The 108,742-nt window shown below is 38.9% G+C and overlaps 2 protein-coding genes across 2 annotated transcripts; both read right to left on the bottom strand.

The window, feature by feature from the left end:
- Positions 1-8,169: 8,169 nt before the first annotated feature.
- Positions 8,170-49,708, bottom strand: LOC133764139 (steroid transmembrane transporter SLC22A24-like). The gene is made up of 10 exons (XM_062197816.1): positions 49,307-49,708; positions 47,294-47,397; positions 44,659-44,813; positions 44,398-44,566; positions 31,699-31,822; positions 18,715-18,830; positions 11,291-11,505; positions 9,502-9,610; positions 8,839-9,042; positions 8,170-8,230 (listed from the first exon to the last, which is right to left on the bottom strand). Exons 1-10 carry the CDS (start codon positions 49,706-49,708, stop codon positions 8,170-8,172), a joined length of 1,659 nt encoding a protein of 552 aa, XP_062053800.1.
- Positions 49,709-78,809: 29,101 nt separating this feature from the next.
- LOC133764138 (steroid transmembrane transporter SLC22A24-like) lies at positions 78,810-108,439 on the bottom strand. Its single transcript, XM_062197815.1, has 10 exons — positions 108,038-108,439; positions 105,922-106,025; positions 102,675-102,829; positions 102,415-102,583; positions 94,483-94,606; positions 88,990-89,105; positions 81,648-81,862; positions 80,226-80,334; positions 79,479-79,682; positions 78,810-78,870 (listed from the first exon to the last, which is right to left on the bottom strand). Exons 1-10 carry the CDS (start codon positions 108,437-108,439, stop codon positions 78,810-78,812), a joined length of 1,659 nt encoding a protein of 552 aa, XP_062053799.1.
- Between the last annotated feature and the right edge of the window lie 303 nt (positions 108,440-108,742).

Below are 108,742 nucleotides of genomic sequence, written 5' to 3'. Positions count from 1 at the left end.
ATTACCTTATTTTATAGAAAAATGTGTTGTTGGGGCTTTTAGGTGTGAACAGTATATATACCCTAAGAAAATCTGGCAGAAGTCCAACGCAGGGTACTTAGTGGAGGATTTGACTGGGGTTCAACGAGGGACCAGGCAACCAGGAAACTGCATAATCACACAGCCCACTTGTAAAGTTCTCAGTATATCCTCATAGTACCTGGGCTTATAAAAATTTTTCAGACTCCATAGTTTTTTTGCAGGAGAAAAGAAGCCAAGGTAATGCTAATCTCTATATTTTATTTAAACGGAGAAGAGGTGGGAGATGCTCAATGTTTTGCTGAGGTGGAATTCCCAGTTGGAACCACTACCTCCTTGGCTGGAGCGGGGGTTTGTGCCTCTGAGTGCTTATTATCATTAACTCTTCTTTCTTTATAGCAATGCATTTGGTTTAAATTTTTGTCACTAGATGTTGGCATAGATTTGCTGCTATGTTAATTTCAGACTGACTTCCATAGTCCTTTTACCAGTTTGCATTCCCACCAACAGTGGGTTAGTGTCCCCTTTTCCTCACATCCTCGCTGCATCTGTTGTTGGTGGATTTCTGAATGTGAGCCATTCTCACCGGGGTGAGGTGAAACCTCATTGTGGTTTTGATTTGCAGTTTCCTGTTTGTCATTGATCCTGAACATTTTTTATGTGTCTGTTGGCCACTTGGATTTTGTCTTTTGAAAAATGTCTATTTAGGTCCTTGGCCCGTCTCTTAAGTGGGTTGTTTGTTTTGTTGTTGTAGAGGTTCTTTTTTTTTGACAGGCAGAATTAGACAGTGAGAGAGAGAGAGAGAGAGAGAGACAGAGAGCAAGGTCTTCCTTTTCCATTGGTTCAACCCTCAAATGGCTGATGCGGCTGGCACACTGAGCTGATCTGAAGCCAGGAGCCAGGTGCTTCCTTCTGGTCTCCTATGCGGGTGCAGGGCCCAAGCACTTGGGCCATCCTCCACTGCCTTCCCGGGCTACAACAGAGAGTTGGAATGGAAGAGGAGCAACTGGGACAGAATCCAGCGCCCTAACCAGGACTAGAACCTGGCGCCTGCCCCACAGGTGGAAGATTAGCCAAGTGAGCTGAGGGCTTGGCTGTAGAGGTTCTTGGTCTCTTTGTAGATTCTGGTTATTAATCCTTCATCAGTTGTATAGTTTGCAAATAATTTATCCCATCCTGTTGGTTGCCTCTTCACTTCCCTGACTCTTTCTTTTCAGTACAGAAACTTCTCAATTTGATGCAATTCCAATTGTTAATTTTGGCTTTGACTGCCTGTGCCTCTGGGGTCTTTCCCTAGAAGTCTTTGCAGGTGCCTATATCTTTCAGGGCTTCTCCAATGTTCTCTCATAATTTGATAGTGTCTGTTGTGGATTTAGGCCTTTAATCCATATTGAGTGGACTTTTGTGTAAGGTGTAAGGTAGGGGTCTTGCTTCATGCTTCTGCACGTGGAAATCCAGTTTTCCCAGCATCATTTGTTGAGTAGACTGTCCTTGCTCCAGGAATTGGTTTTAGATCCTTGATCAAATATAAGTTGGCTGTAGATGTTTGGGTTGATTTCTGGTGTTTCTATTCTGTTCCATTGGTCTATCCATCTGTTTCTGTACCAGTACCTTGCTGTTTTGATAACAACTGCCCTGTAGTATGTCCTGAAATCTGGCATTGTGATGCCTCCGGCTTTGTTTGCTGGCATACAACTCTTTGTAATAATTTCTGATGACTCTTTATTTCTGTGTCTGTTGTTGCATTCTCTTTTTCATCACAGATTTTATTAATTTCGGTCTTTTCTCTTCTTTTTTAAGTTAGTTGGGTCAATGGTGTGTCAATTTTTTAAAAAAACCGGGTCTTCTTTTTGCAGAACTTCTGTAATTTTTTTTGGATTCAATTCTGTTGATTTCTCTCTGATTTTAATTATTTCTCTTTTCCCACTTGTTTTGGGTCTGGTTTGCTGCAGTTTTTCTAGATTCTTGAGGTGCATTGATAGTTCATTTTTTGGGGCCTTTCCAATGTCTTGATGTAGGCCCCTATTGCTATAAACTTTCTTCTTATCACTGCCTTTGCTGTATCCCATAAGTTTATTTTTTATTTTTTATTTTTTTTTGACAGGCAGAGTGGACAGTGAGAGAGAGAGAGAGACAGAGAGAAAGGTCTTCCTTTACTGTTGGTTCACCCTCCAATGGCCGCTGCAGCTGGCACACTGTGGCCAGCGGACCGCGCTGATCTGAAGCCGAGAGCCAAGTGCAGGACCCAATTACTTGGGCCATCCTCCACTGCTGTACACTGGAAATTTATATTCATTAAATAAAAGTTAAAAAAAAAAAGAATGGATGCTCCCCTGTCCTGTCTACTCACAGCCATCCTCCACTGCTTTATTAATTTCATTGACTTGCAAATAAATATCTGGGTAAATCACCCCCCAAAAAAAGAATAGACATGTAGACCAATGAAACAGGATGGAAAGTCCAGAAATATTTCCAAGAATCTACAACAAGCCAATCTTTGGCACAGGAGCTAAGACCAATCCTTGGAACAAAGACAGTTTCTTCTACAAATTGTGCTGGAAAATTGGATCTCTGCATACAGAAACATGAAACAAGACCAATACGTTAAACTTACAATTTGTACAAAATCAACTCAAAATGGACAAGGATCTACATCTACAGCTTGATACCATCAAATTACTAGAGGAGAACTTTGTGGAAACTCTGCCAGACATTGAAATAGGCAAAGAATTCTTGGAAAGGACCCCAGAAGCACAGGCAATCAAAACAAAAATAGACAAATGGGATTACATCAAGCTGAGAAGCTTCTGTACTACAAAAGAAATACACTCAGCAAAGGGAAAGGTAAACCAACAGAATGGGAGAAAATATTTTTTTTTTACTTTTTTTATTAAACTTTTATTTAATGAATATAAATTTCCAAAGTACAGCTTATGGGTTACAATGGCTTCCCCCTCCCAAAACTTCCCTCCCACCCATAACCCTCCCCTTTCCCGCTCCCTCTCCCCTTCCAATCACATCATGATTCATTTTCAATTCTCTTTATATACAAAAGATCAGTTTAGTATATATTAGGTAACGATTTCAACAGTTTGCCCCCATATAGCAACACAAAGTGAAAAAAAATACTGTTGGAGTACTAGTTATAGCATTAAATAAGAGTGTACAGCACATTAAAGACAGAGATCCTACATAATATTTTTTTAAAAATTAATTAATTTTCTATGCCGTTTCCAATTTAACACCAGGTTTTTTTTCCATTTCCAATTCTCTTTATATACAGAAGATCGATTCAGTATATAATTAGTAAAGATCTCATCAGTTTGTACCCACACAGAAACACAAGTGTAAAAATACTGTTTCAGTACTAGTTATAGCATCACTGCACATTAGACAACACATTAAGGACAGATCCCACATGGGATGTAAGTACACAGTGACTCCTGTTGCTGACTTAACAATTTGACACTCCTGTTCATGGCGTCAGTAATCTCCCTAGGCTCTAGTCATGAGTTGCCAGGGCTATGGAAGCCTTTAGAGTTCGCTGACTTTGATCTTATTCCGATAGGGTCATAGTCAAAGTGGAAGTTCTCTCCTCCCTTCAGAGAAAGGTACCTCCTTCTTTGATGGCCCCGTTCTTTCCACTGGGATCTCACTCACAGAGATCTTTCATTTAGGTCTTCTTCTTTTTTTCTTTTCCATGGTATCTTGGCTTTCCATGCCTACAATACTCTCATGGGCTCTTCAGCCAGATCCGAATGCCTTAAGGGCTGATTCTGAGGCCAGAGTGCTATTTAGGACATCTGCCATTCTATGAGTCTGCTGTGTATCCCACTTAATGGGAGAAAATATTTACAAACTATGCAACTGATAAAGGGTTAACATTTAGAATCTCTAAATAGCTCATAAATTCAACTTCAACAACAACAAAACAAACAATTAAGAGATAGACAAAGGACTTGTACTGGCATTTTTCAAAGACAGGAAATTGAATGGCCAACAGACACTTGAAAAAATGCTCAGGATCACTAACCAACAAGGGAATGCATATCAAAACCATAATCAGGTTTTACTTAACTCCAGTAAGAACAGCTCTCATACAGAAATCAACAAACAGCAAATGCTGGTGAATATGTGGGGAAAAAGGTACCTTAGTCCACTGTTGGTGGGAATGTAAACTTGTGCAGCAACTGTGGAAGACAGTATGATGATATCCCTGAAATCTGAACATGGACCTATCATGTGGTCCAGCCATCCCACTCCTGGGAATTTATCCAAACGAAAAGAAATTAGCATCTGAAAGAGTAATCTGTACTTCCATGTTCATTGCACCACAATTCACAATAGCTAAGATATGGAATCAAGCCAGATGTCCATAAATTGTTGACTGGATAAAGAAATCAGGGTTCCCGGAAGCCACTCTTCCAGGCCAGCTCTCTACATTTCCAATGAGATCTGGTACCAGACAGGGATGCCCACTCTCAGCACTGCTATTCGACGTAGTTCTGGAAGTTTTAACCAGAGCCATCAGGCAAAAAAAAGAAACTAAAGGGATACAAATTGGGAAGGAAGAAGTCCAACTATCCCTCTTTGTAGATGATATGATTCTTTATTTAGGGGATCTAAAGAACTCTACTAAGAGACTATTGGAATTCATAGAAGAGTTTGGCAAAGTAGCAGGATATAAAATCAATGCACAAAAATCAACAGCCTTTGTATACACAGGCAATGCCATGGCTGAGAAAGAACTGCTAAGATCGATCCCTTTCACAATAGCTACAAAAACAATCAAATACTTTGGAATAAACTTAACCAAGGACGTTAAAGATCTCTACGATGAAAACTACAAAACCTTAAAGAAGGAAATAAAGAGGATACCAAAAAATGGAAAAATCTTCCATACTCATGGATTGGAAGAATCAATATCATCAAAATGTCCATTCTCCTAAAAGCAATTTATAGATTCAATGTGATACCAATCAAGATACTTGAAGACATTCTTCTCAGATCTAGAACAAATGATGCTGAAATTCATATGGAGACACAGGATACCTCAAATAGCTAAAGCAATCTTCTGTATATAAAGATAATTGAAAATGAAAAAAAAAACTTGGTGTTAAATTGGACATTGCATAGAAAATTAATCAATTCTTTAAAAAATATCATGTAGGATCTCTGTCCTTAATGTGCCGTACATTGTGATTTAATGGTATAACTATTACTCCAACAGTATTTTTCACTTTGTGTTGCTATGTTCCGGCAAACTGTTGAAATCTTTGCTTAATATATACTGAACTGATCTTCTGTATATAAAGAGAATTGAAAATGAATCTTGATGTGAATGGAAGGGGAGAGGGAGCGGGAAAGGGGAGGGTTGCAGGTGGGAGGGAAGTTATGGGGGTGGTGGAAGCTATTGTAATCCATAAGCTGTACTTTGGAAATTTATATTCATTAATAAAAAGTTTAAAAAAACACAAAATATTGTTTATTTAGTAGCTCCCTCAGTATTGCTTGAATGTCAGTTTCAGTGTACCTCCCCCATCTCAAGTATGATTGGCTCCTTTAAAATATTTACTGCTTTTGGAAATGAAAGTTGATATTTCATTGTAGTTTATTTTCCTTTTAACACAATTCAATTTTTACAATTTTCACATATGTATTACCCATGTTGTGTTACTCTTGAAAACTGTCCTTAATATTTCTGATTTGTGCATAACTATAACTTTATTTATAATGATATATATTAAGTACATGCACACACATATATTTTGAAGTCATTTACCATACAAGTTGTGCTTTTTTTTTTTTTTGACAGGCAGAGTGGACAGTGAGAGAGAGAGAGAGAGAGAGAGAGAGAGAGAAAGGTCTTCCTTTTGACGTTGGTTCACCCTCCAATGGCCGCCTCGGCTGGCGCACTGCGGCCGGCGCACTGTGCTGATCCGAAGGCAGGAGCCAGGTGCTTCTCCTGGTTTCCCATGGGGTGCAGGGCCCAAGCACTTGGGCCATCCTCCACTGCACTCCCGGGCCACAGCAGAGAGCTGGCCTGGAAGAGGGGCAACCGGGACAGAATATGGTGCCCCAACTGGGACTAGAACCCTGTGTGCCGGAGCTGCAAGGCGGAGAATTAGCCTATGGAGCCGTGGCGCCAGCCACAATTATGCTTTAATATTTGATAATACTTATAATAATTCAAATGATTCTCATTTGCTTAAAATATGGAGTCGAAGGAATGCAAGAGAAAAAACGTTTCACCACCAAAAGTAAACCATTGCCATCATGTTTGTGAATTTGTTTATTTCCAAAATGGAAATTAACTATTTATTACATAATCTTTTAACTTAGATGTGATTTTTTGGTGCCAAAATTTCATAGATTGTACATGTTTGCATTTTCTCTGGAATTACCATGACTGCTGGTCACTTCTGAAATTGCAAATTCTGATGACTATAGCATCAAAAAATTCATCACATGATTTATCATATATGACCACTTCTGTCACCCTATATTGTTCTGTTCCCTTTTTCAAATTCATTTACTTATTTTTGAATTTGTAGATAAAGGTAATTGCACTTATTATACATAATACGAGTTTTTGATGTCTATTTGCATAACAGAATGGTTACATCTGGCTACTTAACATATAATTACATCATAAAATATCATTTTTTGTAGTTATAATACCATCCACTCTCAGCATTTTAAAAGAATACAACATATTGTTATCTACTTTTGTCACAGGGCTGTACAGCAGGTCTCTTGAACTTATTCTTTCTATATAACTGTATATCCTTTGTCCAGCATTTCCCCACCTGCATCCCTCATCCAACTGCCTAGCCTCACCTCAGGTAACCATCATCTATGCTCTATTTCTGTGAGATCAATTTATCTTAGACTCTATGTATGAGTGAGATATGTAGCATTTGCCTTTCCATGCTTGTCAATTTTCAGTTATCATAACGACCACCTGATCCATCCTTTTTGTTGTAAATGATAGGATAATATGTTTTGAACAACTGAATAATATTCAGTATCTATACAAACTATTCTGTATCTATTCATCTTTTTTTTTTTGGACAGGCAGAGTGGACAGTAGAGGGAGACAGAGAGAAAGGTCTTCCTTTTTGCCATTGGTTCACCCTCCAATGGCCGCCACAGTAGGCACGCTGCGGCCGGCGCACTGCTCTGTTCCGATGGCAGGAGCCAGGTGCTTCTCCTGGTCTCCCATGGGGTGCAGGGCCCAAGAAATTGGGCCATCCTCCACTGCACTCCCTGGCCACAACAGAGAGCTGGCCTGGAAGAGGGGCAACCGGGACAGGATTGGTGCCCCAACCGGGACTAGAATGCAGTGTGCTGGCGCTGCAAGGCGGAGGATTAGCCTACTGAGCCGCGGCGCCGGCTCCTGTATCTATTCATCTATTGGACATTTACATTGATTCCACATTTTGGTAATTAGGAATAGTGTTGCAATTAACATGCAAGTGTAGGTATCTCTTTGACATAGTGATTTCATTTCCTTTGGTAATACCATACACATAAAGAATGCTGCTTTTTCTAAGACACCTTGGCTGTTAATAATTGGCGGATGAATTCGGAGCTAGCTTTCAACTAGTCTCCCATATAAACAGCTGCTTCGTGGAATTAAGAACTAATAATTATTTTGGGAAAATTGATATATTTCATTCTATGAATGTGAAATGCATTCATTTGTACATTATATTTTCTTTTTTTATCTTTTATTTAATGAATATAAATTTCCAAAGTACAGCTTATGGATTACAATGGCTTCCCCCCCATAACTTCATTCCCACCCGCAACCCTCCCCTTTCTCACTTGCTCTCCCATTCCATTCACATCAAGATTCATTTTCAATTCTCTTTATGTACCGAAAATCAGTTTAGTACATATAAAGATTTCAACAGTTTGCCCTCACATAGCAACACAAAGTGAAAAATGCTGTTGGAGTACTAGTTATAGCATTAAATCACAGTGTACAGCACATTAATGACAGAGATCCTACATGATTTTTTTTAAAAAAATTGATTAATTTTCTATGTACATTATATTTTCACTGGTTTATAGATATATAGGATTATATAGCTTTATTTTTTCCTCCTTATTTAGCTCTTCTTTGGGTCGATTCTTGGGAATGCCTTAAAATTGTGTGGTTTTCAGGAAAGTATCATCATCCTTTACTCTCCTCGAATCTTTTGTGCTGGGAAAAAGAAATCCAACAAAAACAAAGTCAAGAAACAAAGAAATACAGAATAACTGCACATATCTCACAAATATCCCGACAGACCAACTTCCTGTAGACATAGTGGCATTCTTCAAGGAAGCTTGTTCCATACTCTACTCCCAAAATTCTACCTAACTAAATCACTGAACAGGTTTATGTCCATTAGGTGAACTGAGTTTCGTTCCCATTTTTATCAAGCATCGTTGGGTTGATGGATGATAAAACCGGCATGATGAGAGTGAAGCATTTCAATTTTAATAAGTTTATGAGAAAACATCAGGAATATGTCTTTCTTATAAGGGTAGAGAGCATGAACCATTCATAATGAGACTACATTTGGCTATTTTGCCACTAAACCTACTGGTCTAGAATGGACTCTGTGACCTAGAGAACCTCACAACCTCACAAAGAATCTGACACCTCTGTGGATGGAGCAAGGCTGCCTGTGAATTCAAGGACATGGAGACAAACAACCCTGGTCTGAGCCCACTGGGACAAAACCCTAAAGGGTCATACCTTTCCCCATGGCAGTGCTATTGACCCAGCTACTCCCCACTCTGGTGACAGCTACAGGATTTACTCACTCCTTTTCCACATCCTGAATGGTGTTGGGAAGAGGTTGATTCCTGGTTTCCGGAAGGCCAAACACAATCAGGCCACAAAGGATGGGGAAGACTCCATACATGATCCAGGGCAGGTGGGGAGAATATACCACTAAGGTCATCAGGAGGGGGGCTAGTACTGCCCCAATTCTTGAGAACACATTATTGATTCCTGCAACTGTTGACCTTTGTGTGCAAATAATAATACAGAGAAAATTTTGTAGAGATATATACATGCAAATTTTTATTTATCATCTTGATTTTTTGGGAGGAAACTGAAACAATTATACACCCAGCAAGCCCTTATTAGTGATATTTGCTTCTCTTTCTCCCTGTTTGATTTTTGATTTTGGCAATTGCTTGAAAACTCTATTTTATCATTATTGAGGTAGACGTCAATGTAGCACCAATTCTGTAGAGTGGTTTACAAGGTTAGTGAAATGATGCATTGTTGGGCATGGCACATTTGAAGGTATGAACTTAGTTTTAATAATTATTGGTTATTAGTTGTTGCATTCATTTGTATCACCATTTTTAATCCCCTGACATCTAAACCTTTCAGTTTTATTCCTACAGTAAATATCTATTATTCTAGAAAAGTCTCATTTGGAAAGCAGACATATGGCCTTCTAGTACTTCTTATACCTGCATATCGTAGGGATGAGTTCTGCATATTGGACTGCAAAAGTAGTAGCGGCAGCAGAAACAGCACCGATTCCCAAAGTTGCTAAAATCACACGTAGAGTCTGCATTTCTGGAGAGAGGAGGACCAAGGAAAGTCAGAAAATATTGGATAAAGAAATCTGTCAACCTCCAGATAGACATGGAACGATTCTGCTGGAGGGTTGTGGGGGGGTGGTTTCAGGTATGACCTAACATATACAAACTGCACATCCCAGAAGTTATGGAATAGTCGATACATGGATGACTGTGGACTGCAGAATGTCATAGCTTAAACAATGAGTGAAACGATTTCAGTAGTTGCTGTAGTTGCTTTAAGTTTCCTGCACGATGAAGTATTTTTATTTCTTAATTTTACTGTGCACTTTCTGTAAGAGATAGATGTATGTTCAGATAATAAATGTAAATAAATGTATATACCATTATTACAGGTCACTTATTATTATATCTATAATATAGATATTTTATATATAAACTGTATATAACTGGAAAAGTAATAACTGGAATGAATAGTGTGGGAAACCATTTTTGATATAGACATGTATTATATCAAATAGTAACAAATAGATTGTGTTTATTTAGAGTGAATTTTTTGAAGAGACAGTGGATCTAGAATAATAGTTCATGAGAGAATCAGGTCTCCTGTTTTTTTTTTTTTTTTTTTGACAGGCAGAGTGGACAGTGAGAGAGAGAGAGACAGAGAGAAAGATCTTCCTTTTTCCGTTGGTTCATCCCGCAAGTGGCCGTTATGGCCGGTGTGTTGTGGCCGCTGCACCGCGCTGATCCGAAGCCAGGAACCAGGTGCTTCTCCTGGTCTCCTATGCGGGTGTAGGGCCCAAGGACTTGGGCCATCTTCCACTGCACTCCCGGGCCACAGCAGAGAGCTGGACTGGAAGAGGAGCAACCGGGACAGAATCCAGCGCCCCGACTGGGACTAGAACCCGGTGTGCCAGTGCTGCAGGCAGAGGATTTTTTAAATAGGCAATGTGATGCTGGGAAACACTAACATTAAAATTTCAAAAAGGAACTTACAAAATTCAATGAAAATAATCAAATCAGACCTTAAACAATGGAGAAGGCTCTTCTATTACTCAGCCAATTTGCATGAGGTGGATTGAAGCCCGTCAGTCTGGGCCACAGAACACAAAACAATTTAATCGATGAAACCAGGTGAGACTCTCTTGTTCCTGCCATACAGTTCTCTGATTGAAGGCAGGGATTTTTTATTCACTGTAGTCAAAGAGTTTCTCCTAAAATTCTTTTGCATTTATGGTGACTCAAATGGCAACTTTAAAAAAAAAATGAATATGAAAGAGTGAGTGAGATGCCAAGGCAGGAAAGCCTTAACACTGGAAGATCCCAGACAGAAGCCATGAGAGCACTGTGTGCGTGTTTGGGGACACGACGACAAGACCGACCCCTTCCATGCATATTACAGAATGATTAGCCAACGGTCTGTGCTATAACTGACAGAGTGGCTCTGTGCAGTTGGTATTGGTGTCCAGGTTCATCCTGCATGTCATGAAGACACCTGTGTATCTGAGCCACCCCTTGCTGACGCTGGCTTGGCTGGAGCCCAAGACATGCCAATGATTTTTTATCAGGAGCAGTTTCAAGCTGTCTTGTTAACTTCAAGCAAGCCTGCACTTATCAATGCCAATGGTTTTTTTTTCCTTTGGCCACATATAAACCCACATAATTCCTGAGGACTGAGGGAAGCCAACTCCTTCCCCCAAACTCCTGCCTCTCTCACCTTTGAACAAAAAGGTGTTGACCAGAATGCAAAGTCCTGCCAGGAAGGAAAACAATGACTGACTGATCCGACGATCCATGTATTTCATTATCAAGAGGATAATGCATCTGGATATGAATGTGACAGCTCCAAAGAGGATCTGGAACATGAAGGTACTGCTCCCCAGCTCCTGTAGGTTGAGTATCAAGCCGTAAAAGGGTACAGCGCCTCCCAGCCTGAAGTGAATAAAGGAATAAAGACCAATTTAATGAGGCTTAGAGCAAAAGGAATATAATTTACAGTTTTGAAAACAAGTCCTATACTTGAAGAAAGTATTGTCCAAGTAGCTGAAGTCAATGTAACAGAAAAAATTTTGTACTGTGTCATAGCATATTTCTCCTTAAGACAATGATTTAAGTATAAAATTATAGTGAAACATGACTTCAAAATAAGTTGTGTGTTGCAGGCTGTGCTGAGGGCACAGGAGAGATGTACGTAACATACCCAAACTCCCGTAAATGGTATTGAAAAACTGTCGTATAGAAAAATATGCGATCTGAGTTCATCACTCCATTTGACATTATAAAGAACTGAACAATAATAGGGTTAAATATTGGAAATCAGGGAGTGTTTATTTATTTATGTTTGCAGCGTCTTGTGAGATTCTCTTCTCTGCTCCTCTGTTCACCTTAATCCTTGTGTGTGAGGCTGCAAGGTCTCTTACAGGTAAGAGTTTTCCGTGTGTATTGAAGGATATAGAGACCTGACAGTTTTAAGCAACCTAAGGGCTATAACCACTGAACTGCTAACCTAAAGCGTCAGAATTGGGATAAGGAGAGTGGCAGCTAAGTGTACTTCCAGTAATATATGGCAAGGACCTATGGATTTGTTCATAGATCAGAGACCTGGCCTGGAGTCGTTTGAATTGCTGTATGGGAGGAAGGAAGAAGAAAAAGGGGTTGGGGTGAGCCAACTGATGTACACAATACACAGGAAAATCTGCAGGGCATAGAGAGAAATGTGTGTGCAGCAGTCAGAGGAAAATGCATTTCTTATATCACAAGAAATGGAGAGAAAGGCTCAATGGCATTTGGAGGCCATTAAGAATCCATACACAAGTGTCCAGGGCAGGAATCGGCTTTGATCATCTATTTGCCTGGGATCCTATGTTTAGCACTGGTTAGTTCCTTGTTTCCCATTAGCTCTTCCCGTTTTCCTGGCTGAGTATATAGAATGTAGAAATCTGGCCCACAGACCGGAAGTGTGGAAATAAATTCAAATATGATGAGGTAGAGAAGTGTATTATAGAACACCTTGGTCCACTTGAATGAATTGGTATATATAGATCATTACAAAGTAACTGTGGGAAATATATTTTAAAATATTTGTATTTACTAAAATAAAATATATTTTGGGTTATTCAATTAATTCTCAATAACCCAGAGCCAAGGGTAAAGGATAGAAATCTAAACAAATGAACAACAACCAGATTGCCTATAGATGTTTGGAAACAAATCACATTTATATAAAACCTATTAGTCAAAGAGGATCCAAATAGCAACCAGCATTATTTTGAACTGATTTTTAATGAAAATATATAGCTTCTCAAAATATTTGGATTACAGCTTTGGTAATGTTTACAGGGAATTTTCTGATTTTACATTCATGTATCAGAAAAGATGAAAGCTTGCAAAGAAATGAACCAAGTTTCCCTTCCAGGAAGACACACACACACACACACACATACAGAGAGAGTCACAAACTCTTAGAAGCTATAAAATACTTAAGATAAATTCAGAAAACAATGAAATAGCAAACAATAACATATGTGAATTTATATCTTTGGAAAATCTTTAAACTTCATAAACTCTTAGCAAGAATATTTTCCCCACGAAAATAATACTCTAGTTATCCATATCAGGATTAATAAAGGAAAGTTATTTATATGTTACAGTCATTTAAGTGATACAAAGAAAGTATTGTGCATAATTTTATGGCTCCACATTAGACAGCTTAGATGAAGTGGGTTATTTTCTTGAGAAAACAATTTGAAAAATAACTTGAAAATACAAAGACAAAGAAATTCTCAGTAGTCATTTCTATTATGGAAAATAAGTCTGTAACTAATATCCATCCAAAGAAAATCGTTACAGCAATATTGATTCATCCTTGGGTTTTATGAACATTTGAGGCAGGAATAGTAATCCAACAGAATTTTGAGTCAAAAATTACATATATATATATATATATATATAGTCTAATTTATGAAAATGCAAAAGAAATTCACTAGAGAAGGGATTTTTTTTTTCATTTGGTAAGAAGTCAATATCAGTCCATCAGGAAAAAATGAACCTCTATCCTTGTCTCAAATTCTACACAGAAATTAATTTGAGATGAAGCAAAGATATAATTGTGAAAGGCAAACATTTTTGACAAGGGAATTTCTGTATAAACTTGGGGTAGCAAAAACCAGAAACACTAGCTGTAAAAGAGAATTTTAATAAATAGAACTTTATGAATATTAAGAAATGTAGTTTGAGGAGATTCAATATGGCTGAACAGGGAAAAGACATGCTGATTGTGACCAGGAGAAAATAACTGAAGAAACGTAGAGTAAGTCCATTGCCAGGGGAGAGTGGGAGGACGTTTCCAGTGGAAATTCTACAGAGAGAAGAGAGATGCCACATAGCAGCATGGACAGTAAGAACACACAGCAGCATGTTGGGACATCACAAGCATATACCACTGCCGGTGGCTAGAGGTGATGCTGTCGTCTTGGAGCAAGGTGAGAGGAGTCTGTGGCAGTCCATATCACTGCTGATATTGCTTTGGGGAGAACCTTGTGGACCACACTGATTTTGAGTCTGGCCTGAATGCTAGCATGGGGCAGGGTGTCCACCAATTCTGTGAAGGAAGAGCACACTGCTTTCTTCGCATCCCCTGACAACGGTGCCTGGGAACCAACAGGGAGGAAGAGTTCTCTTCGTTAGGTGAGTAGAGGCAGGTGCAGCTCACATGCACGTGACCAGGGAATTTTATCAGAGGGATAGATATGTGGTCCTCATTGACTTTGAGCACGGCCTGGATGGTTGGCAGGGGTGGGGCCTGTGAGGTGTTCCCTCCCCTCATTCTACCCTGGGCACCAGGAATCAAGCCGCCAATGTGGAGCACCGACAGGCAGCTGGCTTTGGGAATGCCTAGGCTCTCTCTGTGAATGGGGTAGGCTAGCTGAGCTGAGAGTGGATCCCCTGTTCCCTGTGATTGTGGGAGCTCTGCTTACTGTGACTATGGGGAATTTTGTGACTCCATGGTAGGATTCAGGTGTAGCTGGGTCTCTGGGAAATCCCTGTGTTTAGCTTCAGAGACTGAGAGTTCCCTGAGTGCCCGGGATGGATCACTGCAAAGGGTTCTATACTCACACTGAGGACCACACACTTACTTTGTGTGGTTCATTGCCTGTGAGGGTGGGGTGTGTAGCAACTGTGGGCTCACCATGAGCGCTGATCACCGTGGCAGAGAGGAGACGAGGCTGTGATCATGCTACCTGATGTGATTGTACCCTCCCCAATGCTGACAGTAGAGATCTACCATGCCCGACTTGGGGGTCACACTGGACTCATGACCCACCCAGCTGCACTGACCAGAGCTCCCTCACCCCACCCAGTGCACACCTCTGGATGTCCATTGAAGAAGTAGATACACCACTATGCCACAGAGGCTTTTCAAAGAGAAAATACATTGTAGGAGAAAACCTACAAGTGTTTCTACAAATGCCTAAAAATAATATAGAAATACAAGATACATGAACAAGGAAGATAATATGACTTCCCAAAAGGATTACAACATCACTTCAATATTAGAATGTGAAGATGAAAAGATGGATGAAGTGTCTGAACACACACAGTCTTCCAAAATTGAGTCATGAAGATAGAAAACCTAAATAGACCAAATCAAGATGGAGATTGGACCAGTAGTACAGACCATGCAAACAGAAAATATCAGGACCTGAAGTTTCACTGCTGAATTCTACCAAACTTTGAAAGAAAAACTAATTGTAATTCTTCTCAAACTATAAATATTAATTCCAAAGCCAGGATAAGATAAAACAATGAAAGAGAACTACAGACCAATATGCCTGATAAACATAGATGCACACACCCTAAACAAATTATTAGCCAATCAAATCCAACAACATACCAGAAAGATCATTCACCATAGGAAACGGCTTCTGCCAAAGCAGTCCCAGTTGAGGACACACTCCTCCTGGAGACAGGGTGTGGCCACAGAAACTGATTAAGGTTAGTAAATGACCTATTATAAAGAAGAGCATTGGGTTCTCACAGGAACATGGGCTCCCATGAGGACATGCAGCTACTTTCCCAGACTTGCTTATCTAGTAATCCAAGTCACAAGGTGACCCACCAATGAATTGACAATCATGTCTGAAGATTATCAAGCAATGTTACAAGTAATCCTAGAGTTATATGAGCATGTGCATGTACTGTACACATGGCTGATAAAAGCCTTGTCAATAAAATATGCATGCTGGGAGCGGTGTTGATCATTCCAGTGACATTCTTCAGAGGAAGAGTTCCCATGTCTGGTCTCTCCTTTCAGTTGCTACACCCCCAACAATTCGCCAAGAACAAATTGGATTCATCCATAGTATGTGGAGATGGTTCAACATGTTCAAACCAATGAATGTGATATATCACAGTAACAAATCACAGAATAAAAATCATGATTATCTCAATAGATTCAGAGAAGGCATTTGATATAATGCAATACTTTTTGATAACAAAAACCTTAAGCAAATTGGATATAGAAGGAACAACCCTCAACAAAATCAAAGCAATATATGAGAAATCCAAAGCCAGTATTCCATTTAATGGAGAAAAGATGGAAGCATTTCCATTAAGATCCAAAATCAGTCAAGGATGCCTACTTTCAGCACTACTGTTCAATGTAGGACTGAAAGTTTCTTGCCAGAGCCATTAGGCAAGAAAAAGAAATCAAAGTGACAGAAATTGAAAGGAGGAAGTCAAAGTATCGCTGTATGCACGATGACATGATTTTAAATATATGGAAACAAAGTATTCCACTCTGAAACTACTCGATCTCATAAAAGAGTTTTGTAAAGTTTCAGAGTATAAATCAATAGCTTTTGTATATACAAGCAATGCCTTGATTGAGAAGGATCTGAAAGACCATTATTATTCACAATAGCTACAAAAATTTAAATACCCGGGAATAAATTTAACAAAGGAGGTGAAAGATCTCTTCAGTATAATTGCAAAACATCAAAGAGAGAAATAGGAGAAGTACAAAAAAATGAAAAAAATCATCCAGGCTCATAGTATAGAAGAAACAGTATCAACAGTACATTTTACACATTCAGTGTGATCCCAATAAACATGCAAAGGACATTCTCCTCAGATATAGAAAAAAAATGCTAAAATGCTTGAGTCACGTGAACCTTTAAATAAGTAAAGGAAAAACAAAAAAAGCCATAGGCAATTCAATATCAGATTTCAAGACATTCTACAAGGACAATTGTAATCAAAACATCTTGGAACTGGCACAAAAATAGACATGTAGATCAACAGAACAGAAAAGAAACCCAAGAAGCTAATACACGTATCTATAACCAAGTATTCTTTGGCAAAGGAGCTAAAAATTAATCCTTGGAGAAAGGACAGTCTCTTCAACAAATGGTGCTGGGAAAATTGGATCTTTGCATGCAGAAGTATGAAACAAGACCCTACCTTATACCTTAAAAAACATCAACTCAGAATGGGTCAAGGATGTATGACCTCAAACCACCAAATTACTAGAGGAAAACATCGGGTAAATTCTGAAAGACATTGGTATGGCAAAGACTTCTTGAAAAAGTTCCCAGAATCACAGGAAATAAAAACAGAAATAGATAAATGAGGTTACATAAAGCTAAGAAGCTTCTGCCCTGCAAAGGAAACAGTTAGAAAAGTGAAGAATAAACTGATAGAATGGGAGAAAACATTTGCAAATAATGCAACTAATAAAGGATTAATACCCAGGATCTATAAGAGCTCAAGAAATTCAACAACAAGAAAACTAACAATCCAGTTAATAAATAGCAGAGAACATGAAAAGGCATTTTTTAAATAATAATATTCAAATGGCTGAAATATGCTCAGTATCTCTAAGATCAAGGAAATGTAAATCAAAATCACAATGAAGTTTCACATCACCCCAATCAGGATGGTTACCATCTCCCAATCAAAAAATAATAAATGTTGGTGAGGATGTGGGGAAAAGGTACCCTAATCCACTGTTCGTAGCAATATAATCTGGTATAAATATTAGTGAAGAAATCTAAAAATAGATCCACCATTTGAACAGTGATCTGTTCCCCCATGTGTGTTGCAACTGAATTCACAATTGGTAAGATATAGAATCAATGTAGTTATCCACAAAGAAAAAAAAATATATGTATACACACACACACACACACATATACCATGGAATACTACTTAACAAAAAAAGAAAAGAAGTCCTGTCTTTACCTACAAAATGGAGCAATTAGAAACCATTATGCTTACTGAAATAATCCAGTGCAAAAAAAGACAAATATCATATGTTGTGTCTGATATGTGGCTGTTAATATAGAATGCCAAAAATGTAGGAATGAAATGCACATCTTATAATATGGTTGTTGTTTGTAGCCCTGTGTATACTCCTGTGGAACTGTGGTCTTCCTACTTTTTACTTGTTGAATATTATGATTAGTGTTAAATTAAGCCTGTGATTACTGAGTGGACTGGAGTTAGGTTTTTGTATTAAGAAAAAAATAGGAAGGAGCAGGGGGATCCAGGGAGGGAGCTGAGCAGGGAGGGAATCTGTATATCTTCTTAGAAAGTACCTATGAAATATGTGAAATATATTCTCTTTACATTAATAAAAACATTAAAAATTTAATCAAAACACATCCTTTAATTTCCAGACTGAGATAAGACATTTAGGATGTACTTCTTTTTTTTTTGACAGGCAGAGTGGACAGTGAGAGAGAGAGACAGAGAGAAAGGTCTTCCTTTTGCCGTTGGTTCACCCTCCAATGGCCGCCGCGCTGATCCGATGGCAGGAGCCAGGGGCTTATCCTGGTCTCCCATGGGGTGCAGGACCCAAGCACCTGGGCCATCCTCCACTGCACTTCCTGGCCACAGCAGAGAGCTGGCCTGGAAGAGGGGCAACCGGGACAGAATCCGGTGCCCCGACTGGGACTAGAACCTGGTGTGCCGGCGCCGCAAGGTGGAGGATTAGCCTAGTGAGCCGTGGCGCCGGCCAGGATGTACTTCTAAATATTATGTTTAGAATTTATTTTAATAAAGAACCAAAAAGTTGACAACCTAATGAAAATAGACAAATGTAAGGCAACATAAGAATTACCATCACCCAGTATAACTCACCTCAGCAAGCCTACATAGAAAATTCTCATGCGCAGTTTGGGTGCATGGAACATCTCCACTATGGATGGTTTGGTTGAGGCTTTGTCCATCTCCTCCTTCATGGTGGACCTCACAAACTTCAACAACAAAACAAAAAGCACTTTTGAGATGTCAATGAGGTTTAGTGGTGAGTCCTGGAAGATGAGATAGACCCAGAGTTCACTGTACTCATGGACCCTTCTGTCTAGGGGATGTGGGCAGTCAGTAATCTACCTCTTGTGTGGAGAGTTCCAAAAGGTTAGTGGGAAATGGGAACTCAGATGAATTGCATAGGAATAAAGCCTGCTAAAAATTGAGCTTATGAAGGCAGAAAACATTGAAAGATGATTTACATTATACCATGAAAAGGCAGTTGTTTCAGGGTTCAAGATTTCTGTCCTTTACAGTAAGCCTGGGGGACCTGTCCTTCCCTTGTTAGAATAAGAGAACCTAGCCAGAGCAATTAGCTAACTTAGAGAAATATAAATTTTTTATATACAAACAGGAGAGAAAGGAATTAAGTCATTCCTGTTTGCAGGTGACTTGATTCTCTATATTAAAAAATCTAATGAGTCCACCAAAAGTCTATTAGATCTGATACACAAATTCAACAAAGGTACAGGATATAAAATTAACATAAATCAATAGCAGTTTTATACATAAACAAAGGTGCTATGAAATAAATCATAAAAGAAGTCACATTCACTAAAACTATGAAAAATACCCAGAAAAAATTTCAAGCAAGGATTAGAAATGTTTTTCACAGTGAAAATGATGAAACATTCATTAAAAAAATTGAAGAATACACAAATACATGGAAAGACTTCCCATATACATGGACTTGAAGAATTAATACTCCTGTTATCAAAATATTCATTACTACCTAATATGATTACAGATTCAAAACAATTGCCACCCAAATTCAGATGCCATTCTTTGGAGAACAGAAAAAGCTGGAGTTCATATGGGAGCATAAAAGTTCTGGAATAGCCAAAGCAATTTTGAGCAACAAAGAACAAAGCTTAAGGCATCACAATTCCTGATTTAATGACCTAATACAGAGCTAAAGTAAAATGATATAAAATGGATAAATAGACCATAGAACAGAATCAAGATCCCAGAAATAAATTCATGCATTAACAGCCTGCTGATTTGCAAAATGCACAAAATCCATGCATGTGTGAGTGTTTTTTTTTCTGAAAACTACATCCACTTCATCATTTGAATCCAAGACATCCTTGTCTGAGTATGTCAGGCATGTAGCCTCCCATCATTAATGGAGTGCAGAGTTAAAGGCATGAAAAGTGCTGGGAATATGTTGATACCATGTGAACTGGGCTTAGGCAAGTTCTATGAGAGGCGAACTTTACTAACACCAAAAGAGTTAGTTTTAGGCTTTAAAAATTGGCTTAGAATTTATCCCTGAACTTAACATGTGACTTACTATGTCAGAAAAAATTGGTCCACTGGCACTAAATTAAAGTACCATAGAAGAAATAAATTCTAGTGTTCTGTTGTACAGTTGCGACTATAGGTAAGGATAACATATTACATAAAAGTGCTTCAAACGGCTTGTGAAAAAGTAATTAAAAGATAAATTATTTTGATGAAAAAAACTTTGGAAAGCCATGCATAGTTTTTCCATAATACACATTTTCTATGAGCTTTTTGAAAACTTTTGATATGAATGAATTTCAATTTTTTTTTACTCAAATAACCTTATTCTCAGCTCCTCTTTCTATAAAGTTTTTGAGGTTCAATCATGTATTTCCCAAAAAAGAAAAAGCAGAGATGAAGAATTTTAATGTTTTTATAACAAATTAATGATAAAAATTTGAGGAAATAGGTAAGATCATGGTGACTTGAGCAATATACAATGTACACATGTATTGAAACTTCTAATGATGCCCCATTAATATGTGCAGTTATGCTTCACTTTAGAAATGAAATTAACACTTCTATTTCATGGAAGTCATCTACAATTTACCCACAGCATCATATGTCACCATGAAACAGAAGAAAGAAATTATTATTTCATAAAATTATACTAGTTTATTAATAGCACAATGAAAATTTAGAGCTAGACTGATCAATGAATTTCTTATATCTGTTGCTTATTGGAGTGTGTTATTGTGATTCAATTACTAAAAATTTAACTGATGATTAGTGGTGGGACAGATACACTGGCATGCATACAATCTAGGATTTTTGAAATTTCAAGAAAAATAATACTTAATAGAACTTTAGCATTAAATGGCAATAATAAGGTACCATCAGTTCCAGAGATTAAACTCTGACATCAAGATTGGAATGGGTGTGTACACTAGTGGTTAAGATGCCTGTGTCCCACATCAGTGTCCCTGGGTTTGATTCCTAGCACTGGCTCATTCTCCTGTATTAATGCAGATTCCAGAGGGTCAGGGGTGATGGCTAATGTGATGGGATTCATGACACACACGTGGTAGACCTGGATTGATTTGTGGGCTCTTGGTTTCATGGCCATCCCAGCCCAGGCTGCTGAAGGCATTGGCGAATGTATGAACAGATAAAAGCTCTCTGTAGGCTATCTTTTGTGGCATTTCCCCATATAAACAAAAATATTACTTAATATTAAGGTTTACATATTGTAAAATCAGTTACGGATACTTTTTGTCATGTGAAAACTGTGGTGGGCATCTTTGAATCACAAACCTCAATACTACCTTTTGGAATTTATACTTCTGTGTAATCCCTCTTCTCAAGTGTGGGTTGCTTCCAATAAACAGAATAGAGCAAGTGTGATGGGCTGCTAAGTCTATAGGTAGATTATGAAACACTGTGACTTCTGCCATGCTGGGTTCCCTCTCCAGCTACATACTTTATCAAAGCACTGTCATATTGGAGAGATCCATATGACCATAAAGGAGGTCCTCAGTTCAACGATCTGAGAGCTTCATCCTTCCAACAACCATGTGCGTAGATAGCCAGTAGATCCTTCCCCAGTGAAGACTGGATAAAATCACAGTTGCAGCAGCTGTCTTGATAGCAAACTGTGAGAGACTGTTAATAATGGACCAAGGAAATCTCTTCCTAGATTCTTATTTAGACACTATATTTTGAGGTCATTTGTTCCATGCAATAGAGTGTTCTTTATGGTGTTGGCACAGGAAATGGAGTACATCTGTTAAGTATTGTTAAACATTAGGGAATGGATTTGGAAATGTGCAGTGGATTAATGCTAGGAGGATTTTTCAGGATTACGATAGAGAAAGCATATAGGAGGTGACTTCAAAAAATAAGTGGAAAATTGAGTTAACAAATTTGTGTTGGTGCAAGAAGTTTGGAATCTATGCATAATTATTTTATAATAGGCATTTCCATGAACTTTTTGAAGACCTTTCTATTGCCTTCAATAACTTTAGCAGAAATATGTGTATTGAACAAGCTCTTTCTGAAGGTATAGAGTAAGTGATAAGCATGTTGGAGGAAATAGAAGTCCAAATATAAAAGTGCTATAATTAGAGAACTGCACATAAGTGGTCTCATCCACATTGGGGCATCAGTTAAATGTTAAGATTATAGACTTTGAATATAAGCAATAATGAAATTAGTTTTTCCCAGACAATGGGCAAGTGGCAATTTATTTATTATGTGAGGGAAATGGAGACATTGGATCAGAGGCCAGGATTTCATTTTTTCCTTGAAGAACATTTTATTCTACAAGGCATTGCTTTCTTTTATATGAGACATTTATTAGCTGCACAACTACCAATCATTTCTGTGATGTTGCAATGCCTTTCTTTTTCATTTTAACAGCTAACTCGTAATCCTTTCCTAACCCATTAAGCTAGAGTGAATACTATCTTGTGTCCCCCAAAATTACTTGCATATAATCTTGTTTTTAAACTTTTATTTAATAAATATGAATTTACAAAGTACAGTTTATGGACAATGGCTACCCCCCCCCCCCCAAATTCCCTCCCACCCGCAACTCTCCCATCTTCTGCTCCCTCTCCCATTCCATTTGCATCAAGATTCATTTTCAATTATCTTTATATACAGAAGATCGATTTAGTAAATATTAAGTAAAGATTTCAAGTTTGCACCCACATGGAAACAAAAAGTGAATACTCTTTGAGTACTAGTTATAGCATTAATTCAGATTGTACAACACATTAAGGACAGAGATCCTACATGAGGAGTAAGTACAGAGTGACTCCTATTGTTGCCTTAACAAATTGACACTCTTGCTTATGGCGTCAGTAATCTCCCTAGGCTCTTGTCATTAGTTGCCAAGGCTATGGAAGCCTTTTGAGTTCGCCAACACTGATCTTTTTTAGACAAGGTCACAGTTAAAGTGGAAGTTCTCTCCTCCCTTCAGAGAAAGGTACCTGCTTCTTTGATGGCCTGTTCTTTCCACTGGGATCTCACTCACAGAGATCTTTCATTTAGGTTTTTTTTTTTTTTTTTTTTTGCCAGAGTGTGTTGGCTTTCCATGCTGAAAATACTCTCATGGGCTCTTCAGCCAGATCCAAATGCCTTAAGGGCTAATTTTGAGTCCAGAGTGCTATTTAGGACATCTGCCATGCTATGAGTCTGCTGTGTATCCCACTTCCCATGTTGGATCGTTCTCTCCTTCTTAATTCTATCAGATAGTTTTTGCAGACACTAGTCTTGTTTATGTGATCCCTTTGACTCTTAATCTTATTATTATGATCAATTGTGAACTGAAATTGATCACTTGGACTAGTGAGATGGCATTGGTACATGCCACCTTGATGTGATTGTATTGGAATCCCCTGGCACGATTCGGACTCCACCATTTGGGGCAAGTCAGATTGAGCAAGTCCCAAAGTGTACATCTCCTCCCTCTCTTATTCCCACTCTTATATTTAACAGGGCTCACTTTTCAGTTAAATTTAAACACCTAAGAATAATTGTGTGTTAATTACAGAGTTCAATTAATAGAATTAAGTAGGACAAAAAATACTAAAAGGGATAAAGTATTAAGTGTTCATCAACAGTCAGGACAAGGGCTGATCAAGTCACTGTTTCTCATAGTGTCCATTTCACTTCAACAGGTTTCCTTTTTAGTGCTTGGCTAGTTGTCACCGATTAGGGAGAACATATGGTATTTGTCCCTTTGGGACTGGCTTATTTCACTCAGCATGATGTGTTCCAGACCCCTTGATTTTGTTGTAATTGACCGGATTTCATTTTTTTTACTGCTGTATAGTATTCTATGGAGTACATGTCCCATAATTTCTTTATCCAGTCTATTGTTGATGGGCATTTAGGTTGACTCCAGGTCTTAGCTATTGTGAATTGAGCTGCAGTAAACATTAATGTGCAGATGGGTTTTTTATTAGCCAAACTGATTTCCTTTGGGTAAATTCCAAGGAGTGGGATGGCTGGGTTGTATGGTAGGGTTCTATTCAGGTTTCTGAGGAATCTCCAGACTGACTTCCATAGTGGCTTAACCAGTTTGCATTCCCACCAACAGTGGGTTAGTGTCCCTTTTTCCCCACATCCTCTCCAGCATCTGTTGTTGGTAGATTTCTGAATGTGAGCCATTCTAACCGGGGTGAGGTGAAACCTCATTGTGGTTTTGATTTGCATTTCCCTGATTGCTGGTGATACTGAACATTTTTCTTGTGTTTTTTGGCCATTTGGATTTCTCTTTGAAAAATGTCTATTGAGACAATCCCATCAAGGTGGCATGTACCAATGCCATCTCACTAGTCCAACTGATCAATTTCAGTTCAAAATTGATCACACTGATAGGTCTAAGAGTCAAAGGGATCATACAAACAAGACTAGTGTCTGCTAATACTAACTGATAGAATCAAAAAGGGAGAGAATGATCCAACATGGGAAGTGGGAGACACAGCAGACTCATAGAATGGCAGATGTCCTAAATAGTACTCTGGCCTCAGAATCAGCCCAAAAGGCATTTGGATCTGGCTGAAGAGCCCATGAGAATATTTTAGGCTTGGAAAGCCAAGACACTCTGAGAAAAAAAAAAAAGAAGACCTAAATGAAAGATCTCTGCGAGTGAGATCCCAGCGGAAAGAACGGGGCCATCAAAGAAGCAGGTACCTTTCTCTGAAGGGAGGAGAGAACTTCCACTTTGACTATGACTCTATCTGAATAAGATCAAAGTCGGCGAACTCAAAAGGCTTCCATAACCTTGGCAACTCATGACTAGAGCCTGGGGTGATTACTGATGCCATAAACAAGAGTGTCAAATTATAAAATCAACAACAGGAGTCACTGTGTACTTACTTCTCAGGTGGGATCTGCCTTAATGTGTTGTCCAATGTGAAGTAATGCTATAAGTAGTACTGAAACAGTATTTTACACTTTGTGTTTCTGTGTGGGAGCATACTGATGAAATCTTTACTTTATATATACTAAATCAATCTTCTATATATAAAGATAATTGAAAATGAATCTTGATGTGAATGGAATGGGAGAGGGAGCAGGAGATGGGAGGGTTGCGTATGGGAGGAAAATTATGTGGGTGGAAGCCATCATAATCAATAAACTATACTTTGTAAATTTATGTTTACTAAATAATAAAAATAAGTAAATAAATAAATAAAATAAAAAAAGAAAAATGTCTATTGAGCTCTTGGCCCTTTTCTTGTGTGGGATGATTGTTTTGTTGTTGTGGAGTTTCATGATCTCTTTGTAGATTCTGGTTATTAACCCTTTATCTGTTCCATAGTTTGCATATCTTTTTTCCCATTCTGTTGGTTGCCTTTTCACTTTCCTGACTGATCTTTTGCAGTACAGAAACTTCTCAATTTCATGTAATCCCAATTGTTAATTTTGGCTTTGACTGCCTGTACTTCTTTGTATTTTCCAAGAAGTCTTTACCAGTGACTATATTTTTCAGGGTTTCTCCAATGTTCTTTAATAATTTGATGTTGTCGGGTCATAGATTTAGATCCTTAATCCATACTGAGTGGATTTTTGTGTAAGGTGTAACATAGGGGTCTTGCTTCATGCTTTTGCACGTGGAAATCCAGTTTCCCCAGCACCATGTATTGAATAGACCATCATTACTATAGTAATTGGTTTTAGATCCTTGATCAAATATAAGTTGGGTGTATATATTTGGATTGATTTCTGGTGTTTCTATTCTGTTCCATTCGTCTATCCATCTGCTTCTGTACCAGTACCATGCTGTGTGATTACAACTGCCCTGTAGTATGTCCTGAAATCTGGTATTGTGATGCCTCCGGCTTTGTTCTTGTTGTACAAGATTGCTTTAGCTATTAGAGGTCTCCTGTGTCTCCATATGAATTTCAGCATCATTTTTTCCAGATCTGAGAAGAATGTCTTTGGTATCTTGATTGGTATTGCATTGAATCTATAAATTGCTTTTAGGAGAATGGACATTTTGATAATGTTGATTCTTCCAATCCATGAGTATGGAAGATTTTTCCATTTTTTGGTATCATCTTCTATTTCCTTCTTTAAGATTTTGTAATTCTCATCATAGAGATCTTTAACGTCCTTGGTTAAGTTTATTCCAAGGTATTTGATTGTTTTTGTAGCTATTGTGAAAGGGATCGATCTTAGAAGTTCTTTCTCAGCCATGGCATTGCCTGTGTATAGAAAGGCTGTTGATTTTTGTGTATTGATTTTATATCCTGCTATTTTGCCTAACTCTTCTATGAGTTCCAATAGTCTCTTAGTAGAGTTCTTTGGATCCCCTAAATAAAGAATCATATTATCTGCAAAGAGGGATAGTTTGACTTCTTCCTTCAAATTTGTATCCCTTTCTTTTCTTTTTTGCCTAATAGCTTAATAGCTCTGGCTAAAACTCAAGAATTATGTTGAATAGCAGTGGTGAGAGTGGGCATCCCTGTCTGGTACCAGATCTCAGTGGAAATGCTTCCAACGTTTCCCCATTCATTAGGATGCTGGCCATGGGTTTCTCATCAATTGCTTTGATTGTATTGAGGGATGTTCCTTCTATACCCAATTTGCTTAGAGTTTTCATCATGAAAGAGTGTTGTATTTTATCAAATGGTTTCTCTGCATCTATTGAGATAATCCTATGTTTTTTCTTCTACAGTTTGTTAATGTGGTGTATCACATTGATCGATTTACCAACATTGAACCATCCCTGCATACTAGGGATAAATCCCACTTGGTCTGTGTGGATGATCTTTCTGATGTGTTGTTGCATTCTTATGACCAGAATTTTATTGAGGATTTTGGCATCTATGTTCATCATGGGAATTGATTTGTATTTCTCTTTCAATGCTGCATCTTTTTCAGGTTTAGGAATTAAGGTGATGCTGGCTTCATAGAAGGAATTTGGGAGGATTCCCTCTTTTTCAATTGTTCTGCGTAGTTTGAGAAGAATTAGAATTAGTTGTTCTTTAAATGTCTGGTAGAATTCAGCAGTGAATCCATCTGGTCCTGGGCTTTTCTTTGTTGGGATTGCCTTTATTATTGATTCGATTTCTGTCTTGGTAATGGGTCTGTTTAGGGTTTCTATGTCTCATGGTTCAATTTAGGTAGGTTGCATGTGTAGGAATCTATCCTTTTCTGATAGATTTCCCAGTTTGGTGGCATACAACTCTTTGTAGTAATTTCTGATGATTCTTTTTATTTCTGTGGTGTCTGTTGTTACATTTCCTTTTTCATCCCTGATTTTATTGATTTGGGTCTTTTCTTTTTTTAATTAGTTGGGGACAATGGCGTGTGAATTTTGTTTTTTCAAAAAACCTGCTTTTCATTTGGATGATTTTTTGTATTTTTTTGGATTCAATCCTGTTGATTTTTTCTCTGATTTTAATTATTTCTCTTCTCCTACTAGATTTGGGTCTGATTTGCTGCAGATTTTCCAGATCCTTGAGATCAGTTGAAAGCTCATCTATTTGGTGCCTTTCCAATTTCTTGATGTAGGCACCTATTGATATAAACTTTCCTCTTATCACTGCTTTTGCTGTATCCCATAAGTTTTGGTATGTTGTGCTGTTATCCTCATTTATTTCCAGAAAATTTTTGATTTCTCTTTTAATTTCTTCTATGACCCATTGTTCATTCAGGAGCATGTTGTTTAGTCTCCATGTGTTTGCATATTACCCAGGGATTCCTGAGTTACTAATTTCCAGCTTCATTCCACTGTGGTCCTAGAAGATTCATAGTGTGATTCTAATTCTTTTGAATTTGCTGAGACTTGCTTTATGGCCTAGTATGTAGTCAATCCTAGAGAGGGTTCCATGCACTGCTGAGAAGAATATAAATTCTTTGAATGTAGGATTGAAAGTTCTGTAGATATTTGTTAGATCCATTTGGGCTATAGTGTCAATAAATCTGCTGTTTCCTTGTTGATCTTCTGTCCAATTGATCTGTCTATTTCTGAGAGTGGTGTATTGAAGTCCCCCAGTACTAATGAATGGGGTCTAATTCTCTCTTTAAGTCACTTAACATATCTTTTAAATAAACTGGTGCCCTGTAATTAGGTGCATATATGTTTATAATAGTTACATCTTCCTGCTGAATTGACCCCTTAATCATTATATAGCGCCACTCTTTGTCTCTCTTAACAGCTTTTTTGTTAAAGTTTATTTTGTCTGATATTAAGATGGCGGTGCTAGCTGTTTTTTGGTTTCTGTTGGTATGGAATATCTTTTTCCAACCTTTAACTTTCAGTCTATATGCATCTTTGTTGGAAAGATGTGTTTCTTGTAAGCAGCAAATAGATGGGTTTTGTTTTTTGATCCATTCAGCCAGTTTGTGTCTTTTAACTGGAGAGTTGAGGCCATTAACATTCAATGTGACTGTTGATAAGTAGTGACTAAGTCCGCCATTTTCCCAAAGACATTTTTAATCTATGCATTGAGCTTCCTGTGATCTTTTACTGTGAGGTTTTCTTCCTTTACCTTCTTTTATATTGATTACCATGTTTCTGTGTTTCTGTATGTAACACATCTTTAAGCATGTTTTGCAGGGCTGGACGAGTGGCGACAAATTCTTTCAATTTCTGTTTGCTATGAAAGGTCTTTATTTCACCTTCATTCCCAAATGAGAGCTTTGCAGGATATAATATTCTTGGCTGTCAGTTTTTTTCTCTTATTACCTGGGCTATATTTCACCATTCCTCCTACCCTGGAGGGTTTCTGATGAGAATTTTGCTGTGGATCTAATTGGAGATCATCTGAGAATAATCTGATGTTTCTCTCTTGCACATTTTAGAATCTTTTCTTTATGTTTCACTGTGTTCCGTTTGAGTACAATGTGTTGCTGTGAGGATCTCCTTTGGTCACTTTTATTAGGGGTTCTATGAGCTTCCTGTACTTGGATGTCTCTATCCTTCTCAAAACCCAGGAAATTTTCTGTTGGTATTTTACTCAAAAGGCCTTCTAATCCTTTCTCTCTCTCCATGCCTTCAGGAACTCCTAGAACCTGAATGTTGGGTTTTTAAATAGTATCCTGTAGATTCCCAACACTATTTTTTAGATTTCTTATTTCCTCTTCTTTTCTTTTGTTTGACTGTATACTTTCCTGTGTTCTGTGTTTTAAGTCTGATATTTTCTCTTCTGCTTCACTCATTCTGTTTTTAAGGCTCTCTAGTGTGTTTGTCATTTGATCTATTGAATTCTTCATTTCATTTTGATTTCTCTTCATTATCACAATTTCATGTTCTACTAGATACTTCATTTCATTTTGATTCCTCCTTAAGATTCCATTTTCACAAGAGAGATCTTGTATTCTGTCCATTAAGGATTTCTGTGGTTCAAAAATTTGTTTTTGAGAACTTCTAAATGTTCCTATCATAAATTTTTGAAATCTGTATCTTGCATTTCTTCTATCTCATCATCTTCGTAATCTTGAATTGGGGTGTCTTGTTCATTTGGGGCATCATAATGTCTTCCTTGTTCTTATTTCCTCAGTTTCTACATTTGTTGCTTGGCATTGTGGAGATATTCTTTGTTTTTTTTTTTTTTCATTTTTTTTTCCCCTGTCACTGTGGGTGTTTTTCTCGGTATACTATTACCCTAGATTAAGTGGACTGTCTGCTTTTGATGGAGCCTTAGAGGATTATGATGGGTGTGGCCAGTGAGCTCTGTTTGGTTCTTCAGGGTTAAGGGTGCACCAAAAGTGACACACCCAGGTTTGGTGTGGTAAGCCTTCTCTCTCTCTCTCTCTCTCTCTCTCTCTTTCTTTTTTGTTCAGAAGGGGAGTAAATCTGCACAGCTGAGCAGAGTTGAAGGCAGTCAGTGTCTAAACTCTGGCTCCTGTGGGTATAATATTTGTCTGCTCTGTCCCAAGGACCACACAAAGGAGCTGTGCAGTCTTCAGTGTAAGGTCAAATTCCCCTGCAATCTCCCACCAGGTTGCCAAGGTTACCAAGATTTTGGCATCTCTGGAGAGTACTCACTTCTCTGGTACTCCATGAGTCCTCTCACACACTCTCGATTTTTTTTCACAGTCTCAGTTCATTAGCTATACAGATTTTATGTCCTAACCTCTTGTTCTTTCTCCCCACCAGAGTCAGGTTTTTTGCTTGTGTGATGGTGGGCGCATCTTTTATGTATGTCCAAAATGGCGCCTGCTCTATTGTCTTGCTCTCCTTTGTATGGTGAGAGGAGAGAGAGAATAGTGTCCGTACCATTCCCTTTTATATATATATATAATATATATAAAATATATATATAATATATAAAATATGTATTATATATAATATAATACATATTTTATATATTATAACATAAATATATTTATAATATAAATTATATATTATATCATATTATAATATATACTATAATATAAAATTATATATTATATTATAATATAATATTTAATTTATATAAAATATATTTAGTTATAAACATATTTATTATATTTATGTGATATAAATATAATATAAATATATATTATTTATATATAAATATAATATTATATATGATATATATTTATATATATATATTTTGTTTTTCTCTCCTCTAGTTAGGCTGGTGAACTTTCCCCCATGGGGCTTCAAGCCTCGTTCCCTCTAGGCTCTTTCTTCCACTTTCCTGCCAGTGTCTCGGACTACTGAGGTTTCACTTCACCTCCCCTTCCAGTGCTGGTGCATAGATTCGGCAGCTGGGGTCTCGAGCCATGGGCACCCGTGCCCTCTACGTAGGTCCACTGTGTCCCACTAGTTCTGGAAGAGTTTCCTCTGTTGTTTTTCCCCTAACTCTTCCCTGAGCCTACAGTATTTTCACTTTTATTAAACTGTCTTTTCCCAGACTTTCAGTGTGCTCCCTCCCTATTCCACCATCTTTGAGCTTCCCTCTATAATCTTGTGGTTTTTTTTTTTTTTGACAGGCAGAGTGGACAGTGAGACAGAGAGAAATAGAGAAAGGTCTTCCTTTGCCATTGGTTCACCCTCCAATGTATGCAATGAATTATTAATTTTGTGTCCAATTATAAGATGGAAGTTACTGATTTCAGTGACTCTGAATTATGCATCTACTAGTATCTATTACCCAGCTGGTGTACTGTAGGTAAATAAATGTTTTTATATGAATTAGTGACCAATCACATGGGTGAGTCACATCGGGATTTTTTGTTTTATAGGCTCTGATTATCCTAAAGGGGACTTTGAGATAGTGATAAAGTGGGAAATAAATTTTTTTCAATATTTCCTACTACATATCCAAGGTCTGGACATTTAGCTGTTGATTCAAACTACCATGTGCACTTATGCCAAGGAATTGCAACATGTATGTTCCAATTTTCTATGCACATATGCCAATGAATTGCAATATCTCTGTTCAAATTCTTAGCAATAGGACAGATCGATTTTTTCAGTGACCCCTCTATAAAATTATGAATCCATGGGGAAACAGGGTAGAGATGCATTACCCCACTCACAAAATTCTATTTTTAGCCTGCATCCCTCAGGAACCCAGATGAGTGCGATTGTGCGTTCATGGCTTTTTTCCCAGTACTTAATTCCCCTTTAAAGATCACCTCAACGGTCAGGATGTCTCCAGCACTCTTTTTTCCATTGATGTGTGCAACCCTTCTAAGTGCTTTCGTGCCCTCAACTAGCTGATTGGTGGTAATCAGCCACCGAGCAGACTCCACCAGCCTCCTGTTGAAAGAACACAGCAAAGGATCAGTTAGCACTCAATTGCTTAATTGTCACTCAACCTTAACTTGAGGTTCCTTTCTGCTTCCATATAATACTAACATAAATTCTAGCAGTGTAACTTAATCAATGTGCCTTCTCCACTGTACTGGTCTTCCTAAGGATAGGGGTTCAAGCATTTGGGACATGTTATTATTATTTTTTAAGATATATATATTTTTTTCAAAGTCAGAGTTACACAGAGAGAGGAGAGGCAGAGAGAGAGGTCTTCCACCCACTGGTTCACTCTCCAGTTGGCCACAATCTGGAACTGTGCTGATCTGTAGCCAGGAGCCAGGAGCTTCTTCCAGGTCTCCCACATGGGTTCAGGGACTCAAGGACTTGGGCCATCTTCTGCTGCTTTCCCAGGCCATAGCAGAGACCTGGATTGGAAGTGGAGCAGCTAGAACTTTTTTTTTTTATCACGAGAGGGTGCTGTGTTTTATCAACTGCCTTCTCTTCATTGGTTTAAATAATCATATGGTTTTTATTCAAATTGTTCATGTGCTGTATTATTGATTTGCGTATATTGAACCATCCCTGCATATCACAGAATAATTCTACTTGGTCTGGGTGGATAATCTTTTTTTGATATATTGTGAGTTTTAGATGGGTAGTAGTTTGTTAAGGATTTTTGCAGCCACATTCATCAGGGATATGGATTGGTAGTTCTCTTTCTTTTTTGTATCTTTTTCTGGCTTTGGAATTAAGATGAAGCTGGACACATAGAATAGAGATTTATTCAATCTTGATCTCAGGCATAATTGTTACTATTATTTCTGGACAAATACAATTTACCTAAATTGAGTCATGAAGACAGAGAAAACCTAAATAGACCAATAAACATGATGGAGATTGGATCAATAATAAAGCCCCTCTTAACAAAAAGCCAAGGATTAGAGCCTTCACTGCTGAATTCTACCAAACTTTTAAAGAAGAACTATTGCTAATTGTCAAGCTATTCAAAACTACTTTATAGATGATACAGTGTTCATGCAAATTAAAACTATTAAATTAATCCAAATACCTTTTGGTCCACAGGATTTAAATAAATCTCTGATAGGTTGTTTCAAATTTGTTTGTAGAAATATACTAAAGATGTTTTCAGGGTCACTGGCATATTTTATGCTTGCATTTTCTGGTCAAGTAAAAGTTATACTTAATTTTGTTAGATATTAAAATCATAGAGGTGTAAACTTGACTTAAGGACAAATAATACAGGTAAACCTCAGAGGTTCCAAGATGGCACTATAGGGAGGGAGCTCACTGATAGTCTGGAAAAGATAGTTTAATAAAAGTGGAGATAGTGTAGTCTCAGGGAAGAGTTAAGGAAAAAACGACAGAGGAAACAGTTCCAGAATTAGAGGGACATGGTGGATCTATGTGGAGGGCACAGGTGCCCAGGGATTCAGAACCCAGCTGCCAAGAGTCTCCACATCACTGCTGGAAAGAGGGGTGAGTTGAAAATGCAGTAGCCCAAGACACTTGTGGAAAAGCAGCAGGAAGAGCCTAGAGGGAACAAGGCCTGAAGCCCCACGGGAGAAAGTACACCAGCCTAACTAGAGGAGAGAAAAAAAAAGGGTCCAGTATGGACAAGATTCTGTCTACTCACCTTACAAAGGTGCGTGAGACAATACAGTGGGTGCCATGTTGGACATATGTAACTGCTGTGCCAGCTTGGGGCTGTGCTGCTCTCAGCAGAGCAAAAAAACTGACTCTGGTGAGGAGTATAACAGGAGACTAAGACCAAGTGAATGTGTGGAGCTTATGAACCAGGACTGTGGAAAAAAAAAAACTGAGGGTGTGTGGGAGAATTCACGGTGTGGCTGGGATGTAAGTAGTCTCAGTGGGAGATGCCACAGACTCTGGTGACTTTGGCTATCCAGGGAGAGACATTGCAAGGGAATCTGGGCTTACACTGAGGACTGCACAGATCCTTTGTGTGTCCTTGAGGCAGAGCAGACAAATATTATACTCACTGGGGCTATCACTGAGACACTGATTGCCATAGAAGAGAATAGCTCAGCTGAGTGGAATTACTTTCCTTCTTATTAAGAGAGAGAGAGAGAGAGAGAGAGAGAGGAGAGATAGAGAGGAGAGAGAGAGAGAGAGAGAGAGAGAGAGAGAGAGAGAGAGAGAGAAAAGATTTACTACGCCAAACCTGGGTGTGTCACCTTCGGCACACCCTTATCCCTGAAGAACTGAACAAAGATCTCTGGCCACACCTACCTCAAGCCTCTAGAGATTCACCAAAAGCAGACAGTACACTTAATCTAGAGTCATAGTATAACAAGAAAAGCCACCACAGTGAAAAAAAGAAGAAGAAACCAAAGAATATCTACATAATGCCAAACAACAAACGCAAAAACTGAGGAAACAAGAACAAGGAAGACAACATGATGCTCCCAAAAGACATGACATTACAATACAGTTTATGAATATGATGAGATAGAAGAAATTCAAGAAATGGAACTAAAAAATTTAAGATAAGAACATTTAGAAGTTATCAAAAACAAATGCATAAACTACTGAAATCAATGCAGCACATGACAGAAAAATCTCTTGTGAAAATGAAATCTTAAGGAGGAATCAAAATGAAATGAGGAATTTAGTAGAACATGAAATTGAGATATTGAAGAGAAATCAAAATGAAATGAAGAACTCAATTGAAAAATAAAAACAGAATCAGTGAAGCAGGAGAGAGAATATTGGACTTAGAAGACAGAGCACAGGAAAGTATGCAGTCAAACAAAAGAAAAGAAGAGGAAATTAGATCTAAGAAATATTGTTGGAAATCTACAGTATACTATTAAAAAAAACCAACATTCAGGTTCTAGGAGTTCCTGAAGGCATGGAGAAAGGGAAGGATAAGAAGGCATTTTTGGTGAGATACTAGTAGAAAACTTCATGGATTTGGAGAAAGAAAGAGACATCCAGGCACTGGAAGTATATAGAACTCCCAATAAACTTGAAAAGAAGAGATCCTCACCGTGACACATTGTAATCAAAATCAGCACGGTGAAACATAAAGAAAAGATTCTCAGATGTGCAAGAGAGAAATGCCAGATTACTCTCAGAGGATCTCCAATTAGACTCACAGCTGACTTCTCATCAGAAACCTTACAGGCTAGGAGGGAATGGCAAGATATAGCCCAGGTACTAAGAGAAAAAAACTGCCAGCCCAGAATAGTATATGCTGCAAAGTTCTCAATTGTGAATGAGGGTGAAATAAAGACCCCTCATAGCAAACAGAAATTGAAAGAATTTGTCGCCACTCTTCCACCCCTGAAATAGATGCTTAAAGATGTGTTACACAAAGAAACACAGAAACATGGCTATCAATACAGAAGAATGTAAAGGAAGAAAACCTCCCAGTAAAAGATCACAGGAAGTTAAAAGCATATATTAGAAAATATTTTGGGGAACATGAAGGGCAAAGTTACTACTTATCAATAGTCACATTGAACATTAATGGCCTCAACTCTCCAGTTAAAAGACCCAGACTGGCTTAATGGATCAAAAAACAAAACCCTCTTCTATGAGTTCCAATAGTCTCTTAGTAGAGTTCTTTGGATCCCCTAAATAATCAGATCATCTGCAAAGAGGGTTAGTTTGACTTCTTCCTTCCCAATTTGCATCCCTTTCACTTCTTTTTTTGCCTAATGGCTCTGGCTAAAACTTCCAGTACTATGTTGAATAGCAATGGTGAGAGTGGGCATCCCTGTCTAGTACAGATCGCAGTGGAAATACTTCCAAAATTCCCCCACTCAATAGGATGCTGACTGTGGGTTTTTCATAAATTTCTCAGATTGTATTGAAGAATGTTCCTTCTATACCCAATTTGCTTAGAGTTTTCATCATGAAAGGGTGTTGTATTTTATCAAATGCTTTCTCTGCATCTATTGATATAATCATATGGTTTTTCTTCTGCACTTTTTTTTTGACAGGCAGAGTGGACAGTGAGAGAGAGAGACAGAGAGAAAGGTCTTCCTTTGCCGCTGGTTCACCCTCCAATGGCCGCCACGGTTGGCGCACTGCGGCCGGTGCACCGCGCTGATCCGATGGCAGGAGCCAGGTGCTTATCCTGGTCTCCCATGGGGTGCAGGGCCCAAGAACTTGGGCCATCCTCCACTGCACTCCCTGGCCACAGCAGAGAGCTTGCCTGGAAGAGGGGCATCCGGGATAGAATCCGGTGCCCCGACCGGGACTAGAACCCGGTGTGCTGGCGCCGCAAGGCGGAGGATTAGCCTAGTGAGCCGCGGTGCCGGCCTCTTTTGCACTTTTTTAATGAGGTCTGTCACATTGATTTGCAAACATTGAACCATCCCTGCATACCAGGGATCAATCTCACTTGGTCTGGGTGGATGATCTTTCTGATGTGTTGTTGCATTCTATTGGCCAGAATTTTATTGAGGATTTTGGCATCTATGTTCATCAGGGAAATTGGTCTGTAATTCTCTTTCTCTGCTGCATCTTTTTCAGGTTTAGGAATTAAGGTGATGCTGGTTTCATAGAAGGAATTTGGGAGGACTCCCTCTTTTTCGATTGTTCTGCGTAGTTTGAGAAGAATTAGAATTAGTTGTTCTTTAAATGTCTGGTAGAATTCAGCAGTGAATCCATCTGGTCCTGGGCTTTTCTTTGTTGGGATTGCCTTTACTACTGATTCAATTTCTGTCTCAGTTATGGGTCTGTTTACATTTTCTATGTCTTCATGGTTCAATTCAGGTAGGTCGCATGTGTGCACAAAAATCAACAGCCTTTTTATACATAGGCGATTCTCTGGCTGACAAAAAACTGCTAAGATCAATCCAATTCACAATAGCCAGAAAATAATCAAATACCTTGGAATAAACTTAACCAATGACGTTAAAGATCTCTACGATGGGAATTACAAAAACTTAAAGAAATAAATAGAAGAGGATAACAAAAATGGAAAAATCTTCCATGCTCATGGGTTGGAAGAATCAACATCATCAAAATGTCCATTCTCCCAAAAGCAATTTATAGATTCAATGCAATACCAATCAAAATACCAAAGACATTCTTCTCAGATCTGGAAAAAATGATGCTGAAATTCATATGGAGGCACAGGAGACCTCTAATAGCGAAAGCAATCTTGTACTACAAGAACAAAGCCGGAGGCATGACAATACCAGATTTCAGGACATACTACAGGGCAGTTATCAAACCATCATGGTACTGGTACAGAAGCAGATGGATAGACGAATGGAACAGAATAGAAACACCAGAAATCAATCCAAACATCTACAGCCAACTTATATTTGATCAAGGATCTAATACCAATTCCTGGAGCAAGGACAGTCTATTCAACAAAATGGTGCTGGGAAAACTGGATTTCCATGTGCAGAAGCATGAAGCAAGACCCTTACCTTACACAAAAATCCACTCAACATGGATTAACGATCTGAATCTACAACCTGACACCGTATAATCAAAAAGTTGTGCTTTGGAAATTTATTTATCAAATAACATTTGAAAAACTAAAAATATTTAAAGAATATTTAGCAAAAAAAAAACCAGGTAAATCTGTGATGCAATTTTTATTGCATCCTATGCAGTACAATTAGCTTTGAGAATTGTTGCTTGCAGAATAATAAATATATTCATCACATATTTTAGTTTGTTAGGTAATTAAGTATAATTATAAAAAATGTATTGGTAAATGTAAAAAACAAATGTTTCCAAATACCTGTACTCTTGGTTTCTTAAAAATCTATGGAAGTCATTGCTACTATTAGTAAAAATATTTTCATAAGTTGCTGATTTATTAAAATTCAAAATTTCTTTCTAAATTCATACTGGAAATTGCTCCTGAGGGTAAGAAATGATTATAAATCAAAATATGGGAATTAAAAAAATAGTGACACTAGAATTATGCACCAGTGGGTTAGTTGCTGCCTAAAATGATGGCATCCCATATCAGAGCACTAGTTCCAGCCTGAAGGCACCATTTCAGTTCTGCCTCCCTGACAGTGTGTGTGGGAAAGCAGGAGAAGATAGTTCAAGTGCTTGGTCCCCTGCTATCCACCTGGGAGATCTGGATTGAGTTGCTGGCTCCTGACCTCTGCCTGGCTCAGCCTAAACTGTTGTAGCCATTTGGAGGAGTGAACCAATGAATGGAAAATCTCTTCCATTCATTTTTCCTTCCTTCCTTCCTTCCTTCCTTCCTTCCTTCCTTCCTTCCTTCCTTCCTTCCTTCCTCTCTCTCTCTTTCTTTTCCTTCCTTCCTTCCTTCCTTCCTTCCTTCCTTCCTTCCTTCCTTCCTTCCTTCCCTTCTTCTCTCTCTCTCTCTTTCTCTCTCATTCTGGCATTCAAATTAATAAACCTAAGTCTTCATCCCCTATGTTAAAAAATAGTTTTTTAAAAATATAGATATCTGGGGGAATCATGATGGCCGAATAACTTAAGCTGCTCTGGGATATGAAAAGAACAAAGGAAGAACTGTTTCCAGGGCCATGACATGACTTATGGACATTTTCAGCAAAAAGTAACAAAACAAAGACTCCAGGGACAAGAGGAGAGAAGACAGAGACAACACAGCAGTCATCTGGTTGCTGCAGCCAACTCACAGCTGTGAGGTCCCATCTTAAAATCGAGGCAGGAAGAAATCCCTGAACACCCAATACCCACAGTTTTCACTGAGAGGGAATTCCGCAGTCAACCATTGACTTTTACTTCAGGCTGGGGAGCTGACTGTGGTTAGAGCCACTGCCCGGCTTGGGGCAGGGAAGCTGCTTTGCTTTCCTTTCTGCCCCTCCCAAACCCACACTGAGTGCCATACTCAGCAGTGAAAGCCACACAGCTAGTCTGTCTAGTCTGCTCCTACCAGCAATGTGGTCAGAGCCAGGGCAATGTGTGGGGAAAGGTCAGATCCCCTGTACCCTGGAACTGTGGGAGTTAGCCCCAGAGCTATGCTCATGCACTCTATGTGAGCCTTGGCTGCTGGCCGGGGTATCAGTAAGCCAAGGATGGAGAACTGGTGGTTTGGCAGCTTCCTGGGTCTGAAAGAAGGTAGACAGGATTGCCTGATGGCTCTGCAGGGGCATCAGTGGGCTTTGCCTTAGGAAACCTGCTTGGATACTGCTGAGCCTCTAGGAATGTAGGTGTGCTAACTCAGCTGGTTTTGGGATTGGGTGTGATGAGCTTCTGGGGGCAGTTGTTGGCTGTTTTAAGGACCCTGAATGGATGGGTGCTCAAGAAGGCACTGTGCATGAAAGACCAGAGTGGAGGAAGGCCTAACATGGGCTGGGCTATTTCTCAGGGGCAATGAATCTCCCCTAAAAGGCCTCAGTTTGTGAGGACAGTAGGTATCTCCAGAACCACAGGCTTCAGATTTCTGTGACATGAGTAGGAGTCCTGCTGATCATTTTCCTGTCAGCGTCCCTTCCGCTTTAGAGTGAATCTTGAGTGTTGGGATTCTGAATGCTGTGGTCTTAGTTTCCCTTTTTATAAGGCCCTTGTGTATCTCCATGCTGGCAACATCTCTTCTACTTCCCTCCTCTCTTCCAGACTTGTGCCTCAGACACTCCAGTGAAATAGCTGTTGTTTTTTCCTGTGCTGGGCAAGTCAAAATCAAGTCAAATTGTCTCAATATGAGTTCTTAGGCAAATCACCAGGCTGGTCAAATAATGACAACTTACTGTGAATGAGTCTGTGAAATAACTCAAATGCTGTTCTGCTAACAACAAGAATATATCATTATTTTTCTTTCTTCAAGACTACACCATACAAGAAGAGTAGGAAATAAAATTAGGATATGTTTAAAATACCTGAAACAAATTGTTCTTACTGGGATTCAGCTATTTTTCTAGAATGAAAGATTCACTGAATCACTGCAGACCTTAGCTTAGATTTCTGAAAGGTGATTCTTATATTTTTGATAGATTTTTTTGCTTTTATTAAGGGTCCAATTTTTGGAGGTCTTTTTCTTTTTTTTTAAATTAAACTTTTATTTAATGAATATAAATTTCCAAAGTACAGCTTATGGGTTACAATGGCTTCCCCCTCCCAAAACTTCCCTCCCACCCACAACCCTCCCCTTTCCCGCTCCCTCTCCCCTTCCAATCACATCATGATTCATTTTCAATTCTCCTTATATACAGAAGATCAGTTTAGTATATATTAAGTAAAGATTTCACCAGTTTGCCCCCATATAGCAACACAAAGTGAAAAGAAATACTGTTGGAGTACTAGTTATAGCATTAAATAACAGTGTACAGCACATTAAAGACAGAGATCCTACATAATATTTTTTTTAAAATTAATTAATTAACAACAAGTGTCTGCTAATACTAACTTATAGAATCAAAAAGGGAGAGAAAGATCCAACATGGGAAGTGGGATACACAGTAGACTCATAGAATGGCAGGCGTCCTAAACAACACTCTGGCCTCAGAATCAGCCCTTAAGGCATTTGGATCTGGCTGAAGAGCCCATGAGAGTATTGTAGGCATGGAAAGCCAAGATACCATGGAAAAGAAAAAAAGAAGAAGACCTAAATGAAAGATCTCTGTGAGTGAGATCCCAGTGGAAAGAACAGGGCCATCAAAGAAGGAGGTACCTTTCTCTGAAGGGAGGAGAGAACTTCCACTTTGACTATGACCCTATCGGAATAAGATCAAAGTCAGCGAACTCTAAAGGCTTCCATAGCCCTGGCAACTCATGACTAGAGCCTAGGGAGATTACTGACGCCATGAACAGGAGTATCAAATTGTTAAGTCAGCAACAGAAGTCACTGTGTACTTACATCCCATGTGGGATCTGTCCTTAATGTGTTGTCTAATGTGCAGTGATGCTATAACTAGTACTGAAACAGTATTTTAACACTTTGTGTTTCTGTGTGGGTACAAACTGATGAGATCTTTACTAATTATATACTGAATCGATCTTCTGTACATAAAGATAATTGGAAATGGAAAAAGGAAAAACCTGGTGTTAAATTGGAAATGGCATAGAAAATTAATTAATTAAAAATATATTATGTAAGATCTCTGTCTTTAATGTACTGTACACTCTTATTTAATGCTATAACTAGTACTCCAACAGTATTTTTTTTCACTTTGTGTTACTATATGGGGGCAAACTGTTGAAATCGTTACCTAATATATACTAAACTGATCTTCTGTATATAAAGAGAATTGAAAATGAATCATGATGTGATTGGAAGGGGAGAGGGAGCGGGAAAGGGGAGGGTTGTGGGTGGGAGGGAAGTTTTGGGAGGGGGAAGCCATTGTAACCCATGAGGTGTACTTTGGAAATTTATATTCATTAAATAAAAGTTTAAGTAAAAAAAATAATTAATTTTCTATGCCATTTCCAATTTAACACCAGTTTTTTTTTCATTTCCAATTATCTTTATATACAGAAGATCTATTCAGTATATAATTAGTAAAGATCTCATCAGTTTGTACCCACGCAGAAACAAAAAGTATAAAAATACTGTTTCAGTACTAGTTATAGCATCACTGCACATTAGACAACACATTAAGGACAGATCCCACATGGGATGTAAGTACACAGTGACTTCTGTTGCTGACTTAACAATTTGATACTCCTGTTCATGGCATCAGTAATCTCCCTAGGCTCTAGTCATGAGTTGCCAGGGCTATGGAAGCCTTTAGAGTTCACTGACTTTGGTCTTATTCCGATAGGGTCATAGTCAAAGTGGAAGTTTTCTCCTCCCTTCAGAGAAAGGTATGGAGGTCTTTTTCTTTAATTTTCCTAGAAGTTGCCTCCATGCCAATTCTTTTCCTTTTTATAGAAAGCTTTTATTGGGCCGGCGCCGCGGCTCACTAGGCTAATCCTCCGCCTTGCGGCGCCGGCACACCGGGTTCTAGTCCTGGTCGGGGCACCGATCCTGTCCCGGTTGCCCCTCTTCCAGGCCAGCTCTCTGCTGTGGCCAGGGAGTGCAGTGGAGGATGGTCCAAGTCCTTGGGCCCTGCACCCCATGGGAGACCAGGAGAAGCACCTGGCTCCTGCCATCGGATCAGCGCGGTGCGCCGGCCGCAGCGCGCTACCGCGGCGGCCATTGGAGGGTGAATCAACGGCAAAGGAAGACCTTTCTCTCTGTCTCTCTCTCACTGTCCACTCTGCCTGTCAAAAAAAAATAAATAAAAAAAGAAAGCTTTTATTAAATAAATATAAACTTCATAAGTGCAGCTTTTGGATTATAGTGGTCCTTCCACCCATACCTGCCCTCCCACTCCCAACCATCCCACCTCATACTCCCTCTCCCATCCCATTCTTCATTAAGATTCATTTTTAATTATCTTTATATATAGAAGATCAACTCCATACTAAGTAAAGATTTCAACAGTTTGCACCCATACACGCAAAGTATAAAGCACTATTTGAAGACTTGTTTTACTGTTAATTCTCATAGTACAATACACTAAGGATGGAGGTCCTACATGTGGAACAAGTCACAGTGACTCCTGTTGTTGATTTAACAACTGATACTGTTATTTATGATGTCACTAATCACCCGAGGCTCTTGTCATGAGCTGCCAAGGCTATGGAAGCCTCTTGAGTCCACAAATGCCGACATTATTTAGACAAACCATAAGCAAAGTGGAAGTTCTCTCCTCCCTTAAAAAGGTACCTCCCTCTTTGATGGCCCCTTTTTCCACTGGAATCTCTCACAGAGATCTTTCATGTAGGTCATTTTTTGCCAGTGTCTTGGCTTTCCATGCCTGAAACGCTCTCATGTGCTCTGTAGCCAGATCCAAATGCCTTAACATCTGATTCAGATGTCAGAGTGCTGTTTAGGGCATTTTTCATTTTAAGAGTCTGCTTATGTCCTACTTTCCATGTTGGATCGTTCTCTCTTTTTTAAGTCTATCAATCATTATTAGCAGACACTTGGTCTTATTTCAGTGATCCCTTTGACATTAATCCTATCTTTGTGATCAGTTATGAAATTAAACTGATCACTTTAACTAGTAAGGTGGCATTGGGCCAGCGCACTTGGTAAAGTGATAAGTATAAATACACAACCGATCAAAAAGATAGGGTATGTGTCGAAGAGATTTCATAAATAAGACCAGTGTAAGCAAAAAATGAAGGATAGAATTAAAAGGGAGAGAATGATCCTGTGGGGGAAGCAGGACACACAGCAGACTCATAGAATGGCAAACGCCCAAAACAGCACTCCTGCCTCAGAATCAACCCTTGGGACATTCGGATCTGGCTAAAAGGTCCATGAGAGTCTCACAGGCATGGAAAGCCATGACATGGTGGCAAAAAACAATCTAAATGAAAGACCCTGGTGAACAAGACCCCAGCAGAAGGAACAGGCCATCAAGGAGAGAGGTGCCTTTCTCTGAAGGGAGGAAGGAACCTCCACTGTGACACGGCCTTGACTAAACAAGTTCAGAGTCGGTGAACTCAAGGGACTTCCATAGCCTAGACAGCTCATAGCAAGAGTCTCGGGTGATTGCTGACATCATAAATAAGAGTGCCAATTGTTAAATCAACAACGGGAGTCATTGGGTACATGCTCCCCACGTAGGATCTCTGTCCTTAATGTGTTTTACTATGAAACGTAAAAACACTACTAGTCGAACAATACCCTATACCTTGTGCGGTTGTGTGAATGCAGCCTGTTGAAATCCTTGCTTAGTATATACTAAGTTGATCTTCAGTATATGAAGGTAATTGAAAATGAAACTTGATGAAGGGCGGGATGGGAGAGGGAGAGGGAGAGGGGAGGGCCACGGGAGGGAGGGAGGTTGTGGTGGGGGAAGCCACAACAATACAAAAGTTGCACTTTGTAAATTCACATTTATTAAATAAAAAAATAATAACTATATAACAAACAAAAAAAAAGAAAAAAAAGAACTTAATACTTTACCCTTTTAGTATTTTTTATGTTCTACTTAAAACTATTGGTTGAACTCTGTAATTAATACACAATTATTCTTAGGTGTTTAATTGATGCTATAACTAGTAATCAAATAGTATTTTACACTTTGTGTTTCTGTGTGGGTGCAAACTATTGAAATCTTTACTTAATATATGCTAAATTGATCTTCTGTATATAAAGATAATTGAAATTTTAAAAACAAAAAAGATGGCATTGGTACCTGCCAACTTAATGGGATTTGGAGTCCCATGCATGCCAATTCTTAATGCTGGAAAAGCATACTCTTCTTGTGTCAACACTTGCAGAGAGCAGCTCATTGTCTTTAGAGCAATATCACATGGGCAAGAGCCACCAAAGATCGCCATGACATAGTGCCTTCCAAAGTTACATAAATAATGTCTTTGCCTCATGACTTTGTACTATTGCTTTCTATTAAAATGATTTCATAATAATTCTTTCTCTAATGTACTGCAATTATGCCTACCAAGTCTCAGCCTCCATGGTGAAGTCCCATTCTCTTCCCTTCTTTGCATTTCAAGTAGTCCAATGGTTTTGAATAGAGACCATGGCTCAGTGTCAGGCCAGTACCAAACATGTTAAATGTCAAGATTTTCCCGTGTGTTCCCACAGTAGACTCCCCTGTGGTTGTACATACCTGGAGAGCAAGGAGAGGACAAACAAGGGTACAGACACAGTCAGATGCAGTGTGTGCCAGTCTCGAATGGCAAAAGCTAATCCTCCCAAGAGTATCTGCCCAACACTGTGGGCACATAACATCAGTGTTACTCCTATATGTTGTGAGTTGGTTACTGCCCACTCGGATGCTGAAAAACATATACAGTTATTTCAGTCAAAGGGCAAATTCTAGGTCAATTCAAGGCATAGATACAATTTAAATCTTAAATTGTTAACTTACCAAGGATGGAAGAGTTTGACAAAATAATTATGACAGAAAATCCAGCCAAGAAGCGTAGAATGCAGAAGATGAGGAAGGTGGGAGCAAAGGTGGCACAGGTGTCCAAGATGGCCGTCTGGAGGAGACACCATGTGTAAACCCCCTTCCTTCCATACCTAAGAAATAAGATTATTTAGGAAGGAAATAATGTGTGGAAAACTTAACACAAGAGGGTACATCTTCAAAGTCAGGATAAATGTTTGTTGTTTGGAACACTGCATTGGAGGCTAGTGGAATAATTATATTTGTCAACAGCAGAAATCAGATGTGATCCTCCTAGTCCATATGAGACCATTATCAACTCTCTGTCAGTCAACAGTCACCAGGAAGACATTTTCCATATGAAGCCATATGAAAGAAAATGAAATATGGGAAGTTATCCCAAAAGTTTGTTATACATAAGTACACATTGAATATAGTGTTTAGAGCAGTGAGGAGTGAAATCAAGAGAGCTGTACTTTCTGAACTATCAACAAAAAGGCTTTTCAAAAAACAAGGTACTCACTAAACCAGTTCCTGGTCAAAAAGATCATTGTTCTAGACAAGAATCCTTTTTTTGTGGATTCTGTTAGCCCCTACTCGCAACAAACTATATAATTTTACAACTTAAACTACCACATATTAATTTGTTTCATTTCTATTTTAAAAAATTGGAATAGTATAACATGTGATCCTATGTTATATAATGTTTCCTGGATATTGATGCATGTGATGATAGTTTGTTTTTCTTATTGTTGATACAAATTTACATGAGGGCCAGGAATTAGTGTGTAAAGGTTTAGTTGTCAGTTGGGATGCCAGCCTTCCAAGTAGGACTGCTACTTTGAGTCCCAGGCATTCTGTTTCTCATGCAGCTTTCTGACAATGCATCTTGGAAGGCAGCCGATGATGGCTCTAGTACGTGGGTGACTGCTGCACATACGGGAGACCCAGAAAGATTTCTGGGCTCCTGACTTCACCCTGGTACAACCTTGGCTGTTTGGGGTATTTGGGATATGAACTAACAATGGAAGATCTCTCTCACTTGAGACAGCCTTTTAGTAATGGAAACAAACACACCTTCACAAATAAACTCATGAATATGTCATATTTTAAAATTATACTGCTTAAAAGTGTAACGTAAACTTACGTTTCAAGAAAACTTATTCATATATTATCTAAACTCTTTCATCCATTTGCTCACCCACTGATTCTGCCATTTCAATTGTAGTACTGAGGTTGGTGTTTGAAAACTTGGGGCAGAGATCTCAGATGGTTAAACAGGGAAGTACATGCTGACTTTGACCACAGGAAGATACCAGAAGAATAGGGGAGGGACCACATTCCCGGGGCAGAGTTGGAGAAAAGTTTGTAGTGGAAAGTCAACAGAATAAGGGAATAGACAGAATGGAAAGCTAGGGGCAAGTTAATTCTGTACATGTAATATATAACTGTGTAAGCTCAAAGTCATAGCTTTTAACTAAGACAACTGGATGGCAATGAGCGTCTGTAGTTCTCTGGATGTTCTAGTAAGAGACACCCTGAGTGACAGAAATGGTTGTCTCCTTCAGGAGAAGCAGTTTCAGGACACACAGAATCACTAACTTCTTATACCAAACCATGTCACCATAATTTCTTAAGATTATTTTCATTTTATTATTGCAAAAATTACCTATTGTACCTATTTCACAAGGATCAGCTCTCAGGTTATGCTGTCAGGTTTACCACCATATCTGCCTTATGTTGTTTCACAAGAATGTTTACAACAATGACTACCCACTGTATATGTGCATCTATGCTGAGACACAAAATGATGGCAGTCTACAAGTGTCCATCAGCATTGATCTCACAGGTTCCAGTTGTTTCCTACCATCGCCAAGGCCAATAACATTCTTTCATAATTTTGTGCTTTTGAACATGCCTGAAATCATTTGCCTCTTTTTTTATTGAACTAAATCCAATTCATAAATCTCAAACCCTTCAATGTGCTTTGAAAGTCACTCATGAAACTTGCTTGAATCTTATTTAGATGTCTTTTTATGTCTCCTATTATGTACACAATGAATCTATTTGTCATAACAAATTATAATATCCTGGCCGGCGCCGCGGCTCAATAGGCTAATCCTCCGCCTTGCGGCGCCGGCACACCGGGTTCTAGTCCCGGTCGGGGCACCGATCCTGTCCCGGTTGCCCCTCTTCCAGGCCAGCTCTCTGCTGTGGCTAGGGAGTGCAGTGGAGGATGTCCAAGTCCTTGGGCCCTGCACCCCATGGGAGACCAGGAGAAGCACCTGGCTCCTGCCATCGGATCAGCGCGGTGCGCCGGCCGCAGCGCGCTACCGCGGCGGCCATTGGAGGGTGAACCAACGGTAAAAGGAAGACCTTTCTCTCTGTCTCTCTCACTATCCACTCTGCCTGTCAAAAAAAAAATTAAAAAAAAATTATAATATCCTGGTCATGTAGCAAACCTGCTTATTGTTGTAGCTCCCTGAAATCAGACAATTAGGTGAGTATGTAGCCCAACATAAAGGGCACAGTGTGAGCTCATCAAAGTCTTCTAAAATACATGATGTGTGGATCATGTGATCAACAACCCAAAATAAAGTGAGGTGACACTTACCTGTCTGAAAGATAGCCAAATATCAGACTTCCCAGCAGCGACCCACTCAGGAACAGGGTTTGAACCACTGATTTTTGTGACTGAGACTCACAGACGAGGTCCCACTGGGAGGAAACAGCACAGCAGAGTTTTAGGAGAGCTTCAGCCCTTTGGTGGAGCCTGGCCACAAACTCCTCCATATGATACACACGAGCTCCTGCTACGGGGTTCTGCCTTCTCCAATTTCATCTACAGTCACTTCCCTCTGGTTGCCCACACTCTAGAAATACTGAAACTTATATCTACCTTTCAATTGTCACTGCCTCTTTTACGCCATACCCTTCTGTTACCACGTGTGTACACGTCTTTAGTAATTTTTCTCCTAGAGCTCCAAATCCATTTACTGTATTACTGTTCAACACATTTGTGAGGTACCAAAATTAAAATAACATAAAATGTATTTTTAAGAAACTTAAGTTATCAAAATTTAAATACTTAGGAAAATTCAGTTTTTTCCCCTCATCATGTCATCAACATGTTACTCTACATCTTATGCTTAATTATTATAAAATGTTTGGTTTTTCTTTTTAAAATTTTTCAGTTTAGATGTTTTAAAAAAGCACAGAATTTTAGTTACGTGAGGAGTTCCCATACAACCCATTCCAAGCTTCCTCTGTGCCTTCCATCTCTCACAGCTTATAGTAATTAAAAACTGTGCTTATATTGAGGTTTATTTTAGCTCCATATATGAGGAAGAACATGTAACATTTGTCTTCCTGTGTCTAACTTATTTCAATTAACATGATGTCTTTCAGTTCTATCCAGTTTGATGCAAATGACAGGATTTCATTCTTTTTAAATAACTGAGTGGAAATCTATTATATATAAATTGTATTTCCTTTGGAAAATATTCATTTATTACATATTTGAAAGTCACAGTTACAGAGAGTTAGAGAAAGACACACACAGAGAGAAAGATCTTCCATGCACTGGTTCACTCCACAAATGGTTGTAATAGCCAGGGCTGAGAAGGGGAAAAAAACAGGATCTGGAACTCTGTCTCAGGGGCCTAAGCACCTGGGACATGTTCTTCTGCTTTCCCAGGAGCATTAGCAGAGAAGTGGAGCACTTTGGCATCAAATCAGTGCTTACGTTGGATGCCAGCTTTGCAGGTTGCATATTAACCCACTCAACTACAATGTGGGCACCCGTATTTTCTTTATTGACTCATGTGATGATGGAAACCTGGTTGATGTCAAATCTTGGCTACTGTGAAGAGCAATGACCGTGGTGGAGCAGAGATGACTTTTTGAAACAATGATTTCATGTCTTTTGGACATATACCCAGTGGTGAGTTTGCTAGGTCATATGGCAGTTCTCTTTCTAGTTTTTGAAGAAGTCTTATACTGTTGTCCATAATGGCTGAACTAATTTACATTCCAGCAATAGTGTGTAAGAGTTCCCTTTCTTCCACATTCAGGGCAGCCAACGTTACTTTTTGTCTTTTTGATGACAACCATTCTAACTGGAGTAGGTGATATCTCATTGTGGTTTTGATTTTATTTTCATTTATGTGAGAACTGGTAATATTGACCATTTCCCCCACATATCTGTTGGCCATTTGTATTGGCCACTCATCCAATCAGCTAAAGAGCTTCAACAGGACTGATGCCTGGATCCTATGTATATAGGTTCTGATTTACTTGCATTGTGCTTAAGTTTTGCAATCAGTACTGAGCAACACCGACCCAGCATAACATTTTGCATGTAACACTTCAATTATTTTTAACATTTAGGGTTATCCTTTCTATATAAAATGATATAGTAGTAGGTTGAGGTATAGTTTGTTCAATTCATTAACCTCCACCCTTGATATTGTGGTACAGATAAACAATTGCTAACTGCTGAAGGAATGAAGACTTCTTAATTTGATAAAATAAGTTGGTAGAGAATTCTCAGTCCATTCGTTTGTTAAATCCAAACAACTTAATTTCACATCACTTCTCTATAAAAAGGTTTAATGAGGACTCTTACCTTAGTCACAATGGTGGAGGAGGCGGAGCTCTGATTGTACACCCAGCCATCCACACAGGGCTCTGTGTCTGACTCACTTACATTGGGGAAGGTCCCGTTCAGATGAAGGAGCTGCCACTGGGGATGGGTGAAGCGACGGCACTTCTCTGGCCTCAGGTTTGAGTCCAGTGGGATGGAGACTCTCAGGAGGGCGTCTTGGCTGAGGATGTCAGAGTCATTGCCAGAGGCTGTGTGGTTATCCAGGAGGGGCACCCAGCAGCGATGCCCAGGGATGGCTGCAGTGAAGTTCTCCAACAGAATATGAGTGTATGTTATAACATTGGCGACAAATAAGAAAGCAATCTGAAGGATCTGAAATCTCCCCAGATCTCCAGCTTGTTCCAGGAGCACATCGAAGGCCATTGAGGCTGAGCAGGTTATCTCCAAGGTGAAGCACAGTGACTCTACGGAGATAAATTCAGAGGAAGAAAATGTTTCCTTTCACCAAGTCCTCTAGTGCTGTGTTGATCTTGGCCCCACTTTCTCAATAGGCCTGGTCTCAGCACTGCAGAAGAGCAGAGACAGGAGTTTCCACAGTTCTTTGATTTTGGCAGCCAACAGGTCAAAAAATAGTCACAGATGCAATTATTTGGCTGAGAGACGTCATTTATTGATGACTGATCCTGCTAAAACACTTCTCCATGAATGAACCTGACCCCTGAAGTTCGCGAGAGTGGAGCAGACTTTCAGCTGGATGGCATCTCCATATGACCTAAAGTATACATGCTCAATGTCTGTACTTATTTTCAGAGAAGGGTTGCAGGAGACTTACAAGTGAAGTGCCTGATGGTGTTTCTCTCAAGCGTCAGAGTAGTGCTTTTTCTTGGTTAGAAATGGATTCTGACTCAAGGTTAATGAAAAGACTCTTAGTTAAAAGAAAGCAAAGTGGAATGTTGACTGGAAATGCTGACTGCTGGTAACTGAAATTCTGCTTCAGTTCATCTTATACCAGTGATAGTGATTTTAAGGTTTTTTCCAAAAAGAATAAAATAGTAACTGTTCCTCTACAGTGAGAAAGGGCTGATCAAGTCTGTCTGTCTGTCTTTTTTTCTTTCTTTCTTTCTTTCATTCATCTTTCTTTTCCTTCCTTCCTTCCTTTCTTTCTCTTCCAAGAGTTATAGTTTATTTTTTAAATTTTTATTTAATGAATACATTTTTACATAGATACAACTTTAGGAATATAGTGGTTTTTTTTCCCATTTCCCACCCTCACCCAGCTCCCATCCTCCTCCCTCTTCTTCTCCCATCTCCTTCTTCATTATGATTCATTTTTAGTATGACTTTATTTACAGAGGACCAACTCCATGCTAATGGTATACATCAACACTTTGTACCCACACACACACACACAACACGTAGAGTGCAGTTTACGGAGAGAATTTGCAGTCCATTCTCATATTACAATTCAATAGAGACAAAGGTCCTACATGAAGAGCAAGTGCACAGTGACTGCTGTTGTTCCTTTAACAATTAACACTTTTTTTTTATGACATCAGTGATGAACCGAGGCTCTTGCCATGGGCTGCCAAGGTTTTGGAAACCTCTTGTGACCATAGACTCCATCGGTATTTGGAAACAGCCATAAGCAAAGTGGATGTTCTCTCCTCCCTTCAAAAACTTTCATTAAATAAATATAAATTTGAAAGTAGAACTTTTGGATTATAGTGGATTTTCCCCCTATAACCACCCTCACATCCACAAACCATCCCATCTACCACTCCCTCTCCCATCCCATTCTTCATTAAGATTGATTTTTAATTATCTTTATATACAGAAGATCAAATTAGTATATACTAATTAAAGATTTCAACACTTTGCACCTACACAGACACACAAAGTATAAAGCACTGTTTGAATACTAGCTTTACCTTTAATTTGCATAGTACAACACATTAAGGACAAAGATCCTACATGGGGAGTAAGTGCACAGAGACTCCCATTGTTGATTTAACAATTGGAGTGTTTCCTTCTTTGATGACCTTTTTTTTCCTCTGAGGTCTCACAGAGATCCTCCGTGTAGGATATTTTTTGTCACAGAGTCTTGACTTTCCATGCCTGAAATGCTCTCCAAGACCTTTCAGACTGTCTAAGAAGCCTTAATGGTTGATTCTGAGGTCAGAGAGTTATTTACTGTGAACATCCTTCTAGGAGTCTGCAGTGTGTACTGCTTCCCACGTTGGTCCTTCCTTTTTAATTCTATTATTTTTACTGGGTATCAACTCATTCCTTCTTATAGTGTCAGTTTCACTTCTACAGGTTTCCTTTTAGTTGCTCAGTTAGTTGTTGCAGACCAGGGAGAACATATGATATTTGTCCCTTTGAATTGGCTTATTTCACTCAGCTTGACTTGGTGTGTCTGTGTGGGGCAAACTGTTGAAATCTTTACTTAGTATAGAGTTGATCTTCTGTATATTAAGATAATTAAAAATGAATCTTAATGAAGAATGAGATGAGAGAGAGAGAGTAGGAGGTGGGAAGGTTTGGGAGTGGGAGGGTGGGTATGGGGGAAAGAATAGCTATAATCCAAATGTTGTACCTATGAAATTTATGTTTATTAGTACCACAAGATATTATCTTCAGTTAATAAGAGATAGATTAGGACCCAGTCCCTTCAATCTCATTTTATCTTTTCTCAAAATCCTGTTATATCTTTAGATGTTGGGGGGTTGGATTTATCATGTGAATTTTGAGGAGCTGTAGGCATTCTAATATCAGAGAAAATAGACTTTAACACAAAAATTGTTAAATGAGACAAATAGGGCATTATGTAATGATCAAGGCATCAATTCAACAGGAAGATGTGACTATAATAAATGTATATGCACCAATGCCAGGGTGCCTATTTAAAACACTATGGACCAAATGGAACTAACTGCTTTGTACAGAAAACTTCATCACTCACTTGTAGAATGCATTTTTTAAATAAGTACATGGAACTTTCTTTAGGATAATCTAAATACTAGGCCATAAAGCTAGTCACAGCCAATTCAAAAATATTGAAATCATACCATGCATCTTTTCTGATCACAATGAAATGAAGCTGTTAATTAACAACCTAACAATCTCAGGAATATATGCAAACACACGGAGAATGAACAACGTGCTCCTGAATGAACATGGGTATTGGAAGAAATCTAAAGAGAAATAAAATAATCTTGAAAATGAGAAAAGGTGACAATTCAACTTGTCAAAAATTAGGGGTTAGGCGGAGCCAAGATGGCGGAAGAGTGAGGGCGCGCACCAAAAGTCCGGGAAAAGATAGTTTAACAAAAGTGGAGTTACTGTAGCCTCAGGAAGAGACTCAGAAAAAACACTGCAGAGGAAACTCTTCCTGATCTAGTGGATGTGACACAGAGGATCTACGGGGAGACCAAGGTCGCCCAACGCCGAGCCAAGCCGCACCATGGGAGAGGACGTGGGAGAGTGGGAAACCGAGGGATCCCAGCCGCAGAAGCACAGCCACAGAATTTGAGAGCCACCGCTGGAACAAGAGGTGAGACAGGGACCTCTCAGGAACCTGAGACATTGGCGGGGAAAGATAGAATGAGGCCTGAGGTCTCACTGGGGAAAGTGCACAAGGCTGACTGGAGGAGAGAAAAAAGTGAATAAATACGGAGAACCAGCAGGGTCACTAGCCTCTCTCTCCACTCACCTTACAAAGCCAAGTAAGACAAAGAGCAGGCACCATTTTACATATGTGAAACAAACTAAGTAACCTAGGCAACCCGGTGAGCTGTGTGGAATTACTTACCAACTGAGTCTAAAAAAAAAAAAAAAGAGAGAGAGAGAGTGAGCAAACTACCAGAGAACAATCTGGGTGAGTCTCCTTGGGCACACCCTTAACCATGAAGAACCAAACAGAGCTCTCTTGCCACACCCATCATAGCCTCTAAGGATCCATCAAAAACAGACAGTCCAATTAATCTAGAGTCATAGTATAAAAAGAAAAAACACCACAGTGAAGGAAACAAAGAACACCTCCAAGATGCCAAAAAACATAGAAAACAAGGTAACAATAGCAAGGAAAACACTATGATGCCCCCAAAGGAAAAAGACACCCCAATTCAAGATTATGAAGATGATGAGATAGAAGAAATGCAAGAAACGGATCTCAAAAAATTGATAAGACCATTAAGAAGTTCTCAAAAACAAATTCTTTTTTTAAACAGGCAGAGTGGATAGTGAGAGAGAGAGAGACAGAGAGAAATGTCTTCCTTTTTGCCATTGGTTCACCCTCCAATGGCCGCTGCGGCCGGTGCATCTCGCTGATCCGAAGCCAGGAGCCGGGTGCTTCTCCTGGTCTCCCATGCGGGTTCAGGGCCCAAGGACTTGGACCATCCTCCACTGCCTACCTGGGCCATAGCAGAGAGCTGGCCTGGAAGAGGGGCAACCAGGATAGAATCTGGCGCCCCAACCGGGACTAGAATCTGGTGTGCCAGCGCTGCAAGGTGGAGGATTAGCCTGTTAAGCCATGGCGCCGGCCAAAAACAAATTCTTGAACTACAGAAATCCTTAATGGACAAGAAAGAAAATCTCTCCTGTGAAAATGAAATATTAAGGAGGAATCAAAATAAAATGAAACAACTAGTAGAACAAGAACTGTGACAGTGACGAGAAATCATAATAAAATGAAGATTTCAATAGATAAAATGACAAACACACTAGAGAGCCTTAAAAACAGAATGGGTGAAGCAGAAGAGAGAATATCGGACTTAGAAGACAGAGAACAGGAAAGGAAACAAATCAAAGAAAAGAAGAAGAAATCAGAAATCTAAAAAATATTGTTGGGAATCTACAGGATACTATTAAAAAACCGAACATTCGGGTCCTAGGAGTTCCTGAAGGCATGGAGAGGGAGAAAGGATAAGAAGGTCTTTTTAGTGAGATACTAGCAGAAAATTTCCCAGGTTTGGAGGACAGAGACATCCTAGTACAGGAAGCTCATAGAACCCCTAATAAACATGACCAAAAGAGATCCTCACCACGACACGTCGTAATCAAACTCACCACAGTGAAACATAAAGAAAAGATCTAAAAATGTGCAAGAGAGAAACATCAGACCACTCTCAGAGGATCCCCAATTAGACTCACAGTAGACTTCTCATCAGAAACCCTGCAAGCTAGGAGAGAATGGTGAGATATAGCCCAGGTACTAAGAGAAAAAAAAAACCTGCCAGCCCAGAATATTATATCCCGCAAAGCTCTCATTTGTGAATGAAGGTGAAATAAAGACCTTTCACAACAAACAGAAATTGAAAGAATTCGTCGCCACTTGTCCAGCCCTGCAAAAGATGCTTAAAGATGTGTTACACAAAGAAACACGGTCACCAATATGAAAGAAGGTAAAGGAAGGAAACCGCACAGCAAAAGATCACAGGAAACTCAAATCATATATTAGAAAATATCTTTGGCAAATGGCAGGGCAAAGTTACTCCTTCTCAATTGTCACATTGAATGTTAATGGCCTGAACTGTCCAGTTAAAAAACACCGATTGGCTGATTGGGTTAAGGAACAAACCCATCTATTTGCTGCTTACAAGAAACACATCTTTCCAACAAAGATGCACACAGACTGAATGTGAAAGGCTGGAAAAAGATATACCATGCCAACAGAAATGAAAAAAGAGCAGGTGTAGCCATCTTAATATCAGACAACATAAACTTTAACACAAACACTGTTAAGAGAGACAAAGAGGGGCACTATATAATGATTAAGGGATCAGTTCAACAGGAAGATATAACGATTATGAATGAATATGCACCTAATTACAGGGCACTGGTTTATTTAAAAGATTTGTTAAGGAACTTAAAGGGAGACTTCGACTCCATTACAATGGTACTGGGGGACTTCAATACTCCACTCTCAGAAATAGACAGATCAACAGGACAGAAGATCAACAAGGATACAGTAGATTTAGATGACACTATCGCCCAAATGGATCTAACAGATATCTACAGAACTTTTCATCCGACACATAAAGCATTTACATTCTTCTCAGCAGTACATGGAACCTTCTCTAGGATTGACCACATACTAGGCCATAAAGCAAGTCTCAGCAAATTCAAAATAATTAGAATCATACGATGGAACTTCTCAGACCATAGAGGAATGAAGTTGGAAATTAGCAACTCTGGAATCCCTAGAGCATGTACAAACACATGGAGACCGAATAACATGCTGCTGAATGAACACTGGGTCATAGAAGAAGTCAAAAGAGAAATCAAAATCTTTTGGAAGTAAATGAGGATAACAGCACAACATACCAAAACTTATGGGTGACAGCAAAAGCAGTGTTAAGAGAAAAGTTTATATCAATAGGTGCCTTCATCAAGAAATTGGAAAGGCATCAAACAAATGGCTTTCAATGCCTCTAAAGGATATAATAAAACTGCAGCAAACCAAACCCAAACCCAGTAGGAGAAGAGAAATAATTTTTATTAGAGAAGAAATTAGCAGAATTGAATCCAAAAATACATTACAAAAGATCAGCCAAATGAACAGCTGTTTTTTTTTGACAGGCAGAGTGTATAGTGAGAGAGAGAGACAGAGAGAAAGGTCTTCCTTTTTTGCCGTTGGTTCACCCTCCAATGGCCGCTGCGGCTGGCACATCTCGCTGATCCAAAGCCAGGAGCCAGGAACTTCTCCTGGTCTCCCATGCGGGTGCAGGGCCCAAGGACCTAGGCCATCCTCCACTGCCTTCCCAGGCCACAGCAGAGAGCTGGCCTGGAAGAGGGGCAACGAGGATAGAATCCGGCGCCCCAACTGGGACTAGAACCCGGTGTGCCGGCGCTGCAAGGTGGAGGATTAGCGTGTTAAGCCACGGCGCCGGCCAACAGCTGGTTTTTTGAAAAAGTAAACAAAATTGACACACCGTTAGCTCAACTAACAAAAAAGGAAGATAAAAGACCCATATCAATAAAATCAGAGATGAAAAACGGAATGTAACAACAGACACGACAGAATTAAAAAGAGTCATCAGAAATTACTACAAAGAGTTGTATTCCAGCAAACAGGGAAATCTAGCAGAAATGGATAGATTCCTGGACACATACAATGTACCCAAACTGAATCATGAAGAATAGAAAACCTAAGCAGACCTATAATTGAGACAGAAATTGAATCAGTAATAAAGGCCCTCCCTACAAAGAAAAGCCCAGGTCCAGAAGGATTCATTGCAGAATTCTACCAGACATTGAAAAAAAGAACTTATTCCAATTCTTCTCAAACTATGCAGAACAATCAAAAAAGTGGGAATCCTCTCGAATTCTTTCTATTAATCCAGCATCACCTTAATTCCTAAACCTGAAAAAGATGCAGCATTGAAAGAGAATTACAGACCAATTTCCCTGATGAACATAGACACAAAAATCCTCAATAAAATTCTGGCCAATAGATTGCTACAACACATCAGAAAGATCATCCACCCAGACCAAGTGGGATTATCCCTGCTATGCAGGGATAGTTCAACATTCGCAAATCAATCAATGTGATACACCACATTAACAAAGTGCAGAAGAAAAACCGTATGATTCTCTCAATAGATGCAGATCTGGCACTAGATAGGGATGCCTACTCTCACCATTGCTATTCAATATAGTACTGGAAGTTTTAGCCAGAGCTATTAGGCAAGAAAAAGAAATTAAAGGGATAGAAATTGGAAAGGAAGAAGTCAACTATCCCTCTTTGCAAATAATATGATTCTTTATTTAGGGGACCCAAAGAACTCTACTAAGAGACTACTGGAACTCACAGCAGAGTTTGGCAAAGTAGCAGGATGTAAAATCAATGCACAAAAATTAACAACCTTTGTATACACAGACAATACCATGACTGAGAAATAACTTCTAAGATCAATCTCATTACCAATAGCTACAAAAACAAATACCTTGGAATAAAATTAACCAAAGATGTCAAAGATCTCTACAATGAGAATTACAAAATCTTACAGAAGGAAATAGAAAAGGATACCAAAAAAATGGAAAAATATTCTATGCTCATGTATTGGAAGAATCAATATCATCAAAATGTCCATTCTCCCAAAAGCAATTTATAGATTCAATGCAATGCCAATCAAATTACCAAAGACATTCTTCTCAGATCTGGAAAAATGATGCTGCAATTCATATGGAGGCACAGGAGACCTTGAATAGCTAAAGCAATCTTTTTTTTTTGACAGGCAGAGTGGACTGTAGAGGGAGACAGAGAGAAAGGTCTTCCTTTTTTTTGCCGTTGGTTCACCCTCCAATGGCTGCTGCGGTAGGCGCGCTGCGGCCAGTGCACCGCGCTGTTCCGATGGCAGGAGCCAGGTGCTTATCCTGGTCTCCCATGGGGTGCAGGACCCAAGAAATTGGCCCAACCTCCACTGCACTCCCGGGCCACAGCAGAGCTGGCCTGGAAGAGGGGCAACTGGGACAGGATCAGTGCCCCGACCGGGACTAGAACCCGGTGTGCCAGCGCCGCAATGTGGAGGATTAGCCTACTGAGCCACAGCGCCGGCTACTAAAGCAATCTTATACAACAAAATCAAAACAAGAGGCATCACAGTACCAGATTTCAGGACATAATACAGGGAAGTTGCAATCAAAACAGCATTGTACTGGTACAGAAACAGGTGAATAGACAATGGAACAGAATAAAAACACCAAAATATTCAAACATCTCCAGCATCTACAGACAACTTATTTTTGATCAAGGATCTAAAACCAATTCCTGGAGCAAGGACATTCTGTTCTGGGAAAACTGGATATCCACATGCAAAAGCATGAAGCAAGACCACTACCTTACACCTTACACAAAAGTCTACTCAGCATGGATTAAAGACCTAAATCCACAACTGACACCATCAAATTATGAGAGAACATCAGAAACCCTGCAAGATAAAGGCAAAGGCAAAGACTTCCTGGAAAAAGACCCCAGAGGCACAGGCAGTCCAAGCCAAAATTAGCAATTGGGATTGCATCAAATTGAGAGTTTTTTCAATTAAAAAGCAACAGTAAGGAAAGTGAAGAGGCAACCGACAGAATGGGAAAAAATATTTGCATACTCTGTAACAGATAAAGGATTCTTGTCACTATCACAGTTTCATGTTCTACTAGTTGTTTCATTTCATTCTGATTCCTCCTTAATATTTCATTTTCATGAGAGAGATTTTCTATCTTCTCCATTAAGGATTTCTGTAGTTCAAGAATTTGTTTTGAGACCTTCTTAATGTTCTTTTCAATTTTTTGAGATCTGCTTCTTGCATTTCCTCTATCTCTTCATCTTCATAATCTTGCATTGGGTTGTCTTGTTCATTTGGGGCATCATAGTGTCTTCCTTGCACTTGTTACCTCGGTTTCTACGTTTGTTGTTTGGCATGTTGGAGATAATTTATGTTTTTTTTTTTTTTTTTTGCTGTGGTGTTTTTTTCTCGTTATAATATGCCTCTAAGTGGGCTGCCTGCTTTGATGGATCCTTAGAGGCTGTGATGGGTGTGGCCAGAGAGCTCTGCTTGATTCTTCAGGTTTAAGGCTGTGCAAAAAGTGACTCACCCAGATTGTTCTCTCCCTTGCTCCTTGCTCAATCTCTCTCTCTCTCTCTCTCTCTTTTTTTGACTCAGTTGGGGAGTAATTCCACACAGCTGAGTGGAATTGAGGGCAGTTGAAATCTGGCCTCTGTGAGTATTCGTTTGATCTACCCCTGGGACCACACAAAGAGTTTATGCAGCCCTCAATGTGTTCTCAAGTTTCGCCACAGTCCCAAGGTTACTGAGTTTGTGTACTCGGTGAGTTCGCTCGCCACCCCCCTCGGATTTTCACAGTCGCAGATTGTTAGCTTCACCTGTTTTCACTAGATTCTAACCTCCTGTTATTTTTCCCAACCAGAGTCAAGTTTTTCTGCCTGGCTACTCGTGGTTGCCGCTTTACATATGTAAAATGTCTCCTGCTCTTTGTTTTGCTTGGCTTTGTAAGGTGAGTGGAGAGAGAGGCTAGTGTCCATGCTGGTTCCCCTGATTTATTCATTTTTTTTCTCTCCTCCAGTCAGCCTGGTGATCTTTGCCCAGTGGGCAAAGATCTCTGCCTTTCCCTGCCAAAGTCTCGGGTTTCTGAGGTTTTTGTCTTACCTCCCATTCCCGCGCCGGCAAGATTCTGTGGCTTGACTCCTGTGGCTGGGCTCCCATGCGGTGGGCTCCCTGTAGGTCCTCTGTGTCACATCCACTAGATTCCACTTTTTTTTTTTTAATTTTTGACAGGCAGAGTGGACAGTGAGAGAGAGAGACAGAGAGAAAGGTCTTCCTTTTGCCGTTGGTTCACCCTCCAATGGCCGCCGCGGTAGCGCGCTGCGGCCGGCACACCGCGCTGTTCCGATGGCAGGAGCCAGGTGCTTCTCCTGGTCTCCCATGGGGTGCAGGGCCCAAGCACTTGGGCCATCCTCCACTGCACTCCCGGGCCACAGCAGAGAGCTGGCCTGGAAGAGGGGCAACCGGGACAGGATCAGTGCCCCGACCGGGACTAGAACCCGGTGTACCGGCGCCGCAAGGCGGAGGATTAGCCTAGTGAGCCGCGGCGCCGGCTAGATTCCACTTTTATTAAACTATCTTTTCCCAGACTATCTGCCATCTTGGCTCTGCCCACTTTCTCCAGATAAAGGATTAATAACCAGAATCTACAAAGAAATCAAGAAACTCCACAACAGCAAAACAAATAACCCACTAAAGTGTTGGGTCAAGGACCTCAGTAGATATTTTTCAAAAGTGGAAACCCAAATGGGCAACAGACACAGGAAAAAGTGTTCAGGATCACTAGCTATCAGAGAAATGCAAATCAAAACCACAACGAGGTTTCACCTCACCCCGGTTAGAATGGCTCACATTCAGCAATCTACCAACAACAGATGCTGGAGAGGATGTGGGGAAGAAGGAAAACTAACCCACGGTTGGTGGGAATGCAAACTGGTAATGCTACTGTGGAAGTCAGTCTGGAGATTCCTCAGAAACCTGAATATAACCTTACAATACAACCCAGCCATCCCACTGCTTGGAATTTACCCAAAGGAAATTAAATTGGCAAACAAAAAAGCTTTTTGAGTCTGCACCTCAATGTTTATTGCAGCTCAATTCACAATAGCTAAGACCTGGAAGCAACCTAAATGCCCATCAACAGTAGACTGGATAACATGGGAAGCGGGATTCACAGTAGACTCATAGAATGGCAGATGTCCTAAACAGCACTCTAGCCTCAGAATCAGCCCTTAAGGCATTCGGATCTTGCTGAAGAGCCCATGAGAGTATTTTAGGCATGAAAAGCCAAGACACACTGGCAAAAAAAATGTCCTAAATGAAAGATCTCTGTGAGTGAGATCTCACTGGAAAGAACGGAGCATCAAAGAAGGAGGTAGCTTTCTCTGAAGGGAGGAGAGAACTTCCACTGTGACTATGATCTTGTATTCTATAAATTACATATTCCATAATTTCTTTATCTAGTCTTCTATTAGGGGCATTTCTGTATGTGATCCATTCTTTTTTTTTTTTATTTTTGACAGAGCGGACAGTGAGAGAGAGAGAGACAGGGAGAAAGGTCTTCCTTTGCCATTGGTTTACCCTCCAATATCTGCCATGGCTGGTGTGCTGCAGCCGGCGCAACGCACTGATCTGAAGGCAGGAGCCAGGTGCTTATCCTGGTCTCCCATGGGGTGCAGGGCCCAAGCACTTGAGCCATCCTCCACTGCACTCCTGGGCCATAGCAGAGAGCTGGCCTGGAAGAGGAGCAACCAGGACAGAATTCGGCACCCCGACTGGGACTAGAAACCAGTGTGCTGGCACCGCTAGGTGGAGGATTAGCCTGTTGAGCCACGGCGCCAGCCTGTATGTGAGCCATTCTAACCAGAGTGAGGTGAAACCTCATTGTGCTTTTGATTTGCAGTTTCCTGTTTGCAATTGATCCTGAACATTTTTTTCTGTGTCTGTTGGCCATTTTGGTTTCGTCTTTTGAAAAATGTCTATTTTTGTCCTTTGCCCATCTCTTAAGTGGGTTGTTTGTTTTGTTATTGTAGTGGTTCTTTTTTTTTGACAGGCAGATTTAGACAGTTAGAGAGAGAGAGAGAGAGCCAGAGAGCAAGGTCTTCCTTTTCCATTGGTTCACCCCTCAAATGGCCGCTGCGGCTGGTGCACTGAGCTGATCTGAAGCCAGGAGCCAGAAGCTTCCTTCTGGTCTCCTATGCGGTACAGGGCCCAAGCACTTGGGCCATCCTCCACTGCTTCCCGGGCCACAGGAGAGAGCAGGAATGGAAGAGGAGCAACTGGGACAGAACCCACTGACCCAACTGGAATTAGAACCAGGTGCCGGCACTGCAGGTGGAAAATTAGCCAAGTGCGTCAAGGCGCTGGCCATAGAGGTTCTTGATCACTTTGTAGATTCTGGTTATTAATCCTTTATCTGTTGCATAGTTTGCAAATAATTTATCCCATCAAGTTGGTTGCCTATTCACTTTCCTGACTTTTTCTTTTCAATACAGAAACTTCTCAATATGATGCAATCCCAATTGCTCATTTTGGCTTTGACTGCCTGTGCCTCTGGGGTCTTTCCCAAGAAGTCTTTGCCAGTGCTTATATCTTTCAGGGCTTCTCCAATATTCTCTCATAATTTGATGGTGTCTGTTGTGGATTTAGGCCTTTAATCCATGTTGAGTGGATTTTTGTGTAAGGTGTAAGGTAGGGATCTTGCTTCATGCTTTTGCATGGGGATATCCAGTTTTCCCAGCACCATTTATTGAATAGACTGTCCTTACTTCAGGAATTGGTATTAGATCCTTGATCAAAAATAAGTTGGCTGTAGATGTTTGGATTGATTTCTGGTGTTTCTATTCTGTTCCATTGGTCTATCCATCTGTTTCTGTACCAGTACCATGCTGTTCTGACTACAACTGCCCTGTATTATGTCCTGAAATCTGTTATTGTGATGCCTCTGGCTTTGTTTTTGTTGTATAAGATTGCTTTAACTATTTGAGGTGTCCTATGCCTCCATTTGAATTTCAGCATTATTTTTTCCAGATCTGAGAAGAATGTCTTTGGTATTTTGATTGGTATTGCATTGAATGTATAAATTGCTTTTGGGAGAATGGACATTTTGATGATGTTGATTCTTCCAATCCATGAGCATGGAAGATTTTTCCATTTTTTGTTATCCTCTTCTATTTCTTTCTTTAAGACTTTGTAATTCTCATCGTGGAGATCTTTGACATCTTTGGTTAATTTTATTCCAAGGTATTTGATTGTTTTTGTAACTATTGGGAATGGGATTGATCTTAGAAGTTATTTCTCAGTCATGGCATTGTCTGTGTATACAAAGGTTTTTGATTTTTGTGCATTGATTTTATTTCCTGCTAAATGCCAGACTCCTCCATGACTTCCAATACCCAATTTGCTTAGAGTTCTCATCTTGAAAGAGTGTTGTATTTTATCAAATGCGTTCTCTGCATCTATTGAGATAATCATATGGTTTTTCTTCTGCATTTTGTTAATGTGGTGTATCACATTGATTGATTTGCGAGCGTTGAACTCTCCCTGCATGACAGGGATAAAACCCACTTGGTCTGGGTGGATGATCTTTCTGATGTGTTGTAGCAATCTATTGGCCAGAATTTTATTGAGGATTTTTGCTTCCATATTCCTGAGGGACATTGGTCTGTAATTCTTTTTCAATGCTGCATCTTTTTCAGGTTTAGGAATTAAGGTGATTCTGGTTTCATGGAAAGAATTTGGGAGGATTCCCTCCTTTTTATTGTTCTGAATAGTTTGAGAAGAATTGGAGTTTGTTGTTCTTTAAATGTCTGGTAGAATTCAGTAGTGAATCCATCTGGTTCTGGGCTTTCTTTTGTTGGGGGGTGCCTTTATTACGCACTCAATTTCTGTCTTGGTAATGGGTCTGTTTAGGCTTTCTATGTCTTCATGGTTCAATTTAGTAGGTTGTATGTATCCAGAAATCTATCCTTTTCTGCTAGATTTCCCTGTTTGCTGGAATACAACTCTTTGTAGTAATTTCTGGTGATTCTTTTATATCTGTGATGTCTGTTGTTACATTTCCTTTTTTATCTCTGATTTTATTGGTTTAGGTCTTTTCTTTTTTAATTAGTTGGTACAATGGTGTGTTAATTTTGTTTATTTTTTCAAAAAAGCAGCTTTTTTGTTGATTTTTTGTAATTTTTTTTTGCATTCAATCCTGTTAAGTTCTTCTCTGATTTTTTATTTTTTTATTTTTAATTTATTTTTTAATTTTTGACAGGCAGAGTGGACAGTGAGAGAGAGAGAGAGACAGAGAGAAAGGTCTTCCTTTTTCGTTGGTTCACCGTCCAATGGCTGCTATGGCCGGCACGCTGTGGCTGGCACACCATGCTGATCCAAAGGCAGGAGCCAGGTGCTTATCCTGGTCTCCCATGGGGTGCAGGGACAAGCACTTGGGCCAACCTCCACTGCACTCCCGGGCATAGCAGAGTGCTTGCCTGGAAGAGGGGCAACCGGGACAGAATCCAGCACCCCGATCAGGACTTTATATACACAGGATTGATTTAGTATATATTAAGTAAAGATTTCATCAGTTTGTACCCACGCAGAAACACAAAGTGTAAAAATACTCTTTCAGTACTTGTTATAGCATTACTTCACATTGGATGACACATTAAGGACAGATTCCACATGAGAAGTAAGTACACAGTGACTCCTGTTGTTGACTTAACAATTTGACACTCTTGTTTATGGCGTCAGTAATCTCCCTAGACACTAGTCGTGAGTGGCCAAGGCTATGGAAGCCTTTTGAGTTCACCGACTTCGATCTTATTCTGACAGGGTCATAGTCAAAGTGGAAGTTCTCTCCTCCCTTCAGAGAAAGGTACCTCCTTCTTGGATGGCCCCATTCTTTCCACTGGGATCTCACTCACAGAGATCTTTCATTTAGGTCTTTTTTTTTTTTTGACAGAGTGTCTTGGCTTTCCATGCCTAAAATATTCTCATGGGCTCTTCAGCCATATCCAAATGCCTTAAGGGCTGATTCTGGGGCCAGAGTGTTGTTTCGGACACCTGCCATTCTATGAGTCTGCTGTGTATCCTGCTTCCCATGATGGATCGTTCTCTCCCTTTCTGATTCTATCAGTTAGTATTAGCAGACACTAGTCTTGTTTGTGTGATCCCTTTGACTCTTAGACCTATCAGTGTGATCAATTGTGAACTGAAATTGATCAGTTGGACTAGTGAGATGGCATTGGTACATGCCACCTTGATGGGATTCTATTGGAATCCCCTGGCACGATTTGGACTCCACCATTTGCGGCAAGTCCGATTGAGCATGTCCCAAATTGTACATCTTCTCCTTCTCTTATTCCCACTGTTACATTTAATAGGGATTACTTTTTAGTTCAATTTAAACACCTAAGAATACTTGTGTGTTAATTGCAGAATTCAACCAATAGTACTAGAACAAAACAAAGAAAAAATACTAAAATGGATAAAGTATTACATTGTACACCAACAGTCAGGACAAGAGCTGATCAAGTCACTGTTTCTCCTAGTGTCCATTTCCCTTCAACAGGTTTCCCCTTTGGTGCTGAGTTAGTTGTCGCCAATTAGAGAGAACATAAGATATTTGTCCCTTTGGGACTGGATTAATTCACTCAACATGATGTTTTCCAGATTCGTCCATCTTGTTGTAAATCATCGGATTTCATTGTTTTGATTGCTGTATAGTTTTCTATAGAGTACATGTCCCATAGTTTCTTTATCCAGTCTACTGTTGATGGGCATTTGGGTTGACTCTAGTTCTTAGGTATTGTGAATTGACCTGCAATAAACATTAATGTGTAGACAGCTTTTTTTTTGCCTGTGTAATTTCCTTTGGGTAAATTCAAAGGAGTGGGATGGCTGGGTTGAATAGTAGGGTTATACTCAGGTTTCTGAGGAATCTCCAGACTGACTTCCATAGTGGCTTAACCAGTTTGCATTCCCACCAACAGTGGGTTAGTGTCCCTTTTTCCCCACATCCTTGCCAGCAGCTATTGTTGGTAGATTTCTGAATGTGAGCCATTCTCACCGGAGTGAGGTGAAACCTCATTGTGGTTTTGATTTGCATTTCCCTGATTGCTAGTGATCTTGAACATTTTTTCATGCGTCTTTTTGCCATTTGGATTTCCTTTTTTGAAAAATGTCTATTGAGGTCCTTGGTTCATCTCTTAAGTGTATTGTTTGTTTTGATGTTGTGGAATTTCTTGATTTCTTTGTAGATTCTGGTTATCAACCCTTTATCTGTTGCGTCGTTTGCAAATATCTTCTCTGTCTTAATTTGGGTCTGGTTTGCTGCAGTTTTTCTAGATCCTTGAGGTGCATTGAGAGCTCATTTATTTGTTGCCTTTCCAATTTCTTGATGTAGGCCCCTATTGCTATAAACTTTCTTCATATCACTGCATTTGCTGTATTCCATAAGTTTTGATATGTTGTGTTGTTATCCTTATTTACTTCCAGAATTTTTTTGATTTCTCTTTTGATTTCTTCTATGACCCAGTGTACATTCAGGAGTATGTGGTCTGTCTCCATGCATTTGAATATGCTCTAGGGATTCCTGAGTTGCTAATTTCCAGCTTCATTCCATGGTGGTCTGAGAAGATGCATGATATGATTTTGATTTTTTTGAATTTGCTGAGACTTGTTATGGTCTAGCATGTGGTCAATCCTGGAGTAGGTTTTATGTACTTTGATAAAAATGCATATTCTTTTAGTGTAAGACAAAAATTTCTGTAGATATCTGTTAGATGCATTTGGTCTATAATGTCGATTAAATCTGCTGTTTCCTTGTTGATCTTCTGTCTGGTTGATCTGTCTATTGTGAAAGTAGAGTATTGATGTTCCCCAATACTATTGTATTGGAGTCTCCATTTAAGTTCATTAACATATCTTTTAAATAACCCAGTGCCCTGTAATTAGGTTCATATACATTTATAGTAGTTACGTCTTCCTGTTGAATTGATCCCTTAATCACTATATAGTGCCACTCTTGTCTCTCTTAACAGTTTTTGTGTTAAAGTTTATTTTGTCTGATATTAAGATGGCTACACCTGTTCTTTTTTCATTTTTGTTGGCATGGAATATCTTTTTTCAACCTTCACTTTGAGTCTGCATGCATCTTTGTTGGAAAGATGTGTTTCTTGCAAGCAGCAAATAGATGGGTTTTGTTTTTTGATCCATTCAGCCAATCTGTGTCTTTTAACTGGAGAGTTGAGGCCATTAACATTCAATGTGACTATTGATTGATAAGTAGTGACTTTGCCCTGCCATTTGCCAAAGATACTTTCTAATATATGCTTTGAGCTTCCTGCGGTCTTTTACTGGTAGATTTTCTTCCTTTACTTTCTTTCATATTGATGGTTGTTTTTCTGTATATCTGTGAATAACACATCTTTAAGCATCTTTTGCAGGGCAGGATGAGTAGTGACAAATTCTTTCAATTTCTGTTTGCTATGAAAGGTCTTTATTTCACCTTCATTCACGATTGAGAACTTTGCAGCATACACTATTCCGTACTTGCAGTTTTTTTCTCTTAGTACTTGTGCTATATCTCGCCATTCCTTCCTACCCTGTAGGGTTTCTCATGAGAAGTCTGCTGTAAGTCTGATTGGAGATCTTCTGAGACTAATCTGACGTTCCTCTCTTACACATCTGAGAATCTTTTTTTATGTTTCAGTGTGGTGAGTTTTGATTACAATGTGTCTTGGTGAGAACCTCTTTTGTTCATGTTTATTTGGGGTTCTATGTGCTGCCTGTACTTGGATGTCCCTTTCCTTCTTTAAGCCTGGGACGTTTTCTGCTAGTATCTCATTAAAAAGGCCTTCTAATCCTTTCTCTCTCTCCCATGCCTTCAGGAACTCCTAGAACCCGAATATTGGGTTTTTCAATAGTATCCTGTAGATTCCCAAGAATATTTTTTAAATTTCTAATTGCCTTTTCTTTGGTTTGACTGTATACTGTCATGTGCTCTGACTTCCAAGTCCAATATTCTCTCTTCTACCTCATTGATTCTGTTTTTACGCTCAAGTGTGTTTTTCATTTGTTTGATTAAATTCTTCATTTCATTTTGATTTCTCTTTAGTATCTCAATTTCATGTTCTAGTAAATTTCTCATTTCAGTTTGATTCCTCTTTAAGATTTAATTTTCACGAGAGAGATTTTCTGTCCTGTCCTGTATAGATTTCTGTAGTTAATGCAGTTATTTTTGATAACTTCTAAATGTTCTGATCATAAATTTTTTGAAATCACTATCTTGCATTTCTTCTATCTCATCATCTTCATAATGTTGTATTGGAGTGTCCTGTTCATTTGGGAGCATCATGATGTCTTCCTTGTTCTTGTTTCCTCTGTTTTTTGCCTTGTGGAGATATTTGGTTTCTTTTTATTTTTTCTTGCTGTGTTGGCTTTTCTCATTATGCTATGACTCTAGATTTAGTGGACTGTCTTCTTTTGGTGAATTTCTAGAGGCTTTTGGTGGGTGTGGCCAGAGAACTATGTTCATTTCTTCAGGATAATGTTTGTGCAAATGTGACACATCCAGGTTTGGCATGGTGAATCTTCTCTCCTTCTTTTTTTTTGATTCAGAAGGGAAGTAATTCTGCTCAGCTAAGCTCTTCTCCTTGATGGCAATGAATGCCTGAACACTAGCCCCAGTGGGTATAATATTCATCTTCTCTGTCCCAAGGACCACACAAAGGATCTGTGCAGTCCTCAGTGTAAGCTCGGATTCCCCTGCAATGTGTCTTACCAGGTAGCCAAGGCTACTGAGTTTGTGGTGTCTCCCATCAAGACTATTCAAGTCTCATCCACACTGTGAGCTCTCCCACACACCCTCAATTTTTTTTTCACAGTCCTGGTTCATTAGCTCCATGCATTCATTAGTCTTAGTCTCCTGTTATTACTCCCAACCAGAGTAAGTTTTTCTGTTTGGTTGAGGGCCAGCGCAGCCCTGAGCTGATGCAGCTGTTACGTGTGTTCAAAATGGCACCTGCTCTATTGTCTTGCACTCTTTGTAAGGTGTATGTAAAGAGAGAATCATGTGTGTACCGTCCCTTTTGTTTTTTCTCGCCTCTAGTTAGTCTGGTGTACTTTACTCCACAGGGCTTCAAGCCTCGTTCCCTCTAGGCTTTTCCTGCCACTTTTCCACCAGTGTATTGGGCTACTGTGGTTTTGCCTCACCTCTCATCCCAGTGCTTTTTGGAGGAGAAGATTCTTGGCAGCTGGGCTCCCGAGCCATGAGCATCCATGTCCTCCACGTAGATCCACTGTGTCCCTCTAATTCTGGAAGATTTTCATCTGCAGTTTTTCCCCTAACTGCTCCCTGAGACTTCACTATCTCCACATATTAAACTAATTTTTCTGGGAATATCAATGAGCTCCCTCCCTATTCCACCATCTTCTATATCTGCTGAAGTTGTATTCCTTAAACAAAATAAATAAAAAAAGAAAATAATATCACCAAAATGTCCATACTACAGAACTCAATTTACAAGTCCTATATAAACCCAATGAAGATATCAATGGCATTCTTCTCAAATCTAGAAAAATGATGCCGAAATTTATATGGAAACATGAGTCCCCAAATAGCTAACACAATCCTATACAACAAAAAGAAAGCCAGAGGCATCACCATTCCAGATTTGAAGACATACTGCAGGACAGTTATAAGCACATTAGCTGGGCACTGGCACAAGAATAGACATGTAGACCAATGGAACAAAATGGAAATCCCAGAAATATTTCCAAGAATCTACAACAAGCCAATCTTTGGCAAAGGAGCTAAGACCAATCCTTGGAACAAAGACAGTTTCTTCTACAAATTGTGCTGGAAAATTGGATCTCTGCATGCAGAAGTATGAAACAAGACCAATACGTTAAACTTACAACTTATACAAAATCAACTCAAAATGGACAAGGATCTACATCTACAGCTTGATACCATCAAATTACTAGAGGAGAACATTGTGGAAACTCTGCCAGACATTGAAATAGGCAAAGAATTCTTGGAAAAGACCCCAGAAGCACAGGCAATCAAAACAAAAATAGACAAATGGGATTACATCAAGCTGAGAAGCTTCTGCACTACAAAGGAAATACACTCAGCAAAGGGAAAGGTAAACCAACAGAATGGGAGAAAATATTTACAAACTATGCAACTGATAAAGGTTAACATCTAGAATCTCTAAAGAGCTCATAAATTCAACTTCAACAACAACAAAACAAACAATTAAGAGATAGACAAAGGACTTGTACAGGCATTTTTCAAGACAGGAAATTGAAATGGCCAACAGACACTTGAAAAAATGCTCAGGATCACTAACCAACAAGGGAATGCATATCAAATCCATAATCAGGTTTTACTTAACTCCAGTAAGAACAGCTCTCATACAGAAATCAACAAACAGCAAATGCTGGTGAATATGTGGGGAAAAAGGTACCTTAGTCCACTGTTGGTGGGAATGTAAACTTGTGCAGCAACTGTGGAAGACAGTATGATGATATCCCAGAAATCTGAACATGGACCTATCATGTGGTCCAGCCATCCCACTCCTGGGAATTTATCCAAACCAAAAGAAATTAGCATCTGAAGGAGTTATTTGTACTTCCATGTTCATTGCACCACAATTCACAATAGCTAAGATATGGAATCAAGCCAGATGTCCATAAATTGTTGACTGGATAAAGAAATCATGGTATATAATGGAATATATATATATATATATATATATATATATATATATATATATACACACACTATGGAGCACTACTCAGCAGTAAAAAAATGAAATTCCATCTTTTGCAACAAAAAGATATCATGTTTTCCCTGATCTGAGATAACTTACAGAGTACCTAAAAGGTAATCTATAGGAGTGAAATGGACATTTTGAGATTTAATGATTGTTTATAGCCCTGTCTCTTCTATTGAGGAACAATTTTTTTTCCTCATACTATTTGCTTAACTCTTTTACTTAGTGTAGGGTTAACTATATGATCATTAAGTAAACTGAAAATAGATCTTGGTAAAAATTAAGAGTGGGAATGGGAAAGGGAGGAGGAAGAAGGGCTGCAACATGGATGTGAGGGAAGTTGGTGGAAATATCACTGTTTCTTCTATATCTGCAAATATGAAATACATGAAACTTATATAGCTTAAATAAAAGTAAAAAACAAGAAAAAGGAAAAAATTAAACACTAAATTTTTCATTTTATGAGATTAAAAAGAAAAAGTGATCAGCCCAATAGTTTTAGAAAATTGCAACATCTGTTCTTGATGAAAACTTTAAGGATTATAGGAATAAAAGGGAATATTTTTTATCTCTTTTTTATTTTTTATACTTTTATTTAATAAATATAAATTTCCAATGTACAACTTTTGAATTATAGTAGCATTTTCCCCCCATAATCCCCTCCTACCCACAAGCATCCCATCTCCCACTCCCTCACCCCTCCCATTCTCTATCAAGATTCATTTTCAATTATCTTTATACAGAAGATCTACTTAGTATTTATTAAGTAAAGATTTCAACAGTTTGCACCCAAACAGGCACACAAAGTATAGAGTACTGTTTTAGTAGTAGTTTTACCTTTATTTCACATAGTATAACATATTAAAGACAGAGGTAATACATGGGGAGTAAATGCACAGTGACTCCCATTGGTTTAACAATTGACACTCTTATTAATGACGTCAGTAATCACCCAAGGTTCTTGTCATGAGTTGCCAAGGCTATGGAAGCCTCTTGAGTTCACCAACTTCGATCTTATCTAGACAAGCCATAGTCAAAGTGGAAGTTTTCTCCTCCCTTCAGAGAAAGGTACCTCCTTCTTTGATGGCCCCATTCTTTCCACTGGGATCTCACTCACAGAGATCTTTCATTTAGGTCTTTTTTTTTGCCAGAGTGTCTTGCCTTTTCATGCCTAAAATATTCTCATGGGCTCTTCAGCCAGATCTGAATGCCTTAAGGGCTGATTCTGGGGCCAGAGTGTTGTTTAGGACATCTGCCATTCTATGAGTCTGCTGTGTATCCCACTTCCCATGTTGAATCTTTCTCTCCCTTTTTGATTCTATCAATTAGTATTAGCAGACACTAGTCTTGTTTATGTGATCCCTTTGACTTTTAGACCTATCAGTATGATCAATTGTGAACTGAAATTGATCACTTTGACTAGTGAGATGGCATTGGTACATGCAACCTTGATGGGATGAATTGGAATCTTCTGGCACATTTCTAACTCTACCATTTGGGGTGAGTCAGCTTGAGCATGTCCCAAATTGTACATCTCCTCCTTCTTTTATTCCCACTCTTATATTTAACAGAGATCACTTTTCAGTTAAATTTAACACCTAAGAATTATTGTGTGTTAATTACAGAGTTCAAGCAATAGTATTAAGTAGAACAAAAGAAATACCTAAAATACTAAAAGGGATAATTTTTTTTGGACAGGCAGAGTGGACAGTGAGAGAGAGAGAGAGAGAGAGACAAAGATCTTCCTTTACCATTGGTTCACTCTCCAATGGCTGCTGTGGCTGGCGCACTGCACTGATCTGAAGCCAGGAGCCAGGTGCTTTTCCTGGTCTCCCAGGCTGGTGCAGGGCCCAAGAACTTGGGCCATCCTCCACTGCCTTCCTGGGCCACAGCAGAGAGCTGGACTTGAAGAGGGGCAACCGGGACAGAATACAGCACCCAGACTGGGACTAGAACCCGGTGTGCCGGTGCCGCAGGTGGAGGATTAGCCTATTGAGCCGCGGTGCTGGCCAGGGATAAAGTATTAAGTTGTACATCAACAGTCAGGACAAGGGCCCATCAAGTCACTTCTTCTCATAGTATCCATTTCACTTTACCAGGTTTCCTTTTTGGTGCTCGGTTAGTTGTCACTGATCAGGGAGAACATATGATATTTGTCCCTCTGAGACTGGCTTATTTCACTGAGCATGATGTGTTGCAGATTCATCCATGTTGTTGCAAATGACTGGATTTCATTGTTTTGACTGCTGTATAGTATTCTATAGAGTACATATCTCATAATTTCTTTATCCAATCTACTGTTCTTGGGCATTTGGGTTGATTCCAGGTCTTACCTATTGTGAATTGAGCTGCAATAAACATTAATGTGTAGACAGCTTTTTGTTTGCCTGTGTAATTTCCTTTGGTAAATTCAAAGGAGTGGGATGGCTGGGTTGAATAGTAGGGTTATACTCAGGTTTCTGAGGAATCTCCAGACTGACTTCCATAGTGGCTTAACCAGTTTGCATTCTCACCAACAGTGGGTTAGTGTCCCTTTTTCCTCAAATCCTTGCCAGCATCTGTTGTTCGTGGATTTCTGAATGTGAGCCATTATAACCGGGGTGAGGTGAAACCTCATTGTGGTTTTGATTTGCATTTCCCTGATTGCTAGTGATCTTGAACATTTTTTCATGTGCCTGTTGGCCATTTGGATTTTGTCTTTTGTATAATGTCTATTTAGGTCCTTGGCACATCTCTTGAGTGGGTTGTTTGTTTTGATGTTGTGGAGTTTCTTGATCTCTTTTCAGATTCTGGTTATTAATCCTTTATCTGTTGCATAGTTTGCAAATATTTTTTCCCATTCTGTCGGTTGCCTCTTCACTTTCCTGACTGTTTCTTTTCAGTACAGAAACTTCTCAATTTGATGCAATCCCCAATGTTAATTTTGGCTTTGACTCTTTGGCTGCCTGTTCCTTCGGGTTCTTTTCCAAGAAGTCTTTGCCGGTACCTATATCTTGCAGGCTTTCTTCAATGTTCTCAAATAATTTGATGGTGTCGGGTCGTAAATTTAGGTTTTTAATCCATGTTGAGTGAATTTTTGTGTAAGGTGAAAGTAGGGGTCTTGCTTCATGCTTCTGCATGTAGAATTACGATTTTCCCAGCACCATTTATTGAATAGACTGTCCTTACTCCAGGGATTGGTTTTGGATCTCAGTGGAAATGCTTCCAACTTTTCCCCATTCCATAAGATGCTGGCCATGGGTTGTTCAGAAATTGCTTTGATTGTATTGAGGAATGTTCCTTCTATACTCAGTTTGCTTAGAGTTTTCATCATGAAAGGGTGTTGTATTTTATCAAATGCTTTCTCTGCATCTATTGAGAGAATCATATGGTTTTTCTTCTGCAGTCTGTTAATGTGTTGTATCATATTGATTGATTTCTGAACTTTGAACCATCCCTGCATACTAGGGATCAATCCCACTTGGTCTGGGTGGATGATCTTTCTGATGTGTTGTTGCATTCTATTGGCCAGAATTTTATAGAGGATTTTTGCATCTATGCTCATCAGGGATATTGGTCTGTAATTCTCTTTCAATGCTGCATCTTTTTCTGGCTTAGGAATTAAGGTGATGCTGGCTTCATAGAAAGAATTTGGGAGGATTCCCTCTTTTTCAATTGTTCTGCATAGTTTGAGAAGAATTGGAGTTAGTTCTTTAAATGGGAAAAAGGAAGCACTTAGATTGAAAAGGAAATTTTATTGGTGGATTATATGAACTAGCATAGTAGAATGCAAAGTTCAGTAAAGGCTTTCTGAATTTTGCGGGACAGTATTTTAGTTGTCTTTAAAATGATTTGTTTATTTGAAAGGCAGAGAGAAAGAACGAGCAATAATGACAGTGAGAGAGAGAGAGAGAGAGAGAGAGAAACACACACAAAGAGAGAGAGAGAGAGGAGAGTATTTTTCCATCTACTTCTTCACTCCCCAAATTCCTGCAAGTGCTGGGGCTAGGCTAATCTAAAGCCAAGGCCAGGAGCTCTATCTGGATCTCCCAGATAAGTGACAGGAACCAGAGTACTTGGGCCATCATTCCCTGCCTCCCAGGCACATTAAAGGGAGCTGAATTTTAAGTGTAGAGAGGATTTTAACCATCAGTTTGATATGGGATGTAGTGGTATCTCAAGTGGCTTTGTGATAATGACTGCCCCTATGTTGAAGCTTTTTTCTTTCTTCTTTTTTTTTTGACAGGCAGAGTGGACAGTGAGAGAGAGAGACAGAGAGAAAGGTCTTCCTTTTTGCTGTTGGTTCACCCTCCAATGGCCGCTGTGGCTGGCACATCTTGTTGATCCAAAGCCAGGAGCCAGGTGCTTCTCCTGGTCTCCCATGCGGGTGCAGGGCCCAAGCACTTGGGCCATCTTCCACTGCCTTCCCGGGCCATAGCAGAGAGCCGGCCTGGAAGAGGGGCAACCGGGATAGAATCCGGCGCCCCAACCGGGACTAGAACCTGGTGTGTCGGCGCTGCAAGGCGGAGAATTAGCCTGTTAAGCCATGGCGCCGGCCGGAATCTTTTTTCTTTTTAAAAAATTTTTAATATTAAGGGAACAGATTTCATGCATTGATAGACGAGTTCTAACGTGGTAACCATACTTTCCATTCTCCTGCTCTCCCTCTCAATCTCCCACTTTCTTTCTTTAATTTTTGAAAAAAACATGTTATTGTTAAAGAATAAATATAAAGATGTAATAAAGTGACCTAGGAAGCATATAGATAAATGATGCAATGGTAAGTTGAAGCAGAATGTAAAACTTATATACTCTATGATAATAACTATGCAAATGGAGAAAGTCTAGGTAAATCTTTTTTTAAGGACATAATTTTAATCTACCCTATATCAAAGGTTTAATTCACCGCTAATCATAATATTCAACAAATCAAAAGTAGGAAGACCACAGTTCCACAGGGTAAACAAGGGCTATAAATGACAATTGCATTCCACAATGACCATTTTATTCCTGTAAATTTTCTAGTATTCTATCTTAACTTCCACATATCAGAGAAAAGATGATATTTGTCTTTTTGAGACTGGCTGATTTCACTAAGCATAAAGGTTTCCAGATGCATCCATTATGTTACAAAAGATATGACTTAATTTTTTATGGCTGAATATCAATATCATTCCATAGTGTATATATATATATATATATATATATATATACCATATTTTCCTTATCCAGTCATCAATTGACAGACATCTGGATTGATTGCATGACTTAGCTATTGTGAAATGAGCTGCAATAAACATGGGAAGGAGTACAGATAACTCTTCATATGCTGATTTCATTTCCATTGGGAAATCTCCAGGGATGGGATGGTTGGGTCACATGGTAGATCTATTTTCAGATTTTTGAGGAATCTCCATGCTGTCTTCTATAATGGATGTACTAGTTTAAATTCCCAACGACAGTGGATTAGAGTACATTTTCCCCCATACTTTCACCTGCATTTATTGTTGCAAAGATATCATTTTTATTTATTTATTAATTTTTCCCAAAGAGACCTTTTAGTTTAGGAATATAAGCTTCATGAATTTCATAAATACAACTTTAAGAACGTAGTTTCTGAGGAATATCCATACTGTCTTCCATAATATTTTTATATTTTACTTTACCATCAACAGTGTATTAGAGCCTTTTTTTCATGAGTGTGTTGGTCATTTGAGTTTTATCCTTTGTAACATGTTTGTTCATGCATGTTGTACATTTCTTAACTGGATTTGTTGTTTTATTGTTGTTGAGTTTATTGAGCTCTTTTTAGATTTTTTGTATTTTTCCTTTATCAATTGAATAGTTAGCAAATATTGTGTGAAATTCTATTGATGTCTCTTCACTTGCCTAAGTGTTTCCTTTGCAGTGCAAAAGCTTCTTAGTTTTGTTTAATCCCATTGTCTATTTTTGTCTTTATTGCCTGTGTTTCAGGTGTCTTTTCCAAGAAGTCGTTGCCTTTGCCAATGTTTCCCTGATGTTTTACTCTAGTAATTTCATGGTATGAGGTCATAGATGTAGATCTTTGATCCACTTTGAGTTGATTTGTGGATAAGTTGTAAGGTAGGGGTCTTCTTTCATACTTCTGCATGCCAAGATCTACTTTTTCCAGCACCATTTGTTGAAGAAACTGTCCTTTCTCCAGGAATTGGTTTTAACTTTGTCAAAGATTAATTGGCTGTGGATGTGTGGGTTAATTTCTGAGGTTTCTATTCTGTTCCATTGGTCCACATGTCTATTTTTGTGCCAGTACCCAGCTGTTTGATTACAACTGCCCTGTGGTATGTCTTGGAATCTGGTATTGTGATATCTCAGGCTTTGTTTTGTGGTTTAAGATTGCTTCAGCTCTTCAGAGCCTCTTTTATTTCCTTATGAATTTTAGTATCATTTTTTCTAGAACTGAGAAGAATGTCCTTGATATTTTGATTGGGATAACATTGAATCCATAAATTGTTTTTGGTAGAATGGTCACCTTGATGATATTAATTATAATCTATGGATGTGTAAGATTTTAAAATTTCTTTGTGTCTTTTAAATTTCTTTAGTGTTTTGAAATTTTCATTGTAGAGATCTTTCACATTCTTGGTTAAATTTTTTTTTTGTAGCTACTATGAATGGCATTGACCTTACAAGTTTGAAAGTTTTTCCACTAAGATCTGGAAGCAGACAAGGATGTGCACTACTGCTATTCAATAAACGTCTGGAAGTTTTAGGCATAGCCATTAGGCAAGACAAAGAAATCAAAGGGATTAAAAATTGGGAAGTAGGAAGTCCAACTATCCTTGTTTGCAGATGACACAATCCTTCAGAGCAACCAAAAGACTCCACTAAGAGACTATTAGAACTACCAGACTACTGAAGACTTTAGTAAAGTTGCAGAACATAAAAAAACACACACAGAAATAATAGCCTTTGTATACACCAACAATGCCATGGCTGAGAAAGAACTTATAAGATCAGTGCCATTCACAATTACTACAATATTTAAACATTGTATTGAAACTTTTGTTAAGTTGAAGTATTTGTTTAGCAGCTTCAAAATATTGTTTATTTAGTAGCTCCCTCAGTATTGCTTGAATTTCAGTTTCAGTGTACCTCACCCATCTCAAGTATGACTGGCTCCTTTAAAATATTTGCTGCTTTTGGAAATGAAAGTTGGTATTTCATTGTAGTGTATTTTTCTTTTAACACAATTCAATTTTTACATTTTTCACATATTTATTACCCATGTTGTGTTACTCATGAAAACTCTCCTTAATGTTTCTGATTTGTACATATCTATAACTTTATTTATAATGATATTTATTAAGTGCATGCACACACATATATTTTGAAGTCATTTACCATGCAAGTTGTGCTTTAATATTTGATAATACTTATAATAATTCAAATGATTTACATTTTCTTAAAATATGGAGCCGAAGGAATGCAAGGGAAAAAACCTATCACCACCAAAAGTAAACCATTGCCATCATGTTTGTGAATTTGTTTATTTCCAACATGGAAATTACTACTATTTATTACATAATCTTTTAACTTAGATGTGATTTTTTGGTGCCAAAATTTCATAGATTGTACATGTTTACATTTTCTCTGGAATTACCATGATTGCTGGTCACTTCTGAAATTGCAAATTCTGATGACTGTAGCTTCAAAAAATTCATCACATGATTTATCATATATGACCACTTCTGTCACCCTATATTGTGCTGTTCCCTTTTTCAAATTCATTTACTTATTTTTGAATTTGTAGATAAAGGTAATTGTACTTATTATACATAACACGAGTTTTTGATGTCTATTTGCATAACAGAATGGTTACATCTGGCTACTTAACATATAATTACATCATAAAATATCATTTTTTGTAGTTATAATACCATCCACTCTCAGCATTTTAAAAGAATATAACATATTGTTATCTACTTTTGTCACAGGGCTGTACAGTAGGTCTCTTGAACTTATTCTTACTGTATAACTGTAACTTTATATCCTTTGACCAGCATTTCCCCACCTGCGTCCCTCATCCAACTGCCTAGCCTCACCTCAGGTAACCATCATCTATGCTCTATTTCTGTGAGATCAATTTATCTTAGACTCTCTATATGAGTGAGATATGCAGCATTTGTCTTTCCATGTTTGTCAAGTTTCAGTTATCATAACGTCTACCTGATCCATCCTTTTTGTTGCAAATGATAGGATTTTGTTTGAACAACTGAATGATATTCAGTATCTATACAAACTATTCTGTATCTATTCATCTATTGGACAATTACATTGATTCCACATTTTGGTTATTAGGAATAGTGTTATAATTAATATACAAGTGTAGAGATCTCTTTGACATAGTGATTTCATTTCCTTTGGTAATACCCATGAGTGTGATGGTTAGATCACATGAAGAATGCTACTTTTTCTAAGACACCTTGGATGTTAACAATTGGCGGATGAATTCGGAGCTAGCTTTCAAGTACCCACCCCCCTCCATATAAACAGCTGCTTCGTGGAATTACAAACTAATAAATTATTTTGGGAAACTGCTATATTTCGTTCTATGAATGTAAAAGGCATTCATTTGTACATTACATTTTCACTGGTTTATAGATATATAGGATTATATAACTTTATTTTTTCCTCCTTATTTAGCTCTTCTTTGGGTCGATTCTTGGGAATGCCTTAAAATTGTGTGGTTTTCAGGAAAGTATCATCATCCTTTACTCTCCTCGAATCTTTTGTGCTGGGAAAAAGAAATCCAACAAAAACAAAGTCAAGAAACAAAGAAATACAGAATAACTGCACATATCTCACAAATATCCCGACAGACCAACTTCCTGTAGACATAGTGGCATTCTTCAAGGAAGCTTGTTCCATACTCTAGTCCCAAAATTGTACCTAACTAAATCACTGAACAGGTTTATGTCCATTAGGCGAACTGAGTTTCTTTCCCATTTTTATCAAGCATCGTTGGGTTGATGGATAATAAAACCGGCATGATGAGAGTGAAGCATTTCAATTTTAATAAGTTTATGAGAAAACATCAGGAATATGTCTTTCTTGTAAGGGTAGAGAGCATGAACCATTCATATTGAGACTACATTTGGCTATTTTGCCACTAAACCTACTGGTCTAGAATGGTCTCTGTGACCTAGAGAACCTCACAACCTCACAAAGAATCTGACACCTCTGTGGATGGAGCAAGGCTGCCTGTGAATTCAAGGACATGGAGACAAACAACCCTGGTGTGAGCCCACTGGGACAAAACCCTAAAGGGTCATACCTTTCCCCATGGCAGTGCTATTGACCCAGCTACTCCCCACTCTGGTGACAGCTACAGGATTTACTCACTCCTTTTCCACATCCTGAATGGTGTTAGGAAGAGGTTGATTCCTGGTTTCCGGAAGGCCAAACACAATCAGGCCACAAAGGATGGGGAAGACGCCATACATGATCCAGGGCAGGTGGGGAGAATACACCACTAAGGTCATCAGGAGGGGGGCTAGTACTGCCCCAATTCTTGAGAACACATTATGGATTCCTGAAACTGTTGACCTTTGTGTGCAAATAATACAGAGAAAATTTTGTAGAGATATATATATGCAAATTCTTATTTATCATCTTGATTTTTTTGGGAGGAAACTGAAACAATTATTATACACCCAGCAAGCCTTTATTAGTGATATTTGCTTCTCTTTCTCCCTGTTTGATTTTCGATGTTGGCAATTGCTTGAAAACTCTATTTTATCATTATTGAGGTAGACGTCAATGTAGCACCAATTCTGTAGAGTGGTTTACAAGGTTAGTGAAATGATGCATTGTTGGACATGGCACATTTGAAGGTATGAACTTAGTTTTTTTAAAAATTTATTTTAACTTTTATTTAATGAATATAAATTTCCAATGTACAGCATATGGATTACAATGGTGAACTTAGTTTTAATAATTATTGGTTATTAGTTGTTGCATTCATTTGTATCACCGTTTTTAATCCTCTGACATCTAAACCTTTCAGTTTTATTCCTACAGTAAATATCTATTATTCTAGAAAAGTCTCATTTGGAAAGCAGACACATGGCCTTCTAGTACTTCTTATACCTGCATATCGTAGGGATGAGTTCTGCATATTGGACTGAAAAAGTAGCAACGGCAGCAGAAACAGCACCGATTCCCAAAGTTGCTAAAATCACACGTAGAGTCTGCATTTCTGGAGAGAGGAGGACCAAGGAGAGTCAGAAAATATTGGATAAAGAAATCTGTCAACCTCCAGATAGACATGGAACGATTCTGCTGGAGGGTTGTGGGGGGGCAGTTTCAGGTATGACCTAACATATACAAAGTGCACATCCCAGAAGTTATGGAATGGTCGATACATGGATGACTGTGGACTGCAGAATGTCATAGCTTAAACAATGAGTGAAACGATTTCAGTTAGTTGCTTTAAGTCTTCCTGCACGATGAAGTATTTTTATTTCTTAATTTTACTGTGCACTTTCTGTAAGAGATAGATGTATGTTCAGATAATAAATGTATATACCATTATTACAGGTCACTTATTATTATATGTTATCTATAATATAGATATATGATATATAAACTGTATATAACTGGAAAGGTAATAACTGGAATGAACAATGTGAGAAAGCATTTTTTGATATAGACAGGTATTCTATCAAATAGTAACAAATGGATTGTGTTTATTTAGAATGGATATTTGAAGAGACAGCGATCTAGAATAATAGTTCAGGAGAGAATTAGGTCTCCTATTTGGAAATAGACAATGTGATGCTGGGAACTTATAAAATTCAGTGAAAATAATGAAAAGGACCTTAAACAATGGAGAAGGCTCTTCTATTACTCAGCGAATTTGCATGAGGTAGAGTGAAGCCCATCAGTCTGGGCCACAGAACACAAAACAATTTAATTGATGAAACCAGATGAGTCTCTCTTGTTCCTGCCATACAGTTCTCTGATTGAAAGCAGGGATTTTTTATTCACTGCAGTCAAAGAATTTCTCCTAAAATTCTTTTGCATTTATGGTGACTTAAATGGCAACTTTAAAAAAAATGAATAGAAAGAGTGAGTGAAATGCCAAGGCAGGAAAGCCTTAACACTGGAAGATCCCAGTCAGAAGCCATGAGAGCACTGTGTGCGTGTTTGGGGACATGATGACAAGACCGACCCCTTCCATGCGTATTACAGAATGATTAGCCAACGGTCTGTGCTATAACTGACAGAGTGGCTCTGTGCAGTTGGTATTGGTGTCCGGGTTCATCCTGCATGTCATGAAGACACCTGTGTATCTGAGCCACCCCTTGCTGACGCTGGCTTGGCTGGAGCCCAAGACATGCCAATGATTTTTTATCAGGAGCAGTTTCAAGCTGTCTTGTTAACTTCAAGCAAGCCTGCACTTATCAATGCCAATGGTTTTTTTTTTTCCCTTTGGCCACATACAAACCCACATAATTCCTGAGGACTGAGGGAAGCCAACTCCTTCCCCCAAACTCCTGCCTCTCTCACCTTTGAGCAAAAAGGTGTTGACCAGAATGCAAAGTCCTGCCAGGAAGGAAAACAATGACTGACTGATCCGACGATCCATGTATTTCATTATCAAGAGGATAATGCATCTGGATATGAATGTGACAGCTCCAAAGAGGATCTGGAACATGAAGATACTGCTCCCCAGCTCTTGTAGGTTGAGTATCAAACCATAAAAGGGTACAGTGGTTCCCAGTCTGAATGAATAAAGGAATAAAGACCAATTTAATAAGGCTTAGAGCAAAAGGAATATCATTTACAATTTTGAAGACAAGACCTATACTTGAAGATTTTCCAAGTTGCTGAAGTCAATGTAACAGAAAAAATTTTGTACTGCGTCATAGCATATTTCTCCTTAAGACAATGATTTAAGTATAAAATTATGGTGAAACATGACTTCAAAATAGGCTGTTTGTTGCAGGTTGTGCTGAGGGCACAGGAAGGAGGTACCTAATGTACCCAAACTCCAGTAAAAGTTATTGAAACTATCATATAGAAAAATATGCAATCTGAGTTCATCACTCCATTTGACATTATAAAGAACTGAACAATAATAGGGTTAAATGTTGGAAATCAGGGAGTGTTTATTTATTTATGTTTGCAGCGTCTTGTGAGATTCTCTTCTCTGCTCCTCCGTGTGTAAACCTTTAACTTAATCCTTGTGTGTGAGGCTGCAAGGTCTCTTACAGGTAAGAGTTTTCCGTGTGTATTGAAGGATATAGAGAACTGACAGTTTTAAGCAACCTAAGGGCTATAACCACTGAACTGCTAACCTAAAGCGTCAGAATTGGGATAAGGAGAGTGGCAGCTAAGTGTACTTCCAGTAATATATGGCAAGGACCTATGGATTTGTTCATAGATCAGAGACCTGGCCTGGAGTCGTTTGAATTGCTGTATGGGAGGAAGGAAGAAGAAAAAGGGGTTGGGGTGAGCCAACTGATGTACACAATACACAGGCAAATCTGCAGGGCATAGAGAGAAATGTGTGTGCAGCAGTCAGAGGAAAATGCATTTCTTATATCACAAGAAATGGAGAGAAAGGCTCAATGGCATTTGGAGGCCATTAAGAATCCATACAAAAGTGTCCAGGGCAGGAATCTGCTTTGATCATCTATTTGCCTGGGATCCTATATTTAGCACTGGTTAGTTCCTTATTTCCCATTAGCTCTTCCCGTTTTCCTGACTGAGTATGTAGAATGTAGAAATCTGGCCCACAGACCGGAAGTGTGGAAATAAATTCCAATATGATGAGGTAGAGAAGTGTATTATAGAACATCTTGGTCCACTTGAATGAATTGGTGTATATAGAGATATTACAAAGTAACTGTGGGAAATATATTTTAGCTGCTGCTACGGCTCACTAGGCTAATCCTCTGCCTGCAGCACTGGCACCCTGGGTTCTGGTCCCGGTTGGGACGCCGGTTCTGTCCTGGTTGCTCCTCTTCCAGTCCAGTTATCTGCTGTGGCCCGGCAGTGCAGTGGAGTATGGCCCAGGTCCTTGGGCCCTGCACCCTCATGGGAGACCAGGAGGAAGCACCTGGCTCCTGGCTTTGGATCAGTGCAGCACACCTGCCGTAGTGGCCATTTTGGGGGTGAACCAATGGAAAAAGTTAAGACCTTTCTTTCTCTCTCTCACTGTCTGACTCTGCCTGTCAAAAAATATATTTTAAAGTATTTGTATTTACTAAAATAGAATATATTTTGGGTTATTAAATCAATATTCAAAAAACCAGAGCCAAAGGGTAAAGGAATAGAAATATATACAAATGAACAACAACCAGATTGCCTATGGATGTTTGCAAACAAATCACATTTATAAAAAACCTATTAGTCAAAGAAGATCCAAATAGCAACAAGACATTATTTTGAACTGAATTAGAATGAAAATATATAGCTTTTCAAAATACTTGGATTACAGCTTTGGCAATGATTACAGGGAACTTACTGATTTTACATTCATTTGTCAGAAAAGATGAAAACTTTCAAAGAAATGAACCAAGTTTCTCTTCCAGGAAGGCACACACACACAGACACACACACACTTAGAAGCAATAAAATACTTAAGATAAATTCAGAAAACAATGAAATAGCAAACAATAGCATATTGAATTTATATCTTTGAAAAATCTTTAAACTTCATAAACTCTTAGCAAGAATATTTTCCCCAGGAAAATAATACTCTAGCTGTCCATATATCAGGATGAAAAAAGGAAAGTTCTTTATATGTTACAATCATTTAAGTGATATAATGAAAGTACTGTGAATAATTTTATGGCTCCACATTAGAAAGCTTAGATGAAATGGGTTATTTTCTTGAGAAAACAATTTGAAAAATAACTTGAAAATACAAGGACAAAGAAATTCTCAGTAGTCATTTCTATTATGGAAAATAAGTCTGTAACTAATATCCATCCAAAGAAAATCGTTACAGCAATATTGATTCTTCCTTGGGTTTTATAAACATTTGAGGCAGGACTAGTAATCCAACAGAATTTTGAGTCAGAAATACATATATATATATGTATATATATATAGTCCAATTTATGAAAATGCAAAAGAAATTCACTAGAGAAGGGATGGTTTTTTTCATTTGGTAAGAAGTCAATTTCAGTCCATCCTGAAAAAATGAACCTTTATTCCTATCTCAAATTCTACACAGAAATTAATTTGAGATGAATCAAAGATATAATTGTGAAAGGCAAACATTTTTGACAAGAGAATTTCTGTATAAACTTGGGGTAGCAAAAACCAGAAACACTAGCTGTAAAAGAGAATTTTAATAAATAGAACTTTATGAATATTAAGAAATGTAGTTTGAGGAGATTCAATATGGCTGAACAGGGAAAAGACATGCTGATTGTGACCAGGAGAAAATAACTGAAGAAAAGTAGAGTAAGTCCATTGCCAGGGGAGAGTGGGAGGGACGTTTCCAGTGGAAATTCTACAGAGAGAAGAGAGATGCCACATAGCAGCATGGACAGTAAGAACACACAGCAGCATGTTGGGACATCACAAGCATATACCACTGCCGGTGGCTAGAGGTGATGCTGTCGTCTTGGAGCAAGGTGAGAGGAGTCTGTGGCAGTCCATGTCACTGCTGATATTGCTTTGGGGAGAACCTTGTGGACCACACTGATTTTGAGTGCTAGCATGGGACAGGGTGTCCACCAATTCTGTGAAGGAAGAGCACACTGCTTTCTTCGCATCCCCTGACAACGGTGCCTGGGAACCAACAGGGAGGAAGAGTTCTCTTCATTAGGTGAGTAGAGGCAGGTGCAGCTCACATGCACATGACCAGGGGATTTTATCAGAGGGATAGATATGTGGTCCTCATTGACTTTGAGCACGGCCTGGATGGTTGGCAGGGGTGGGGCCTGTGAGGTGTCCCCTCCCCTCATTCTACCCTGGGCACCAGGAATCAAGCCGCCAATGTGGAGCACCGACAGGCAGCTGGCTTTGGGAATGCCTAGGCTCTCTCTGTGAATGGGGTAGGCTAGCAGAGCTGAGAGTGGATCCCCTGTCCCCTGTGATTGTGGGAGCTCTGCTTACTGTGACTATGGGGAATTTTGTGACTCCATGGTAGGATTCAGGTGTAGCTGGGTCTCTGGGAAATCCTTGTGTTTAGCTTCAGAGACTGAGAGTTCCCTGAGTGCCCGGGGTGGGTCACTGCAAAGGGTTCTATACTCACACTGAGGACCACACACTTACTTTGTGTGGTTCATTGCCTGTGAGGGTGGGGTGTGTAGCAACTGTGGGCTCACCATGAGCACTGATCACCGTGGCAGAGAGGAGACGAGGCTGTGATCATGCTACCTGATGTGATTGTACCCTCCCCAATGCTGACAGTAGAGATCTACCATGCCCGACTTGGGGGGTCACACTGGACTCATGATCCACCCAGCTGCACTGACCAGAGCTCCCTCGCCCCACCCAGTGCACACCTCTGGATGTCCATTGAAGAAGTAGATACACCACTATGCCGCAGAGGCTTTTCAAAGAGAAAATACATTGTAGGAGAAACCCTATGAGTGTTTCTACAAATGCCTAAAAATAATGTAGAATTACAAGATACATGAACAAGAAAGATAATATGACTTCCCAAAAGGATTACAACATCACTTCAATATTAGAATGTGAAGATGAAAAGATGGATGAAGTGTCTGAACACACACAGTCTACCAAAATTGAGTCATGAAGATAGAAAACCTAAATAGACCAAATCAAGATGGAGACTGGACCAGTAATACAGACCATGCAAACAGAAAATATCAGGACCTGAAGTTTCACTGCTGAATTCTACCAAACTTTGAAAGAAAAACTAATTGTAATTCTTCTCAAACTATAAATATTAATTCCAAAGCCAGGATAAGATAAAACAATGAAAGAGAACTACAGATCAATATGCCTGATAAACATAGATGCACACACCCTTAACAAATTATTAGCCAATCAAATCCAACAACATACCAGAAAGATCATTCACCATAGGAAACGGCTTCTGCCAAAGCAGTCCCAGTTGAGGACACACTCCTCCTGGAGACCGGGTGTGGCCACAGGAACTGATTAAGGAGAGTAAATGACCTATTATAAAGAAGAGCATTGGGTTCTCACAGGAACATGGGCTCCCATGAGGACATGCAGCTACTTTCCCAGACTTGCTTATCTAGTAATCCAAGTCACAAGGTGACCCACCAATGAATTGACAATCATGTCTGAAGGTTATCAAGCAATGTTACAAGTAATCCTAGAGTTATATGAGCATGTGCATGTACTGTACACATGGCTGATAAAATCCTTGTCAATAAAATATGCATGCTGGGAGCAGTGTTGATCATTCCAGTGACATTCTTCAGAGGAAGAGTTCCCATGTCTGGTCTCTCCTTTCAGTTGCTACACCCCCAACAATTCACCAAGAACAAATTGGATTTATCCATAGTATGTGGAGATGGTTCAACATGTTCAAACCAATGAATGTGATATATCACAGTAACAAATCACAGAATAAAAATCATGATTATCTCAATAGATTCAGAGAAGGCATTTGTATATACAAGCAATGCCTTGATTGAAAAAGGTCTGAAACATCAGTACTATTAACAATAGCTACAAAATTTTAAATACCTGGGAATAAATTTAACAAAGGAAGTGAAAGATCTCTTCAGTATAATTACAAAGCATCAAAGAGAGAAATAGGAGAAGTACAAAAAAGTGAAAATATCATCCAGGCTCATAGTATAGAAGAAATAGTATCAACTATGTAATTTACACATTCAGTGTGATCCCAATAAAAATGCAAAGGACATTCTCCTCAGATACAGAAAAAAAAAAACAATTCTAAAATGCTTGAGTCACATGAACCTTTAAATAAGTAAAGGAAAAACAAAACAAAAGCCATAGGCAATTCAATATCAGATTTCAAGACATTGTACAAGGACAATTGTAATCAAAATATCTTGGTACTGGCACAAAAATAAACATGTAGATCAATGGAACAGAAAAGAAACCCAAGAAGCTAATACATATATCTATAACCAAGTATTCTTTGGCAAAGGAGCTAAAAAATCAATCCTTGGAGAAAGGACAGTCTCTTCAACAAATGGTGCTGGGAAAATTGGATCTTTGCATGCAGAAGTATGAAACGAGACCCTACCTTATACCTTAACAAACATCAACTCAGAATGCATCAAGGATGTATGACCTCAAACCACCAAATTACTAGAGGAAAACATCGGGTAAATTCTGAAAGACATTGGTATAGGCAAAGACTTCTTGAAAAAGATCCCAGAATCACAGGAAATAAAAACAGAAATAGACAAATGAGATTATATAAAGCTAAGAAGCTTCTGCCCTGCAAAGGAAACACTTAGAAAAGTGAAGAATAAACTGATAGAATGGGAGAAAACATTTTCAAACTATGCAACTAATAAAGGATTAATACCCAGGATCTATAAGAGCTCAAGAAATTCAATAACAACAAAACTAACAATCCAGTTAATAAATAGCAGAGAACATGAAAAGCCATTTTTCAAATAATAATATTCACATGGATGAAATGTGCTCAGGCCAGTACCGTGGCTCACTAGTCTAATCCCCCACCTGCCGCACTGGCACCCTGGTTTCTAATCCTGGTCAGGGCACTGGATTCTGTCTCCATTGCTCCTCTTGCGGTCAAGCTCTCTGCTGTGGCTAAGGAGTGCAGTGGAGGATGGTTCAAGTGCCCTGCACCCACAAGGGAGACCAGGAGGAAGCACCTGGCTCCTGGCTTCCGATTACCTAGAGCACTGGGCATAGCTGCCATGATTGTAAAAAATGGAAGGAAGTTCTTTCCCTCTGTTTCTTTTTCTCACTGTCTAACTCTGCCTGTCAAAAAAACATGAAATACGCTCAGTATCTCTAAGCATCAAGGACATGTAAGTCAAAATCACAATGAAGTTTCACATCACCCCAATTAGGATGGTTATCATCTCCAAATCAAAAAATAACAAATATTGGCGAGGATGTGGGGAAAGGTACCTTAACCCACTGTTGGTAGTAATGTAATCTGGTATAAATATTAGGGAAGAAATCTGAAAATAGATCCACCATTTGAAAAGTGATCTGTAGCCCCATGTGTGTTGCAACTCAATTCACAATTGGTAAGATACAGAATCAATGTAGTTATCCACAAAGAAAAAAATACACACAACACACACACATACTATACCGTGGAATACTACTTAAGAAAAAAAAAGTCTTGTCTTTACCTATAAAATGGAGCAATTAGAAACCATGATGCTTACTGAAATAATCCAGTGAAAAAGAGACAAATATATGTTGTGTCTGATATGTGGCTGTAAATATAGAATGCCAAAAATGTAGGAATGAAATGCACATCTTATAATACAGTTGTTGTTTTTAGCCCTTGTGTATACTCCTGTGGAACTGTGGTCTTCCTACTTTTTACTTGTTGAATATTATTATTAGTGTTAAATTAAGCCTGTGATTACTGAGTGGACTGGAGTTAGGTTTTTGTATTAAGAAAAAAATAGGAAGGAGCAAGAGAATCCAGGGAGGAAGCTGAGCAGGGAGGGAATCTGGATATCTTCTTAGAAAGTACCTATGAAATATGTGAAATATGTTCTCTTTACATTAATTAGAATGATAAAAATTTAATCAAAACACATCCTTTAATTTCCAGACTGAGATAAGACATTTAGAATGTATTTCTAAATATTATGTTTAGAATACATTTTAATAAAGAACCAAAAAGTTGACAACCTAATGAAAATAGACAAATGTAAGGCAACATAAGAATTCTTCATTATCATCACACAATGTAACTCACCTCAGAAAGCTCAGGTAGAAAATTCTCATGCGCAGTTTGGGTGCATGGAACATCTCCACCATGGATGGTTTGGTTGAGGCTTTGTCCATCTCCTCCTTCATGGTGGACCTCACAAACTTCAACAACAAAACAAAAAGCACTTTTGAGATGTCAATGAGGTTTAGTGGTGAGTCCTGGAAGATGAGATAGACCCAGAGTTTACTATACTCATGGACCCTTCTGTCTAGGGGATATGGGCAGTCAGTAATCTACCTCTTGTGTGGAGAGTTCCAAAAGGTGTAGTGGGAGCAACTAGCTAACTTAGAGAAATATAAAAGTATACATATAAAGATTACTGAAAATGAATCTTGATGTGAATCGAAGGGGAGAGGGAGCAGGAGAGGGGAGGGTTGCAGGTGGGGGGAAGTTATGGTGGGGAAAAGCCATTTTAATCCATAAGCTGTACTTTGGAAATTTATATTCATTAAATAAAAGTTTAAAAAAAAAGAAATATAAAAGTATACAAACAGGAGAGCAAGGAATTAAGTCATCCCTGTTTGCAGGTGACTTGATTCTCTATATTAAAAAAATCTAATGAGTCCGCCAAAAGTCTATTAGATCTGATACACAAATTCAATAAAGGTACAGGATATAAAATTAACATAAATCAATAGCAGTTTTATACATAAACAAAATTGCTATAAAATAAATCATAAAAGAAGTCCCATTCACTAAAACTATGAAAAATACCCAGAAAAAATTTCAAGCAAGGATTAGAAATGTTTTTCACAGTGAAAATGATGAAACATTCATTAAAAAAATTGAAGAAGAAGACACAAATACATGGAAAGACTTCCCATATTCATGGACTTGAGAATTAATACTCCTGTTATCAAAATATTCATTACTACCTAATATGATTACAGATTCAAAACAATTGCCACCCAAATTCAGATGCCATTCTTTGGAGAACAGAAAAATCTGGAGTTCATATGGGAGCATAAAAGTTCTGGAATAGCCAAAGCAATTTTGAGCAACAAAGAACAAAGCTTAAGGCATCACAATTCCTGATTTAATGACCTAATACGAGCTAAAGTAAAATGATATAAAATGGATAAATAGACCATAGAACAGAATCAAGATCCCAGAAATAAATTCATGCATTAACAGCCTGCTGATTTGCAAAATGCACAAAATCCATGCATGTGTGAGTGTTTTTTTTTTCTGAAAACTACATCCACTTCATCATTTGAATCCAAGACATCCTTGTCTGAGTATGTCAGGCATGTAGCCTCCCATCATTAATGGAGTGCAGAGTTAAAGGCAGTGAAAAGTGCTGGGAATATGTTGATACCATGTGAACTGGGCTTAGGCAAGTTCTATGAGAGGCGAACTTTACTAACACCAAAAGAGTTAGTTTTAGGCTTTAAAAATTGGCCTAGAATTTATCCCTGAACTTAACATGTGACTTACTATGTCAGAAAAAATTGGTCCACTGGCACTAAATTAAAGTACCATAGTAGAAATAATTTCTGTTCTACAGTTGCGACTATAGGTAAGGATAACATATTACATAAAAGTGCTTCAAATGGCTTGTGAAAAAGTAATTAAAAGATAAATTATTTTGATGAAAAAAACTTTGGAAATTAAGTTCAATCATGTATTTCCCAAAAAAGAAAAGGCAGATTTAAGAATTTAATGTTTTTATAACAAATTAATGATAAAGATTTGAGGAAATAGGTAAGATCATGGTGACTTGAGCAATATACAATGTATACATGTATTGAAACTTCTAATGATGCCCCATTAATATGTGCAGTTATGCTTCACTTTAGAAATGAAATTAACCCTTCTATTTCATGGAAGTCATCTACAATTTACCCACAGCATCATATGACACCATGAAACATATGTAAAACAGAAGAAAACAATTATTATTTCACAAAATGATACTAGAGCTAGACTATTTCCCATACCTGTTGCTCATTGGAGTGTGCTATTGTGATTCAATTACTAAAAATTTCACTGATGATGAACAAGGATCGGTTAGTGGTGGGACAGATACACTGGCATGCATACAATCTAGGATTTTTGAAATTTCAAGAAAAATAATACTTAATAGAACTTTAGCATTAAATGGCAATAATAAGGTACCATCAGTTCCAGAGATTAAACTCTGACATCAAGATTGGAATGGGTGTGTACACTAGTGGTTAAGATGCCTGTGTCCCACATCAGTGTCCCTGGGTTTGATTCCTAGCACTGGCTCATTCTCCTGTATTAATGCAGATTCCAGAGGGTCAGGGGTGATGGCTAATGTGATGGGATTCATGACACACACGTGGTAGACCTGGATTGATTTGTGGGCTCTTGGTTTCATGGCCATCCCAGCCCAGGCTGCTGAAGGCATTGGCGAATGTATGAACAGATAAAAGCTCTCTGTAGGACATCTTTTGTGGCATTCCCCCATATAAACAAAAATATTACTTAATATTAAGGTTTACATATTGTAAAATCAGTTAAGGATACTTTTTGTCATGTGAAAACTGTGGTGGGCATCTTTGAATCACAAACCTCAATACTACCTTTTGGAATTTATACTTCTGTGTAATCCCTCTTCTCAAGTGTGGGTTGCTTCCAATAAACAGAATAGAGCAAGTGTGATGGGCTGCTAAGTCTATAGGTAGATTATAAAAGACTGTGACTTCTGCCATGCTGGGTTCCCTCTCCAGCTACATATTTCATCAAAGCACAGTCATGTTGGAGAGATCCATATGACCATAAAGGAGGTCCTCAGTTCAACGATCTGAGAGCTTCATCCTTCCAACAACCATGTGCGTAGATAGCCAGTAGATCCTTCCCCAGTGAAGACTGGATAAAATCACAGTTGCAGCAGCTGTCTTGATAGCAAACTGTGAGAGACTGTTAATAATGGACCAAGGTAATCTCTTCCTAGATTCTTATTTAGACACTATATTTTGAGGTCATTTGTTCCATGCAATAGAGTGTTCTTTATGGTGTTGGCACAGGAAATGGAGTACATCTGTTAAGTATAGCTAAAATTTGGGAATGGATTTGGAATTGGGCAGTGGATGAAGGCTGGGAGGATTTTTCAGGATTATGATAGAGAAAGCATATAGGCGGGGACTTCAAAAAATAGGCGGAAAACTGAGTTAATAAATTTGTGTTGGTGCAAAAAGTTTGAAATCTATGCATAGTTTTTATTTAATGGGCATTTCCACAAACTTTTTGAGGACCATTCTATTGGCTTGAATAATTGTAGCAGAAATCTGTATTGAGCAAGCTCCTTCTGAAGGCCAATCGAAAGTGATAAGCATGTTAGAGAAAACAGAAGTCCAAATACAAAAGTGATAAGGTCAAGGCAACTTTGGATGGTTGGCAAGGTCACAGCGGAAGATCTGTCTCAGCAAGGCATGAGAAGGACAACTGGAGTCCTCATGGTGGTTTTAGGTTTTTTTTTTTTTTGGGGGGGACTACACTCTGTATAACAAAGCTGGAGCATCCTGGTAGTCCCACTAATGATTTCTGTAATCCTAATTTTAGGGAAGAATGCTTAATGTATTATCCCCAAAATGTCCATTGCTTTGTAGAATTTTAATCAAGCAGAATGTTAGTGTAGTAGAAAGGGTTAATGCTTTATGCAAGGTTGAGCTGTTTGTGGAAAAGAATCGAAAGGCAACAGGTTCCCTGGTATATACTTCCCACTAGAGCAAAGATAAATGTTATTAAAGCTTTAATTCAATATATGCTACAAATACTACAATGGTTATGACATCAAAACTGTAGAATAGATCTAAGTGAACCTTTAAATAAGTACAACAAAGAAATTAAAGCATTTCAGAAAGAACTTCAAAGAGGGGATACATTTTTAAAAAGGTCTTCTTTGAACTTGGGGCTTCTAGTAAAGATTAGATTAGGGAGGTACTATTTTAGCTTGTGTTGCCAATTTCTTCATAGTTCAGCAGCACTCCATGCCTTGGCTTGTGTGGGCAGCCCATTATCTCACACCTGTCTGTGATTGTTACCCATGCTCTGAATATGCCCTTGAAAATCAAAGAAATTGTAATTAGAATAAAATGGATAACAGACTTGTTATTGTGAGAAAAAAAGAATCATTATTTAACTTATGATATAAAAGTAAAGTCTGGTGCTCGAGAGCCGGAGCCTGCCATCAGCCTTTCTGTGAGTTTGTCTCTCATTTCTTCGAGCGTTGACACCTCTCACATCTTGGGGCCCCTGGACTGGCTGGAGCTGTTCTCTGGCACAAAAGTGCTGTAGTTAGAGAACTGCACATAAGTGGTCTCATCCACATTGGGGCATCAGTTAAATGTTAAGATTATAGACTTTGAATATAAGCAAGAATGAAATCAGTTTTTCCTGGAAAATGGGCAAGTGGCAATTTATTTATCATGTAAGGGAAATGGAGTCATTGGATCAGAGGCCAGGAACTTTGTTTTTTCCTTGAACAACATTTTATTCTACAAGGCATTGCTTTCTTTCATGGTCGATATGGGACATTTATTAGCTGCACAGCTACCAATCATTTCTGTGATGTTGCAATGCCTTTCTTTTACATTTTAACAGCTAACTCGTAATCCTTTCCTAACCCATTAAGCTAGAGTGAATACTATCTGTGTCCCCCAAAATTACTTGCATATAATCTTGTCTTAACACCTGTTCTATACAATTAATTATTAATTTTGTGTCAAATTATAAGATGGAAGTTAGTGATTTCAGTGACTTTGAGTCATGCACCTACTCGTATCTATTAACCAGCTGGTGCACTGTAGGTAAATAAATGTTTTTATATGAATCAGTGAGCAAGCACATGGATGAGACACATTAGGTTTTGGCTTCCAGAGATGAGGAAGGAAACTTCAAAAAGAGAAATCCTGCTCAGAATTCTTTCTGCATATTTGGAGAATATAAATACCATCATCTACCCTACTGCCATATCCACATTATGTAAATCACCATGTGGCTTATAGGTAGTACGTTAGGAATTTTTAATGAATTACTGAATAAATATATAAAACTCAAAAGTATACTTTTAATGTCATCTTCTGCATGAAAGACAATCTTTTGTTTTATAGGCTTCTGATTATCCTAAAGGGGACTTTGAGATAATGATAAAGTGGGAGATGAATTTTTAAAAATATTTTCTACTACATGTCCAAGGTATGGATATTTAGCTGTTGATTCAAACTACTATGTGCACTTATGCCAAGGAATTGCAACATCTATGTTCCAATTTTATGTGCACTTATTCCAATGAATTGCAATATCTCTGTTCAAATTTTTGGCATCAGGAAAAGTAAAATTTTTTTCGGTGACCCCTCTATAAAATTATGAATCCATGGGGAAACAGGGTAGAGATGCATTACCCCACTCACAAAATTCTATTTTTAGCCTACAGTCCCTCAGGAACCCAGATGAGGGCGATTGTGCGTTCATGGCTTTTTTCCCAGTACCTAGCTCCCCTTTCCAGATCACCTCAACGGTCAGGATGTCTCCAGCACTCTTTTTTCCATTGATGTGTGCAACCCTTCTAAGTGCTTTCGTGCCCTCAACTAGCTGATTGGTGGTAATCAGCCACCGAGCAGACTCCACCAGCCTCCTGTTGAAAGAACACAGCAAAGGATCAGTTAGCACTCAATGCTTAATTGTCACTTAACCTTAACTTGAGGTTCCTTTCTGCTTCCATATAATGCTAACATAAATTCAAGCAGTGTAACTTAATCAATTTGCCTTCTCCACTGTACTGGTCTTCCTAAGGATAGGGGCCCAATCACTGGGACATGTGCTGCTGCTTGCCCAGTGCATTAGCAGGGAGTTGGATTGGAAGCGGAGTACCTGGATTTGAAGTGTTGATCATGTGGATTTCTGGCTTTGCAGGCAGTGGCTTATCCCACTGCACTACTATGCTGGCACTAGGCCCAATTTTTCAACATATGATATGTTTTATTTTCACTAATTTCAAGGAAATTTTTAAGTTTCCTATTAATTTCTTCAGTAATCCATTGTTCATTGATGCTGTTTATGTTCCATGTAATTGTATAATTTCTGCAGCTGTTTTTGTGTTGATTTACAGTTCTAGTGACTATATATATGATATGATGTTGATTCATTAAAAATTCTTGAGATTAATTTTGTGTTCCATAGTGTATTCAAGGAGGGTTCCATTTGTTGATGAAAAGAATGCAGATTCTCCAGTTGTAGAAAGGAATGTTCTGTAAATATATTAAGTCAATTTGGTCAATCGTTTCTGTAAGTTCTGCGGTTTCTTCACTGATTTTTTTGTCTGGATGATCTGTCCATTGATGCATGTGTGGCGTTACAGCCCCACAATATTAATGTATTGGAGCTTACTTCTCCCTTTAGATATAATATCATGTGTTTTATATGAAATGAAGTGCTCTGGCATACTTGCATTTACATTTACAATGATCACACCTTGTTGACTTGTTCTCTTTTTTAAACTTTTATTTAATAAATATAAATTTCCAAAGTATAATTTTTAGATTATAGCGGCTTTCCCCCCATAACCAACCTCCCACCCACAACCTTCCCATCTCCTGCTCCCTCTCCCATCCCATTCACATCAAGATTCATTTTCAATTATCTTTATATACAGAAGATCAATTTAGTATGTATTAAGTAAAGATTTCACAGACTGCATCCACACAGGAACACAAAGTGTAAAGTACTGTTTGAGTACTAGTTATCCCATTAATTCACAAAAATTTATTATAAGAATATTTTGAAGTAATCAAAAACAAACTGATGAACTACTGAAATCCATGCAGGACATGACAGAAAAATCTCTCTCATGAAAATGAAATCTTAAGGAGGAGTCGAAATGAAATGAGGATTTTACTAGAACATGAAATTGAGATATTGAAGAGAAATCAAAATGAAATGAAGAATTCAATAGAACAAATAAAAAACATGTTTGAGAGCCTTAAAAACAGAATCAGTGAGGCAGAAGAGAGAATATAGGACTTAGAAGACCGAGTACAGGACAGTATGCAGTCAAACCAAAGAAAAGAACAGGAAATTAGAAATCTAAAAAATATTGTTGGGAATCTACAGGGTACTATTGAAAAACCCAACATTCGGGTTCTAGGAGTTCCTGAAGGTGAGGAGAGAGAAAGGATTAGAAGGCCATTTTATTGAGATACTAGCAGAAAACTCAATGAATTTGGAGAAAGAAAGAGACATCCAGGTACTGGAAGTACACAGAACTCCCAATACACATGAATAGAAGAGATCTTCACCATGATACATTGTAATCAAACTCACCACAGTGAAACACAAAGAAAAGATCCTAAAATGTGCAAGAGAGAAATGTCAGATTACTCTCGAAGGATCTCCAATTAGACTCACAGCAGACTTCTCATCAAAAATGGCGAGATATAGCCCAGGTACTAAGAGAAAAAAACTGCCACTCCAGAATATTATATCCTGCAAAGTTCACATTTGTGAATGAAGGTGAAATAAAGACCTTTCATAGCAAACCGAAATTAAAAGAACTTGTCACCACTCTTCCAATCCTGCAAAAGATGCTTAAAGATGTATTACACACAAAAACACAGAAACTCAGCCATCAATATGAAAGAAGGTAAAGGAAGAAAAACTCCCAGTAAAAGATCAAGGAAGATCAAAGCATATATTAGAAATGTCTTTGGGAACATGGCAGGGCAAAGTCACTACTTATCAATAGTCACATTGAATGTAAATGACCTCAACTCTCCAGTTAAAAGACACAGACTGGCTGAATAGAATAAAAAACAAAACCATCTATTTGCTGCTTACAAGAAACACATCTTTCCAACAAAGATACATGCAGACTGAAAATGAAAGGTTGGAAAACGATATACCATGCCAACAGAAACCAAAAATTAGCAACTCAGGAATCCCTAGAACACTTACAAACACATGGAGATTGAACAACATGCTCCTGAATGAACAGTGGGCCAAAGAATGAATCAAAAGAGAAATCAGAAACTTTCTGGATGCAAATGAAGAAAACAACACAACATAGCAAAACTTATGGATACAGCAAAAGCAGCGTTAAGAGGCAAGGTTATAACAAGTGGTGCCTATAACAAGACATTGGAAAGTCACCAAATAAATGACCTATCAATGCATCCCGAGGATCTAGAAAAACTATAGAAAACCAGAACCAAAACTTATATGAGAACAGAAATAATTTAAATTAGAGGAGAAATCGATAATGTTGAATCAAAAAAAATTATAAAAGATCAGCAAAGTTAGGAGATGGTTTTTTGAATAAATAAACAAAAATGACACACCATTGGCCCAACTAGCTCAAAAAAGAAAAGATCCAAATCGATAATACTAGAGATGCAATACGGAATGTAACGACAGACAAAACAGAAATAAAAATAGTCATCAGAAAATGCTACAGAAAGTTGTATGCCGACAAACAGGGAAATTTATCAGAAATGGATAGATTCCTGGACACATACAACCTACCTAAATTGAACCAGGAAGACATAGAAAAACCTAAGCAGACCCATAACTGAGACAGAAATGGAAACAGTAATAAAGTCCCTCCCAACAAAGAAAAGCCCAGGATGCATTGCTGAATTCTATAAGACATTTAAAAAAGAACTAACTCTAATTTTTCTGAAACTGTTCAGAACAATGGAAAAAGAGGGAATCCTCCCAAATTCTTTTTAAGAAGCCAGCATCACCTGAATTCCTAAACCTAAAAAAGATGCAGCAGAGAAAGAGAATTACAGACCAATATCCCTGATGAACATAGATGCAAAAATACTTAAAAAGAATGCAACAACACATCAGAAATATCATCCACCCAGACCAAGTGGGATTTATCCCTGGTATGCAGGGATGGTTCAATGTTCGCAAAACAATCAACGTGATACACCACATTAACAGACTGCAGAATAAAAACCATAGGATTATCTCAATAGACGCAGAGAAAGCATTTGATAAAATACAACACCCTTTCATGATGAAAATACTAAGCAAATTGAGTATAGAAGGAACATTCCTCAATACAATTAAAGCAATTTATGAAAAACCCATGGCCAACATCCTATTGATTGGGGAAAAGTTGGAAGCATTTCCACTGAAATCTGGTACCAGACAGGGATGCCCACTTTCACCACTGCTATTCAATATAGTTCTGGAAGTTTTAGCCAGAGCTATTAGGCAAGAAAAATAAATTAAAGGGATACAAATTGAGCAGAAAGAACTCAAACTATCCCTCTTTGCAGGTGATATGATTCTTCATTTAAGGGATCCAAAGAACTCTATTAAGAGACTATTGGAACTCATAGAAGAGTTTGGCAAAGTAGCAGGATATAAAATCAATGCACAAAAATCAACAGCCTTTGTATATTCAGGCAATGCCACAGCTCAGAAAAACTACTAAGATCAATTTCATTCACAATAGCCACAAAAACAATCAAACACCTTGGAATAAACTTAACCAAGGATGGTAAAGATCTCTACTTTGAGAATTAGAAAATATTAAAGAAAGAAATAGAAGAGGATACCAAAAGATTGAGAAATCTTCCATGCTCATGGATTGGAAGAATCAATATCATCAAAATGTCCATTCTCCCAAAAGCAATGTATAGGTTCAATGCAATACCAATCAAAATACCAAAGGCATTCTTCTCAGATCTGGAAACAATGATGCTGAAATTCATATGGAGGCACAGGAGACCTCGAATAGCTAAAGCCATCTTGTACAACAAAAACAAAGCTGAAGGCATCACAACACCAGATTTCAGGACATACTACAGGGCAGTTATAAGATGGATAGATGAATGGAACAGAATAGAAACACCAGAAATCAATCCAAACATCTACAGCCAACTTAGATTTGATCAAGGATCTAAAATCAATTCTTGGAGCAAGTACAGTCTATTCAACAAATGGTGCTGGGAAAACTGGATTTCCACATGCAGAAACTTGAAACAAGACCCATACCTTTCACCTTACACAAAAATCCACTCAACGTGGATTAAAGATCTAAATGCTCTGCATCTTGCAACTGGGGGAGTCAGCCCCAGAGCTATGCTCATGCACTCTATGTGAGCCTTGGCTGCTGGCCGGGGTATCAGTAAGCCAAGGATGGAGAACTGGTGGTTTGGCAGCTTCCTGGGTCTGAAAGAAGGTAGACAGGGCTGCCTGATGGCTCTGCAGGGGCATCAGTGGGCTTTGCCTTAGGAAACCTGCTTGGATACTGCTGAGCCTCTAGGAATGTAGGTGTTCGAACTCAGCTAGTTTGTATACTGGGTGTGATGAACTTCTGGGGGCAGTTGTTGGCTGTTTTAAGGACCCTGAATGGATGGGTGCTCAAGAAGGCACTGTGGATGAAAGGCCAGAGTGGAGGAAGGCCTAACATGGGCTGGGCTATTTCTCTGGGGGCAATGTAGCCATGTGGTAACACAGAAGCTCCCCTAAAAGGCCTCAGTTTGTGAGGACAGTAGGTATCTCCAGCAGCACAGGCTTCAGATTTCTGTGACATGAGTAGGAGTCCTGCTGATCATTTTCCTGTCAACGTCCCTTCTGATATAGAGTGAATCTTGAGTGTTGGGATTCTGGATGCTGTGGTCTTAGTTTCCCTTTTTATAAGGCCCTTGTGTATCTGCATGCTGGCAACATCTCTTCTACTTCCCTCCTCTCTTCCAGACTTGTGCCTCAGACACTCCAGTGAAATAGCTGTTGTTTTTTCCTGTGCTGGGCAAGTTTAAGTCAAGTCAAATTGTCTCAATATGAGTTCTTAGGCAAATCACCAGGCTGGTCAAATAATGACAACTTACTGTGAATGAGTCTGTGAAATAACTCAAATGCTGTTCTGCTAACAACAAGAATATAAGTCATTATTTTTTTTCTTCAAGACTACACCATACAAGAAGAGTAGGAAATAAAATTAGGATATGTTTAAAATACCTGAAACAAATTGTTCTTACTGGGATTCAGCTATTTTTCTAGAATGAAAGATTCACTGAATCACTGCAGACCTTAGCTTAGATTTCTGAAAGGTGATTCTTATATTTTTTGATATAAGATTTTTTTGATTAGGCCCTTTTTTTAAGGGCCTACTTTTGGAGGTCTTTTTCTTCAATTTTCCTAGAAGTTGCCTCCATGAAAATTCTTTTTTTTTATTGAAAGCTTTTATTAAATAAATATAAATTTCATAAGTACAACTTTTGGATTATAGTGGTCCCTCCACCCATACCTGACCTCCCACCCCCCAACCATCCCACCTCCTATTCCCTCTCCCATCCCATTCTCTATTAAGATTCGTTTTTAATTATCTTTATATACAGATGATCAACTCCATACTAAATAAAGACTCCAACAGTCTGCACCCACACAGACACACAAAATATAAAGCACTGTTTGAAGACTTGTTTTACCATTAGTTCTCACAGTCCAACACATTAAGGACAGAGGTCCATTGGGAACCAGTGCACAGTGACTCCTGTTGTTGATTTAACAGCTGATACTGTTATTTATGATGTCAGTAATCACCCGAGGCTCTTGTTATGAGCTGCCAAGGCTATGGAAGCCTGTTGAGTCCACAAATGCTGACATTATTTAGACAAGCCATAAGCAAAGTGGAAGTTCTCTCTTCCCTTCAGAAAAAGGTACCTCCTTCTTTGATGGCCCCTTCTTTCCACTGGGATCTCACACACAGAGATCTTTCACGTAGGTCATTTTTTGCCAGTGTCTTGGCTTTCCATGCCTGAAATGCTCTCATGGGCTCTGTAGCCAGATCCAAATGCCTTAAGATCTGATTCAGAGGTCAGAGTGCTCTTTCGTGCATTTGTTATTTTTATGAGTCTGCTTGTGTCCTGCTTTCAATGTTAGGTTTTTCTATCTCTTTTTAAAATTTTTTATTTATTTACTTATTTATTTTTTGACAGGCAGAGTTAGAGAGAGAGAGAGAGAGAGAGAGAGAGAGAAAGGTCTTCCTTTTTCCATTGGTTCACCACCAAATTGGCCACCATGGCCGGTGCATTGTGGCCAGCACACTGCGCCAATCCAAAGCCAAGGAGCCAGGTGCTTCCTCCTGGTCTCCCATGTGGGTGCAGGGCCCAAGGATCTGGACCATGCTCTACTGCCTTCCCGGGACACAGCAGAGAGCTGGACTGGAACTTGGACAGAACTGGTGCCCCAAATGGGACTAGAATCTTGGGTGCTGGCACTGCAGGTGGAGGATTAGCCTAGTGAGCCATGGCACCAGACTATAATATATCCCTTTTTTTTCTTTCTTTCTTTTTCTTTTTTTTGACAGGCAGCGTGAACAGTGAGAGAGAGAGAGACAGAGAGAAAGGTCTTCCTTTGCCGTTGGTTCACCCTCCAATGGCTGCTGTGGCTGGCGCGCTACGTCCAGTGCACCATGCTGATCCGAAGGCAGGAGCCAGGTGCTTATTCTGGTCTCCCATGCGGTGCAGGGCCCAAGGACTTGGGCCATCCTCCACTACACTCCCGGGCCACAGCAGAGAGCTGGCTTGGAAGAGGGGCAACCGGGACAGAATCTGGTGCCCTGACTGGGACTAGAACCTGGTGTGCCGGTGCTGCAAGGAAGAGGATTAGCCTATTGAGCCATGGCACTGGCCAATATATACCTTTTAATCAATGCCTTTTGCCCCTTATGAGTTCAATATTTAGACAGGCTTTTTTTCTTATACAATTCCTCTGAGGTCCTATTTCTCATGATACATTTTGTAACTTTCCACACAAGAGGTAAATTACTTATAGTCCACACACCTCACTAATCAGAAGTGTCCATGAACATAGTAAACATCATGTCTATCTTATTCTCTAAGACTCACCATTATGCCTTACTGACATCTCATAAATATTATTAGCAGACACTTGGTCTTATTTCAGTGATCCTTTTGACACTTAATCCTATCTTTATGATCATATATGAAATTAAAATGATCACTTTAACTAGTAAGATGGTATTGGTACCTGCCAACTTAATGGGATTTGGAGTCCCATGCATGCCAATTCTTAATGCTGGAAAAGCATACTCTTCTTGTGTCAGACACTTGCAGAGAGAAGCTCATTGTCTTTAGAGCAATATCACATGGACAAGAGCCCCCCAAAAATCTCCATGACGTAGTGCCTTCCAAAGTTACATAAATAATGTCTTTGCCTCATGACTTTGTACATGTTGTTATATATTAAAATGATTTCATAATAATTCTTTCTCTAGTGTACCACAATGATGCCTACCAAGTCTCAGCCCCCATGGTGAAGTCCCATTCTCTTCCCTTCTTTGCATTTCAAGTAGTCCAATGGTTATGAATAGAGACCATGGCTCAGTGTCAGGCCAGTACCAAACATGTTAAATGTCAAGATTTTCCCATGTGTTCCCACAGTAGACTCCCCTGTGGTTATACATACCTGGAGAGCAAGGAGAGGACAAACAAGGGTACAGACACAGTCAGATGCAGTGTGTGCCAGTCTCGAATGGCAAAAGCTAATCCTCCCAAGAGTATCTGCCCAACACTGTGGGCACATAACATCAGTGTTACTCCTATATGTTGTGACTTGGGTGATGCCCACTCTGATGCTGAAAAATATATACAGTTATTTCAGTCAAAGGGCAAATTCTAGGTCAATTCAAGGCAAGATACAATGAAAGTCTTAAATTTTTAACTTACCAAGAATGGTAGAGTTGGACAAAACAATTATGATAGAAAATCCGGCCAAGAAGCGTAGAATGCAGAAGATGAGGAAGGTGGGAGCAAAGGTGGCACAGGTGTCCGTGATGGCTGTCTGGAGGAGACACCATGTGTAAACCCCCTTCCTTCCATACCTAAGAAATAAGATTACTTAGGAAGGAAATAATGTGTGGAAAACTTAACACAAGATGGTACATCTTCAAAGTCAGGATAAATGTTTGTTGTTTGGAACACTGCATTGGAGGCTAGTGGAATAATTATATTTGTAAACAACAGAAATCACAGTTGTAATCCTCCTAGTCCCTTGAGTCCATTATCAACTATATCTCAGTCAACAATCACCAGGAAGACATTTTCCATATGAAGCCATATGAAAGAAAATGAAATATGGGTAGTTATCCCAAAAGTTTGTTATACATAAGTACACATTGAATATAGTGTTTAGAGCAGTGAGGAGTGAAATCAAGAGAGCTATACTTTCTCTCTGATCAACACAAAGCCTTTCAAAAAATAAGGCACTCACTAAACTAGTCCCTGGTCATAAAAAACATTCTCTAGACAAAAATCCTTTTTTTGTGGATTCTGATAGCCCCTACTCACAGCAAAGTATATAATTTTACAACTTAAACTACCATATATTAATTTGTTTCATTTCTATTTTAAAAAATTGGAATAATATAACATGTGATCCTATGTTATATAATGTTTCCTGTAAATTGATGCATGTGATGATAGCTTGTTTTTCTTATTGTTGAATACAAATGTGCATGAGGGACAGGCATTACGGTGCCATGGCTAAGCTGTCAGTTGGGATGCCTGCCTTCCAAGTAGGACTGCTACTTTGAGTCCCAGGCATTCTGTTTCTCATGCAGCTTTCTGACAATGCATCTTGGAAGGCAGCCAATGATGGCTCTAGTACGTGGGTGACTGCTACACATACGGGAGACCCAGAAAGATTTCTGGGCTCCTGACTTCACCCTGGTACAACCTTGGCTGTTTTGGGTATTTGGATATGAACAACAATGGAAGATCTCTCTCACTTGGTAACAGCCTTTTAGTAATGAAAAGAAACACACCGTAACAAATAAACTCACATGAATATGTCAATATGTCATATTTTAAAATTATACTGCTTAGATGTCTAAATAGCACTCTGGCCTCAGAATCAGCCCTTGAGGCATTTGTATCTGGCTGAAGAGCCTATGAGAGTATTTTAGGCATGGAAAGCCAAGACACTCTGGAAAAAAAAAAAAAAGAAAAAGAAGACCTAAATGAAAGATCTCAGCGAGTGTGATCCCAGTGGAAAGAACGGGGCCATCAAGGTAGGAGGTACCTTTCTCCGAAGGGAGGAGAGAACTTCCACTTTGACTATGACCCTGTCGGAATAAGATCAAAGTCGGCGAACCCTAAAGGCTTCCATAGCCTTGTCAACTCATGACTAGAGCCTAGGGAAATTACTGACACCATAAACAAGAGTGTTAAATTGTTAAATCAACATCAAGAGTCACTGTGTATTACATCCCATGTGGGATCTGTCCTTAATGGGTTGTCCAATGTGAAGTAATGCTATAGCTAGTACTGAAACAATATTTTTACACTTTGTGTTTCTGTGTGGGTGCACTGATGAAATCTTTACTTAATATATACTGAATCGATCTTCTGTATATAAAGATAATTGAAAATGAAAAAAAAAACCTTGGTGTAAAATTGGAAATTACATAGAAAATTAATCAATTTTTTAAAAAAATCGTGTAGGATCTCTGTCATTAATGTGTTGTACACAGTGACTTAATGCTATAACTAGTACTCCAACAGTATTTTTCACTTTGTGTTGCTATGTGAGGGCAAACAGTTGAAATCTTTACTTTATATTTACTAAACTGATTTTCTGTATATAAAGAGAATTGAAAATGAATCTTGATGTGAATGGAAGGGGAGAGAGAGCGGGAAAGGGAAGGGTTGCGGGTGGGAGAGAAGTTATGGTGGGGGGGAAGCCATTGTAATCCATAAGCTGTACTTTGGATATTTATATTCATTAAATAAAAGATAAAAAAAGAAAATTTGAAAAAAAAATAAAATTATACTGCTTAAAAGTGTAACGTAAACTTACGTTTCAAGAAAACTTATTCAGATATTATCTAAACTCTTTCATCCATTTGCTCACCCACTGATTCTGCAATTTCAATTGTAGTACTGAGGTTGGTGTTTGAAAACTAGGGGCTGAGATCCCAGATGATTAAACAGGGAAGTACATGCTGACTTTGACCTCAGGAAGATACCAGAAGAATAGGGGAGGGACCACATTCCCGGGGCAGAGTTGGAGAAAAGTTTGTAGTGGAAAGTCAACAAAATAAGGGAATAGACAGAATGGAAAGCTAGGGGCAAGTTAATTCTGTACATGTAATATGTAACTGTGTAAGCTCAAAGTCATAGCTGTTAACTAAGACAACTGGATGGCAATGAGCATCTGAAGTTCTCCGGATGTTCTGGTAAGAGACACCCTGAGTGACAGGCATGGTTGCCACCTTCAGGAGAGGCTGTTCCAGGACACACAGAATCTCTAACTTCTTATACCAAACCATGTCACCATAATTTCTTAAGATTACCTACATTTTATGGCTGCAAACAATACCTATTGTACCTATTTCACAAGGATCAGCTCTCAGGTTATGCTGTAAGGTTTAGCAACACACATACCCCAAATTGCTTCACAACAAGAGATTTTACAAGAATGACTACCCACTGTATATGTGCATCTATGCTGCAGACACAAAGTGATGGCAGTCTACAAGTGTCCACCATCAGTGACCTCACAGGTTCCAGGTGTTTCATATCATCGCCAAGGCCAATAACATTCTTTCACAATTTTGTGCTTTTGAACATGCCTCAAATTCTCTACTTATCCTTGTATTGAACTCACTCCAACTCAGAAATCTCACACCTTTCAATATGCTTTGGAAATCACTCATGAAACTTGCTTGAATCTTATTTAGATGTCTTTTTATGTCTCCTATTTTGCACACAATGAATAGATTTGTCATAACAAATTATAATATCCAAGACATGTAGCAAATATGCTTATTGTTGTAGCTCCCTGAAATCAGACAATTAGGTGAGTATGTAGCCCAACATAAAGGGCACAGTGTGAGCTGACCAAAGTCTTCTAAAATAAATGATGTGTGGATCATGTGATCAACAACCCAAAATAAAGTGAGGTGACACTTACCTGTCTGAAAGATAGCCAAATATCAGACTTCCCAGCAGCGACCCACTCATGAACAGGGTTTGAACCACTGATTTTTGTGACTGAGACTCACAGACGAGGTCCCACTGAAGAGGAAGGCAGCACAGCAGAGTTTTAGGAGAGCTTCAGCCCTTTGGTGGAGCCTGGCCACAAACTCCTCCATATGATACACACGAGCTCCTGCTACGGGGTTCTCCTTCTTCTCCAATTTCATCTACAGTCACTTCCCTCTGGTTGCCCACACTCTAGAATTACTGAAACTTATATCAAACTTTCGAATGCCACTGCCTCTTTTACCTCCTACCCGTCTGATAATCTGTTACCATGTGTGTACGCGACTTTAGTAATTTTTCTCCAAGAGTACCAAATCCATTTATGTTCAACACATTTGTTTGGTACCATAATTAAAATCACATAAAATGTCATTTAAAGAAACCTAAGTTACAATTTTAAATGCTTAAGAAGCTTTTTTCCTAAATCCTGTCATCAACATGTTACTCCACAGCTTATGTTTAATTAATATAAAATGTTTGGTTTTTGTTTAACTTTTCATTTTAGATGTTTTAAAATTAGGAAACCTAAAATTTTAGTTAAGTGAAGAGTTCCCATAAAAACCATACAGAGATTCCAGTAATTTTAACATCATATATATTTGTCAGTATCCATAGCCACTACCAATTTTTCTGTAGTTTTAAAAATCCAAGCATCCTCTGTGCATTCCATCCCTCACAGCCTAGTATTAACATAGTAATTAGCATAGTAATTAACAACTATGCTTATATTGAGGTTTATTTTAGCTCCGATATATGAGGAAGTACATGTAACATTTGTCTTCCTGTGTCTAAAATATTTCAATTAACCTGATGTCTTTCAGTTCTATCCAGTATGATGCAAATGACAGGATTTCATTCTTTTTAAATAACTGAGTGGAAATCTATTATATATAAATTGTATTTCCTTTGGAAAATATTCATTTATTACATATTTGAAAGTCACAGTTACAGAGAGTTAGAGAAAGACACACACAGAGAGAAAGATCTTCCATGCACTGGTTCACTCCACAAATGGTTGTAATAGCCAGGGCTGAGATGGGGCAAATGCCAGGATCTGGAACTCTGTCTCAGGGGCCTAAGCACCTGGGACATGTTCTTCTGCTTTCCCAGGAGCATTAGCAGAGAAGTGGAGGAATTTGGCATCAAATCAGTGCTTACAGTGGACACCAGCTTTGCAGGTTGCATATTAACCCACTCAACTACAATGTGGGCACCCGTATTTTCTTTATTGATTCATGCATTGGAAACCTGGTTGATGTCAAATCTTGGCTACTGTGAAGAGCAATGACCGTGGTGGAGCAGAGATGACTTTTTGAAACAATGATTTCATGTCTTTTGGATATATACCCAGTGGTGAGTTTTCTAGGTCTTAAGGCAGTTCTCTTTCTAGTTTTTGAAAAAGTCTTATACTCTTTCCTAATGGCTGAACCAATGTACATTCCAGCAATAGTGTATAAGAGTTCCCTTTCTTCCACATTCAGGGCAGCCAAAGTTACTTTTTGCCTTTTTGATAATATCCATTCTAACTGGAGTAGATGATATCTCATTTTGGTTTTGATTTTATTTTCATTTCTGTGAGAGCTAGTAATATTGACCATTTCCCCCACATATCTGTTAGCCATTTGTATTGGCCACTCATCCAATCAGTTAAAGAGCTTCAACAGGACTGATGCCTGGATCCTATGTATATAGGTTCTGATTTTCTTGCACTGTGCATCAGTTTTGCAATCAGTACTGAGTAGCACTGACCCAGCATAACATTTTGCATGTAGCACTTCAATTATGTTTAACATTTAGGGTTATCCTTTCTATATAAAATGATATAGTAGTAGGTTGAGGTATAGTTTGTTCAATTCATTAACCTCCATACTAGCACCCTTGACTATTGTGGTACAGATAAACAATTGCTAATAGCTGAAGGAATGAAGACTTTCTTCATTTGATAAAACAAGTTGGTATAGAATTCTCAGTCCATTCTTTGTGTTAACTACAAACACCTTCCGTTCACATCACTTCTTTAAAGTGATTTAAATGAGGACTCTTACCTTAGTCACAATGGTGGAGGAGAAGGAGCTCTGATCGTACACCCAGCCATCCACACAGGGCTCTGTGTCTGACTCACTTACATTGGGGAAGGTCCCGTTCAGATGAAGGAGCTGCCACTGGGGGTGGGTGAAGCGACGGCACTTCTCTGGCCTCAGGTTTGCGTCCAGTGGGATGGAGACTCTCAGGAGGGCGTCTTGGCTGAGGATGTCAGAGTCATTGCCAGAGGCCGTGTGGTTGTCCAGGAGGGGCACCCAGCAGCGATGCCCAGGGATGGCTGCAGTGAAGTTCTCCAACAGAATATGAGTGTATGTTATAACATTGGCGACAAATAAGAAAGCAATCTGAAGGATCTGAAATCTCCCCAGATCTCCAGCTTGTTCCAGGAGCACATCGAAGGCCATTGAGGCTGAGCAGGTTATCTCCAAGGTGAAGCACAGTGACTGTACGGAGATAAGTTCAGAGGAAGAAAATGTTTCCTTTCACCAAGTCCTCTAGTGCTGTGTTGATCTTGGCCCCACTTTCTCAATAGGCCCGGTCTCAGCACTGCAGAAGAGCAGAAGCAGGAGTTTCCACAAGTTCTTTGATTTTGGCAGCCAACAGGTTAAAACATGTCACAGATGTAATTATTTGGCCAAGAGACATCAGTTATTGATGACTGATCCTGCTACAGCACTTCTCCATGAATGATCGTGACCCCTGAACTT

This window comes from Lepus europaeus, chromosome 7, assembly GCF_033115175.1.
Source record: "Lepus europaeus isolate LE1 chromosome 7, mLepTim1.pri, whole genome shotgun sequence".
Taxonomy (NCBI): Eukaryota; Metazoa; Chordata; class Mammalia; order Lagomorpha; family Leporidae; genus Lepus; species Lepus europaeus.
This window is presented reverse-complemented; position numbering and strand designations above follow the sequence as displayed.

Excerpts from the sequence above, each read along its gene's own strand:
- LOC133764139 (XM_062197816.1), bottom strand. The coding sequence starts at position 49,708 with ATGGCCTTCGATGTGCTCCTGGAACAAGCTGGAGATCTGGGGAGATTT. Across the intron at positions 44,814-47,293 it reads TTTGGCTATCTTTCAGACAG|GTATGGAAGGAAGGGGGTTT; the intron begins GTAAGTGTCACC and ends CTTATTTCTTAG. Across the intron at positions 31,823-44,397 it reads GTCCTCTCCTTGCTCTCCAG|GAGGCTGGTGGAGTCTGCTC; the intron begins GTATGTACAACC and ends TTCTTTCAACAG.
- LOC133764138 (XM_062197815.1), bottom strand. The coding sequence starts at position 108,439 with ATGGCCTTCGATGTGCTCCTGGAACAAGCTGGAGATCTGGGGAGATTT. Across the intron at positions 81,863-88,989 it reads TTCTACCTGAGCTTTCTGAG|ACTGGGAACCACTGTACCCT; the intron begins GTGAGTTACATT and ends TTATTCATTCAG. Across the intron at positions 78,871-79,478 it reads ATTCAGGATGTGGAAAAGGA|CACAAAAGATTCGAGGAGAG; the intron begins GTGAGTAAATCC and ends TCTTTTTCCCAG.